The sequence below is a fragment of the Manis javanica genome, chromosome 6 (genome assembly GCF_040802235.1).
Source record: "Manis javanica isolate MJ-LG chromosome 6, MJ_LKY, whole genome shotgun sequence".
Taxonomy (NCBI): Eukaryota; Metazoa; Chordata; class Mammalia; order Pholidota; family Manidae; genus Manis; species Manis javanica.
This window is the reverse complement of record NC_133161.1, coordinates 144044642-144186575: the sequence shown is the minus strand read 5'-3', so window position 1 is coordinate 144186575 and position 141934 is coordinate 144044642. Positions and strand designations below refer to the sequence as shown.

Below are 141934 nucleotides of genomic sequence, written 5' to 3'. Positions count from 1 at the left end.
CTGAGTCCTTTGCTGAAGATCTCACAAAGCTGAAATCTAGGTGTTGGCTGGTCTGTGCTCCTTTCTGGAGCGCAGGGTCCTCTTTCAAGCTCATGTGGTTGTTGGGAGAATTCAGTTCCTTGTGGTTGTAGGATTGAAGTCCCATTTCTTGCTGGCTGTCATCCAAGGGTCTCTCTTGGCTCCTAGAGGCCGCCCAGTTTCTTGATATGTAGCACTGTCACAGGCTTGCTCCCATCAGGGCAGCTTACTTCTTTGAGGTGTCCAGGAGAATGTCTTTCTCCCCAGGAAGGGCCAGTCCCTGTTGTATGGGCTTTCACCTGATTATGTCAGGCCCACCCATTGATCGTCTTCCCATTAACGCAAAATCAACTTGAGAGCTTAGTTAACCCATGATACTCATGAGTGCCACCCACACTTCTGGGGAGAGAATTATACAGGGTGTATATGCAAGGAGGCAAGAATCTTGAGGTCACCTTGGAATTCTGCCTATTACGATGTTTAACTGAGAGAGAGGGAGAGAAGTGTTTGGATGTTTAAAGGTGAGAGGAAGCAGTGAGTGCAGAACAGGAGACTTGTAAAGAGCCCACCTGCAATTCTGCTGTGCTCTGCTCTGCTCTCCCCTTTCTTGCTTATAATGAAAACAGTTGATAATTCAGAATTTTAATTATCAACAGTGGCTGTTGCATGGATAGGAACCAAAAAGAGCATTTGCTGTATGTGCTCATTTCTTACAGGGAATTGGTGGGAACCAGCTCAACCAATGACTATTGCTGTTGGCCATCTGCTGGGATGTGCAAAGAGCGTATAGAATCAGAGAAGCACAGACTGTTGGAGCCAGCCGGGGCTTTGGGGATCTTGTAATCCAAGCTGGTCATTGCACAGATGATGGAACAGAGGCCCAGAGAGGAGATGTGAGTTGTGAGAGGTCACACAGCTAGCTGGTTTGCTGGGAACCAACCAATGCCCACTCATTCAGCAAGCAGGTCCTGTGTGGGGATGGGGAACGGGCAGATGTGTCCTAGGCCATCTCATGCACTTTCCACTACACCAGTTAGCCTCATCACGCAGTCCCTGCCCCCTAATGCGATGGCTTCCTGAAGTTCTAATGTGTAAAACATTAACTGGCAGTTGCCTTCCTTGTGCTGCTTGGCCATGGGGAATAGACAGAGGGGCTGCAGCCGGAGCACAGATGGGGCGGCAGCAGGATGAGGGGGCTCTGCAGCCTGCAGAATGACAATGTTCATGTCTGTGTATCCAACTGAGATTAAACCCTGAAAGCAGGACTCAACTTTGCCTCCCCCTCCCCCTGCGATCACATCCTGCCCGTGACTATGTCACCTCCATCCCTCCAGCAGCCTTTATCACTATCACAGATGCTGAGTCACAAGATGCAGGTTGCCAAGGAAGGTGATGAATGGTGGCAGCTGTGGTCCCTCTTACTCTCCCAGCCTCCCTGACCTTGTTCTTCCCTCTCCTCTTTCCAGTTCCCCCATCTCCACCATTCTCTAAGATAAGGACAAACATTCAGGGCATGAGAGGAGAAGGGAGGGAACCAGGCCCTTCTGGAGTAGCTGCTCTGGGTCAGGCACTGTGCCAGGCTCTTTCATTTGTTCTCATTTAACAATGTACGTAGATGCTGCAGGGTGTCCTGAGATGCAGGGGAGGGTTGTGTTCTTTCTATGTCCCCGTAGAGGGCAGTGCCAGGCTGATTTCCTGTAGACACACTCGCCATCCTTTGGCACATATGTTGCTCATGTTGACTTTGATGCACATGCTGTTAGTCTGCCAGGCTCCAGAGGGCAAGCCCACATGAACCCGGGCCCTTCAGGGTCGAAGCTTTCGGGGACCTTAGCAATCATTCACTTTCCTGGAAGGGTGAGGGGAGGCAAGTGGAAAAAATGACTTGCTCAAGGTAACAGGAAAGCTGGCCTCTCCTGATTCCCATTCTAGAGTTAGTCCTCATATCCAGCTTCTATTTCTCCTGCTGTACTTTTTTACTCTCCTGCGGAAGCAGGGACATGGTCCTGAGAGGTTCAGAACTGCAGGGTAAACAGGGCACAGGTCTTTAGTAAAGGAGCTTTGTGGCATGAAGACAGCCTCTCCCAACACCCACCTCTGAGCATCTTCATCTAGCTCCCTTCTTGATTGACAGGACTTGTTGTCATAGTGACTAGAATGGGTGTCAGCCTACTACCAGGGGCTGGGATGTGACTGAGCCTTTTACCTTGAGCAGCCTCCATACAATGGACTGCATCCTTTGGCCCTTTCACTGTGTCCATGTGTGTGTGTGTATGTGTGTGTGTGTTGGTGAGGTGGGGGCAGTGAGGCAGGGCTGCAGACTGTGTAGGGCTCTCCTTCTACTGTAGTGCTAACGTGCACACAGAGCTCCAAGCCCAGCTTCTGGCTGTGGGGTATGACAACGGGCCTTCACGTCCCCTATGTTTTGAGAGGTCTGGGGAGACGGCTGGGCCCAGCCCCCATCTTCCCATGCTCTGCAGCTTCGTCCTTTGGTGAACTTGGCTGAGAAATTACATAAGAGGAGACAGGACTGGAAACTCAGGTCTGAAGTATCTGAGAATATGAGTAGCAGCCCATGGGCCTGGTTTTCTTGAGGAAATGTTGGGTTGGGTAGTAGAGTCAAGCAGTATTTTGCCCCTTTGGGGAAGCTAGTCTGCTCAGTGAATTCAGCACCTTGGACAGGATTCACGGCCAGGCTTCTGTGGGCAGAAAGGCCTTCCATTCCTGTTGTTCCCTCACCAGGCTGGCTGGTCATGGGTGCGAACACACAAGAGTTCCCAGAAGATCTAGATCTGGGTCCCCAGGCTACTGGGTGGACTAGGTCAGGCTGGGAGGTCTGGGGAGAGGGCTGGGCCCAGCCTCCATCTTCTTATGCTCTGCAGCTTCGTCCTGAACTGGACTTTCAGGACTGGACCCTCGGAAGACTTGACTGCCTAGGACTGGTCAGCAGACATGAAGGAGTCTTGGGGTTGAGCTCTTCTTTGGGCTGGGGCGATCCGTGGACATGCTGCCAGGACTGCAGTTGCTGGAACTGGGCTTGGGGAGGTCTGTGCATAGGCATTGGTAAATTTTTCCTGTTTTCTTTCTCAATGGTCAGTTCCTCGGGGGCAGGAACAGAGCAGATCTTGTTTACTGCTGTGCATCCAACTCCCAAGAGTGCTGGCACATGGGAGGTGCCCTTCAGTGGTTAGTCACTGGCTGGACTTTGAAGAAAGAGGCCCAAGAGTAAAGTCTGGATTGGAAGCTTGACAGGAACAAAGACTTTGGAGGGGCCTCTGTTGGGAGATACCATCCCCCAGCTCCTGATTCAGTTTCTGCTGCTCCCACCAGGAGCCTTCCCAGCCACCCCACCCTTCCCTGAGCCTTCCTTCACACTGCAGTGAGCTCTCTCTCTCCTAAACAAACAGGCCTCTGACTCTGAACCCCTCAGCACTAACAAGGATTTCATATCTTCTGTATGTGTGTCTTAGGTCCATGTTAGGATGCTATATTTTGATAGTTTTAAAAAATCTAATAATATATTTTATGTAACCCAATAGTGTCATTTTAACATGTGTTCATTATTAAAAAATTATTGAGATGTTTTACTCTCATCTTTTCAAAATTCATAGTGTATTTTATACTTTGAGCCTATGTCATTTCACACTAGTCACATTGCCAGTGCTCAGTAGGCCCCAGATCAGGTGGACAATGCATTCAAACAGCTTTTAGAGCAGACCATCTGGATACATATGGCAGAAGGCACCACTCACTCGGGGCCTCTTCCCTGGGTGCCAGCAGGTTGGAGAGCCCCTGGGAACTGGAACCTTGGGTTCCTGCTCCATCTCTCCTGTTCTTCACTCTGCACCTATCAGCTGGGACTGGTTCTCTGTCACCTGCTCCTGTAAAAGGGGGGGGTATCATTTCTGTTTCTTCTCTATAGCACCAGAAGGCTCTAACCTGCTATCTCAGGTTTCCCACAAATAGAAGGTGTTATATTTCCGTTTGCATAAAATATTTCAGCCTATAGGACCCTACATTAAGCCTAGCATCATCTTTCGCTCCTCTCCCCCTGCCCCCCATAAGGTGTCTTAGAATATTGGGGTGCTCTCATCCTCATGAAATTGCCCACCCAATGCTGGAATGAAGGCCCCGACTGGCACTGAGCTCTCTGTTACTGGAGGTGGCTAAGGCCAATGTGCTCTTGCAGCTGGACAGATGCAAAGGGGAACTTCAGCAAGTCACCTCCCACTTTGAGATCCCATCAAATACCTAGAGTGGATGCAGACCACAGGATGGGCTGGAGAAACACAAAACACAATCTCTGGCCTCAGAGAGTGTATACACTTCGGTTGGGGAACCAAAACAGATAGACAGGAACTCTCTGGAAAAATTAGGAGCTGCACAGTGCCCTTTAATATCTGGACAGTGGGAGAGAAAGCACAGAAGCCCTCGAAACAGCTGAGTGGGGTCGCAAGTGAGGAGGATCCACCGTTCCTCGTGTGGAGGTGGATTTTGCCCCCTCAGCATTTCCTGATTCCCCAGGCTGCTGGCGTGGGTCACCCCGCACAGATCCTGCATGTGGCCTGCATGATAGGTGCCTCTGCTGCCCGCATCTCTGGAGTTTTCTCTGTAGGACAAAGCTCCCTGCTTTTTCCAGCCTCTGCACGAGGGGGCAGTGGGGCATGGGGGTTAGGAGCACGGACTCTGGGGCCAGATTTCCTGGCTTTGAGGCTGACTGCACACCTTACCTGATGGGTGACCTTGTGCTTCCGTTTTCTCATCCTTCTAAGTGTTATGAGCATAGCACCTGCTGCCCAGGGTCTTCATGAGGCTATAAGAAGTTAGCAGTCATGCTGGTGACACAGCCTCACGCCAAGTGTTACTAAAATTAAATATGTGACATGGATCCAGCCTGCCAACCTGGCCCCACCCTGACTGTCCCTCTTTGGAGGTACCTTGATTATTAGTGTCCCTTCAGGATGGGAGATCCTGGGCTGAGCAGGTGACTTCAGGAGTCTTAGCTCTTGACCTCCCTCCTGTTGGCTACTGTTCTTTTAGAGTTGCCCAGCCCAAGGGACTTATGTTTAGACATTTCAGTGTCTCATCATGCTGTTATTTCAACTCAAGCTGGTTTCAGCTAAACCCTGCATCTGTTTCCCATGCACTACTGAGAAATGGTTCTACCCCATCCTGTACTTGCACAGCTAAGCTTTGACTCCAAGCACAGACTCATCTCTTTCCCCTCTATCTGCAATGGTTGGGATGCAACCCTAGTGCCCCAGCCTGTCCAGGTCTTCTTGGGGTCCAGGTCCTCCTGTTGGCTATATGGATGGTGCCTTTCTGCTCAGGAGCATCTGATCCCACTGTGCACACTGTGACCTCTGGCAGGGATGGCATGACACTGACCTGGCTCTCACCCCTTCCCTTACCCTTGGTGCTTTGGATCTTTGCTTTGCCTTTGCCGAACGTCTGCTGAGAGGTTGTGAATCACTCATGGATCTTGTCGCCAGGATGGCTGGTCTTAGGAATGTTCTCATGTGCATCCTGGTCCCCTCCAGGTCTTTATGGCAGGTGTCCTTGCCCTGTCTGTCTGCCCTGCCTCTTCCCAACTGCTGGGTCTTGTCTCTGGGCCTGATGCCAGTCTGAGCTTCCTCTTTGCTTTCTGGATGTCTCTTGTCTCCACCATTAAAAAGGGAGCTCCCTGAGGGGAGCAGGCAGGCCCCCTTCTCTCCCACTGTTTCTGCTCAGTGACCAGCTTTATCCTCTCTAGTGAGCTGATTATTAGTGATTAGCCAGTGTTCCAGAACTGCGGGTGTCCCTGTCCTCAAGTGCATGAAGGGTTTCCTGACACAGGACCCTCACTTGGAGTGACACCACCAGAGAGAGGCAGATACAAGCTGGGAGACGCAGGGGAAGACAGAGATGTACAGAGGGGAAGGTGGGTTCTCACAGGCAGACCCTGAACGGTGGTCAACTGGAAGGACGGAGCAAGAGACAGAGAGGTTGGACAGAGGTCGGGGATGGAGTCACCGACTAGGGATTCTGCCTTTCTAGATCCATAGAGTCAGAGCTGGGAGGGGCCTCAGGGGTCTCTGAGTCCGGTTTCCTCTGATAGTAGGTGAGGACACTGAGGCTCAGGGGTGAGGTGACTTCAGTCCACACAACTAGATTTTCTCATTGTGTTGTCCTGAGCAAACAAGATCACATACTGATGGAGCTTGTTTTGGGGACCCTCCTGGAAGTAGCCCAGGATCCTGTCCTGCTGTCTTAGACCTACAGACTTTCCAGATGCCTTCACGCTGGTGGCTAGCAGCCCAGGGGGCTGCCCCCTCTTTGGGGCATTTCACTTCAGAGAAGGGGCAGCAATTCTTAACCCACAGAACCTCATGAGCCCGCCTCCCTCACCGCCTGTGAGCCTGAGCTGTCGGCAGTCACTGGTTAGGGCTCCCGGTGGGAACTCAAGGGCTCTGGGGGATCGAAGCTTTCACATCCAAGTCAGGAATGGGGTTTCCATCCAGGTCTGAATGTAGGCTGTGTGATGGGGGCCAAGTCACTCAACTTCTCTGAGCCTCCGTTTTCCCAGCTATCAAGCAGAGGTACTAATTCTGTTGTCCTGGAGTGGGACACTAATGAGACAAAATGAAAGTGCTCGCGGTGGATATGTTGCTGTAGAAAAGGGGGGGTAGCATTAACCACCCCTACTCCCCACTTTCTCCTTCCCATTCCTTTTTGCGGCTCTGCGTCTCCCGGGCCCCGTCTTTCAGCTCTGACTGCTGTCTCGGCTCCTCCTGCTTCTTGGGAGAAGTCGCTGTCCCCTCGGCTGTTCCTGGAGAGATTGCCCTCTTCTTGCTCCTCTTCTCCACACAGTTTCCTCCTTCCTGCCACCGGCTGAGTCCCAGCCAGCCCCTCTCTCGGTCCCTGGCAGCTTCTAGGGGCCTTGTGCCCTCAGCAGAGAGCCTCCCCAGACTCGGAGAGGGCAGCGGCCCTGCCCCAGCTGAGGGTTTAGAGACAGGCAGGGCCCTCCCCATGCTGCTCGGGGCGGCGGGCACTGCCTGGTCCCCAGGTCTCCAGCTGAGCAGCGACAGCAGCAAGGGAGCTGCCCCCTCCGCCACCAGCCCAGCCATCTGCAGTGCCAGGTGGGCCACTGAGTCTTCAGCAGTCGGTGGCCCGAGGCTGTCAGACGGTAGCCTCCCGTCTTGCCCTCTGAGGTGTTGAGGAAATACGAGATGTACCACCAACCCACACCATGGCGACGTAGGTGGCTCTGCCATATGCCAGCCTTGGGGTACTCTAGTCTGCACCCCCTGGGCATGGGTACCCACTTTCCAGGTGTACATAGATGCCTGCAGGGCAGCCGAAGACAGGCAGGGAGTGTCTCCTCCTGCTACTGGCTCCAGAAGCCTGGGCTTTGGTTGGTCCTGGCTGGGAGGGCAGCAGGGTGCTTCTCATGCCTGGTGAGGGTGCTCCTCCAGCGGCTGCACATCTGCAGGACCGACCAGCTATGCAGCACATTTGTCCAGGGCATGTCGTTAAGTAGACGCTGACTTGGCATGGTTGTGGCCAGGGGGAGTGAGGCCGGGGGATGGAAGGAATGACCTGTCAAGGTGCCTCTTTGCGTGAGGTGCCCAGCTGGTCAGGCCTGATCTGTCCTGCTGAGGTGTGGAGAGTTCTGGGACAGGCAGAGAGGCAGCTTCCTAAGAGCACGTCTTCCAGCTGAACATGTGCTGAGTCAGGTCGACACAGATTTATGCTCCTACATGAAATTCAGTAAACACTACAGCCCCCGCCCTCCTGCATGCAGGCTGGCAGATGGCAGTGAAGTCCCATAGCCTGTCTGTGAGGCTGAGGGCTCTGTTAGGGTGCTTTGGGGTTCTGCAGACCCCAATGGAAGGGGCATTTGGAGGACCCAGGATCTGTGGGAAGGATTAAGAAATCTGCCCTTGCTCCTGCCCTCGGACGTCCACGCACACCTCCAGGCAGGCCCTGGTCTGCTGGGCGGCTGGCACTCGGCCTTTCCACTCGAACTCAGTGTTTGCAAAACGAGGGTACAAGACAGCACGGCCTTTAGAGCCCCTTCTGCTTAGTCAACACTGGTGTTCTGGTTTCCCTACTCATTTCCGTGTCCTCTCCACGGCCCCCAGAGCCCTCTCAGCTCTTGGTTGGGCAGGATAATGACGCCAAGACCATTCCAGGTCAGCCCTGCCTCTGGGCTACTGCTCTGGAAGGGGCATGCGCTGCGGTGTTGAGCACTGCTCCGGCAGGAGTCCTCCGCTCCGGGACAGAGAGGACGGGGCATGGCAGCACCCATTGCTCTGCACCCAGCCTGGGCTGGCCCAGGCAGTCTGAGAAGCCTGTGCTTGGCTCCAGGCTTGTTATTTTTCAGATGAAACCATGGAGTCCAGAGAGGGGAGGTCACTTACTGGAGGCCCCCAGATTGTCACAGAGTGGTAGAAATGGCTCAGAACCCAGGCCTCGGGGCTCTCCGTGTGGTGAGCGTGAACTGTCCCAGGCCACCGACGGCACCTCCCACCCCAGAAAGGACAGGCATGGCAGGGGACTCTCAGTGCAGCTTGGCTTCGTGCCGGAACAGGGAGAGGGGGCAGCAAGGGTGACAGCAGCCGGTTCCCCAGCGTCAGAGGGCAGGAAAGGCCACCTGAGTCTGGCTCTGTTAGCTTCCTCAGTGCTCACCGCCCCCTGGCCCTGGTCCCCCATCCCTCTCCTTTCTCCGGAGACCCCCAGGGCTGCCCCTTACAAAGAGCCCTGCAGGGAAAGGCAGGGCGCGGGTGTTAATGCAAGCTGCTGGCACAGTCAGGAGACGGTGTGGGGGCAGTGCTCTGGGCACGGGCCTGACTCCTGGATGTTTCTGGGGCATCACGGGTATAGGACAGCATGACCTCACACCCCAGCATGCTCTGGGAGGCTGCTCCCCCTGTTCCCCTGCCAGGTTTCCCTCTGCTAGCTTGAGGACCAATAGTTTCAGATGCCACAGCTGCTGCCCTGCCGGGTGCCCCTCGTCCGCCACAACTGATTGCAGTATGTGCCATTCCATTTTTAACAGCCCTGCTTGGCCCAGGCTGCCTGAGCTGATCCAGAGGAGGGCCCTGATGTTGATTGCGGTGCTAAAAATACCAGCGTGGCTTCTGATGAGAGCAGGGGGCTCGGCTCGCCCTTCCCCCAGCACCTTGGCTGTCTGCCGCTTACCTGCAGTGCTCTGGGGGTACCCTGGAGGCTAGGGACTGAGGGGCCCCACTACTCCCATGCCTTTGCAAGCCTCTAGACAAAATCAGAATGTCTTCCCAGGTACTTGGGGGCCTGAGGGCTTCTGGGGGCTTTCTGAATGCTTGGAGTCATAGGTATTTTGTGCTGTGTAGGCACGATCTTATGGTATTTTGGGGTTCTAGGTGTGTGAGTTGCTGGATCTATGCTGGGAAGGAGAGCTGGAACTTTCCTAGGCTTCTGTCCTTTTCCTCCCTTGCCTTTGTTTTCTACTTCCGGTCAGTGGCCTTGTCCTGTGGGCTCCCCCTCTGCCTAATCTCTCCCATCTGCCTACTCTTGTTCTGTTCCGTTCCCACTCTCTCTGCTGATTCAGGCCCCTGCCCAAGTATTCTCCTGGCTGCTAAGAGCCCCCTCTTATCTCCCTACACTGGTCCATGTCACTCACTGCTCAGAATATTTTCCTAAGCTCATTTCCCATCAACTATTCCTCTACTCCAAAACCACCTCCCCGACCTGGCATGTAAGATCTTCTATGATCTGACCTCAAAGGATTGCTCCAGTCTTATTTCCTTCCAAGGCACCCTCAATACAGTCATGCTGGGCTATTCTCTGTTTCAAATCTCAGAGTCATCTTGTCTAAGGTGGTCAGTCTATGAAAGGTTGAAGTCAAACCATTTACGGGAAATTGCAGAACAGCATAATCACAAAGTTGATTGGCCCCTCTGCTGGGAAGTGAGTTTAGGGACAGGACAGAAAAGCCTGCCCTGGGAGCCTGGTCACCAGGTTGGAATGTGTCTGATTGCTTTCAAACCCATGTGAGTGAACTCACTGGGGAAGTTGGAAACAAGGATGTCACTCCCCGAGGGCACCCAGGACCTTCCAAAGTATTTAAGCTCTTGGTCACAGAGCATGCTGTGACTTCTCTCCTGAATCCCTGTGCGAGGGGCTGGTACACAGGATCTACCCCTAGATGGGTTAAGAGCATGTTAAGAGAAAGAGGGATGAGACTGAATCTGACCAGATGGGGCTCCCCTGGCCTAGTCTAAGGGTAGGTGCCCATCTGGCCCAGGCAAGCTGTTTGGGAAACCATTGAATGATATCAAACTGTGGAAAAACTCCTCTCCCAACTTTCCCCTCCCCTCAGCACCTGCCACCATAGCCTCTCGAATGCCAGGGCTATAAGTCAACCTCCCTTGCTGGCAGATGGGAAACTAGGGCCCATAATGGGAAAGGGGGTTTTCTGAGTTAATGACAAAACCAGAACTACAACCCAGGCCGCCTGGATCCTCATCAAGTGTCTTCCCACCACAGCCTGCTGTCTCCTCCATTCCCTCCAAAAGAATGTTCTTGCCTGTGTGAAATCCCGCCCATTCTTCAAGTCGTGACCGGTCCTCCCCAGGAGCCAGGGGAGACCCTTTCCTGTGGGCCAGTTGATGAGCTCTCTGGGTCTCAGCGCTGCTACTGGACTGAGAGCTCCTGGAAGACAGGGATGAGGTTGGTTTCAAGTTTGTACCCAGTTCAGGGCCTGGCATCCAAAAGGGCTCAGTGGATGTTTGTTGAATGAACCGATGAATAATTCGAAAGCCCTTTCTACTGGACTTGCATTTGCAGATGGGTGTGGTTACTGTTGTGGGAATTCGCATCGCTTGAAAGCCGAGTGATGCAATCTCTCAGGGTAAGAGGAGCCCGGGAACGAATCAAGAGGCGTTCTCACACTCCCCACCAGCCCCTAGCCGTCCTACTTGGCCAGCATCACTGGCCTGGCCAAGGCCAAGGCCAGCCTGCATGGGCCCACCCCTTCTGAAAACACGCTGTCTTTCCTGCTCACCTCTGCCCAGAGGGATTCAGTGGGAATCATCTGCCGCGGGGTCACTTATTTCTCATTGCTGCCGGGAATCAGCACAGGGAGTGTCAAGAGCAACAGACCATTTTCTTGGCTTTGCCAGAAGAGAACATCAGTGCCAGAGTTGAGTAAGTGTCTCATTCTGTTTCTTGGATTCCCTGGGCTTAAATTAAAGTGTGTGCATGTGAATGTGACGCTTTATCCCCAAGTCCCTCTTGGCCGTGTTGCAATAAGGCTATGGTCCTCCTCCACCTCCTCTGGTCTTAGGCTAGATTGTCTGTCTGGAGAGAAACCACTCACACTTGCTTCAGAACAGGGGATTTATTGTAAGGATTCAAGAGAGACTCAGGGGACCTATAGCCAGAACCAGAAGAACATTCAGGCCTCGGGAGAACTGAGAGACACTAGGGGACCCAGCCAACTGCCCTTCCTGCCTGTCCTCCCCGGTGCCGCTCGGGGGCTCATCCCTGATGCCCTCTGTGCTCCATCTTCCTGCCTTCCCCTGCAGATGAGCTTTCTTTGCTTGTTCATCAGCACATGGTCCTAAAATAGCTGCCCCAGCTCCCCCAGCCTTCCCTGACTGCCTGACCTCCAGCTCCAGGCCCTGCCCTAGATTGACTCCGGGGGTCTTAGTGCCAAAATCTTGAGAGAGAGTATCTGATCGGCTGTTGGTCGGCCAATACTTGTCTCCTGCTGGGTCAGGTCCAATTGTAAGAGGCCAGGCGGCAGGATCGGTGGTAACAGATGCTGCCTTCTCAGGATTGTGAGTGGCAGGTTTGTTGGAAGGGAAGCTGGCCAAGGCAGTCCTCGCCTGTGCACCTGAGCTTTGCCCCTAGGCCAGCCAGGGTCCAGGGGAAGGCAGTACCCAGGAGCATTGTCAAGGGTATACCCAGATATGGTCCTGTGCAGGGAGGAGATGGCGCCTCCTCCCCCAGAGCTGCAGACAGAGTAGTTCTGGACCAGAGTGTGCGGCATTCCAATCTCTCCTTCCCCTGTGGGCTCGGACTGAGTAAGGGCAGCCTCCCACACACCCTGACAGTTCTCTCCTTCCTCCCTCTCAGCTGCAGCCTTGGGGCATCGGGTCCCCCGGACCCAGGGAAGCCCAAGTTGTTACTGCAGTGAGGGCAGTAGTTCAGGAGCTCTGGCTGGGTGAAGAGGCCTCTGTGGTGCTGATGGGGGTGCCTCGGCGTGCTGGTCCTGACCTGCAGATTATCTCCTGGGTCTGTTCTGAGCACCCTCTGCCTGCCTGAGGGTGTTTAATACTTTGTGGTGGTTTAAAATATGTCCACAAATCTTTAATGCTCCCTTTAAAAGGTGGAGCCTAATTCTCCTCCCTTGAATGACCTAGAGATTCACTCCTAACAAATAGATTAACAGAAATGATGGTGTGTCACTCCTGAGACTGGGTCATAAAAAGTCCTGTGGTTTTCTCCTGGCTCTGGGGAAGCAGCTGCCATGTCAGGGAGACACTCAAGCAGCCCTCCAGGAAGCCATGTGGGGAGAAACCGAGGCCTCCATGCACAGCCATGGGAGAGAGCCGCCTTGCAAGTGGTTCTTCTGGCACCGGTCGAGCCTTCATGCGCCTGTGCCCTAGCCGGCACCTCGACTGGGACCATGCAAGGAAACCTGAGCCCAAACCACCCCACCAAGATTCTCTCAAATTCCTCACCCACGCAAACTGAGAGATAATAAGTGTTTCTTTGTCTCAGCCAGGAAGATTTGGGATTATTTGTTACACAACAATAGAGAACTAATGCTTCCAAATCTGCTTGTCTTCCTCAGATGTTTGACATGTGGAGGGAAGGACTGTAGTTCTCTCTGCAGTTTCTGCCATGGGAAGAACCAGTGCCCGAGGTCACTCCTGGGCCCTCTCATCATTCATCTGTTTTATAAGGACCCTTCCACCCAGGATGCTGTGGGGAGGTTGGTGGGGAGGTTATCCTCCTCCCCTATTCCTGTGCCCCCCCCTCCCAAACTTCTCTGGGGGGAAATTCTTTGCCCCTACTCCAGTGCCAGCTATAGCCACATCCCCATCTGCCAGGCACATGCATTGGCCAAAGAGCCTCAGCTTTGTTCACCCCCAACCCTTTGCTTCAGTTGGAAGAACTGGTCCTCAGCCCTTAAGCCTCCACAAAGCCTTTGAAGTTCCTCAGATGGCTGAGCTGCATGCTGAACCCCCTGGACCCCAGGAGCCAGGGATTTGCTTGGCAAAGTGGGGAGAAAGTTTAGGCTAGGAGTTGGGAGGTTGTATTTTCAGTTTTGCATACTTACAAGATCTTATGGAATTTGCACGATTTCTTTTACCCGTTTGGGCCTCTGTTATTTTTATTTATTATATAAATGGGGCTACTCGTATTTGTCCTGTGTACTGACAAGACTGTTACAAGGCCAATGAGATCATAAACATGAAAGTGTTTCATAAACAATAAAACACTTTACAAATGTGAGAATTAAAAAACTGTGATAGAATTTAAGGTTGATTCATAATATGAGTTGCCATTTTTTTGAATACCTACCTTATTCAATCTTGACAAGGTACTACTGAGACTGGTATTCCTGTCTCCATTTTAGGACCAGAAAACTTAGACTTGAGGTGAAGCAACTCACTGGAAGTCCATGCTTTCCCCAACACATGGCCACCATTCCTAACCAGGGCCCTGACGTGAATGACTGTGCACGGAAGAATCCGGGGACGCGGTGAGCTCTCCAGGCCCCTGGGCCCTCTGCCTGTCTTGTCCATCTGCTCAGCAGCCCCTCAGAGGGTCAGGATCCTGACCACTCCCTTTGGAACGTGACCCAGCCTAGCCTGCTTTACCTCAGGTGTATACCAGGGCACGGCAACAAGGGGTCGTGGTGGCAAACCGACTCAGACCCTCTCAGGAACAATAAGCCGTGCCCCATGTGGGGAAGAAAAGGTTCTAGGACCCCAGTGCGGGAATCTGGCCAGTGAGAAGTTAAAAGCCAGATTTGCTGCAGTAAGCTCTGGGTGATGACCTCAGAGGGAGGCCCACGTCCATTAGCACCTGTGGCCCCGCAAGGCCTTCAGGTTGTTGCCTTGCTAGGCTGACAGCCTGTCCTTCCTCTCCAGTTTCTTTTAGGGAGACGGAGGAATTGCTTCAGTGAGTCAGGCCGCATACAGTTCAGAGCCAAGGCCCGGGTTGCCTCAGTCAGCCCCGTCTAGACACGTCCTGCCCCTACATGGGCCCTCTCCTGTTTACAGGCTGTTCCTGGGTCCACTCTCTCCCTTGTGAGGGCCTGACTTCTACATGCATAAAATGAGTTTCTGAAACGCCCCCCAGGCATTCTTTGCTCAGGTTCAAGGTGCCCCTCCTGAGCCCCATCCTAGTGCTCTGGGCTGCACCCAGCCTCCAGAGTAGGGTGAGGATAGCCACCCTTGGGGACCTTGGGGACAAGGGAGCAGGGGCGGAGGTGGGGGTGGGGAGGGGTGGGCAACATGCCTTCCCCAGCCTGACAACTCTCTCTTGTTGTTGCTCAAGGGCCAAGGCAAATGTCTTCCCCACTCAGGGAGTACCCGATTGCCAGCCCTGCTGCTGGGGCTGGAGCATTTCTCCCCACACAAAGGAAAGGTCAAGAAGCTGCTGAATTGCATTTTCCTCCCGCCTAGCCCTGTGTCTCTGAAGATGAGTCATTCCCTTTCCTCTCCTGCCTTCCCGCCTCCCTCCCTCCCTCGCTCCTCCACCCAGTCATTGGATCTGGGAGGAACTGCTGCCCAGCCTGCTGCCCAGGCCTCTCTGCAAGGGGTGGGCTCCCAGGTCCCTCAGCAGGGCCTGGAGCCCCGGCGGTCAGCCTCCTTCGTTTACTCTCCTGAAGTATCTATCTGGCAGCTCCCATGTCTCAGGGACCGTGCTGGGCGCACAGGGGTGAGGACCACGATTCCTACACTCATAGGCCTGGAGCTGAGTTGAGGAGAGGAGTATTAAACCCCTAATCATATGCAGTTAGCACTGTGATGTGTGTTATACAGAAGAAAGTACAGAGAGCTTTGAGAAGGCGTGAGGAGCTGCACATCTGGATGGAGTGGGGGATGGTTAGGAAGCCCTCCAGGAACTGAGTATTGAAATGAGCCCTAAGGGATAGAGGAGTGGGGAAAGCAGGGAGAGGAACCAGCATGTGCAAAGGTCCTGTTGTCAAAAGAAGCTGGGTACTTTAAAGAAACAGCAAGAAAGGGTGTGGTGGACATGCAGTAAACACGGGGAAAAGGGAAAGAGGATGAGGCTGAAATGAAAGGAGGGGCCAGACCATGTGGGGCCTTGAAGATCACGCTAAAGAACCTCAAAATCGATCCCAAAGGCCATTTGGCCGTTTCTTACAAAGTTAAACCTGTACTTACCGTGTATTCCACTTGCTGTATTTACCCAAAAGAAATAAAACAATATGTGCACAAAAAGACTTGTATACAATTTTCATATCAGCTTTATTCCTAACAGCCCCTAAACTGGAAACAAGCCAAACCTTCATCATCTGGTGGCTGGATAACCACACAGTGGTATGTCTATCGTCTATCCAATGGAATACCCTAGAACAACACACAGGACAAGCCCCTGATGTATGCGTACGTGATCCCCATGTGGCAGGTGCAGCAACGTGGCTAAATTAAAAAATTTTACACTAAGTGAAAGAAGCCAGACACCAAAGAGCACATACTGTGTGATTCCATTTATATGAGCTTCTAGAAAAGGCAACACTAATTTACAGTGATAGAGGTCAGACCAGCGACTGCTCAGGGTGGGAGATGGGGGGTGTGGGATGTTTCCTGGTTAGGGATATGGGGGAACTTTCCATATGATGGAAATAGAATGGGGTGGTGGTTACACAAGTGTATGCATTTGTCAAAATTCATTATCTGTAATACAGTTAAAATGGGTACAGTTTGTTTTATGTAAACTATTTGTCAATCAAGTTGAATTTTGAAAAAAAGCACTTTTTTTGTCCTGAAATAAGTATGATTTCTATTACCCAAATAAAAGGACGCACCATTTGCACAAACAAAACAGGAGTGGGTTGTGATTAGATCTGTGTGCTTTTTAAAGCCCTCTGGCTTCTGTGGAGAGACAGAACTGGAAAGGAGCAGGCACGGAGGTGGGAAATGATTGCACACATTCAGGCCTGTCTGATTGTTGGGGGGACTATGGTGATGGCGGGGACAAGGGTAGCAGGAGATAGGAGGACACTGGGTAAGCCCTGGGCTGGGACATGGCATTTCCTCCCAAGGGCCCGTGGACTGGGCCTGGCCTGCAGCTGGGTATGGCCCCGGGCACATGTGAGCCGACACGCACCATGGCCCCCTGTCCTTGCACATACGTGAGCCAGGCCAACTCACAGCCCTGCCAGCCTCACACGCTCACAGACCTTCGGGTCTCAAGTTCTCTCCTATTTGCCACACTCCTGTGAACTCACATTCAGACTCACCCGCTGACTCCCAGAGCCCCAAGCAGCCTGCAGGCACGTACCACAAAGCCTTTGCAGTCTGGGGACTCGGGTTCGGACCCTGCTCGCCTCACCTGTCAGCAGGACCTCAGCCCACTAGCAGCCCCTGAGCCCCACTTTCCTCCTCTGTAAATTGGCATCTACAACAGCGGCACCTGCCTCCCAGGGGCTGTGAGGACCGGCTGAGGTAAGGGACGGAAGGCATTCTGCACTGTAGCTGTGGGCCCTAAATGCTCGCGTTTCACATTTACTCTCACTTTGATTCACACTCCGAAATTAGCACAAGATGCAGCAGGAAAGGTAATTCATTTCTCTGGGGACCATTCACTCGCTGGTGCACCCCTTTCCTATCCTGCGGTGCCCGCCCCTGCTCAGCCCTGCCTCCCCTTCGGATGGCTCCCTCCTGGCTCTGCCAGGAGCCCCAGCTCGCCTCGCCTGAACGGGCATTGGCCCATCGCCCATCCTGTGCCAGTGCGGGCTGGTGGGCCTGCCGCCTGTGCCCCCCCGCAGGCCTGTCTCCCTCTCTCAGCCTGCCCTGCGGCCTTACACCTGGCCCCCCGGAGCCAGGCCTGCTCCCAGACCTCCTGGGAGGCTGAGGTAATTGGCTCAATTAATCAGCTCAATTAGCACCTTCTGGGTGAGCAGATCAGCTCGAATCCTAGCCAGCCTCTGTCGAGCGGGCCGCAGCCTGTGCCAGGCTGGGCTAGGCATGGTGGCAGAAGGAGAGGGTCTGGCAAGAGGGGCTCCCAGCTCTGGACATGCTGGCCACTGGGCAAGGAAGTTGAGCTGCCAGCAGGAGGGCACCTGGGCCTCGAGGGCACTCCCACCACTGCCTTCTCCGCCTCCACCCTCCTCTGCTGCGCCTCACCCCTCCTTCCTGCTCTGATCCAGGCCCCTCTTCCCAGCAGCCTGCCACGCTGGGTCCCGGGCTCTGCTGGCATCTGGGTCCCTCGCGCTGCGTCCAGAGGCCGCTGGAGTAGGAGAGGTGACACGCTCTCCCCGTGGGTGGTCATCTCCAGATGGATTCACGTCTTTGTCTTCTTTGTGTCCCCAGACAATCCACTGAGGAAAGTTGCTTCTATCTTTGTTTTACAGATAACAAAATTGGGCTCTGGGAGGTGAAGGGACCTATCCAAGGTCACACAAACACTCTAGTCTGGACAGAAGCAGCTGTGGTCTCAGCTCTGTACCCTCAGTCCCTGGGGGTGGGGGTTGTGACCCTCTTCCTTTAGGGAACCGCAATATCTCACTCTTGCCAATGGGTTTCAGCCCTGGGCAAGTTTGCTATGGATTCAGTGTGACCAAAGAAATTGACAGCAGAAGATTCTTGGGGTGAAAGGGTTATGCCCAACTTTATTTCCAGGTGGCAGGTCAGTCACTAAAATCCTGTGCACTCAGAGTGAGTCTGCATGCAGCAAGCCTGTCTCTGCCTCTGGGCCCCTCTGTCCACACAGCCGTCCTCTGGGCCTCTCTGCACAGTCGTCCTGCACAGCCATCCTCTGGGCCTCTGTCCTCGGCGCTGCCACCACTCCAGCCTCTGCTCTGCTCTCCTGCAGCCTTGCAGCCCTGCCACTGTGTTGTGCCCAGAGTACTGGGCAGAGCTCTTTATATAGAGTCAACAGCCATGTATTGCCCACAGGTGTGCAGTGAGCTAGTCAACCAGGGCCAGGTGAGAATCCTGGCCACAGGAGCTCTCATTTTATCCACACTCACACAGATGCCACCAGGGACCCTTTTTCACCCCCAAGGCTGACTCTCTTTGCCCATTGCCTGGAGGCCCACTGGGCGCTGTTGAGTGCCTCCCAGGTCCCCAGCTCCTCTGCCTCTGCCCCTGCTGTTCATACCCACTGTTCCCAGCCTTACTTCTGCCACTGCCATGCGGCCTGCCTGTCCCTGGACAACACTCCCTGCTTCCCAATAGGCAGAGCAATTTTGGGCTCAGAACAAGGAACTCCCTTTGGAGGGTTGTCAGGAGGGGACTCCATCCCAGCGCCATCCCACCAGGAAAGAAAGGCCTGCAGGTCCTGAGACTGTGGCGGGCCAAGTTGGCTCTGCGGGGCGATCTGGGAGCCATGTGGAGAGGGCAGCCACCTCCTATGAGGCCCCAGAAGGGACACGAGCACAGTGGCAGGGGCAGAGGAGACCTGGATGTCTAGGACTTCCCTGGAGAGGCCTTGAGATGGGGAAGTGGGGTAGGAGGGCTGGGAGAGGAAGGAAGGGGGATAACGCTCCAACTTTCGCCTTTGTTTCAAACTCCATTCTTTTGCTAAGGAATAATCTAAGGCTTTTGAATAAGATCAGTATAGTGGGCTTAAATGGGTGGCCCCCCAAAAGATATGTGCATGTCCTGATCACTGGAACCTGTGAATGTGACCTTATTTGTAAAGAAAGTCTTTGCAGATGTGATTAAGTCACAGAATCTCAAAGCAAAGTCATTCTGGTTATCTGGGAGGGTCCTGAATCCAATGACCAGTGTCCTTGTAAGAGACACACCGAGGAAAGGCCAGGAGAGGCCCTGTGCGGACAGAAGTGGAGATGGAGCAATGCTGCCCCAGTCTAGGCCCACTGAGGACCTCAGAGCAGGGGGAGGCTAGAGGCTTCTCTCTGCCAGCCTCGGAGGGGGCGTGGGCCTGCTACCCTTGATTTTGGGTTTCTGGCCAGAAGACCTGGGAGACAATATATTTCTGTTGTTGTAAGCCACCTAGTTTGTGGTAATTTGTTATGGGTAGGAAACTAATAGAACCATCTTTCTTAAAAAAAAGTTGAAAATTCACCTGTTTGGTCCAAACAGACCATATGGGTGACTTGGTCACAGCAGGGAGGCAGTGGCAGAGGTGGGACCGGAGCACCCTCTCACCAAGTTCCCCAAGGGTGCATGGGGGGAGGTCACAGATACACCCATTGCTGACACCCTCAGCCACCTCCTCCCGGCGTGGGCTGGGGTTTTTGTTCATTTCCCTTCAGGAGGGGCCGACTTCTCCATTTCTAAGTGTACCTGGCAGAGGAGGAGGTCAGGAGGCCCTGCTCAGGATCCCAGCTAGACTGGGGCCATAGCTGGGCCCAGGCCTCAGGACACTGGCCGGTTACAAAGGGGGACCCACAAGGCTGACTCAGAGCCCCTCACTGGTGCCCCTTCCTGTCCATGGCAGCTGAAGATGAACCAGTGCTGGGAGAAGTGAAGACCGGCGCCCTGGGGTGGGGGCAGAGGGTGGGGATTTAAAGGTGTGGGGTTGGGGCAGAGGGGGCCTTGGGACTCGGGTATGAGATGTGCCTGGCCTCTGAGTCCCTCCCTGTCTCCGGGTGCCTTCTCAGAGTGCCTGTGTTGGGGGTTGCTTTCTCAGAGTCCCTCATCACCCTCTTGGTGGCCCCCACATGCCCTGGGCATCTGCTATGCCTAGGCACACGGGCCTTCTTTGCTCCTGGCGACAGCGCCCCTGTTGGGCGAGTCAGGAAGCCTGGCTGTGTTTCTGATTTGAGGGTGGTTCAAGGGCTGGAGGAAGGGGGCAGGTACCCACCCCCACTGCGCCTCTTGGGTCGAGACCTCTTGGGTGGTTCATTGTCTTCTCCCAGACGCCTCTCTTGAGAACAGGTGGTCCTCCAGGGGTTTCCAGGGAAGGGGTAGGGAGGGAGTTGTGTGCCCTTGGGTGGGACCAGGGTGGCAGCTAGCTGTGGGTAGTAGACAGGACACTGGGCCAGCAGTCAGGGCCTCTGGTTTTAGCTGTCATGATCCTGGGCAAGACACTGCTCACCTCTGGGCCTCAGCTTCCTCCTCTGTCAGCCAGGGAGCAGGGCATGTGGCTGAGTGGATTCTGATGCCCCTTTCAGTCCTCGTGTTGCATGCTTGGGACCAGGAAAAATGAAAAAGGACTTTTTTGGGGCCAGCCCACTTCTCAGACCTCCCTGTGTCTACAGCACTTGTGGGGGGAGCTTTTCCACCCTTCATGTGAGGCCAAGCTGGAGGAAGTGGGCAGATGCACTAGGCCCCTGACGGGGGTTGCGCGGGCTGGGTGAGGTGTGCGGCCTCTCGGAGGAGTTTTGTCCCTCCATGTTGGTTGCTGGCTGGGAGCACATTTTGCTTTCTGCCCTGGAGAGTCACAACTGTGGTAACAGATCTCCATTCCCAGAGCACCCGGGGCAGTCTTCACACGCACTTCACACGCACTGTCTTGGATTCTTATAAACAATTCAGCAAGGTGACCCTTGCGTCTCCGTTTCATTCACAGTAAGGAAACCGAGGCTCAGGGATGGTTAGGGTCTTTCCAGAGACCACGTAGTGAACACCCCAGAGGCCTTGTTCCTTATGTCCAACTTCTGCTCAACAACATGTACAAGATAGGGTGGGCTGGGGGACTGGGGGGCGCACACGGGGCTGAAATGTCCCCACCCTGTGTTGGGGTGGCCCGGACCTCTGGTCAGCCTTGTGCACTGAGAGCTGCCCACCCTCCCTCTGGCAGGCTGCTTCCTGCATGGGCTGAGGAGGGACACAGAGAAAGGGGCGCCAAGGTCCCCATCTTGTGTAAGGTGGTAGACAGAGGGCACAGAGGGGAGCCAGGAGGCAGAGGCAGCCGCTCTAGGAGGCCCCCACTCTGCAGTCACACCTGATGAGCCCTGACCGGCCACAGGGGCCGCTGCTGGGTGCAACCCCCTGCCCACTCTCAGTGTGGTGCCCCGATGGGACAGCAGCATGTGCTGACTGGGCACCCCCTTCCTGGTTTCTGGTTTCCCGTCCGAGAGGCCCACATGACTGCTTAGCCCCTGGTTCGGTGCCAGGCTTATCACCATGGTGATCAGCTGGGCTGCCCACAGGTGGGGCTTGGTCCCCAGCCCTCCCCACTCCTTGGCCCCATGTTATCCAGAAGAGGGGCCCGAGGCCCTGGACTGGCTGCCTGAGCAGGTGTGGAGTGGGCAGTGCGGGGTCCCGGGAAAAGCACACTGGGAACCAGCTTGGGGGATGAGATGCCAGGGGCCGCGGTGATAAGGTCCCTCGGGCACTGGTCCAGATGTGCCCCTTTTCTCCCAGATGTGTCCTCCACCCTCAAACTGCTGACACTTTCCAAACTACAGAGATCTGCTCAAGCAGCAGGACCTGGAGGCTGACAGGGAGGACTGCTTAGCTTCGTTTTTGCTTTTTCTTTGGGGTGAGCGGTGCTGGCGCTGGTTTGAGTGAGCTGTTTGTCATCTCCTGTGTCCCCAGGGCCCCAGCACCCAGTGCCTGTGGGATATTCCCAGCTCCCTCCGTTCCAAGGGGCCCCGTTGAGCTGGCGGGCACTGGGGAGCAGGGGTGGGAGGGGACCTGCACAAAGACTGTCTCCTGACTGACTGACTGACAGACAGGAGTGATAGCATCTCCCCCAGCCCTTCCCCGGGGAGCCCGCTTGCACAGGAGTTCAGCCCAAGCCATCTCTGCCGTCAGACGCCCCTCTCTGTTCTGTAGAGATAAACTCATCACTCTCAAAGGCAGGCAGGGGGGCCCGGGGGGCTGTGGAGGCGAGCGAGCTCAGGAGGCTCAGCCGCACACGTGTGCGCCCACTTCTCGGCCCCACTCCTGGGGGCTGGCGGCTGGCAGGGTGGAGGTCCTGCCAGGACTGCTTCTTTCTTCTCCTCTGCCCTTCCCAAAGGGCCTGGCAGGATGGCTGGTGAGAGGGCTCCCCACTCCCTGCAGGAGCAGGGTGTGTGTGCAGGAGTGGGGGGACAAGGGTGAGGCTGTCACTCCAGACGGGGAGAGAGAGGTGGGGACCGGCTCACCTCCATGTGGGAGGCAGGGCAGGCCCCTCTGGTCCTGTCTGCACCCCTAGCTGCGGGTCCCGGCGTGTCCCCAGGGGAACTGGTCTGAGAGGCGCTCTTTAGGGGGATCTGCTTTCCTCAGCTGCTAAATGGACCCATGATGCAGAATAGTAATTCTTAGCTTTCCTTTTTGTCATGAATCCTTTGAAAATCCGTTGAAGGCAACAGATTCTCTTCCTCTCTAAAGGCCCACGTGCACACACATATACACTTCTACCTACTATTTGTGGGAATTCACAGACCCCCTGGGAGGCCCACCATGGTCTCCAGATTCAGAAGCCCTTGACTTACAGCTTCTAGTTTAGTTACACACGTATGCACCGCATGCGTGCAGCAAAGCAGACCCGGAGCCCAAGGGGCCTGCCCATCTCGAGTCTCTGGCTGTGCCGGCACCTAAGCCCCACCTCCCAGCCTGCTTTTGCTGAGGGCCTCTGTGTGCCCACAGGCTGGGGTTAGCACAACTCTATGGGGCCCCAGTGTTTGCCCCCAGGGCTGCCTCCTCTTTTTAGCTACACCATCCCTCCAGCCCCTCACGTTCACTCACTGCCTCATTGAATGTTCTACGGGCCACATGGTGTGCATTTGGGGCTTGAGGGGCAGCTGGGGGGGGGGCGGGGGCTGGGGCAGCTGCTTGCATTGTGCTGTGCATGAGGAGGGGCTCTCTGTGGGAGCTAGAGGGAACCGGCGTGGACCATCGCTGTCCTGGGCCTGCCCGGCTTCTCTCCTGTCTTGAGTTTGAGGATGATGCTGCCTGGAGAGATGGGACATTTTGAAAGAGACTCCTGGTTTACCGAGCTGGCATCCGCTATCATCTACATCATCTCCTGAATCCTTTGCAAAGGGACAATAATGAAAATAAGCATTATTGAATGTTTTCTCTGTGCCATGCTTTCATTTAATTCTCACAGCATGCTACAAGGTAGCTCCTAAGAGTGTCCCCCATAGACAGACAAGGAGCCCAAGCACAGAGATGTCAGGACATGCCACAAACTGCACAGCTAGACATTGTTGGGCCATAGAGTCAGACCCAGGTCTGTTTGCTCTACCACCCAAGCCCTTACACGCACTGTCCCAGGAATCTGTGCAGCAACACCAGGGAATGGCTGAGGCCACACTTGGTCACCCTATAAGCCAGAGCCCTCCCACGGATACTGACACGTCAGCAGAATAATGGCATCTGACTGAAGCCAGAGCCCCGGCAGGAGGCAGAGCATTCTTCTTCTGTGTGTTTCTGTGTGTGTGCACGTGCACACAGGCATGTGTTTGTGTCTATGTATGTGCATACTGTGCATGTAAAAATCCACCTGAAGACCAAAGAAAGTGTTCTGATTGGATTCCACATCACGTATGGTGCTGCAGCTCCCTGCAAACTGGGAGAGAGTACTGGACAGGGAATCCAGAGAGGCTTCTGGGAAGAGGTAGCACGTAGGTAGGGCCACCAGGAAGTGTGAAGGATTGCCACATCCGGGGCTGCTGCTGAGTATGGGCAGCACCTCTGTGTGTATTACCCAGAGGCACACCCTGTCCGGCCCTGCTCTGGGCTGTGCTCGATTGCATTCCAGCCTCAGTTCCTTGTTCATCTCCTCCTCCAGAGCCTCCTCTTTCCCGGCGTGTGCGCACTGTGAGAAAGGGCTGGGGTTAGGACAGCCCGTGGAACCTGTGGCTTCTGAGTTTCATGGGGTCTCTCTCCCTTGGGGTGTTCACGGCTCATGTGTGGGGCAGTGGTCGAGGCTCTGCGCCTGGGTCCAGGCCCTCCCAGTCTTCCGACAGCAGGAGCCTGCCTGTGCCCCACTAGGGTGAGATGGGGGCTGCACAGAGCCCCAGGTGTACAGGCTGCTGTCCCCACATCTGCCCCACTCCCACCCCACTCCCCACCTGGGCAGTGACCAGCTTCCTATTCTGGGGAGGTTGATCCTGCTCGGTGTGGGGGCACACAGGAGTAACCAATGAGATCCCCAGGCTCAGCCAGGCCCCGAGAAGGTGGCTCCCACAGCCCTGACCACCAGCAGGATGGCCTTTCCATCAGCCCCCAGTGATAAAAAACCCAGGGGATGTCTCACCGCTGCCCTCTGACTGATGCTCCATAACCTCTCTGGACGTGTGTGCAGCAAAATGGGGGGACAGGGGGCCTCCACGGAGCTGATCTAAATCCCATGTGCCACAGCCTGGTAAGGCCTTTCCCCTCCGGGGCACCAGAACTAGGGGCCAGAGCTGGGGTCTCTTGCCCCCCCAGCCCCCTGGGTCTGTGCTGGAGGCTGGAGCTGGATGGCTTCCCAGCTCAGTGGGTGGCCAGGGGTTACTCATCCTCGTATCTGAGAGCAAACAGCAGCAGCCCAGCGGGGTGGGTAGAGGGGGGCTGTGCTCCCCCCACCCCCCAAGCTTGTGTTACCAAATTTGTTTGTGTGCTTATTTTGGTTCCTCTGCACAAAATGGAAACAAACGTGCTCAGTGCGGCCGCTCTGCCTCTGCTCCTCACAGGGGGGTGTCAAGGGGGCTCAGCCCTGCCCCTTCCTTCATGGAGAAGGTCCCCCTCTCCTATGCCACGCCAAGGAGGGAGAGCTCAGGGGCTGGGGTGCAGGGCTGAGGGGTGCGCAGGGGGAAGGCAGTCATGCCGGTAAGCAGAGAAAGGTGGAGAGTGGCCTGGCACCAGGAGGCAGGGGACCTGGGTTTCCCACTAGCTTGGCTATGATCTTAAATAACAGGGGCTACCATTTAATAAGCACCTACTAAGCACTTTACATTCTTTAACTCAAAGAGACTCACTATCAAAAATATTCCTATAACGTGATAATTATGTAACAAGACAGAAGTGCTGATTATGGCTGCAATGGCAATCATATTACAGCATATAAATGTGTCAAATTAACACACATACTTAAATTTATACAATGTTATGTGTCAATATATTTCAACGAAAAATACCTACTCTCATTCTTGGCACTGGGAGTAGAGCAGTTAACAAAAAAGGAAAAAACCTTGTTTTCACAAAGTATAGCTTCTACTGACGTAGGACATAAAAATTCTCTCCCCATTTTACAGCTAAGGAAACTGAGGCTTAGGAAGGCCAAGTGCTTTGCCTAAGATCACTCACTGTGCTTCGCTTCCTCAATAGGTCCTCAATGCATGTTGCAGCTGCGCTGCATGGCGCTCTCCCTGGAAGACCTTTTAGGTCTGGCTGACCTCTCAATACTGGGATGATTAAAGGGCAGCTGGGCTGGGGGCAGAGGGCCAGAATCAATGACTCCCGGGGTTTCCATCTGTCCCCCAGGCCCCAGGATCTCATCTTTAGATGCTATCGCCTGCCCGTATCAGCAAGGACCAGTGTGGGGCAGGTGGTCCTGCAGTGATGGGTTGCGATGACCCTTCCTGGCCCCCTCCTGTGGAGAGAGCCAAAGGGTGGTGCTAGCTCTGCCTCCCCTGCCCCCTCAGAGCCCACCCTTGTCTCAGCCCCTCCCCTCTCAGCTCTCGCACTGGAAATTCTTCTTCTGGTCTGCACTGGTAGGGAGTCCCCTGGGAATGGCCTGCCCCTCCCCACCGCAGGGACCTCCGGAAATGTGCTGCTCATGGCCCCATGTCAGTAGGCTCGGCATGGCGCGGCCAGGCAGGCTGACAGCGGAAATTGGAAGCTGGCTGCTGTTTGACAGGTATATTATTCCCGCTGCCCTCGATTTATTTACCAAACAGCACGCTGAGCCCCAGAAAGCTCTCCGAAAGAGGGAGGGAGCTGAAACCAGGGGGGTCTGACGGGGTGTGGTGGCCTCTGTGTGCTGACATTGGTGCCATGCAGGGAAGGGATCAGGGACCGAGGCTGGCATGGGGGGCCGGGGCTCGCCCAACTGGCGGCTGTTTGCGGAACCTCCCTTCAAGGCCACGTCAGGAGGACCTTGCCGAGCGTCCTGGGGCCAGGGCCAGCGGTTTGAGGTCATAGTGAAGTGAGGACCTGCGCCTCCCAGGTGGTTTGGGGAAGTAGCCCCCCATGTCTAGGGCACTGGGGGAAGAGAGAGTCATGCTGAGGAGGGGGCCCTGCGGAGGTGGGTGGGCGGAGAGGGGCTGCCGAGCGTGGTTGTCCAGGCGTCCATCAGCACCCAGGGGCCGAGGCATCAGGGTGAGGGAGGTCTGACCTTGAGCCCTTGCTCCGTTGCCAGGTCTGGGACCCTGCCACAGGGCCACGTCTGCCTGGAGGGGGCACCTTTTCCTAGTTTGCACAAAGGTGCTGTGTAGTCCAGTGACAAGCCTATGAAGACCAGCAGAGTATCTGGAGTCAGACAAACCTGGGTCACACCCATCTCGGCTACATACAATCTGTGTGACCCTGAAAAGACCCCCAGCCTCTCTGAGCTTTCATCTCCTCCTATAAATGGTAATAATAATAATGCCACTTCTTGGCACTGTTGTGAGCAATAAATAAGATGATCTACGTGAGTGCTTTGCCAGTAGTGAAACACACATAGTTTTAAAAAAGAGTTTCATTTAGAAAAGGCAGTGAGAGCATTCCCGTGTGTGTCCCACGCTGGGTGGTGTGAGTCACGACTGTGGGCTGTGCAGTGGGAGCGTCTGCTGTGTGTTAGGGGCGGGTGGCTGTTGGAATGTGGGTGTGACTGTGTCCGCTCAGACGTGGATTTGCTCCGAGTGAGATGAGGAAACTCATCAGAAGAGCCCTGGGCTCTGTCGGGAGTCTGGGAGTGTGTGCGTGGTATCTGAGGGTGACCGCATGCTCTGGGCACCTGTGTGCGGCTTGGGGGCGGGGAGTGACTTTGTGGTGGGCTTCTTCAGTGTGTGACTGAGCCCTGCAGGGATGTGTGAAGGATGTGTGCCCAGGGGTGTGTGTGTCCAGGGGTGTGTGCCTGGGAGTGTGAAGGTCCAAGAGTGTTGCACAGGTGGTGTGTGTGTGCATTAAAGTTAAGGGGTTGGGGCCGGTGTGCGCAGGAGCATACTTGGGATAGGCATGTATTAGTGTGTGCAACTTGGTACACACACACACACACACACACACACACACACACACCCTCAGCATAACATGAAAGCAGCCTTTCAGTGTCTGCTGCATGTCTCCTGCCTCTGAACCTGATGTAAAATTCATGGAGCATCGGTTTCTAGAAACGCAGAGATGGAGGGGAGTGGGGATTACATCCCATCCTGAATGGTGAGTCACAGAACAGAGGGGGGCTGATGTCAGCTGCTTCCTCCTTGGCTTAGCTCTGGGGCAGGGGGAAGTGGCCTGCTCATCCATTTCTTCCTGGCTTCTGGTCTGGGGACTTCTTTGGCTTGTAATAACTGTCCCCCACCTCCGCCCCACACCCTAGCATGCTGGCTGTCATCCCAGAGGCAGGGCTGACAGGCTGGCCCAAATGCTGAGGGTGGAGGCAGGAGAGAGGGAAGCACTGGAGGCCCAGTGGGTCCCAGGTCATGTGGGCCTCCTGTGCCTCATCAGCTCGGGCGTCTCTGACCTGATCAGGAATAGTGGATAGCCTGTGATTTGGGACTGCAGGTGAGAGCTGGGAGGCAGCCTTTCTGAGGGGGGCAGTCTCCAGGGACCCCAGACAAAACTCCATGGTGGCCCACCTCCTTCTCCAGAGTCATCGGGCTGGAATTGACACTCTCTGCAGATGGTTCACCTGTAATTTGCCCCTTTCACACCTAGAGGCTGAGGGGCCCCTGGGCTTGGCTGGGCAGTTGCAGTGTCAGGCTCCTTGATCTGGCCATGGGTGAAGGGGGCTTGGAAGGATTGTACAGCACCCCATCTTTGCCCCAAGATGAGTCTGCCATGCTGACCCCTTTGCAAGGCACTGTAGAGACTGGCAGGGACTTGAGCACCTGGGCTGGGCAGGAGACAGGAAGCCCAGAGGGGCAGGGCCCTGTCACGTCCATTCAGGCTCCGTCCGTGTGCTGGAACCTGGCCCTCTGGGACGGAGGAGTAGGGGCTGAGGGGACTCAATGCCAGAGAGGCTGGGGGCATCTGTCTCCCAGTCCAGGCCAAGGCATGCTCGCTGTCCACAGCCCCACGGCCCCGCTGCTCCTGGATCTGCAGACCAGACCATTCCCCGTGCCCCTCCCTCTGGCTGGCCGCCCGCCCCAGGCGCCATCCCCAAGCTCTGTGAGGAGCCCGCAGCCTCTGGCCACCTGGGGCTCCTGCTTTGGACCAACCAGGGCAGCACATCGGCATCTCTGAAGTCTCTTGTCTTCCTCCTCTTTCTCGCCCTGCCTCTCTCTGCTTCCTGCTGCCTCGCAAGCACACGCACTGCTCCACGCTTTTCCCTCCCTGTCCTCTTTCCTCTCTCCCCCCTTTTCTAATCTTTGCTCTGTCTGAGCCTGATGTACCTTTGCATTGAATCCCATTCCCCATCCTCTGTCTGGGTCACCCGGGCCTCAGAAGGCTGGTAAATAAAGAGGGGGGCTGGGCTGGGGGAGAGGCCAGGGAACTGGGCCTCAAATGCCCCCTCTCTGGCTGCCCCCAGATGGGTGTCCCCACCCAGAGAGGCGGGGTCTCCTCTGCCCCACTCTGCTGTCACACTATGCTGGTGCACGTGTGTGCCTACATTCATGCACACACACGGCTTGCACACAGCTCCACGCCTCCAGGAGGAGGGAGGAGACCTGTTAAGTGGGAAAGAAAGGAAGTCAGAATGACACTGGTGCTTCACATGCGTCAGGGCAAAGGCTCTAAAAGGGGGTGAGCAGGTGAGGGGAAGTAGGGGGAGACTACCTGGTGCTCCTGGTCCTGAGGACTTCTCCCAGTCCCTCCTCCCTCCAAGGTCCAGGTGAGGACGCTTCCCCAAATCCCTACCCTCCTGCCGCACTCTGTCAAAACTCTCCTCTCCCTTCTGCTTCCCTCTGCGTGGTGCTTGCCCCTCTGTCTGCTGGGTGTTGGTGCCTGCTGGTAGCTGCCTCATCCGCCCTGGGGCACAGGGTCCTTGAATTGTTCCACCTGTCTCTCCAATGCCCACCACCCCTGCCGCCAGTCTCTCAGCCCCTGCCCGGGACCTGGTGCATGGCAGGTGCTCAATGGCTGCTGGTTGAATTCAGTGATGGAGCCTGGAGTGGCTCCTTGGGACAAGACCCCAGGAGCCTCTGTGCCAGCCTCTGTCTGGAATGCCCTTCCCTCCGGCAGGTGCTTAAAGAATCCCTTCTCATCTTTCAAGACTCAAGCTAGAGTGTTACCTCCTCCGAGGTGTCTTCCTTTACCCAAGGGACCAGCTCCCAGGACGCCTCAAATGTCCCTCAGCCGCTCTTACCTGGCTCTCTCTGCATGGCCAGGAGTCCTCAGAGTGGGCCTGACCCTGATCAGCGCTTACCCCCCACTCTGCGGCCAAGCACCATGTCCAGCACATGCTGGGTGCTCAATAGGTGGCCACAGAGGGGACAGCTGTGGCTGTTTCTTTTACTTGAAAAATATCCCCTCTTTGGGGTTTGTGTCAGCCTCCACTGCATACAGTGCAGGGGTTGCCCCTGACTGAATGCTGGGGCCATGGGCAGGTCGTCTGTAGGATCAGGTTGCCTGCCAGGGCAGGCAGTATTTTCCCTAAAAGTGGGAGGACATGGCTGTTGTGAGTGACTGAAAGAAGAGCCAGGGCATCTGGGAAACGTTCTGGGACAGCAGGGGCAGAAGGCAGCACCCACCTTGCAGAGAGCAGTACAAGCCATCAAAGTCAAGCATGTGCCATGTGCTCAGGACTGCGCTCGGGCCTTAGCTCTCACGGCACCAGCACCGTTAGGAGGAGGTATTTGTATTCTCCTCATTCAGGTGAGAAACTGAGCTTTAGAGAGGCCAGGGGGCTTTCTGAGCTCATGCATTTAGGAAAAACCAGGCTTCTGACTCCAACCAAGTTCTAAAGCTTGTGATTGCAGCCGAAGGGGAGGCAGAGAGGACCAGAGGGAGGGACCCCATGGGGGCCCCCACTTTGACAATGAGCTACTTTGCCTTGTAAATTTGACTGCCTGGCTACCTGTGATGCCATGGAAGAATTTTCTTGGGCACTCACCTCCACACCGCTGCGTCATTGAGCTGTAGGGACCTAAAGGGGGAGTCATCTGGCTGGAGTATGGGTCAGCCAGAGACCCCACGGGGAAGGTGAAACTTGGGCCCAGAGCCAGGGTCTCTGCTTCCCCCAGTGGCAGCCTGGCATGGTGTTAGCCATGTGGCCCCCTTTCCCTCCACTGATTTTCCAGCACTTGGCATGGCACTGGAACCCAGAACACATGGGCTCAGTGTAGAGCTGGCAGGACCTGATTCTACATGTTCTAACCGCAGAGCTGTACCTTGGATAAGCCTCCAAAGAGGCACCCCGGCTAGGTCTCCCTTACCGGAGCCTTGAGCGCCACCACCCCTCCTGGCCCCCTGCACTGGAAGCTCTGGAGAAATGCAACCACACGCCCACAAGCCAGCAGACTGAAGGTGAGTTTTCTCTCCTTTGCTCCAAGATGTATGTCAAGCTACAGAATTATAAACTAGATGGAAATACATTTCTAAGCTGCCTGCTGTTTTAGGCCTCTGTTCCATGTTGAGCTGCAAGCTAGCTCTGGGCCAGAAGCAGAGGCTGGGACTGAGCCCGGGCTCCCACCCATTCTCCCTAGGACCCTGCAAAGAAGGAGCTCCGTTTCTTCCTCTCTCCCTCCCTCTCTCCCTCGTGGGTAGCCCAAGGGAGAGGCTCTGGATCCGGGTGGATAATACAGTATCGACGGCTTGCTTTCTCTCTTCTGGGTAACCAGCTGGGTGCACAACAGATCAATTTGCAATCATAACGCCATCGTCAATGCTAACTCCAGGGCTGGCGTTGGGATGGCCGCCGCCTGGTTCCCTGCCCGCCTTGCATGACAACCAGGGCTGATGGTGGGAGGAGGTGGAGTTGGGAACTTCTGGGATGCCTGGGACTCTGCGGCCAAATATCCTGCTGGGCCACAGCCTGCCTGCAGGGCCCTCTCCTGGGGGTAGGGAGTGGTCCCGGGCTGAAGGCAGCCTTGGCTCTGCCTTAGAGGGGCACAAGGGTTGGGGATGTCAGGAAACAGACAAAAGGCTCCTAAGAGGAGTGGCTGAAAGCAACGGTTGGGTCCCAGGGTCTTTATGTGGCAGTGTGCGTAAAACTGCAATATTTCCAGAATCTCTTGCCTGGCCTTCATGTATCTCCATATCAATAGGTGTTTCCAAGGGGTGGAGAGAGGCAGTCTATCTCCATATCAGTAGGTAATTACAAGGGGGAGGGGGCGTATCTGGACAGGAGAGGTTGGGTGGGGTCCCTTTTTGCAGCTGGGTCACGAGAGACAGGGGTGAGCAGAAGTGGATGGCTGCCTGTGAGCACTAAATGGGTTTCTCCCACTTTATTTCTTCCTTTGACTGATTTCGGTTTCCCTAACTTTCGGTTTCAGAGGTAATTTGTCCTGGGCTGGGAACAGATTTTCTCGCTGGAGTTACAGGCAGGGACCTCAGAGGCCACCAGCTTGGAGGTTCTCGCGCACTGCAAGACCCTGAAGACGAGGACGGCACCATTCTGCTCCTCCCACCCCCAGCTCCCTCCACATCCCAGTCCTTCTCACCAACCCCAGAAAGCACACTGTACACTAAGAGGGAGTGACCCTCCCTCTTGGGTACAGAGAGCTTCGGCCCCCTCTCCAGTCACCCAGGGTGCAGGGGACCTGGGGTTTGAACACAGCCAGTCTGGCTCCAGGGTCCAGACTTCCAATAACAGACGTTCAATAAATATTTGTTGAATGAAAACCTGTGTGCTTTAAAAAATGCAGGTGCCTGGGCTCCTCCCCAGATCTACTGACTCAGAACCTCAGGTGTGGGGCCCTGGCATTTGAGTAGTTTACAGAGCTTCTGGGTGGTTGTAATGAGGTGTACAGGAAACCGAGAGCAGAAGCCACTTGCCAAGGCCTCTGAGCTGAGAGGTAAGATGGGGCCTCGGCCTCCTGCAGCCGAGCAGCAGGTGATTGTGGGAATGGTGGGTGGTGGGGGTCGGCAGGCTTGGGCTTCCTGGAGGAAGTGTGCCTGAGCAGGGATTGCAGGCAGGGAAGGAGAAGGGCTGGTGAAGGGAAGGAGCCAGGGGCGTCCTGGGTAGGGGAAAGGCGCCTGAGGGAAGCCTCAAAGTGGAACTAAGCACATGTCATTCTTTCCTGGAGAGGAAACCTAGTATCACCCTTAATCTGTGCTCTAGCAAGGAGCAGAGAGGCCAGAGAGGCTGCCACCCTAAGGCAATTTCCAGAAGGCTCCCTGGAAGAGAAGGAAGGTGGATTTCTGGGCAGAGGTGAGGTGGCAGTTCAGCCCACGGAGAAGCCATGTGGGGGGTAGATTTGGCATCAGAGCGTCAGGTCCCAGCCTCCAGTCCCTGTTCTGCCATCCCTGACCACTTACCCACACCATGCCTTGGAATCCCCCTTTAAAAAATGGGGACAATAACTCCAATTTTCTTGTAGTGTGAGTGTAAAGAGAAAAATGAGACAGTGTTGGTGAAAGTACTTTTAGTCTGGGAATTGTTGTACACACCTAAGGAGCTCAGCCTTGGAGTTTCACACATAAGGTTCGAATCCGGTTCTGCCACTTCCCAGCTATACAACCTGGAGACAAGTTGCTCAGGTGTCGTCATCTCTAAAATGAGGATAATAAACCTCTACATCACAAGATGAATGCGACCTGTCAGTGGGAGAATGTCTCTGGCCCAGAGCGGCGCAATTAACATCACTTCTTCTTTGGGAGGGGAGCTGTGTGGCCTGGTGGAAAAGTGACATTCAGATCTGGCCTCTCCTGGGCTCAGCAAGCCTTACCTAACCTCTCCGAGCGAGCCTCAGTTTCTGCATAAGGGAAGGCGGAATGCTAAGAGGAGCCTCACTGGGTTGCCGCACAAATCAAGCGCTCCTGGCAGAGGACTAGCATTCGGTGGGTGTTCAGTAAATGGCATGCACGGCCATCTGCCAGAACGACCAGTAAAGGCAGCTGCGCAGCAATGGGCCACAGAGCACGGAGGGGAGCGCTCTGCGGAGCGGGAGAAGCAGGGTACTCAGGATTAGAAGGAACAGCCTCCCAGCCCCGCCTGGCACTCGGAGTACACCTCTAGGCACCAGAGCCTGCCCCTGCCCTGCGCCTCCTCCACCCTGGAGAGCAGCTCTGGGCACACTCTGGTCCTGACCCCGGGGCCCACGCCACCTGCCCCACCTGGCACTGATGGATGCTCAGCCTGCCACCACAAGGCCGCAGCCAGGATCAATACTCTAATCAACACCACACGAAGCCCGCCAGCGTCTTTCGCCCCACCCCAAACTTGGCGGGGAGGGCTTGGGAGTTGCCAAGAGGGGAAGGAGTTTAACTCCAACGCTGAGAACTGCACTCGATGAATAATTGAATCAGTGGGAGAGGAGGAGACATGGCCTGGGGTGAGGGGGGTAGATGACAGAGCTGGGGCTGCGGAGAGTCCTCCAGCCACAGGGCGGGGGCTGGAGGAGCCTCCTGGGCTGCCCTGGCCAGGGAAGGGATTTGGGGTCAGGGTGTGGGCTCAGATGGGGGGGACATGGTCAGCTCCCGCTTTGCCGTCCTTCTGCCAGCACGGGAACCCTGCCGCACACCTCACCCCTTTGATGCGACAGCTCCCTGGCCTCGCCCACCCCTTTCCCTTCCAGACCTTGCATATTTCCGCAGACTCCAGCACCATCCTTCCTTCCACAGGGCCCTGGAATGTGAGTATAGGTGCTCAAGGCCCAGGCTCCGGCCAGGGGGCTGCTGTGCGAGTTCCCTTCTGTGGGGGACCCCAGCTCCTCCTCCGAGGCAGGAAGAAACAGCAGAAACACCCCTTGTCTGGGAGCTCCATGCTCTGCTCCTGGCCTCACCCCAGGCGAGGTGTCTAGTCCTGCTCTTGTCTACCTGCTGGCGGGCTTACTAGGCGCTGGGCTCTGATCTCCTGAGTGGCCTGTGCAGTGATGAGTGCCCTGGGATAAGTTGAGACCTTTGCTGTCCCCCCAAGACCTGGTACCCCGCCCCACTGCCGCTTTGGAGGCAGTCTGTGCAACCTAGGGCTGGATACCCCACTGTACTGCAGAAAGGAGGTCTGGGCGTCTAACCTGCCCCCGGTGCTGAGAGCCTCCCTTGTAGGCCCAGCCTCTGAGCACCACAGGAGTGACACCAGGTAAAAGACCTGGTCCTAGTGGCTCTGCCGGGGTTTAGCTGTGTGACCTTGGGTGAGTCACTGTATCCCATTGAGCCCCATTTTTCTCAGCCACATAAGGAGGATGGTCACCTCTTCCCTCTTATCCCCCGAGGTTCTGAGGGAAGGGAAGACAATAAAGCTCCCTAATGGCCAGGGGACTGCCCAGGCCTCTGACCCCAGACCTCATGATGTCACTTCCCTAACCCCGCGGCTGCTCAGTACAGGAACGAAAAGGGCACAATGCCGAGGGGAGACTTTGCAAGGAGTTGGGGGGTCTGGAACTGGACCCCACGCCTCCCCTTTGGTTCTTGCACACCATCCCAGGTGTCCACAGAGATCTACACTTGTGCTCTGGGTCTGTGGAAAAGGAAGTGCGGCCACAAAGCCTTGCCGGACAGGGTGTGTCTGTGGGCCTCCCTGGCCATGTGACTTCAGCCTGGTGCCTCACTCAGCAGTAAAGACTGTCCCTGACCAGCATCCTTTGTTCCTGTCCCCAAACCACCTAGAATGTCATAGCTAGGAGATACGTTAGAGACTTCACAGGTCAGATCACCTCATGTGACTTCAGGCTGCTGCTCTTTACTTCAAGATCAGTGATTGGCAAATGGGAGTCCCAAGGCCGGCAGAGATGCCCTGGCGGTGCGGTGACGGGTGGGGTAACAGGGTGAGAGATTAGGGCTGTGTCCCCTCTCCCAGCTCCATTTTAGGTAAAGCTGCCCCCTCCTCTTTGGTCTGGAAATTTCATTTCCGAGGAAAATGTTTGAAAAATGGGCTGCTGCTGCACAAGAACTGTGAGATCCGCTGCGCCCCCCCATCTGCCACCCCACACCTGTCTCCTGAGCCTTGACCTGCCCCACTCAGACCCTCTGTGTGGACTGTCCTCATTTGTCCCTGGATGGTTCTGAGCTCTTCCAGGCCACAGTCCTTTCTCCACCTCCGCACGCCTCTCTCAGAAATCAGTCAACCCTCTAACTAACCAACCCTAGTGACTAATCTCTGCTAAGGAGATAATGGGAGAGCTTTCCCGAGAATCCATATGTATTTCAACAGGTACCACTGGAGATGGTGCCTTAATTTGCTTTTAGAATCTCCGGGGATGCCAGCTGGGGAGACGCTTCTGGATAAGGAGGCCTTTTGGGACTTTTATCCCACACTGTGAACCCCAATGTTGGCCCTGCTGGTTGAGCAGCTGGCATGCTGCACCCTCCCCTTGCCATGGAGTCTTGGTGCTTTGAGGAGGGACAGCAAGAGGGAGGGGCAGGGTCAGTGGGTGGGGTGGGAGAGGAGCACACGCTCTGGAACCTTCTAAGCCTGGCTCTGCCCTGACCTTGGGCATGTGCTGTGCCTCAATTCTCTGCTCTGAAATGGGGCTGATGATCAGAGAACCACCTCCTGGGATGGGCATGAGGATGCCATGGGATAATTCATGAGAAGCCCTAGCATAGTGCCCAGTACAGAGCACGTACTCAGCCCGTGTTTGCTGTTATGGGGAGGGTGGGAACAGAGGCAGATATAACTACCCTGCAGGTGATTCACACCTCCGAGGTCCCACACCCCACACCCCAGCTCACCTCACCTCCACAGTCATTCCATGAGGTATCCACTATCGGCATCTCCATTTTACAGATGGTGACATGAGGCTTACAGCAGGTCTGAAAACCTTCCCCAGGGCCGCACATTGTTGAGGAGTGGGCTGTCAATCCCACCCACCTCCCTGAGTCTCACCCAAGCTGCTGTGGGGCTGCCGGAGCCTGCATCTTGGGCCACAGTGAGTACCTGCTGCCTCCCCCGAGGCTGTCTTTCCTGCCCTCGCTGTCTCCGCTCCGCCTCTCCGTTCTGTCCTCTGCTTCCAGGACTTGGTCTGCGGAGCCACCGTGTCCCTCCATCTGTTCTGCCCATTCTCACTTTGGCTGGAGGGCCTGACCTAGTTTAGAGGTGGCTGGTTAGGGAAGGCTGTGTGTGTGTGTATGTGTGTGCACATGTGTGCATTTCTGGGAGGGTGTGAAACAGGGAACGTGTAGTGGGGTGTAAGGAGTACCAGACCAGGGGACTGAGTGGGGGATCTTTGGCTGGGATCTGCAGATTACTGGCTGTGGGATCTCAAAAGCATAGTATCTGACAGGGAATGGGTTCTCAATGAACACCCACTGAAAAGATGTGGTGTCCCCAGTGCAGACTCCGGAAGGCAGTGTCCTAGGCAGGCTGGGATGAGGCTTCTCTCTCTCCCAGGGCACAGTGTCCTTGTTGGCCCAGCCGTGTGGCAGGGGCTGTGGACTGCATGCATGGGGAGGGGCCCTACCCAATGATCCCCTGGCCAAGGTCCAGTGTGTAGATCCCCCAACTCAGACATCGAAGCCCTGTCCCCTGCTGTGGAGCCATAGTAGAAGCAGCTTGGGCCTTAGGCTCGTATGGGCCTAGGGACCAGTCTTGCACTGACCTGCACTTGTTAGTGCTGGGAAACCTTAGGTAAGTTACCAAACCTCTCTGAGCCTCACCTCCCTCTTCAGCCAAAGGAGACTCATCCTCTCAGCCATGACAGTCCCCCAGGGTTAAGAGGATGCAATGAGATGGTAAGGGATTTTGCACGTGGGGATTGTTATCTCCTCTGTAAAATAGGATTATTTGCCTCTATGTCACAGGGCTGATCTGCAGACTCTTAAGAGATGGCTCATGTCAAGCCCCTTGTGTAGTGCATGGCACACAGTAGCTCAGCCAAATAGATACTTCTAGTAATTAAATGGGCAGCTCTCCTCCCAGGTGGGCCAAACAGTTGCTGTGCCACTTAGCCTGTTAGCTCAGCCCGGGGGCTCTCGGGTTCTCTCTCCTTCCAGGGTCCTTTTGTCTCAGGCCAATCAGCCACTGATGAATTTCCCCCCAGAGCAATGTCAGTCTGTCTCCAGGATAAAAATGGCCCCCAGCACTGTCTGGGGGTCCTAGTGGGGCTGTGTGCCTGGGCTGGGAGAGGGGTTATTTGACATTTGGCTCCAGGGATTTAAAGTCAGCCCCTGGTCTCCCCCTGCTCTCCAGTGTGAGGATGAGGACACAGGGTTCTGGGGCCCGGAGGCCTTGTGGGAAGCACAAGCCCCAGTTGCTGGTCTGGAAGGGCAAGGGAGCCCAAAGCGTGGTGGTTTGGCCTGAGAAAGTCCCACTTCCCCTCGCCCTGGAGCTGTGGACTGGAGCTCAGGGGGCCTGTCAGAGGAACGGCTCTTCATCCCTGAGCTCAGCGGTGCCCACAGGCAGGGCAGGAGGTCAGTGTGGGCAGGGTTTCCCAGCAGGAGGGCTGATGGCCTCCAGCACCCTCCCGGGTCCCTGAAGGGCTGCAAGGACATGGGAGACAGGAGACCCCCTCCAGATCGCAGGTGGGGCCTCCCCCAGCCTCTGCGTGGGCTTCCAGCTTCTTGCTCTGACTCTCTCCCTCCTTCATCCTCCCCTGCTGCCAAGAGGAAAGATGCGCTGAGACCCTCCCAGCGCTTGGGTGGCCTGGCACCTGCCTCAGTGGAGAGCACATTCATGCTCCATTAGGCTGGCCTGTGAAATGTGTGGAATGGGAGCAGAAGGGCACCATGTAAAACATGCAGAAAATCAAGCACTGCTTCCTCCTCCACCTGGTCCTGGCTGCCCGACATCACCAGCCCTCAGGGGCTGAAGAGGAGCAAGATCTGGCTGCCATCACTGCCCTGGAGAAACCACCCTGCTTGTGGCAAATAAAATTGGGGAAGTTGAAATACAGTTGCAGTTTAGTTCCAGTTGGATATTAACAGCTTCAGGGACAAGCTCAGAAAGTGAGAGAGGAGGGGAAGGAGGGGGAAAGGGAACTGTGAACACCATTAACATCCAATTTCCTCAGAGAATCCGAAATGTTTGAGGCTCTGGTCTTGGGAGCTGCAGAGGGAGGGCGGGAAATGAGGTGCTATTGTCGGAAGGCTGCTGCTGCAATTTCTAGAAGCTGCACCTACTAGAGGGGTGAGTGGGGCTGAGGACAGGGCCCAGACACTGGCTGGGTGCTGGCCGGTGGGGAGGCCCGTGGGGGTACCCAACTTTTGTGTCTCCAGCTCAGCCTGCTCCTTCTCCATGCACTGTGCACGTTCCTTTCTGGGCAGCCCATAGGTACTCGTGTCTACGGGTCAGATCTCTTGCAGGAGCAGGGATCATGGTCATGACTGTGCAAATGCCACGGTGACTTGCTCATCTCCAGCTGCATGGGTGTGGGCTGCTGACGGGTCACAGCTGCCCCTTCTGAAGAGAACTGCCCTCTGCCTACCCCAGGCATTACCTCCAGCCCCTCTTGACGGCAGCCACCAGCCAACCAATGACAGGCTGACACGAGGTTCCAAACGGCTGAGCCCCTTACCACGAGCGAGGGTAACTTTCTGGGACGATTTATGCTCCAGAGTGACCCATGCATCAGGCCACGGGCTAACCTGCCCCAACACCCCATCCTTCCTCATACCCTTCCCTCTGCTGCTTCCCTCAATAGTTTATGGGTTTTGCCTGAAGAATGCTCCCTCAAGAAGTCATGAGACCGGAATCCCTGCCTCAGGCTCTGCTTCTAAAGAACCTAAACCTAAGCCTGACTGGGTGGCCTGGGGCAAGTCACACAACTCTCTGAGCCTCTGTGCCCTCATCCAGGACATGGGGGTCAGCGCATGCTCCCGGGATTGCTGACACAACCAGAGGAGGTGTTGTAGGTGCGCTCCTTGCCATCTGTTAGGTACTTGGATTAGTGTCCTCTTGCCACTGTCACCAGCTGTCACAAATTTAATGACTTAAAACAGTGCATATTTATTATCTTTTAGTTCCTGAGGTCAGAAGTCCAGCATGGGTCTCCCTGGGCTAAGATCAAGGTGTGGGCTGGACTGTCTTTCTTCCTGGGGGCTCCAAAAGAGAATCTATTTCCTCGCTCATGGAACCAGCTCATGGAACCAGCTGTGTTCCTTGGCTCCGTTGCCCTTTCTCCCCATCCTCAAAGCCAGCCACGGCCAGTGGGGTCTCTCTCCTGTTCATTACTCTCACTCTGACTCCCCCGCCTCCCTCTTTCACTTAGGAGGACCCCTGTGATCGCACTGGGTCCACCCGGCTGATCCAGGGTGATCTCCTCATCTCAAGATCCTTAACTTAATCACATCTGCAACCCTTTTGTCATGTAAGGAATGTAATTCATGGGTTCTGGGGATTAGGATCTGAACACCTGGGGGGCATCAATCTGTCTACTGCAGTCCCCAGTGGACCAAGCTCAATATATATTTATTTCCCCTCCTTAAAGACCATTCCTACTGCTTTAATTTAAAGATTATTGTGGAGATTAAAGGGTATCATGAGTGTGAAGGGGATTTGCAAATGGGACATATCGAAGGAGAGGCTGGTCTTGCAGGCTCCTAATTTCCCCGCATGGCATCCCCTCCAGATTCTGTACCCTGCCGTGCTCCCCTCTCTTTTGAAGCCCCTCTCCCTGCCCTCCTGTGGTCACAGTTTCTGGAAAGTCCCTCTGTAGGAGAAGAACCTCGACCTGTTCTTGGGAATGGAATAAAGAGGTCAGGGCTTCTGAGCCTGCTGTTGAGTGGGGTGAGCTCGGACGCTAAGCTCATTTCTTACCCACTGTTTGCCTAGGGTGGGTCCGCCTGGTGTGCATTTGGGAAAAGGGACAGACACCCAGATGGAGAGGGGGAAATGGCGTGGATGAGCTGGGCTCTGCAGGACAAGGAGACCCTTGGGATTGAGTTGCTGGCCAGGGCACGGTCAGAAATTTGGCCTGTGGCAGCCAGACTTCTGTTATTTTTTTTGTTTGTTTATTCTTTTCAACTTCCAGCAAAGCTCCTCGTGAAAAGGCAGCATGTGTCAGTTGTGCTGAGAAGAAGAAAAGAAAGGGATTTGGGTGTGAGGAATGCTTGGGTCATGGAGAAGGGTGGAAAGGGCAGGGGCGAGGGGAGGTGGGCTGCCGAAGTGGGAGAGGGGGCCTCCAAGGGGAGGCAGGGCCGAGCAGGCATGTCACCTCCTCCAGGAAGTCTTTGCAGTCTGGGGCGAGCACATCTCCCCGCTGCTTGTCCTGTAACTCCATTACAGGGATATGGTCGGGGGTCCACTCCACTGGACAGAGCGCTCCTTGAGGACAGGAGTGCCGTCCTGCTTCTCCTGCCCCTCAGTGTCCAGCAGGAGCCTGGGGTACTGGTACTCAGTCACTGTCGCTGGGGAAAAGCACTGGCAGGGGTGTGAGTGACTCCCCACAGCCTCACAGAGTAAAGCACGGGGGTTAGCTTCTTGACAATGGCCTTGGCAATGATTTTATTTTGGATGACATCAACAACAAAAGCAAAAATCAACAAGTGGAACTACATCAGACTAAAAAGTTTCTATACAGCAAAGGACACCATCAACAAAATGAAAGGGCCACTTACAGAATGGCAGAAATAATTGCAAATCATTTATCTGATATGGGGCTATTATCCAAAATACATAAAGAACTCACTAATAGTAGGAAAGCAATCTGATGAAAGAATGGGCAGAACATTTGAATAGGTATTTTTTCCAAAGAAGATGTATAGATGGCCAACATGTACATGAAAAGATGCTCAATATCCCTAATCATCGGGGAAATGCAAATCAAAACCACAATGAGACATGACCTCATACCAGTCACAATGGCCACTATTCAAAAGACAAAAAATAACAAGTGTTGATGAGGATGTGGAGAAAATGCACTGTCGATAGGAATGTGAACTGGTGTAACCACTGTAGGAAATAGTATGGGAATTCCTCAAAAAAAAAAAAAAAACAGAACTACCATATGATCCAGCAATCCCACTCCCAAATATTTATCTGAAGAAAACAAAAACACTAATTCAAAAAGATACATGCACCCCCATGTTCATTGCACCACTTATTTATGATAGTCAAGATATGGAAGCAACCTAGGTATCCATCAATGGACGAATGGTAGAGAAACTGTGGTATGTATATATAGTGGAATACTATTCAGCCATAAAAAAGAACGAAATCTTGCCATTTGCAACAACATACATGGACCTCAAGGGCATTATGCTAAGTGAAATAAGTCAGACAGAGAAAGACAGATATTGTATGATCTCTCTTATATGTGGAATTTAAAGTAACAGACACACAGACAGACACACTCATAGATACAGAGAACAGAGTGGTAGCTGCAAGAGGTGGAGGTGGAGGCCAGGGGAAGAAATGGGTGAATTGTTGTTTTAGTTTAAATAAATTGAATAAAAATTTAAAAATTCACCTCCCACTCACCTCATCCCTGAGCAGTTGACTTGGAATTTTAAAGGGGCCATGACTGATTCTAGGATCTAAACTTAGCAAGTGTCTAGATACCCCTTTTTATGTAAACTTTAAATTGAAGAATGCATACATACACATGTAAATTCGTAAGTGTGCAAGTTGATGAATTCTCACAAGGCGAACACACCAGGTCTAGAAACACATCACTAGACCCTAGAAGTGCCCTTTGTCCTCTTCCAGCCTCCCCCCTCCATCCATGAAGGGTGACCACCAATCTGGCTTCTAATCCCATAAATTCATTTTGCCCTTATTTTATAAACTTTTTATAAACTAAGTCATACATACGTCCTCATTGTGTCTAGCAAAATTTCTTCAGCAGTAGGGTAGAAGCTTTCTTCCCTCAGCACTATGTTAGAGGTTTATTTCTATTGCATATGGCTATAGTTTATTCATTTGTATTGAGGTACAGTATTCTTTTGTCTGATTATACACAATTTTTTTTTATCCATGCTTCTGTTGATGGGTATTTGGATTGTTACCATTTGTGCTATTATGAATAGTGCTGCTGTGAACATTCTGGTACAAGATTGGACATACTTTGCATGCATTTCTGTTGGAGTGAAATTGCTGGGTTGGAATATATGCTTGTGTCCAGCTTTAGGACGCACTCCCTGTGGCAGCAGCCTCCAAGGTGGCCCCAGTGATCCCTGCTCCTTTGTGTTCACACTTGCTTTGGACTGAGTATTTGTGTCCTGCCAAGACACATATGTTGAAGTCCTGACTCCCAACGTAGCTATATTGGGAGATGGGGCCTCTATTGAAGTAATGAAGGTTAAATGAGGTCATAAGAGTGGGGCCCTGATTCTATAGGATTAGTGTCCCTATAAGAAGAGACATAAGAGAGTTAGCTGTCTCTCTCTCCCTCTCTCTTTCTCTTTCCCTCCTCCCCTACCATGCATATACAGAGGAGAAGTCATGTGAGCGTACAGCAAGAAAGCAGCCATATGTAACCCAAATGGACAGCTCTCACTAGACACCATCCCCGTTGGCAGCCTTGTCTTGGATTTCCAGTTCCCAGAACAGTGAGAAAATAAATGTCTGCTGTTTAAGCCACCCAGTCTATGGTATTTTGTTATGGCAGCCTGATCAGACTAATTCAACACTCTTGTATAATCCTCTCCCTTTGAGGCAGGGCTGGACTTACTACCTTACCCCTAACAACAGAATATGGCAGCAATAATGGGATGTCATTCTGAGATTAGGTTATAAAGACTGTGGCTTCTGTCTTGTGTGCTCTCTCTCGCTCTCTTACTCACTCACTCTGAAGAAAGCCAGTTGCCATGTTGTGAGCTACCACATGAAGAGGAACCGAGTGGGGCCACCCACCCTGTCAGAAGCCTGAAAGGACCCTAATCCTGCCAACAGCCATGTGAGCGAACTTAGAAGCAGACCCTTTCCTGGTCAAGCTTTCAGATTAGACCACAGTCCTGGCAACCTCATGAGAAACCTGAAGTCAGAGGTACCTAATCTCCCAAGCTCTAGACTTGATCCACAGAAACTGTGGGATAACAAATGTTTGCTGGCCTGAGTCAGTAAGTTTTGAATGAATTTGTTACACAGCAATAGATACCTAATACACTGTGAGGTTGTACCAGTTCATTTTCCCACCAGCAATGACAAAGGTTCTGGCTGCTCTACATACTTGACAACACTTGGTTTTGTCTTTCTCTTCTCTTTTGGCCTTCTGGTGGGTGTGCGGCAATATGGGCACACCTCAGAGATACTGCTGGTTCAGTTCTAGACCACTACAATAAAGCAAATACCATAAAAAATTGTGTTTGCTTCCTAATGAATTTTCTGGTTCCCTGTGCATGTAAAAGTTATATTTACACTATACGATGATCTATCAAGTGTGCAATAGCATTATGTTTTAAAAACAATGTACATACCTTAATTAAAAAATACCTTATAGATTAAAAAAATGCTAACCATCATTGATTACTTTCATTGAGATGGTATTTGTACTAAGCTGCCCACTGTTGGTTATTTACAGTAAAAACCAGCTCTCAGTGAATCACAATCCCTGATCAAAGGTCACATAACAAATATAATAATAATGAAAACCTTGACATAATGTGAAATTACCAGTATGTGACACAGAGACAGATGGATGAGCAGATACTGTTGGAAAAATGGTGTTGATAGACTAGCTCAATGCAGGGGTGCCACAAACCTTCAATTTGTAAAAAACACAGTATCTGCAAAGCACAGAGAAGTGAAGTGCAATAGCACAAGGCATGCCTACACTGCATTATGACTTTAATTTGCATTTGTCCGGTGACTAATAAAGCGAGCACCTTATGTTGATTGGCCATTTGAATGTCTTCTTCTGTGAAGTGCTTGTTCAAGTAATTTGCCCGTTTTTTTCCAGTGGATAGCTTAGTTTTCCTTATTGGTTTATAGGATTCTTTTATATTCTGATTAAGAGTTCTTTCTTGGACATATGTATTGCAAGCATCTTCTTTCATTTTATGGTTTGCTGGTTCACTCTCTATTTTTAAAGTTTAAAGAAAATACTTTCAAATTTACAGAAAAGTTACAAGAATAAAATTAGCACAAAGAGTTATATCAGCCCTTACTCAGATTCACCATTGGGTAGCATTTTACCTCATTTCCTTTATCATTTACACTCTCTTCTCACATTCCTCTTTCTCTGGGCACACACATGCATGCATGCACACACGTACACACACCCTGCTTTTCTGAATCATATGAGAGTAAGTTGAATACCTGATGACCCTTCACTCCCAAATAAATAGTTCAGTATGTAAGTGTATATTTCTTAGGAATATTCCTTATATGACCACACTACAGTCACGAACATCAGTCATTTTAACATTATAAAATACTTTCATCTACTCTCCTATCTGTATTCCAATGTTTTCAGTTGATCTAATAATGCCCTTTCTAGCATTTTCCCCTCTTGCAAGACAGAATCCTGTGGGGGAGCAGGTATGTTCTTACTTGTTACATCTCTTAGTCTCCTTTGATCAGGCACATTTCCATAGCCTTTGTCTTTTATGACACTGACATTTTGAAGAACAGTGTCCCTCCCCCTCTTCCCTTTTAAGTAGAATGTTTCTCATTCTGTTTGTCTGATATTTTCTTATGATCAGAGGAAATATTGCATCACCGCCTAGGATGGTATATGAATGGCGCTGGGTCCTTCTAGGGTCTCACATCTGGAGCTCTGGCATTTCCCTCTGCCCCTCATTAGTGGTGTTGATTTTATTTTGATCACCTGCTCAAGGTGGTGTTTGGTTTCCCCACTGTATAGTTATGATATTTTTCTTTGAAACTAAAGAACAACCTGTGGGGATATGCTTTAAGACCACATGAATATTCTGCTTCTCATCAAAATTTCCCCTAGATTTAGCATCCACTGATGATTCTTGTTTGGACCAATCTTTACTATAATGGTCACAAAAGTACAGTTTCCACCTCCAACTCTCTCCCTTGCCCAGTCAGCCATTGGCATTATACTGTGAGCAGCAACCCTCCCTTTGAAGGTATCTTTATTTACTGTAGTCTAACTTATTGGCTTTTTCCTCTGTAGTGAATGCCTTTTGTGTCCAGGTGAAAAAAAGTTTCTTTTTTTTTTTTGCCTGTCTCAACCTCTTGAAGATACTTTCCTATGTTTTCCTCTAAAGGCATTATTATTATCAGCTTTTGACACTTAGGCCTGTGATCCATTTGGGATTGATTTTTTGTATCTGATGTGAGCTAGGGGTCAAGATGAACTTTTTCCTTATGGAAATCCAATTCACCCAGTTGTTTTTATGAATGATTTTTATTTACACAAGAAGTGTATGAAATACTTCCATCTCTTAACAAACTCCAAGATATCACAGATAATGGCAATCCTCTTTGACCCTCCCTGCCCACCTTTACCATTTTTCCCTCCCTAGAGCAGGGCTCCTGGAAGTACACATGGTTATTGGTTTATTACATCCTTCCGGAAACTCTCGCTTAGCAGCTGAGCATCTACATATGTGCATGTACTATTTCCTGTTTACTACTTTCCTCCTGTAGTGTCACTGTGTGTGAATCATTCTGCAACTTGCCTTTTTTGACTCAGGAACATACCTTGGATGTCTTTTTTCTGTTGGTACATTAGGTCTCCACGATTCTTTTGAGCTGTTGCACTGGATTACATGTTATATATGTCCTATGTCATAAACCGTCAAAGAGCAGCTGAGTCATTCATGGATGTTTAAGTTGGTTCTAAGTCTTTGTTGTGCTACATACTGATTTTTCTGCACACCATATGAGTTCCTTGCTGGGTAGCACTGCTATATAAATCGAGGCATCCAAAATGGGAGCTGCTGTCCAGAACCCCTGAGAAGTAGATGAGGATGAAGCCTGGCGTCTGGAAGCTCTGGGCTCTTCCTGGATTCAGGACCTGCCAAAGAGTCTGGGTGACCAGCGCAGCCGGTGGTGAGGCCCATGCCTTGGGCTGCCAAGCCCCGAACACAGGAGCCCTTCCAGGCTGCCCAGGCTCCTGAGGCCGCCCTGTCCCCTTCCTTGCTTCCTCCCTCCAGAGCTGGTCTCCCACGTGGGCTACTGTGAGATCTCACTGAGATTCTGCTCACTGACTCCTCCCTTCCTGCCAGGGAGCTGGCACCTACCCCCGGCCCCTCCGCCCTGCGGTCCCCCCCCCCCTCCCACGGGAACTGGGTGGACACCTCCTGCCTCCTCTCAACATCCATTTGTTTAAAACTCCTCCGTCTTCCAAGATCCCTTTCAGGACAGGCAAGAACAAATTTTGAATTGAGAGAAGCTACAGCCCTTAAATCACATGTTGGCCAAAATAATCAAAGAATCTTCCCCAAATTTGTCAATGGTGGCGCTGGGCCTACTGCTCAGTAATGACTCGCACTTGATGACAGATCTCGAGAAAATGCGTTTTGGAAGCAATCAGTATATGCTGAATAGAATCCTATTTTACAAGCATTTTATCTACTCTTAAGGACATGGGAGATGAGGAAAACAGATAAGCCTCTCTATTAATATTGATTAGACCATTATATATCTGAAAAAGAGGTTTTAGTCAGAGATGATTGCACCTCTCCGGTGCAGCCTTCTGTCTTGAATTGAATCGTTTAATCTGTGGCTCAGTGCAGGGGGTGTGGGGAGGGAGGTGCCTGCAGGCCTTGCTCCTGCACACTGGGCAGAGGACGCAGGAGAGGGACGAGGGTGAGAGGTCTAGGAGGGCCCTTACATGCTCGCTTGCCAATCCCCCAGGGGCCCCGTAAAGGGAAGATGAAACAAAGTAAGCAGCAGAAAAGATGGCGGTCAGACTGCAGGAACAATGGCTTACTTCTAGAAGAGTTCAGAAGCTGAGGCCAGAACAAACCCCTTCTTTTCTGGAATAGCTTTAAGAATGAAGGAAGTAATCAAAAGTTATAAACAGGCCTTTTTAATTTTGATTACAAAAGAAGACTGCTAAATATGAAAAAATGTTCAATCCCCCTAGAATCAAATTTATACAGTGAAATATTTTTAGTATCAGATCAGCAAAGTTTTTTTTTTTAAAAAGCATAATACCCAGTGCTGGTGAGGATGTGGTAAAATTGCATTTTCATGCTTTACTGGTGAAAGCATGTCATCTTTTCAGAAGACAACTTGAGGATATTTAGAGAGGACTTATTTTCTGCTAAGCACCAGGTTAGGATCTAGGTGAATAGTACTGAGTGAAATCAAATCCTTGTCCTGACAGAGCATATCATTTACTGGGGGAAATGGAAGATTAACAAGTGAAAATTTAATTTAACATTTACAAAATGTGAAATGTCTTAAAGGAAACCAAAAGGGAGCTGGAGAGGGGGCAAGGGAAATCACTGGAGGCTTTTCCAAGTAGGTGGCTTTGAGCTGAGTCATGGATGAGAAGGAGCAAGGGTGAGGGAGAGGGGAAAATGGTCCTGGTAGAGGGACCAGCATGTGCAAAGGTCTGGTGGTGGGAGATACTTTTGATGAGCTGAGAAGAGGCCAGCATAGACACAGTGGGCGAGGGGAACATGGCAAAAAGTACACCTGGAGATGTGCCCCATGCAAGGCGAGCCCTGCTGGGTTTTCAGCACGGGTGGAACAATCTGCTATTACTGCTTTATGAAGAGGCTCTGGCCACTGGCTGGGGTGGAAGCGGTGCCGGTGGTAGATGACGCTGCTTGGAGAAGGGCCTTGGCAGGGAGATGGCGTAGGAAAACCTCACACAGTTTAAGCCCTTTGGACCAGTAACGCCATCAGAGGAAATTATCCTGAGATAATCAGATGCACATGGAGATTTACATACAAATACACTCATTATGATTTTAGTTACAGAGACAAAAACTGGAAACAACATAAATGCTCGTTATGAGAGGCCCAGTTAAATGATGGTACATCTAGACAAGGGCTGCCATAGTTTTGAAAATTATTGTTTTAGAAGAATATTTAACAACTGGGGGAAAATGCTTACATTGTATCTTAAGTGAAAGGAATCGGGATCGAAAACTGAGTGTACATTAAGATGCTGGCTTAAAAAAGATTAGCATATTAAAAAAAAAGTAGTATCTATCTTCCTATTGAAAATAAACACCAAAATGTTAACTCTGAGTTACTTTTTTCCCTACATTTTGAAGATTCCTAGATGTCTTACCATAAGCGTATTTTTTTATTTAAAAAATTAAAAAAGTTATTTAGACATAAAAGGTAAATCTTGCTAAAAGCGGCAAGGGGCAGGAGCAAGAGTGATAAAGGGAGGGGTGGGGGTGGGGAGCTGTCGAGTGGGGCCTTCAGTGCAAGTGGGTGTGAACCCCCTTTCCACGGCAGACAGAGCTCAGCTGCTCCCCGTCGTAGCTGAGACCCTCCCGCCCTCGAAGATGCTTCCTGGAACCTGCTCAGCTCTTTCTCCTCCTGTCCTCCCCTCTTCGTAGCTTTTCTCCAAGGCCTCCGTGGAACAGACATGATGCACAGCCTGCCTGCGGCCAGGTCCCCTGGGCGCTGAATGCCGCAGCTGCCTGGGCTCCAGCCCTGCCCCTTCCGGTCCCCCAATTCTCCCACTCTGGCCCCCAGTTTTCTCTATTTCCCTAAATGGCCCAACCTTCCCCGGTGGGGGCAGTGAGCGTGGCTCTTAGGAGTGTGCGCTCGGGAGCCAGACGGCCTGGGTGGGAACCCCGGCTCTAGCATTCTCTGCTTGGTCTCACTGTCTGCCCTGTAAATGGGATGATAATAGTGCCTATTACACAGAGCTGAGGAGACTGAATGAGTGAAAGCATGCCTGACATTCAGAACAGTGCGCATCACACAGTGAGCTCTACATATGTGGTGGCTGTTGTCACCCATCCAGTCACTCAGGCCAGCACCCAAGAGCCTTCCTGGATCCCTCCTTCCTCTCAGGAGCATTGGCCATCAGCAGAGGTGGATTCTGTCTGCTCCTCACCCCAACCTGCCGTGTGTCACGTCCTACTGGGACGGCTGCAGTAGCCTCTGTGTGCCCTCCTGCCTCCAGTTCAGCATCCTCACCCAGTCAGAGGGACTTCTCCAGATGAAGGTCTGATTATATGACCCCTCTCCTGGAGCTCAGGGTAAAATCCAAACTCTTTACAGCTCCTAAGGCCTTACAGAGCCCTCCAAGAGAAAAGAGATGGAAATTTGAATGACAAAACATTGTTTTGCCATTGGATTAGCAGAGATTTAAAAAACAAGAACAATACCCAGTGTGAGTGAGTATGGAGAGAAGTTGCTCTCTTAACCTGAGACCCTCCTGCTGTTTCAGGATTTTGAGGTCAAGGGGAGAAGTCAACAGGGGAACTAGGGAGTCCTGGGAGAGGAGAGGACAAGGTCAGGGTGGGCTAGAGAAGGCTGTTTCCAGAAGGAAGGTGGTCTCTCAGGTCTAAGTGTCCTGGTGTATCAAAGAGGATGACAGACAGGTGATCATGGCTTTGGCCAGACCGGTTCCAGGGGAGGAGAGCTGAGAGAAGAGAGAACCGCATGAATGGGATGGCTGTGTGTGTGTGTGTGTGTGTGTGTGTGTGTGTGTGTGTGTGTGTGTGTGTGTGTGTGTGTGTGTGTGTGTTAGGACTGCGAGGAGAGCCCAGCGTTCCTGAGAGCCCAGCAGAGGAGCCAGTGGGCAGCAGGAAGGGGAGAGAAGCAGCTTCAGGAAGTTGTGATATTTGCTGCATGTCCCAAGGGGGATGGGGCCCAGTTTAAAACTCATTAGAAAAAAAGAAAGGAAAACTGCTGGATTTGATGAGTTGGTTCTAGATGGCAGTTTGAGTTGGAGCCTTCTAGTAATTTCCTTGGTAAGTCAGATCACTTTGATCGCTGCCTTAGAGGAAATGTAACTCTGATAAGGGGTGTCTGATTATGTATCTGTTTGGGGAGTCTCCAGAAATACACGCATGAGTGTGTGTAAGCGTGTGTGTGTGTTGTGTGCACATGTGGGCACGTGTGTGCATGTGCGGGCATGTGCTTTTCCAGTTCCAGACAGGAGGGCAGCAAGGAGAGCCTAGGCCCTTGTTCTGAGCCTATTTGTTGGATAGGTCACAGGGTGAGGATAGGGCTGGCACTGTGGTTTGGGGCTCAAAGACAGTAGAAAGCCCTTTTTTCTGCCAAGCCGTGTTTCACTTTTCCTTCCAAACCCTCCCTAGAGCCCACCTCCCCCAGGAAGCTTTCCTTCCCACTCCCACCCTTGGCATAAGCAGTGCCCTCTTTGAGCCACAAGGGTGGTGTTCACACTCCAGCACCTGGAGGAACCTCACCTTTCTGGGCCTCGGTTTCATCACCGACTCATCAGAGAGGATGAAGGCAAGTCTGGCTCCCAGAGTCTCTGGTCCTAGGTGTCCACAGGGAGCCTGGGAGTGGGCAGACAGAGTAGGCAGGCACCCCCCGCCCTGGGTACATCTGTTATCGGCGGGACATTATAATAGGCCCTTCTCATGCTTTACCTCATTTGATTCTCCAACAATCCTGTGAGTCAGGAACATTACCTTCCCTATTTTACAGATGAGGGAATGGAGGCTTCGGGATGTTAAAGGAGTTGCCTAAGTTTGGTCTGGTAGGCAAAGGTCCTGCTGTTTTTCACATCGCCTGGCCAGGAACCTGGGGAAGGGCCAGGATTGGCTGTGCCGATCCTCCCAAGTCAGCAGAGGCTCTGTGAGGACCCCCCTCGCCTCACCCCTTCTTTTGTTCTGTGGCTTCCCAGTTCTCTGCATCTTAGAAAATCCCCAGGTTCAGAATTACACACTGTCTTTTCTTTAGGTCAAGGACTGAAAAATTAAATTCCTAAGGGCCAGGCAGTAATTAAGTGAAATGGGCCGTGGCCAGCATAAGTGTGTCTGTCGTGGTCTGAGCAGTGGTACCTGCAGCTCCCAGAGTGCTTGCTCTTAAGGGGCTGTTGCTCCTTGGCTTTGACTGATTACTAACCCCCGGCACTGGGACACAGTATTTTCAGAACCTCTGATCCTTCAAGAGAAGCCAAAATCTCTTCAGTTTTAAATGTTGGTCTCAATCTGAGCTGTTTTTCTTAAAAAACAGTTAGTAAACAGAATGCCTATGCAGACCGAATGTAGCTCTATCAGGTGGCAGATTTGTCCCCTCTGAAATCTGATCCCATCCTGACTTGCTCCAGGCATTCTCAGTTCAAAGCTCCTGCTTCTCCAGGTGCTCAGGAGATGGTGCTTACACCCCTGCGTGGGATCCTGGTTTGGTGAGTCGTGATGGGGTGGGACAGAAGTCTCTCAGGAAAGCCTCCTCCCTTGTAATTCCCTTCTCCTCCACCCCAACCCACATCAGCACATTCCAAGAAAGGGACAGATATTGACAGGAATGGGTCTCAGTTTCAGACCACTTATAGCAATTTTCTAACTGAACTTTGAACAACGTGAGACGGCACTGTGTTGGGAACAGCAGCCTCTTGAATTAATGTCCTTCATCCTCAAATTTCTCTAAGAAGGTTTGAGATAGAGTAGCTGGGGCAAGGCAAATGTCCAACACACATTCAGAGATAATCAGCACACAAGGGAGTAAGATACCATGAGCAAGAACCAATGGAAGCAATAGGGAACAGAAACAGAGCCACACAGACTCCAGATATTGGAATGATTAGATATAGACCTACAATAACTATACTACTATATTCAAAGAAATAAAAACGAAATAAAAATTTCAGCAGAGAACTGGAAACTATAAAACATAACATTTTTAAAAAATACTAAAAATGCAATAGCTGTCATTAAGAACGTGATGGATGGGTTTCATAACATTTAGATATAGCTAAAGAGAAAATTACTGAATTGGAATTCGAGTCAGAAGAAACTATTTAGAGGATAGCACTTGGAAAGAGAAAGGTAGAAATACAGAAAGGGGGATAAAAGAAAAGGAGGTAAAAATGAGGAGGTCTAATACATGTTTCTCTGGAGTCTAGGAAGGAAAGAAGGAAGAGGAGAGAGAGAACAGCACAGAAGAAAATGCTTGAATTTTCCATCACTGAGGACTGACATCAGCATATAATTTAAGAAGTCTCCAGAGACAGGTTGATCTGCATAGACACAGGAGGGCTCAGTCATTCACTGGCTCAGAGGGGTCAGAAACCAGTACTTTGCAAATCCCTAGGCCTAAATGGGAATGGAACCAGAGGTCCCTGGCCTAGGAGTCGGGGTTGGGGGAAGTAAAATTTTCATTAATTTATTTCATAAACTCATTCATTCATTTCTTTCATTTACTTATTCTTCAATTCAACACGATTTGTTGAGCACCTCTTTGGCTTGAGTCACTATAATGGGCACTTGGTCAGAAAAGTGGGAAAGTCTTAGTTTTAAAAGAGAGGTTTGCTCTTGAATGAAGCAAGATATTTAGGGAATTTAGTGTCTGGGTGCCCAGAAGCAAGATGGAACCTGTAGGTCTATGAAGATGGGGTTTAGAGGCTCGTTTTAGAAGAGAGGCAGTTTGATGGGAAAGAGACTTTTTTTTAAATGGGAAACCTAAACTAGTGCCTATGAAGTTTTCGGCTCATCTGTGAAGACAGCGATGACTTGAGGAAGAGATTATTTGGGCTCCAAATAAGCTCTTTGGGATGCTAAGTGAAATTTGTAGGTTTTTTGAGAACCTGACCAATTTCACATTATTTGTATTTCATTCATTTTCCTTCATTTGTCAGTAAAACTTACTGTAATAGAAGGAACCTGCCTAACCTCTGCTAAAAGGAAGAAACAGTGGTTCGTGTGCTGGTATGGGCTACAGAGAAACAAGGCACAACAGGCTGGTGAAGGCTGGACATGAGGGTGACAGTGGGCATTAGATAGGGCATGCCAAGGTACCCTTCGGGGGGCAAAGCCAGGACTCTTTGATCAGTTAGCTTTCCCACCTGGAGGTCTGGGAAGGCTGAGAATTCCTGGGTCACATGCACACTGGGCTTTGGTTCTTTCTGTGGCTCTCGACTATTTTGGGGTCACAGCCCACTTTGAGAATATGATGAAGCTGGGTTCCAAATAAGTGCATGTATGAACAACATTCCCTGTGCAAATTCAGGGGATTCATGGATCCTAGATAAGTGCACATATGAACAACATTCCCTGTGCAAATTCAGGGGATTCATGGATCCTAGATAAGTGCACATATGAACAATATTCCCTGTGCAAATTCAGGGGTTTATGGATCCTAGTATAAAATCCTTTGATCTAGCCTCTCCTTCGTTGTAGGCTGGGGGAACTGAGATCTGCACTGGGGAGCGGTTGTCCACGCTCATGGAGATTGAGCCAGGTCTCTATCCCGAGTGTCCTCACCTTTGGCCTGGTGCCTGTCCTCCCTCTCTCTGGCTCCCTCAGTGGTGTGGGGAGGAGGGGGACTGGGTGGGTGTCGGGGTGGCTCTGTGCCTGGGCATTGGGCGGGGAAAGGTGAGCTGGTCTGGTTGCATGGGGTGCAGTCAGGTTCATGAGATGTGTTTGGGGGACCATCAGTGGGTGGAGGGCCCAGAGTGGAACCCCTTGGAGGAAGGCAGCCTTCTCCCGAGGGGTCCAGGAGGTCAGCGCCAGCTGCCTTTGGCCCCAGAAGGCACTAGGAGTAGAGGACCTCCTGAATAGAATAATGTGGGGATGGAAGTGTCATCAGGGAAGCTGATCCTGCGGTACTGCTGTCTCCTCTCCCATCAAACCCTCCAGAGCGACCCAGGGTGTGGGAGACGGCTCCCAAATCCCTGTGGGGCCTTAGCTGAGGCTCCTCCTTCCAGGAATCTGCCAGAGCAAATCCTTGCACCTGACCCCAGCATCATGAGGCTAATTTCCCTCTGGTTTTTCTGTCCTCTCTATTTTTCTGTGCTTCTTTCCCTCTTGCCTTCTCCCCCTTCTGCTGCAGGAACAAAGAGGAGGGAGGGTACAAGCGCCACACACCAAACTCTCATTTTCTTTCAAGAAAAAATTATGATTATTAAAGATTTAATCTTTGAGTCTAAAAATACCACAGTGTAAATGCCTCCATTCCCCAAATCCTCTCCCTTCTCCTCCCATCCTCCCTCCCTTTCTTAATCAGCACCACTGAGAATTGCACTGGGGGCAGGTGTGGAAACGTCTGGTGACTTCAACAGCTGAGAGGAGAAGTCCGGGCATGGAGGGGTGGGGGGTGCAGCTGCAGGAGAGGGGTGCCGGGGTACGTGGCCACATGCTGTGGCTGGGGCTGGGGACTAGCGTCAGCCTCTTGCTTCTGAATGGTGACCAGTTTCCGAGCACGCTTAGCTGAAGTCAGACTTCTTCCTCTTTCAGACGAATGTTTGATTTGGAGTTTATTGATTCCATTTGCCAGAGTATTTTCCTTAAATATTTTTTGAGACGAATGCACACTGTACCCACGCCTTTAATGGCTCTAGCTGGTCTTGTTTTTCAGCAGAACCAGTAAAGCAATTTGGATGAGGTGAAATGGAACTCGGAGGCATCGGGAGAGCGTGGCTGGAGATGTGGGCGGGGAGGGAGGAACGGCTTTGAGACAGAAGAGCCAGGTGGGGGCGGGAGTCAGGACTGAGGGTTCCTCAGGATGCAGAGAGGTGGAAGGGAATGGAGAAGAGGAAGGAAAGTAGACAAGGGAGAGCGCGAGGAATCTGGAAAGGTAAGGGAGAGAAGAAGAAAAAGGCAAGAAAGGTGAATGAATATATTACGGCCAGCCTGCAATTTTGTGTGACCTTGGGGATAAGTCTACGGACGACTCTCAAATTACTTTGGAGGTCGTAATTCTAATCTCTCCTTGCTCTCACTCACCATTTCATGCAACAAGCAAAACAGACATTTGTTGGACAGCGCTGTCTGCTCTCCCAGTGTCCGATCACCCCCTCTTACTGTGTAAAGCCTATTATCCGAGTAGGACTGAATTCCTGGGGTGGCCCCTGACTGGCCTATGCCAATCACAGTATTCCTGGGCCCCTGGACCCAGTGATTGGCTGAAGAACAGATGCAATCCAGCACCAAGCCCGTCAATGCGTAGCATTCTCCTGGCCCCGGGGATCGATTGCCTTAGTGGGTACTTTGTAATCACAGTTGGTCCAGTCAGGGAGAAAGTTAGGATTTTTGTTAAAAGGTGGCTTTTGTCTCCTCCTGATTATGAAAAAGGAGGCATAGGGCCCCAGAGTCACTGGTGAGTCAGTCTGGGAGTGAAGCTGCTATATTAGGAGGGAGGAGTGGAAAGAATCACAGAGAAATGGAATTGTGTCCTACAGAATATCACAAACCTCTGGATCAAACTCATCCTGAAGCCAACATTTCCTCCCAGCATCCCGATTATACCAGCCTGTAGATTCCTTATTGCTCAGGTGATTTTGAGTTGAATTGTTTGTTACCTATAGTAGAAAATTTACTGATTAATACAATATCTTTGAATTTGATCCCCTCTGCTCTTATAACTACAGGCCTCTGAAAGCTCTGGCAGAGGGTACCCACAGGTCACTCTGGGCTGGGGAGGGTTTCAGGGGAGGACAGTGCTCCAGTCAGACTCCCCTCCCAGGAGCTTAGCTCAGTCCTCAGGGGCAGGAATGTGGCTGGCAGAGGGAGGGAAAAAGGGAGGAGCAAAAAGTCAGAGAGCCCGCCTCCTGGGTGGTCAGGCACTTCCTCCTCCGCTGGGTAAACACACGCTCTCCCCTGACCCGCTGCAAGCCAGCCTTCAGAGCAGCTTTCAGCCCCAAGTACAAATTCTGCAGCCTGGCATCCCAGGCCCATCGCCCACTGCTTGCCTCTGCGTCCTCACTGCCAGCCAGACTGGGCCCCTCCCCATTCTCTGAGCAAGCCCACACCTCTCCTTGCTTGGACACCTGCTTTAGGGGTTCCCTTTGCTTAGGACACTCACACTCTCTCTTGCTTTCATCTGTTTGGATCTCACCCATCTTTCAAGCCCTGTCTCAGTGCCACCCATAAAGCCTCCCCTGACTTTCATAAACCACTGAACACCTTCCTTTCCCTGCTGGGGCTTCGTCAGAATCTGCGTGAAGGAGGGGTGGGGGAGGGGCCAGGGATAATGCGTCGTTTGAGAAATCACCCTCAACATGTTTATTGTTTTTGTAAATAAAACTGCTGTGAGTGAAGTTAACTTACAGTTCTTGACCAGTAGAATTATATAGTAGGTAGCAAGAGAAAGCATTATTGGGTCGTGTGTTAAAAAAAAGTCGAGAACACTCTAATTGATAAGTCCTCTTCCTTGGTGACCTTCTAAGGGCCCTTGCACCTTGCCTGGGGCATTTTCTGGGTCCTGTCTCAGGACACGGTTATTTGTATGTTGACCTTGTTCTCTTGGTGAGTCACAGAACCATTGACTACCAGAGCAGAGAGGACCCCAGGAGATCATGGGCTGCGGAGATCGCCACCTGTTCTCCATCAAGACGCATGCAAGCGATGGTGTTCACCTTTGTAGCATGCTCCTAAGGTCATAAAACAAATTTGGGTTTGCGAGCTGTCACCCTCCCCCCTTCCTTTTATTTTCTAAGAAATTAGAAGTTAGAAAGTGATGTGGATCAAGAGGTCATCACTTGGCTTTTTTAAGACCTGAGTGAAACTGTGGTTTTGACAGCCACATTTGTAGAGATAAAATGCTTTTCTACATTTGCAAAGCAATTCTTTACATTGTAAGAGCAAAGCTTGGAGGTCTGAGTGACACAGAGGTGAACACAGGGTGTGGCAAAGAGACGCTGGGAGGGCCTGCCTGCCATTGGCGGGGAAGGCTCTGTGGTCTCTGGAGTGGGGAGGAGGCTGTGGGCATCCTCACTTCTCCATGTCACCCTCCCTGGGGTCAAATTCAGAGCAGGGTGAGTGAGAGAGAGATGGTCCCAGGCCCACCTGAGAATACTGGAGCTCAGGCCCTGCTTTCCAAGTGTAGCCTGAGGGGAGGAGGAGCTTCCTAGAGGCCAGGCTTTGGTGTGCGGTTCGGTGAAACTACACTTCAGCGGGGGGCAGTGTCCAGGGTGGGTGTGAGCCAGTGTTCCTGGTTGCCAGGGCCCTGTATGCACACAGAGAGGGACAGGATATTCCTGCGTGTCTCAGGGTGTGGCTTGTAGAAGTGCTGAAAGAAGTGGTGGGCAGAAAAGGACTGAGGTCAGGACAAAGCGGCCTTGTGACTAGGGGGAGTGGCAGTGGTCCAGGCCTTCATCTGAGTGCAGTTGGGATGCCAGCAAAGGTCGGGTGGGGCCAGAGAACCCCTGGTGGGAACCAGGGACAGGTGGCCTAGGGGCATCAGCCTGACAATAAGCCAGAGGGTGATACTGGGTGCTGGAGGCCCCTCCCCAGGGCCAGCCAAGCAGGGATGGGGCGGGGAGGCTCCTCAAGGCAAAAGAAATGCCACTAAAAGGGACTTTAGTTCTTGGTTGACCCTCTAAAAGAGAATGTTTTAAACTGAGTTACTATTACTGGCCAGTTGGTCTCTGCTACCACTACCAACACCCCCACACCCCAACTACCAGCAAAAAACAGAGAACCTAGATAAAGAAGCAGCCAGTTGTGGAAAATAAAGTTACTTTGTCTTACCCAAAGCATTATTTTGTATAAATTCCACCCCTTACTGAAATAATGATCATTTTGATGAATGATAGGCAAGTCAATGTACTAAGGGAATGCGTTTAGGGAGAGCTGATCTAGTTTGGGACATCAGGGAGGGCTGCCTGGCAGAGGTAATATTTAAGTGGCATTCTTGAAGATGTGTAGGAGTTAGTGGGGGGTAAAGGGAGGTCAATGTTCCAGGGAGTGGGTGACCCTTCCTTCTTCACCCTATGTGAGGACTCCTCCAGAGACCCCTGGGGTGGGCTACCCTAGTCAATTTGCACCATTGCCTGGCCATGGCCAAGAGCAATGGGGTGTTCCCCAGAGGCCCTGGAGCCCTGCTCTGTATGCCTTTTGCTAGAAAGGGGTTGGGGTGGAGAGACCAGGTCTGAGCCTCTGGCCAGGCAGCCGACAGCTTGTTCCCCTGGGGAATTTGCTCCTTGGCTCTCAGCCAGCCCCAGCCCCCAGCCCCTTGGGAAGGCTAGCCGGTACCTTTGCTCTCTGAGCAGGGTTGGGGCAGGGGGATGCATAGCCCCCCGGGTCTCCTGCCAGTCCATACACTGTGGTGTTTGGCGAGGAGCCGGTGTACAGTGCTGGCTGCCCCACTTACTGGTCGGGAAAGGAGGCGATAGTGTTCCTCCAGCTTCCAGCTCAGAAGCCCATTAGTGGCCACTACCCATGTGCCAGCCTCAATTAGCCTGAGCCAGGAGCAAAGGGCAGTGGGTAATAAAATCTGCAGCCAGGAGAATGGAGCTAAGGCTTCCTTCCAGTGCCGGGGGGCCCCTCCTGTGGCGGGATAGATAGCAATCTGGGGACGCTGTGAGGCGAGACAGAGAAAAAGACAGGTATTCAGCTTTCTTCTTGCTCTTGGTTTGAAGGGAAATGTTCTAGATTGGAATCCAAACCATAGGGCCGGAAGTTCTTTCTCCTTGAAAGCGCCGAGACAGTTAAAGAGGGCAGAGGGAAGCTCCCCAGATGGCCGATCCTCAGAGGGCAGGGCCGGGTGGTGGTGGGGGGGATGCTTCAGCCCTGCCGGTGGGTTTGGTGGAGAGAGTGGACAAGAGGGGGCCCTGGAGGCAGCTGCCACGCTGATGCTTTGTGCAGAGTGCGTGGGGGAAGGAGGCTGTAGTGTCCTGACTCCTAGCTCTCCGCAAGGGTCCCATCCTGGGGTGGGTGGACCGCTGTGGGAAGTCACCTGGCACTCCAGCTGTGGTCGATGTGGGGAAATGGCTCCATCGGCTGCCTGTTCTAAGCTCAGATTGGCAAAAGAGGTTTGGGAAGAGAGATGCTCTGGGCAGAGATGCCTGGGCCCTTTCCCAGCTCGGCAGAAGGGGGAGCGGCCCGTCTTTGGGATTTCTGCAGTCCTCGTGTGGGGATGCTGCGCCCCCCCCTAGCTGGTGTGGCCTCCCTCTGCCGGGCGATGGCAGGTGTTGTTCCCCATCAGATGCTTTTACTCTGATGAGAGGGACACTTAGCGTCTATCACGGACTCTTCTCAGCTCTGCGTTTGGCTTCCCGGCACAGGGACTGCCGCTTCCCAGCCTCTGAATCTTACTTCCCAGAGGCCTGGAGGCCGTGTGGAGTGGGAGTGAGGCAGGATAAGAGGAAACATCCACAAGCCAGCGCTCAGCCCCGGGCATTTACAGCAGGGACCCCAAGGCTCTGAGGGCCCTGGCCAGGGGCGCCCTGTTTCTCTACACTTTTTCATTGGAAGCATTGAGCTCTCCTCTGCCTCCCACCTCCCTGGAGCCCAAGGTGAGTCCAGCAAGGGGTGAAATCCATGGAAATAGCCCGACGAGGTGAGAGACAGGGTGTGAGTGGGGGCAGATCCCCCCTCGGCCTGGAGGAGGCCCTCACGAGAGCGCCTGTGGTGCTGGCAAGGGGCAAAGCTGCCAGAGTTCATTACACGTCCTGCTGGGGGCCGGGCTGGACGCCTGCAAACGCATTTCTCTCTCTGGCGCCCCCTGCAGATCAGGCTCAGGGCTGTGGCCCATCTGCTTTCAAATGAACAAAGACAGGACTGTAGCGTCTTCCCTGAGAGAAGGTTCCGGAGGACAGGTCTCCTCCCGACACCAGCATCCGCTCTTGGTGATTTTTTTTTGTGTGGCTATTCTATATCCTCTCCTGCCCCACTGTGGATAAGTCTCTGTTGCCTCCGGGCCGATTCATAATCCTCAATATCCTCAAAACTGCTAAAAATGGCTGCTTGTTGGAATTGTTTGGGATTAGCTGTGCTTGGCTCCGAGGCCGCCTGCACCTTCCACACCATCTCAGCCCTTTAACCCTGGTCGTGGTAAGTTCCCTTGCGTAGGATGTGTGTCTCTTGGGTGTGTGTGTCTCTTTCCTTGGTCTGCAAACTCTCTCCAGGACAGACTAGCTGTTATTCTTCCTTTGTATTCAAAACACAGTTCCTTTCTCAAAGGCCATTTGATGTTTCTACATAACTTCTTATTGTCTTTTTGATTTGAGAACCTTTCATGAGTGGATGCTGTCATGAACCCCTCTTTCAGTCCATTTCCACCTCCTAACTCAAATGCCCAAGTTGTCCCAGGCATCCTGAGGGGGCGTCATTCACGCATCCCCTGGCCACACGTTCTCTGAGAGTTGACTGTTGAACTTAAGGGCTACAAAGATTATCAGAGATTCAGGGAAACAGACAAATATTCTGAGAAAGCTGGACCCGGAGGGAACTAAGAAGTCAAATCTGAGCTGCCCAAACCCGACCCATGTATCATTGATCCTGGGGTGTCAGTCTAAGTTGGGTGCTGAAATATCACCAGAAATTCAATGAGCTCTAGAGAGCATGCTGACCTGTCCTCTTCTGAGGGAGCAGAAGTTCATGGCTGGGAGGAATACACTGACGATCTGCTTGGATCTAGGGTGAAACCTCCAGGCACATGCGTGTTCAAGTAGCAATAGCTGATCAATCGCTCAGTCACCTTTTGGGTGGATGTCCAATTAGCTGCTGGCCTCCGGCTGTGCTACGTGGGTATGGAGTGCATGTTTAGGGCCAAAGCTAAACTGCTTAGGACCAACAGGAGAGGCCAGGCCAGGCCACATGAGGCATCCTCCTTAGCTCTTCTCCCACAGGGCCCTTGACCTCACCTTTAAGCACGTGTGGAAGACATGTTAGTTTGAATGAGGGACCAGCGACAACCCTGTGGGGGGGGCACCTGTATACTTCTGCAAATCTCTGAGGATTCCACTTCCAGATCCTTGTGCATGATCTCAGGGGCTCCCCGCCCCACTCCTGTGTTCTCTCTGCAAGTCCTCCAGGAGCCGGGCTTCAAGAGCACCCTGCCTGCCCACTTTGCCTGGCTGCCCTCTATTCCCTGCTCTATCCAGACATGCTCCCACCCACCCTCCGTCCCAGCCCACCACATCAGCCCCCAGCAGCCACCAGCCACCCCTCCATGCTCCCCCCAGGCCCTGGGAACCCTTTCTTGGAAAAGCCAGTAGGGGCCGGGCCCTGACAAGGTCTCTCTGGCAGCATGCGATGCTGTGACCAGTCCCTCCATTTAAAGCCTCTCTTTTTCCTTGACTTGCTCAGGAAAGGGGTTTCTTGGTTCTCTTCCTTCTTCTGCGGCTGGCCTCTCCCTTCTTAACTGTGTTGTGTCCCTCTCTCGGGAGTTAGCCCCTCCTAGGTGACACGCTGCTTTATGTCAGTTTACTCATTCATTTATTCTCAGATATTTGTGGGGCACCGACTATGAGTAGGACATTGTCTAGGCCCCGTGGTGTAATGGTCAGCCAACCCCAGCTCTCACAGAGCTCACCTCTAGAGTGTGTGTATGTGAGAGGGGTACCGGAGGGGCGCAGTAAGCAAATCGATAAATGAGAAGAACACTGAACGCCGACAGCTTCAAACTGCTGCAGTGGGACAGACACAGGGCTCCGTGGCTGCCCTCGAAGCGCTCAGGGAGGCCGCGCCACCAAGAGGCACTTTCGCAGAGGCCCATGTGACAAGAGGGGTACGCCGTGGGCGGTCAGGAGGCAGTAGCTGACCCCAAGGCTCTAAGCAGGGGGCCAGGGAGGTGCCATGGAGCTGAGCCGCCTGAGAGAGGCAGAGCCTGGGAGGCAGGCGGGAGGTGGGCGGAGGAGGGCCCCGCGCATCATGCAGACTTGGAGTGAGGAGTGGGCATTTGATTCTGAAGGTGAGGAGGGGCCCCTGAGGGCCGATGCTCAGTGGAGACATGATCTGGTCACTGCTGGGAGGGAGGTGGGTGTGTGAGCAGGGAGCTGGCGGGAGTGGGAAGGGGGCAGGTGGGGGGTCTTGCTTTGCTCCAGAAGGTTGAAGGGCTCTGAGCAGGTCGGAGGGTGGAGGTGGACCCCTGGGCCTGTCTGCCGTGGGGAGAGGGTCCACGGGTTGGACTGATGATGGCTTGGATGTGCAGGAGGTGGTGAAGAAGGCAGATTTGAGAATGCCTCTGGGGCTTGCCCTAAGCAACAGGACCAATGGCCAGGGCACACACAGAGCCCCACAGGCAGAGGGGAGCAGGCTGTCCCTGGGGGAAGGGCACGGGGACGCTCTGTCTCCATCTTCACCCTGCAAGAACGCACCTCCAGCCACATCTTCATCCTCGCAGTGCTCCTGACCGCCAGGTTCATTCATCCAACCCCCTCTGGACATCTTGAAGGTGTATTTTTCGTGAGATCTTCAAGTTCAGTGTCCTGTTGGCTGGGCAGAAAATCAATTTGGGACTCACCTTCTCTTCCTCCCTCCCTGGATCACCCTTCCACACTCACAGAGACCCCCTTCCCATCATCTTGAGCTCCTAAAATCTCCCGGGCTTTTAGAGGTGCTCACCACTCACTCTCACCAGTCCACCTTCCACTCTGCAGACTAAGCGGTTTACTTTTTTCAGAGCATGTATCTGACCATGTGGTTTTCTCTCTCAGAGCTCCTCAGGGGCTCCCCTTTACCTTAGGGCAGCCCCAGACTTCGCAGCTTTCCCACCTCTTGCCTGCCTAGTTCTCCATCTTTATCTCCCATCACCCTCCCAGCACAGCTCCCTGTAGCCCCTAAAGAGCCTCCAGACCTTTGCGGACCAGGCCCTTGCCTGGAATTCTCTCCTCTCTGCCTCCCTCACCTCCCCATTTGTCTTTCAGAAAGAGCTGAATTAGCACCTCTTCTTAGAAGTCTTCCCATACTCCTCTCCCCCTGTCCTAGGGAGAACCCAGGCCTAGGATCAGCGGACATGCTCTGAGCGCTCTGGCTTCCACGTCCCCCATCTCAGTTACTGGTATAGACAGAAACCCCTTATTTCTCTTGCAGCCTCACTGGTCTCCCCACCATTCAGGCAGCCACCTAGTCTGGTTAATTCTGATTCCTAAATATGTCCCAGGCAGGCCTTACTCTATTTTGCAGGTGAGGAATCTTGCCCCGTGCAATGAAATTTTCCTTGGGAGCATTTTCCCCACTGTCTTTAAGTAATTATTCATGCAGTTTAAAGGAATCTGCCTCCCTCTCTAGACTAAAGGGTGGAGAGTGCAGGGCTGTGTCTGCCTCGGAGGCTCCCAAGCCGGCACTGATGCATGTTACGTTCCATGTTCCCAGGGGCACACACAGGCCCTTCCAGGGTTGTGTCTTTCAGTCCTCCAAAGCTCCAGGCTCCTTCTTCTCCTCCTGATGCCCACCCCTCACCTGGTCAACTGTCCCTCATCTTTCAGCTCTCAGCCAAATGTCCTCTCCTCCAGGCAGTCCTCCTTGAATTCCACATGAGGTCAGCTCTGGGTTATGTGCTCCACAGCACTTACATAATTTTCTGGTCTTATACTTCCCAGTGTGCGAGTACACACTTTTCTGATTGTTCACTAACATCGGCCTTCACTAGGCTGAGCTCCACCAAGTTCCGGTGCTGCGCTGGTTTTTGGTCACTCCTGTACTCCGGTGTCTGGCATGGTACCTGGGGCATGGGAGGGGCGGGGCAAATATTTGGTGAGTCAATGGGCAATCAAGAATAATGGATGAGGAAGGGATATGCAAACTGTAATGCCCCGCCAGTGGTTCCCAGCCTTACTCAGGCCCCTCTCCTCTGTGATGCTGGCCTTTCGCTGGAGCGGATTCTTCCTTGTCGTAGGGGGTGGTGGGGACACTGCAGGCTCTTGGTTGGCAGAGAAAGGACATGTGATTTTTAGAGATGATCCAAAGTAAACCTGACAACTTTCCCTCCCCTACACACACACACACACACACACACACACACACACACACACACACACACACACGAACACACATGCTCTGTTATGCCTGGGCACTGAGTTGCTCCAGATCTGTGTTACTATCACATGGTACAGTGTTCTACACATATGTGTTAGTTTCAGCAGGTCTATCTTAGACAGTAAACACCAGAGAAAAGGAACTGGTCCTATAAGAGTCCCTAGAAAGGGCCCGACTACTTATAAGAGGCAGAAAAGGACTCTATGACTTGCTAGTAAGTTGCATCACAGCCCTTTCCATGTGGAAGGCCAGGGGCGTCTGCATGTTACCTAGGACTCGGGCCAGTGTTTAGGGGCTTCCCTTTCCGGAAGTATCACTCTAGGAAGTCCGAATGGAGGAGGTGGCCCCCAGCCCTCCTGACATTGTCTGCGTGGGGGACAAGCACAGAAGTGTTTGCAGGTGATTTATCCTTCCTGGAATCCTTGTGTTAGCTGAACCTTCCAACACTGGGGCCTGGGCTGCCCTTCAGAGCTGGGATTCGTCCAGCAGACTCCCTGGCAGATTTCACAGAGCCAGCCTCAGAAGGGGTCTTGAACACGGAGGCTGTTATCCAGTTCAGTTTGAACACTTCCAAAGACGGGGAGCTCAGTCCTTCGCTGAGTTCTCTCCCGCTATTGACAGCTCATGGTCATTTCTTTCTTTTCTGGAGCCACCTGGCTCCTTGCCATCAGCTCTGTCTCTCTGAGAACCTGCACCCTCGCCCTCTTGGAGGAAGGAGTGGGGTTGATCAGCAGGCTGGCCAGGGGCTGGTCGTCACTGTCACGGCTCCCCACCCCCATAGCAGAGGCCTTCCTCCTGCGTGCTCGCCCAGGCCCCCTCATCTGTCACCCAGCTACGACTTACCTAAATGCGTGTCACCCAGAGGATGGGTACATCTGATGGCTGGGGATAATGACTTTTTTCTTATGCCTTTCAAAAAGTGAGTCATGATGGGTCTAAAAATAGCCTGTGGAAATCAGAAGAAACAAACACACACAAAAAATGATACTAAAAATCCAGAGTACCTAATTATAGGAGAAAGGAAATGGTTTGGCAGTGATGTTTTTATATTTCTTTTGAATCAAACTTTGTGCAGGGAGAGTGAAATACTTTAGGCATTGTTAATAAATTTTCTTACCCAGAGACTCGAAATGCCTCTGTCAAGCTATTTACAACCTCCACGGGCACTCCTGAGTTTGTGGTTTCTAGATTTGCTGTCCTCTCTGCTTTCCCCTCAGCAGCCCCTGCTCACCACCATAAACCTCACAGTAGGCACAATCAATCAGGCAGCCTGTCGCAGTTGCTCAGTCCAGACACTGAGCAAACACGTTGGGTGAAGAAAGCTCTGTAGACAGATTATAGAGCAGATGGTTCACGGACCCATAGGGAAAAAAAAGGAAAGAGCGCTAGGAATCATCCCGGGTTCACCAAGCACAAGTCCACTCAAAGCAACCTCTTTTCTCTGGCTGGTATGTTTTCCAGACTGGTAGCAAATGCTATGGACATCACATAACTGGATTTCAGCAAGGCATTTTGTAAAGACTTTGATGGAATCCTCGGAGACAATATGGAGAATTGTGGATTCGACAGCAATAGAGTTAGATGGATTAGCAGAGAAAGTGCAGTGTGAGCCAATAGCGAGGTGAGGCTGCCAGGAGAGCTAATGCAGCCTTGGACTATATTAATCGAAGCACAGAGCCCAGAAAAGGGAGATAATGGCGTGTCCCTCTGTGCTTGGCAGTGGCCAAACCACATCTGGAGCATTGCATTTCGTTCTCGGAGCCACAGTGGAGCAAGGACGTTGACAAATGGGATGGCATTTGGAGGAGGGGGAATGGGATGCTGTGGGGTCTGCATACGCAGCCCTGTGAGCAGTGGTTGAGGGAGCTGGGGACCTTAAACCCAGAAGAGAGAATGTCTAAGTGGATCTGGACAGCTGTTTTCAAATATATGTAAAGATCTGCTGTGGAAGGCAGAGTAGTGATATTGGACGCAGTGTCAGAAACTCAGCACTTGACAGTGAGGCGGATTTGGGTTCATCTGGGTTCATCACACAGCAGCAAGAAGGGCCGAGCTCTGAGCCCTGCAAGGTGGCTTTCTGCCCTCGGCCACCTGCATGGGTTTCCTTCCCTGGAACACGACCTGAATGTGGGGCTTGGCCTGTTGTATATGCTCTTCACTTTTCTGGCTTGCCAAAAATCCATCAAGATTTGCAACAAGCCTGGTGGAGGCTGAAGGGGCACAGAGGAGTGTAGGACATTGTCCTTGCCCTCAAAGAGCTTGTGTTCCAGTCGGAGAGATGGACACACAGCAGCTCCTGTTCAGATGAGGATTTCCCTGGAGCATAGCATGAAGAGCATTGGGTTCCTGCTTCTTGCTCAGCTGCTAACTAGCTGTGTGACCTGGGGCTAATTATCGCATCTCTCCGTCTCAGGTGTCTAGTGGAATGTCTAGGGCCCTGGTCCTCGACCTTTGTGCTGCACATTAACCAGCTAGGAAACTCATTTAAAACACAGCCTTCCACACACCCCACTGCATCAGTAGTCCCGGGGCAGGGTGACCAAGGGATTCTAATGCAGGGGGCACACAGTTCACTGAAAAGTACTGAGTTCAGACATAACACGGCCTCTAAAAGAAGTTTCAGTTTTCTGTTGAGAGTACAGATGATGGGCTGGAGGGGGGCTGGTCAGTTAGGAGGCTGTCTGAGCTGGGAAGAAGAAATGCCAGCCAGACCAGTGGGAGCCGAAACACAGGGGCAGGTCTCAGTGGAGGAACAGAGGTGGTAAGTCTTGACATGTGGGATGAGGATGGAGAAACGCGGAAGTGACTTCCCATGACGACGTTTTACAATTGCATTGGCAGATGGACTTTCCTTGAGATTGGTGATGATGAGTGGCCACAGTCTGTGACCTGGAATTGTAAATTCTGACCGTCCATCTGGCAACATGAGTGTGAACTGGGCTACCTCCCTGGAAAGCCAGTCCCTGCTCTCAAACTCCCTGGAAGAGGGCAGGTTCTTCTCCCACCAGGAGCTCAGGAGGTACCAACCTTTGGGGGAGAGGATCCTGGCTAACTCCTCCCTCCTCCTCCAGGTAGCAGCATCAGGGAAATCATGAGGTTGCCCAACTAGCGGTGCATGTGCCATCAGGATGTAGAATTAAGATGGATGACTGTAGCTAAGAGACAATTTGAAAAGGAATAAATACAGGCAACAAGTTATTCACCACAGCAATTTGTAAAGAGCGTTAAGAACCTGCAGATGGGTTGTTTCACATCATCTCCTTTTCCATTTGCAGGGTGACAAGCCAGTGTAAATGACAGTGATGGATGGCTTCAGGCCGGGCCCCTTAATCTACTGCTCTGCCATTGATTAGTTTGGCTCGCTCCACACCCCGGGGTGGTGGACGTGACCTGTCTCCTAGAATGGAGAGTCTGAGCTGGGTGTTGTGCTTGGAGGGGACTCAGTGGGAAGAAGGGAGCAGGGCAGGCAAGAGGAATGGGGCGGGGTGGGAAGTGGACAGGTGGCTGAGACTTGGCCCTGAGACCGGAGGGCTGGCACGGAGCACAGGAGCTGTCTGCCACAGACACCTGACGGGGCTGGGCAGAGATACTGGGGCAGAGGAGCAAGCAGAGGTCAGGAACCTGGAGTCCAGCCCTCCAGCCCCGCCTCCTCGAGAGGCTGTACCCTTCCATCGTGGTTGCATCATGCTGCCAGGCAATGACCAGGGATGGGCCCCCATGGGCTCTCTTAGAGATCGCCTTTGGACTCTGTGTCCCAAGTGCCTAATTAACTGCCCTGCTGTGAATGAATCAGCAGGAGACACTCCACCAGTGTTATAAATGGGAGGATGGAGAACCCACGGATGAGGGGTTTCTGAACACCTGGGGCGGGGGTTTGCTGATCTCAGGCTGAGTTAAGGATGTCCAAAGTAGAGAGACCATAGACCCGAGATGATACAGAGGCAGGAAGGGCACAGGCTGGCAGGCTGCTGCAGAGGTGATCAAATGCTTATGAGGCATCAAAGACTCCAAATTTAAGGCAAGGCGAGAATGCACAGTTCCCTGCAGTGCCTAAGAAATTAGAGACAGGAGACAGATTTGAACTAGAGATATGCTGCTGTATTGGAACAAGCATTAGGGTCAGATCTGGGGAACTGCGGTCTTGCCTCTACTCCCCATATGGCTCACTGTGGGGTGCCGGGCAACAGCAGGAACCGCCCTGGGCTTCTGCATCCTGATTTTAAAAAGAGAGATGTGGAAAAGAGGGGCAGCTTACGTTTGTAGTGTGCTTTGCTGTGTATAGAATTGTTGTTGAATCATGACCGCATTTGATGCTCTTGATAACTGAGAGAGCAGAAAGCATATTGTCCCCATTTTAAGGTTCAACAAATAGGGACTCAGAAAGGTTAAGTAACTTGGCCAAAGTCACACAGCTTGTAAGTGTGAACTCAGGCTCAAGTCTCTGCTTCTGCTATACCACCCAGCTCCATGGCTTGGGGGACTTGAGCACTTAGACAGAAGTGGGGCTACTTAAGTGCGATCAGCCCCACTTTAAACAAACTTTCATCTCAGTTTTAATCTTTAGAACAAAATATGTTTTTTCCCCTAAAAACTGGGCAATGGTTGCCTGCTGTTCCATGAATCTGAGTGCCCCTGAGAACCCTCAGATTTGCCAGAAAGAATGATGAGAATACAGACCAGGACTGGTTTCCTTAGAAACTGACCCCAGGATGAGATGAACAGTTCTGGGGGCTGGCATCCTTCCTGCCTGCTTCCTGCCCAAAGCCTCACCATTCTTTAAAGTCTGGTTCAGGGCCCACCTCCTCCTTGAAGACCTCCCTGATAACCACACCACAATGAGGACTCCCTCCTCCGGGAGCTCAGGGTGTTTGAACATATGCTGCTTTTGCATCGTCAGCCACATCAGATGTTCTGGGATCTGCTTAATAAATGTGATTACCGTGTGATTCTGTTGGACAGAACTCGAAGCAAGGACCTCTTATAGCCCCTGGCTCCCCAGGCAGTGACCCTGAGTGGGTCAGGATTAATGAGTTGAGCCCTATCTGGGCAGCTAAGAACCTCTCCGCCCTTGGCAGATAACTGCCCTTCATGGGTCTGTGGTTCTTGCCTGTAAATTAAAGAGGTGGTGGTGGTAGAGAAAGATGACCCAGGTCGGTGCTTCTCAGCCATGGCTGTCCATCAGAAACACTTGTAGAATGTCTAAAATTACAGAAATTGGGGTCTTGTTTCAGCCCTACTGAACCAAAATCTCCGGGGAAGTGGTCGAGGCATCTGGAACCTTTTTTTAAGCTTTCAAGCCAGTTTTGATATCCAGCCAGGACTGGGAAACAATGACCTCCATGGAGAGTCACAACAGCTGTCAGTAGCAGAGCGCTCGCTGTGGCAGGCACCGTGCTAAGCCCGTGTGCTTGCCTTATCATGCTTAACTGGCAACAGCTTGGCTACTCTCCTGGGTCGGGTTCCTGGGAAACAGTCGAGGCAGGGATTTGCGCTCAGGAGGCTTTCTGGGGAACACTCAGAGAACCACACCTGTGTGGGAGTGAGGGAAGCCGGGTCAGGCAGAGGGAGAAAGTAGGTGTGATGCAGTTACAACAGGACCTCAGCCAAGCCCAGTGCCGAGGCTGGGGTGTCCTTTAACGTTATTACAGTTACTGCAGGTCTCTGCACCCCATATGGACCAGTTTTTGGTTGCAGGCCGCCTCTGCAGAAGGTAACTTGGTGTTTCTGCACACTTCTGCCCAAGGCATTCTTGGGGAGGGACTCGGTGGGGAGCCGTCAGCAGGCAGTGCCCGTCAGCAGGCAGTGCCCGGCCGCTGGAGGGCTGAAGGTGTGGTTCCTGAAGTCGGTGACTGGTGGCCCACCAGGGCATCCACTCTACTATAAACAGAGCCTCAGAGATAGACTTTTGAAGGCCACAGTCTCAGTATCAGGTCCCAGGTGGACCCCAAACCATATATCCTTTCCACATGACTCAAAGCCACACAGTTATATTTGAAACGTTTTCATAAAATTCAGAACTCTATCGCTATACTGCCTATCCCCCACCCCCACACGCACATGGATACACACACATGCACACACACCTCCACACACTACATTACAGGGGAGGGAGGAGCCCCACGCCAGAAAGTCCCAGGAATAATAGTCTGGAGAGATTAAACGTGGTGAGGGCAGCGATATTAAGACAAGCCTACGTCTGTGAAACTCTTAAGATTGCTTCCAGTATGAAATGTATCTTAATAAAGAGTATTTACCATTTTGGCCTTAATTAATACACTGAAAGTATTATTTATTTTTATCCTTCAGAACAGCATGCTTCACTGGTGTGTGGCTGTTAGGCTGTCTCCAGGGGTCTTCTAAGGCCCCTGCTGGAGGCTGGTGGTTCGTTCCTTTGTCCCCTCTGGACTTCGTCCCCTCTGGACCTGCTGCTTTCTGTTTCAGGGACCCCTCGCCGTGCCTGGCATGAGGGGCAGCTACACCAGGCTGGCAGGGTTGGCAACTAACCTTATTTGGCCATTGATGGGGACTCCTTGGCACCCCATTTCTTCCCTGTGAGCAGGCCTGAGCTGGCTGGGTCTCAGCCCAGGATGGGGCTGATGGGGAAGCACTGTGCAGTTCCGTTTGGTTTCCGGCCTCTGAAGGCAGAACAGGCAAGGCAGCAGCTGTGCGCAGAGGGGGGCATCAGCCCAGGTGGTGCAGGAACACCAAGATAGTCCTGGTGATGGAGGAAAGGTGGAGCAGGGGCCTGAAAACTCACCTTGAGGAGAGCCACCCCCGAGGGAGCCAGGCGAGGAAGCACGGGGCTGGGGAGGGCACAGAAAGGTGAGGACACCCCTGTCCGCAGGAACATTGTGGGGGTCCCCAAGAGCCTGTGAATGTGTGTGCTGTCTGGCACCTGCTCACTCACCTGCTCACCTCTGTCTTCATTTGCTCACTTACCCCTGCATTTACTCACTCACTCGTTTCTCCAGACTGAATGCATGAGGGTGAGGTGAAGCCTGCTTTAATGGCCGAGGTCTCCTCGTCTCCCAGCACAGAGCCTGGGAAACAGCACAGAATACATGTTTATTGAATGAGTGAATTTCCTCGTTTATTCATTCACTTTCACTCATTTAACCACATATTCAGTCTCTCTCCATGAACCATTCAAGTCTTCTAAGGACATGCAGAGAGCTTCCAAAGGCATTTAGAGCATGAATATTGGCTTCTTGAAGGTCAAAATCTAGTTGGGGAATTAAGAATCGCACCCCTATGGGCTCCAGGCTCAGAGGTTGAATGAGTGGACAGGGCAGGGGAGACACCTCTGCAATAGGGAGGGTTGGGCAGGGTGAGGGAGTGGAGCACCCCAGGCTGGAGAGGGGGGTCAGGAATGAGGGGAGAGATGAGGCATAGGTGGCCGAGAGGAGCAGTTGGGGTCTGATGGGGAGGCAGCCACACCTCCTCTGGTCCTCTGCAGTGGAGGGCAGGGCTTGACCTCCACAGACCTCCTGGAAGCTCAGTTTTTTAGACTACTCCACTTGGGCATGGCCTAAAACTGAGCATGGTCACCCCCGATTGGTGAGCAGGTGTACTCCAAGCAGGGCCTATTTTGATAGCCACAAAATAACCCAGAAACTGACTTTTCAGAATATGTATCCCAGGAACGAATGGCAGCGTGAAGCAGGGTGTCACCCAAGCTCGCCAGCTGCCTGTCACCACTATGGGTTGTCACACTGTGTGCGAATGAGTTCCTGGCAACCCCTAAGAAGGTAACTTTGGGCCAGATAAAAATGATCTTGTCCCAAAGTGGGAGCGGAAGCAGCTAGTCCCTCAGACTCCACCCCACCCTGGCGTCTCAGGAGAGCAGGACCTTTCACGTTCTCTCAGCGTGAGAGAGCTGGCCCTGAGGCCCGTATGCTGTGTAGATCTAGACGTCCAGGTCTCCAGTTTTCTGCCTGAAAGATTGTAGCCAGCCCTTTACTTGTGCAGGAAGGTCCTACTGAAACTCGCCTGTGTCTAAGCCTTCTCTAGGGTGAGCCCTGACACTGTGTGGGTGAGGAGCTCAGGGGTTCCTGTCCTCTTCCTCTCCTGCTTACATCTCCTCCTCCTTGTCGGGAGAGTCCCTTCTCAGGTCACAAGGAGGAGTTCGGGGGATTCAGAACCCTTTGCCCCCTCTCTTCACAGGCTCTCCAAAAGGGCAGCTGCCTCCATTGGCCTCTGGGGAAGTGGCTGCCTGTCCCTGGTGCACAGGAGAAGCAGCAGGGACATGAGCTCCAATCCCAAGCTCCCGGGTACCAGTTTGCAAAGGGCTGGCCTCTGCCCCTGGGCGATGAGGACGCATGGACCAAGGGGTCCAGGGGAACAGGGAGTGCCAGTCCAGGGGGGAGGGGCCCTGTCCCTCGCTCTCCACCAGAGCCAAGCCCTCCCCACTGCCTTTTCTCCTCCCTCAGCTCCATCCACTGGCTGAGACTGCAGTTCCCAGCAAGGCTCGAGGTCGTCTGGCCACCAGTGGAGCCGGCATCATGGCCTGCCTGTGTTCCTTCGACAGCAGCAGTCTTGCCGCTTGGACACCTACTCCCGGAGCATCCCTGGACCCTTGCCTGAGGGGGCAGCAGAGAACTTCAGCACCAGAGGAAAGGCCACCTGCTGTGGGAGGGGAGAGAAGGGGAAAGGTTTCTGGGACACGCCACTCTGAATGGCTTTGGCAGTTTTGAAGGTCACTTTTCTCCCCTTCCACCAAAGAATTTAATTAGGCTTCCATAAAACAGTTAGATTTAGGAGTGGAACATTTTTAGCTCCCCTGCTAGGAGTGCTCATGAATATTAAAGACTGGAAAAGGTGGCACGAGGCAGGAGCCGGGCTGCACACACCTCTACCTTGACTCCCTGGGGGCTGCAGCATGGGGGTGTAGGAAGAAGGCCAGCTGTGTTCCTTTGGGGCTGGGATGGTCCTGCACAGCCTCCAGCAGCCCCAGGTCACTAAGAGTTGAAGTCGTCACTTCTTCTACTCAGCCAGGACCCAGGGCAGAGTGAATGCAGGTGGGCAGGTGAAGGGAGGTAGTGCTATTCTGAGGGACAGGTGGCAGCAGAGGGTGACAAGCCTGGATGGATAGACTGAAGACCCACTCTAGGCCACCCTCTATGGCTCTTATTCCTCCTGGGAGGAGTGCCAATTGCCAGTGGCGGGCCTCAGGGGGCTCCTGCCGCAAAGGACAGTCCGTGTCCAAATGGGGCATGGCTGGGTCATTTCAGAGAGCAAGGAGTTAATTGAGTCCTTATGTGCTCAGCCCTGGGGCCGACTCCAGAGGAGACACAAAGACACCCAAAGTTGCCCTGCAGAGGTTCCCAGCAGAGCTAGGAAACAACCTCTTCTCCCCAGAGCTGTCCAAGAAAGCAAAATGTTGGATGGGCCCAAACATGCTGTGGACAATGGGTGGATTCTGAGTCCCACAGAACGTGGGTGGGTAGGAATGGCAGCCAGAAAACTGCTCTGTGCATGTAGCTGGGCACTGCCAGGGTGGCTCTTCCATCCCTAATGAGTGCCCTCCACCAGCCCTCTGCTGATACCACCCAGAGCTCACATCCTCACATGTTCCGACTGTGTGCTATGCTTTCCAGGCACCTTCATTCCCATGGCCCTGCAGGACCCACTCAAGGACCCCTGAGAAAGAGACAGAGCAGGGGCACCCCTCTCCCTCCGCTCCACAGATGGGGAAACTGAGGTCCTGTGGCTGCCATCCCTGGTGTACTCTGATTCCATCCCTTGCTTCAGGTCACATAGCTGATCAACAGCAGGACTGGGTCTAGAACCCGGATTCTGGGCACCCAGCCCAGGGCATTTGTACCTCAACAGCCAAGTTAGGGCCTTGCTGATATGACTCTGGGGTGCGTCAGAAGGAATTTGGGAGGCTCCTGCTTCCCCTATTCCTGCTGCTAATACGAAGTACTATAGATGGTGTGGTGCAATCAAGATTTTCATTTCTAATGGTTCTGGAGGCTGGAAGACCTAAATCGAGGTGCTAGCTGACTTGATTCCTGGTGAGAACCCTCTCCCTGGTTTACTGACTGAGGCCTTCTTGTTGTGTGTCCTCATGTGGTAGAGGGAGTGGTCAGAGAGCTGGGGGTGGGGGAGAGGTGGGGGCTCTGATCTCTCCTATAAGGCTGCTAACCCACCCTCATGACCTCATCTAAGCCTAATCGCATCCCAAAGGCCCCACCTCTTAATGCTATCACATTGGGGGTTAGGCCTTCCACATGCGGCTTTTGTGGGGGACACAATTCAGTCCATGGGACCCTACTAGGTCACGTATGTATCAAACGTCATTGCTCAGCCAACCCTGAACACCCACGAAGGGTCAGGCACTGTTAGATCGCAGAAGGACCAGTAAGCACAAACGGTGGAACGAGAGCGCGGAGCACCTGTGAGCCTGGAAACGGGGAAAGCTTCCCAAAGGGCTGGTTTTGGTTCCCGGAGCCCAGGGCTCAGGCAAGTAGGGCAGTGGGAAGGGAGGCAGCTCATTTCTGGGCTCAGAGTTGTGGAGATGTCCCCCAGACAGCTGCCTTCCCATGCTGGCCTTGTTCTCTGCCCACAGATACCCTCCTGGCCCCTAACCCCACACAGCACGGGAGCCCAGGATCCCAGAGAGCTGTGAAGGAAGTTGTGAGTTTGCAGGGGAGCCATTTGCAGTTTCAGCTCTCTGAAGCCTCAGTCAGGAAGTGATCTGTCTGCCAAGGCATGGATTTGACCCACCGGGCACTGACCTGGCCAAGGCTTTGCTGCCTGCCTGGCTGCTGCAACTCAGTGTGCAGCTGGCATTTTCCAGTGAGTTCTATGGGTTTGGTTTTTTGGGAAACTGAGCCTCACCAAGGAGTCAGGATGTGTTACTCGTGAATGCCAGAGTCGACTATATTGTACTCTTCGTCTCATTGCTGACTTACTTTGTGACCTTGTGCAGGACTCCTAACCTCTCTGAGCATGTTTTCTTTTGATGACAGGATGATGACAAGAGCCCCAGGGACTCCTGCTTCTAAGCACATAAAAGTGTGATGCAGAGGGTCACTTCCTTGACGTCTTGTTCCCAGAGCAGCTCTGCCATTTGTCTTCAGGAGCCTGGGGGGCATCGGAACTCCACCCAGGTCTGAATTTAGGGCCCAGTCTCTGCCCTCGGAGTGCTTGGTGACCCTGGGCAGGAGGCTTGTCCTTCAGGGTTTCTCCCACTCCCCTGTGGGGCAGGGGGGTGGGCAGAGGCTGCCTCTGCGCCTGCAGACGTCCCTGTGCGGGCTGGGGTGCAAATGGCCCTCCAGAGCACAGAGAGCCTGCTTTGCCCCCACTTCATACCCTGCTGTCCTCCACCTGCTCCTGCTCACCAGCCAGACTCCCTGGCCATCCATCCATCCTGCCTACTGGAGGGCCCACGGCGCAGCTCCCAACTTTGTCAGCTTGAAATTAAAGACGTGCTCCGTGGAACAGGGTCCTCTCCAGAGATGCTGCGCTTTGATTATCCCCCCGGAAGGAGCAGCTGATTTGGTTTCTGCTGTGGCGCTCTGGCGGCAGGCAGGGGAGAGCCAGGGGAGGGCGAGAAGGGTGGAGAAGCTGCTGGCCCTGTGGAGCAGAGCGCCTTGCCGAGCCGAGGGATCCAAACAGCGGGCAGGGAGCAGAATGACCTTGTGTTTCCATGGCCACTGTGCCAGCTCAGAGGAGATCCTGTCAGAGAGCATGAGACTGCTTAAGATGGACCCACTGGAGGGTCCCAAGGACAGAACAGGAGGGCGCTTGGTGCACGTGCATTTGCTGAGGGGCCAAGCTCTCTTCTTTGACCTGATCCTTCCCATGCCTGATAAGTTTCTTCAAAGAGAAAATGCAATTCTGGCAGGCAAATGCAATTCTGTCTCCTCTCCCCAGCTTGCTGCTCATAATCCCACAGGGAAGGACCTTGCTCTGCAAAGCAATGCAAAGAAGTATGGATGGAGGGGGGCAGGAGTGGGGTCCCTGTGTGTGCACTGTCTGCCTAAGGGACACAGTGTCCCCTGGGATCTCTCTGTGCCTTGAGATCCATGACACTGGCCTGAACCTGTTACACACCCTATGGAAGTTCAGAGGTCTCTCCCAAGACCTCTCAGAATTTCCAGAGGAGTGAGTTTAAGTTTCCGTGAGCCCCTCAGCTGAGCTCACACTTCTGCTGGGCTTTCTCCGTGTATGGACGTGTGCCCTGCCCCACACGCTGCCCCTAGTCCTGCAGTTTCTACTTAGATGTGGGATTCAATTTCCTCCTTCATTTTATACCCAAAGTCCTCACACCTGGCATCCACACCTGTGTCAGCCTTGACTTAGGTGTGGGGAGACAAAATCACATTTTGGGGGGTCAGTACCTGTTGAAAGTGGGGAAAAGCTAGCACTTAAAGCATGAGAGACCAAAAAGGTCTGGATCAAATTGATATAAATGACTTTTTAAAATAAGTTAACAGATTATTGAGGTATAATTAACACACAATAAACCATCCATATTTAAAGTGCTTGATTGGATACGTTTTGAACCATCAGCACCATGAAGATGGCAGACAAATCTGCCCCCCCCTGTCGCCCTGTCCCCACACCCCAGGCAACCACCTGCCTGCCTTCTTCCTGCCTCTGAGGACGGGTTTGCGTTTCTTAGAGTTTTATATAAATGGGATCACGTAGTAGGCACTCTTCTTGAGATGAGAGGTTTTATATCCCAGAAATGCAAACAGCTTCATGTGGAATATTTGACATACTTATTCTTAAAATGCTTTGCCCACTCCCCCGCGATGCCCTGCAGCCCCCACACCGCCAGGCTGTTCTACGTCCTGCTGCTCCTGAATTTCATCTCAATTTTAATGCAGAGCCATTCAGCTATCTTTTTGTTTCCTTGACTTCTGTTAATCCATATCCTTAGAGACTTATCAAGGTAATTTCCTGAACAAAAGAGAGTTCCCCCCCTAAGATCAATTCCAGTGCCAGCCGTTAGGATAAATTTTATCCTCTTATGCCTAGTGAGTGTGTGGATGTGCACTGTTTGAGAGAGTGTAGGAGTGAGTGTAGTGTGTGTGTGTGTGTGTGTGTGTGTGTGTGTGTGTGTGTGTGTGTGTGTGTGTGTGCAAGCACATTTGGGAGTAGAAGCATGGATGAGGCAAAAGGAGCTATTTTTTTCAGAAACATTTACTGATGCCTACCTGTATCGCTGCCTACCTGTATCGCTGCCTACCTGTATCGCTGCCTACCTGTATCGCTGCCTACCTGTATCGCTGCCTACCTGTATCGCTGCCTACCTGGCTAAGTGCTTTCATACATGATTGCATTTAGTTTTCAGCAGATATGTGACCCAGGAATAAGAATTCACTTTAACAGATGGGAGAGTGAGATTCAAAGAGGCCAAATAAATTGTTCACCACAAAAGCAAAACTAAGGCCTGTGTCTCTTGTACTCCAAATTGGGTGCTCATTTCTGTGCGCTGGGAATGATGAGGAGGCTGACTCTGTGCCATCAGTTGACTGAGGGTAGCTGCTTGGAGGGCCATATTGAGCAAGATAATGAAACCAAGTCTGGGCTCAGCAGGAGGGCTGGCCCAGTGGATTAGGGATGCCTGTCATGGGTGTGGCAGTGGAGGTGATGTCTACATGTCGGCCTTGCTTTATCCCATGTTCCACGTAAATGCTACTCCTTAGAACAGGTACCCTAAGCACCCTATCTAAGTGGACAGACCCTGGGCTGGATCACTTATCTTCATTTCTTTCAGAGCATCTATCACAAGATTATAATGTGCCAGATCATAAGCTCCATGGAGCAGAGTCTATCTTTCTTTGTTCCCCTTTCCATCTAGAACAATGCCAGGCACCTAGAGAGCCCCAAGCATCTGTGGAAGGAAGAGACTCAAAGCCCCTTAGCGCAAGCATACATTTTATTGCAAGTCTCCTCAGATTGTTTATGAAATCGGAGGGGAATAGTACTAATAAACAGAAAAGGCATGAATATCCCAGTGACCTTGGGCAAGCCATTTGGCCAGCTGGGACTTTAGTATTCTCATTTGCAAATAGGGCATGCAGCTCATCCTGCACACCCCACAGGGCCAAGGGGCCGTGACAGGGCATGGGAAGCTGTCCCAGGGGCCGGATCACCATGAGGCTTCTCTGGAATTTGCCTGGGTAGGGGACAGGTGGTGGCCACACTCTGTGCTTGGTCCTGACTGCTGCTGCTTTGGGCCTCTGAGGCGCCTCCGTCTTTTCCTGCCCCCGACCAGAACGGGAGTCTGGCAGGGCCCCTCCCCAGCCCGGCTTCTGTCTCCCTTCCTCCCTGTCCAGCTCCCAGCTCCAGCCAAGAGCTGCTTCCCATCTCCTTCCTGTGCAAGAGCCCCTCCCTGGGAGCGTCAGAGCCCTCCAACGCTGGCACACAGAGCAAGTCGGGGTGGGGGGGCAGGAGGGGCTGGGGGCTAGGGGAGGTGTCGCCCCCTCCTGTGACACAGGGAGCAGCATTCCAGACCCTTTGGGTTCTGCCACCCAGAGCATTTTGCTGGAGGCACACACTCCTCCTGCACCCCGCCACACCTATCACCCCTCTCCTCCATGCACAGGAAGAGATGGACTTCACATCACAGGACAGGCTCCCGGGGAAGCTGCAGACAGTGCTGCCTGGCGCAGGAGGAAGGCCAAAGGGCTGGCAATGGCTTTCATCCTGGGGCATTCCCAGACACTATGGGCTTCTACTTAAGTGGCCCCATCTTTGAACAACGGCCTGTGGACCTGGGAGGGGCCTCCAGAATGTGGTCTGGGGGGCAGGCTGGCTCAGGGAGCAGAGCCGGCATTGCATTCTTGCTGACAGAGTCTCTGATGAGTGTCCGTGCCTCCACTGGCCACGGTTCGCCTGCCTGTGAATGGGGCTGATGCAACCTAAGCCTAAGGGGCAGTTGTTGTCAGGGACGCATGTTCCCCTGGCGGACAGGGTAACCTCAGGCATGTCGCTGCCCTCTGTGTGTCTCTGCTGGTAATGAGGGATGGGAACTAGAGGTCTTGGGATGGTATTTGCCCTGAGAGACTCAAACCCCTCTCAGGGATAAGGTGCTATCATCCCTCATCTCATTTGGGTGAGCGACTCTGTGGAGTGTACCCGGCTTCTCAGATCCCCTGGTTCTCTGTGCAGGTAGGGCCACTCTGCTCAGCAGCAACCTCATCGTCACTGTCCCCACTGCTACCCTTTGTCACAAAACCACTGTGAGCCAGCCTTTTCCATGCCTTGCCTCTCTCCTCTGTGCAGTAGATAAAACTTGCCTTTCAGAGGATTGAGTTACTGGGACTGAATGGATGGAAGTGACCAAGCCAGGGTTGCTCCGCTGCCAGGGCCCTGCTGCACCCACAGTGCCAGGCTGCACGCTTGGCCCCTCGGGTCCTGCTGGCAGAAAGGACTGGATAAATGACCCTCAGGAACAACAGAACACTGAGGGGTTGCCCTGTCCCAGACCCTGGGCTACCAGGCAGGCATCTCCCTTTGCTTGCCCAGGACAGTTGGCTGAGGACCCCTGTGTTTGAAGAAAGTCTGGTGTTGTGGTGGGAAATGTTATCAAGGACTGAACCTCTTTCCAGCCATGCAGCACTCCTTGGAAGCGCAAAGGGCTAGTGAGGAAGCTCCATCCAGAGCCAGCCGCAGGGACAGGCCTGAGCAGAAATAAACAGCATGTTGGTTGGTGTAAAGGGGAAGGAAACCAAGATGGGTAAATAAGGAGACAGATGCTGAGCACAGTGCCATGGGGATGAGCACGCAGGAGGGCGCTGGGCATGGAAGCCCACCTGTGCACAGGCGAGGGCAGGTATAAAGGGTGGGGCACAAGCTTTCTAATGCTTTCCCTCTGCTTTGGGACAAAGGTGGGTGGAGTCTCTGAGGCTGGTTGGTTCCATTTTTTTCCTGGAACTTCCAGATCCTTGCTCTGAAAAGCAGAAATAGCCAGTGCTCCCCTGGCATGCCGAAGGAGGATCTGCAGGCATCCGCATGTCCCCAACCCTCCCAGGAGGGCCATGACATGATGGACGCATGCTGTCAAAACCTAAAGGGAGGGGGATAAAGAAGGTAATCTGCCAATCAGAATAACCAATAACTGGTAATAAACCAGTCAGATGGTTTCTTTTCTAAGGCAGCCTTGCAAACAAGAATGCGACATAGGAGCCTAAAAATAAGTCATCTTCATCTGCCCTCCGCTGGGGAGGAAGAAGGATCGAGGCAGCCACGTGGGCCTTGCCTGCTTGGTGGAGTCTTCTGAAACCTAACAGCATGCCAGGGGTGGGCCCAGGTGGCTGCCCGCGCTGCAGCCTTCCAGTCGGTCACACTGGCGACAGAATGCCCCAAGACTCCCCCTAGGGCTCCAGCTAGAAACAGGAGAAGCCACGGAGGAGAGGACATACTGTCTTTTAATGGCCCCAGAGTTTTAATGGCCCGTGAGAGGGAGGGGCCGCTCCAGGCTGTCTGGGACCCCTCCAGGGACAGCAGGCTGGATATCAGCAGGGACAGGGGCCCTTGTGCCATCAGCTGTAGATCTTGAGAAGACACATCCATCTGAGAGCACCTCTGGTTCATCTGTATCCATTTGGTGTCCTCAGATACTGGGATTTATCTTCATTAGGGAGGGAAAGAGACATTTTCTGATGAGGTCTGAGAGATGGCTTTACCTTGATCCTGTCTCACGCCCAGGCTGGATCAGTGGGTGGGCTGATTTTCGGAGATGTCAGGGGGAGATGGGTTCTTGTCCCTTTCTAAGAGGAGGAAAGAGTCTGTGGACAAAGGGATTCCTGGGAAGACAGCCTCTGGCTTGGTGCCCACCCAGAGCTTCTCCTATATTCAGGGAAGAAGCTCTGTAAGAAAATAGAGACTCTCCAGCCCTCACATGGGGGCTTTGAGTAGGAGGCTCTGAAAACATTATCTATTTCTGTGGAACAAATCACTGCAAAACAGCGACTTCAAACCCGAATCATGTATTACCTCTCAAGTGTCTGGTGCTCACGGGCAGCTTGGCTGGGTGGCCCTGGCCCAGGGTATCCCCCTGAGGCTGCAGTCAGGGTGTCTCTGGGCTGCAGTCATCCAAAGACTGGCCTGGGGCTGGGGGCGCACCTCTAAGGCAGCCAGGCTCCGGTCCATGGCTGGGGAGCTGGCTCCTCTCGGGTGGACTCTTCGGGGCTGCTGGAGGGTCTCAAAACGTGGCAGCCCAGCGTGAACACCCAAGAGACCAAGGCAGGAGTTGGGGTGCCTCTGCGGCCTGGCCGTGGAGGTCACATGCCATCGCTCCTCCTGCATTCTACTGGACACATTGCCCAGCCCCGGTTCAGCGTGGGAGGGGACTGTATGAGCGCCTACTTCCAAGCGGGTCCGCGGGGGCTGTCCTAGAATCTGGGCGTTACGGCAGGGATGAGAAAATGCATGGGGTGGGGATGCATCAGGATTAAGGCTTCCCAAAGGCCTGGGGTCCCTAGGGAGTGGAGGTGGCGGGAAGAGCACCCACCTGGGAGTCAGGAAGATCCAGGATTGAGTCCCAGCCGAGTCACCTGCTCGCTCTGTGACTTTGGGTAAATAACCTGCCCTTAGCCTCAGTTTCCTTGTCTGCTGAAAGGCCTGAGTGTCCCAGATTCCACTCTGCCCCAGGCTTGGTGAGGGTGTGTGACCACAGTCAGGCTCAGAAAAGGACCATTCCCATTCTTGCAGGGTCCTGTTCCCTCAATGCCCTGGTGAACTCCACAAACTTTCTGGGCACTTTCATTACCTTCTGGGGCCACCGACCAGGACAAGACCCTGGAGCTCCACCCGTAGGGGTCCCAGGGTTGGGGCAGACATTACGGCAGAGGAGATGTGTCTTCTCTCTCCTGGATTAGTGGAAATGCTCTGAGATGGCTCATGGACCATCCCCTTTGCCTGGCAGATGAGCCCCCGCCCCAGGTGATCGCTGTCCATAGTGCTGCACCTGTTAATGCTGGAAAGCTAATGGCTGCCAGGAACAGCTGCTTAAATAGCCCCCGGATGAAGCTGCTGAACAGCGAGCCCCAGGTGAGGTCAGGCGGGCTGCTGGGGTGGCGGGGTTGTGGGGGTGCAATGGGAGGAGGTGGGCTGACTGTATGCCCCAGGGTCCAAGCTTGAGCCAAGGCAGCAGGCACGGAGGAAGTCATGGCGTTGATGCCAAGCCTGTGGTCTGAGTCCTTTCTCATTCCTTCCCTTTAGCTCATCACTCAGAACTCCATGTTCTAGGCCCCATGGAGGTTGCAAAGGGCTTAGCCCTGACCATTCGATGCCTCTGGCTCCAGGCCAGCCAGAGATGGCACCCAACTGTGAAGAGAGATGTTTGGTTCCTGGGGCACTTTGCATCAGGGTGTCCTGGTGTGATCTAGACCTTGGCTCCAGATTCAGCCAAGTCCCCGTGGTCCACAGCTACGCCTCCAAACTTCATGCCTGCAGGAATCTCTGCACCTTCTGGACCCACCTCCCTGGGAAGGTATTCACAGTGACCCGGAAGACGCCATTCAGTTCTACTCAACACACTTTTCCTGGGTACCTGCTAGAGGTTTCTGTGAGTCAGGTAAGCCAAGAACTATCATTTTGAAATAAAGAGTTGTAGAAGCCCAGTGGAGAGAAGATTTAAGTCTGTTTTAAGTTGGCTCAGGTAGGGAGATGCCAGGAATGGCTTCTGGGAAGTGGTAGTATTTGAGTCGGGCCTTGAAAGATGAATTGGAGTTTTCCATGTGGAAAATAGATGGTGGGGAAGGGCACACAGACAGGGGAACGGCATGAACAAAGGCTCAGGGGCACAGAAAGGAATAATAAGTAGGCAGTCCGAGGTGGCTGGAGTGTAAAGTTTCTCGTTCTGAGAGATGAGGCTGGGGGCACAGGCTGGAATAAGGTGGTGAAGGACCGAACCTCGGGCCCTTTGTCTGTGAGTCCAGAGGAACCACAGGGAATTTCCATGCAGGGGAGGGCCATGTGGACCAAGCTCTGCTTTAGAACAACCAGTGCGAGGAGGGCCTGGCTCCAGTTTTCTTCTCCCTACACTCCTGTCATTATTTCCCTGCTTACAGCCACCACCCAAACCCACCGCATCAGAGAAGGGCTGACGGGGCTGCACTACAGAGTTAATACAAAACCCCAGCCTCGGTGCGTGCTGGGCCAGGAGGGAGGCAGCCGTAACAAGAGAGGAAATTACAGATAAGAGAGGAGAAATGGCCACAGCAAGATGAAGGGAAGGCAGGAGCTGGCAGAAAACAAACCATGGTGTCAAGACAGAATCAATAACCATCACCGGGAAGAGAAGAAGATGGGATTCATTACAGAGAGGGTAAAACAGACATTACGCAGCCTGCCCACGCGGCTCGCTGCGCAAGTGGGAGAACTTTCAACTCAGCAAGTGCTGACAGTGGAAATACTTGACAACAGCAACTAGGAGAGGGAGAAGGGGAAGGTGGGGATGAGGAGGGAGGGAGAAAGAGACAGTGGGACACGCAGAGACCGAGGGGCGGAGTTAGGTGGACATACGGAGTGGCCGATGAACAAGGGTGGAGTTGGGTCGGTTCTGCATCCAGGTGCTTGCTCCAGGGGTGTAGAGGGGTAGGGACCTCTTATTCTACAGGGAGCTGGACGGCCTAAAACTATCAAAGTGCAGGTGAAGGAGGAGGATAAAAGCCCAGAGAACAGCACAGACCTGTCTGTGGAGAAACCCATCGGCAGGGAGCCCAGGTCTTCTTGGCCAAGGAACTGAGAGCTGGGCATGGTCATCCAGCCACCTTCCTTTGTGCAAGGAGACTAGGAATCTGACTCCCAGGGTGGGACTCATGGAAACGTGTGCAAAGGAGAGAGTCTCCGTGTCCCAGGCCAGGTCCTCCTCCTGTATCAACCCTGTAGGCAGGCAGGGCTGGGAAACCAATGCTTATGTCAACAGTCACCTGGACTATGAAGGCCAGAGATGCTCCCAGGTCCCACAGGGGCTGGATCCTCGGTGGCTGGACCAGGCAGTGGGGCAGGATTAAGGTCAGGTGTAAGGCCACTCCTGGGGTGGGTGAGGGAAAGAGGCTGAGGGCTGGAGCCAGCTCAGGAGCTCAGAAAAGATGAGCTGACAGGCAGAGATGCAATCTTGAGGCCCAGGTGGTCACAGTCATGCTACTGTTGACATAGCATCTGAAATGGAGTACCTGGTGCCCTGCCAGGTGGGCAGGATGATGGAGGAGACAGCAGGCAGCCCTGGGTGGTCTGGCCCTTGGCAGCAGGATCCCAGCCCTAGGGGGCAAGACTGAGATGAGCAGGATAGAGACCCAGGCCTGGAGAGACCAGAATATCAGGAGAGCTAACAAGATGGGACTTGAACACCAGGAGCAAAACAGACCCTATGTTATCAGTCCCAGGCCCATGCAGATGGGCACCAGGGACCATGGTGGTGTAGCCCAGAGCATCGGGCCAGATCTTCTAAGGCCTGCCAGCCCTAAGGCCAGGCCTGAAACTGGGCAGAGCCTTCAGGTGGGAGGAAGGGAAGGAAGAGACAATGAGAAACCCCAGCTTTGGGGAGAGGAGGGCTGTGGAGCCAGGACCCCTGCAGGTCCAGGGAGCCAGGGCCTTGTCCTCAGGTCTGTCTAGATCTTCTCCACCCCAGGGTGCGAAGGCTGGCTGGTTGAGTGCTTACAGAACTATGAGCAGAGCACCTGTGGGCAGGGGTGTGGGCATGCTGGAGGCCAAGGGACTCAGAAGGAAACTCTGCCTGGGACCCTGTGCTCCGTAGGCATCCTGCACCCAGGAGGCGGGCACCTGACGTGGCCTGCCTGGAGGTGCAGGAAGCTGCACTTGGTGCTGGTGTTTGAAGCATGTACCTGTCAAGGCCAGTCTGGAGTGTGGGCGAGCTGGGAGCTGGGAGAGCGTCCACGTCCCAGTGCACTCGCAAGGTCATCAGCCACAGGTTATCTGTTTAGCCACCACTGTCCCGGGTGGAGGCCGGTAAGTGACAGACAGATACTAAGGTACATGGTGGGCTGGTCTCTGTGCTCAATGCATATGTACTTTATCTCATTTGAACAGCACATCTAATAGGTCTGTTTTAAAGAGGAGGAAACAAGTTCAGAAAAGTGATGAAATTGACCTGAGGTCACACAGCCTTGAAGGCATTTGACTCCAGAGCTCAAACTCTCACTGAGTTGTCTTTGTCTAAGGCCAATACCTAAACTCTTTAGATTTCTCATTCGCAAAGACATCTGCGGGAGACCCTGGGAGCCGGCCTGAGTCCTGCTGATACTTCACAATGCGGAGTCTTCAGGCCTCCGGGTGCAGGCTGCAGGTGGTGGGCCAGCTCCCCGCCCTGCTTTGGGTCTCTGCACTGCTGGTGGCTCCCATTCCCTGGAAGGCTTCTGTCCTCCCTGTGCCAGAGGGGGTGAGGACCGGTGAGTCCCCGTCTGCCTCTGCACCTGCATTCCACCTCTGTGTCTCCCCTGTGGCCGGGCCACGGGGCCCATTCATCCATCCTTGTCTTCTTCCCCCTCCCTGCATCCTGGTCTCTCTTTCCTGCCGGTCAGTCACCCTATTTGTTTCCATCTATGCCTCCCTTTATGTCGTCATCTGTATGTCTGTCCCCCGTGTCCCACCTCTACCATCCCATAGTCTTTCGGTGGTGTCTCCATGTCTGGATGCACCTGCCTCTTCCCATCTGTCACTCACGCACACCTCTTCAGGGGTGATTTGCTGGGCAGATCTCCTTACACCCAGGTATCCTGTAGGCTCTCCTTTGACCAACCCCCTTTCCTCTTCCCTGACCCCAGCTCTGAGCTGGCATGATGGGCAGGAACAGCCCCGCAGGCAGAGGTGGCCACCATGCTGAGCTCGCCAGAGGAGCTGTTGAGGGAGTGAGACACTTTGCATGTTGTCAGCGTGGAGATAAGAGTCCTTGGCCTTCAGTGGGGAGAGGTGGTGGGCTGGGGAGGAACAGGGGATAGTTTAGTTAGAACAGTGTTAATACCAAAACAATCTGATTGAAACAATGGACTCGTCAGATTTCTTGAAAGTTTGGGGTGCTAGGGATGTGCCCTGTTCTGGCCCCACAGTATAGGATGTTCAAGCCCAGCTCCCACCCTGAGGTGACCATGGCAGTAGTAAATGCAGACAAGCCCCCCAAGTCATGGGTCCCAGGGACCCCGGGCCTGGTGAGTGTTTGGAGGGGTACGACTGGACGTGCTGGCCCCTTGGGGCCTCTGCTCTGGCTCTTCACCGGCTAGGACCTCTCCTTCCCTAGATGTCTGCTTGGCCTGCTCCCTCCTGTCTCTGAGGTATCTGCCCCCCTGACGCAGCCAGGCCTTCTCTTAAAACTCCATTTAAAGTTGCCCCCGCCAGCCATCCCTCTCCGCTCCCCTCTGCCATGCCCTTCTCTGCTTCCCATGGTTAACCACTTATTCTGTTTGCCTCCACTTGCATGTTATTCCCACCAGGATGGCACCTGGCATCTGCCCGCCTGACTATATTCCCCAGAGCCTCCAGTAGAGCCTGGGACAGAGCAGCACTCAATGATCATTTGTTAAACAAATGGGTCCTCTTCCGTACCTGGACTGGAACTTGCACTGTAGTGTGGGGATAGTTTGACAATCTTGATGTGTTTTTAAACATTTTTATCTATTTTTTAGAATTTGAGTTACTTCCTTTTGTTTTTATTTCTAATCACATTCAGCCTATTTTTCCTACTCTAGACTGTTTAGATAATATAAGTGGTAGTAAAAAGGTTAGAAATAACCTAACTATCCAATAACAGAGATTAGCTGGAAACTTAGCTAGTATGACAAAACAGAATATATGATAAGATTCTATTTTTGTAAACAAATCTGTAGATATACAGATATTTATCTCTTAGTATTTGGCAAACAGTTTTCTCAGAATTGGCAGTATGGGTATTAATAGTTGTCAGATGAAAAAGAACAACAAAGTTAAACAGGTTTCTTAACTGTGGGTCTCTCCAGAGCTTTAAATTCATTTATGATGAATACTTACAATGAATATTCATTATAATGAATACAAAGTTCCAAGAAGAAAATAGAATATGTAATACTTTTCAAACTTTGACCAGGTTTAATGTTCTTGTTTTATAGCACAAAGGACTGAAGTTCTGGAACTTTCTTTGGGAATTAGTTAAATGCCACCCCTCCCCCCACCACACACATAGAGAAAGGAATCCAAAAGTTTATACACAAAGACACACTCAGTGATTGTATCTGATGGGTGGGCTTATACTTGTTCTTTATGTTCTTTCTGCTTGTCTGTATTTTTCCATAATGTGCATTTTTTAATCATACAAAAAGCAAAACTATAAAAGAAACTATTAAGGAAAAAGATCTGGAATTTTTCAATTTGGTGTCCCCTCCCTCTTTTTAAGCATTTCTAATTTGCTTTCAAGCTGCTCTGCATTTTTTTTTTTTTGGCAATGTTTTTATAAGTTTTACTTTGAAAATCAGTTGAAAACAAATGTTTCCAATCAAAAGCTCATGTTTTTTTCTGACCCCCTTCATTATCTGGACCAAATAGTCATCTCTGGACCAAATCAGACAGGGAGATAGGAGGAGGGGCTTGGAGCGGGCGGTAAACGGAAGACCAGGAATAGACAGGTAGAAAAGGGAGCAAAGCAGGGACAGGCAGAAGCTAGAGCCAGGAAGGAGTGGGAGAGAAGGCGGAGTGCTGCAGGCAGAGAAAGGGACTCGGAGGAACGGTGGAATGAATGGGAAGAGAGATGGAGGGATACACTGCCATCAAACGCTCCTTGGACCACTGTCCCCTGCGGAGCATGGTAGGGCGGGGTAACCGTGCCCAGGACACTTGCCTAACAGACGCTCTAGATCATGGCATGACGGGGAGGTGGGTAATGAATGACTCCCAGAGTGGGCTTTGGGTCATGATGCAGGCAGCCTGGGGTGCCCTGGGCCCCAGACACCCAGAGAGGCAGCTCCCAGCACAGGCAAGCGAGAGAGAGCCCTGCTGCCCACCTGAGCTGCCCTTTCCCCTCGAGGACAGGGGGGGTCCCTGAGCTCCTGGCCAGGGTCTCTATGGGAGGGGCTTTGCGGGCAAGGCCACCTCGTTCAGCTGCGTGGGGATGGGGAGGGCTGGACCACTTGTCTCAGAGCTGCACATGCATCACGGGCAGCGTGCACTGTTTTTACAGAGATTGTTTGTTATAAATCGACAAAAATAGATTTTTTTTTTTTAGAAACGCTCTTATTCACATGCTTTACATAAGATTGAGAAATGTCAATTGCCCTCACCAGAGAATGTGTATTATTACTGCAATTTGGGGAGTGGTAGAGACTGTGCAAAGGTTAGAGCTGCCCGCATCCCCACCCCAGGGCACAGCCTATGTTAGGAACTTGTGTGGCTTGTCCTGCTCCAAGCCAGGAACAGGGGCAAAAATGCCTCTGGGGGCCCCTTCCAGCCTGTCGGTTCCTTGATCTGCACAACTTGGTGATGGCCAAGCCTGAGCCACAACCCCCCGCCCCCAGCCCCAGCCTTCCCAGGCCCACGTCACAGTCACTCCTGGTGACAGGGCCAGCAGCCAGTGGCTGCTCCCCGATTCAGGTTTCCTGCCTCTAATGGAGGGCTCCCGTGGGTGGGAGGGCAGAGGAAGGCGGAGAGGCCAGCCAGCTCTAGGCGCCCGGGCTTAGTGTCTGAGGAGGATGCAGACCACCCCGGGCCCAGGGCCTCCTCAGAGCCCATGGGCCACTAGCTGCTCCGGATGCCCCACTATCCACCTCACTTGTGGCTGAGGCAGCAGAGGCTGGGCAAGGGAGCAGGACTCGGCAGCTGAGCTGCCCCAGTGCCACCCATGTCACTCCAGGAGCCAGTTGGCCGACTCTCCTTGACCCCTTGGAGTTGACAGCCCAGCAGGAAAGGGAACCATTAAATAAATGCAAACGTGACAGAGTCTGTTCCAGGAAGGGAAGCGCAATGGAGGGAGCCAGGTGAGAGGGGGCAGGGCAGTGAGTCCTGAGGGCAGGAATGGAGCCTGGGCACGGGTGGGGGGAGGCTCAGAGGGCCCTCGATGTGGCTGGAAGGAGAGAGGAGCATGTATGTGCATGTATGCACCTGTGAGTGCACGTGTGCACACCCATGTGTGTCCTCCAGGGCCCCCCACCTGCGGTAGTCAGTACAGTGTCTAAGGCTCCAGGCTCCAGAGCCAATCTCCTGACTCTGGCTGAATCTTCCCAGTTGTGACCTTGGCCATGTAAGGACACACACCAGGTTCTCAGCAAAAGCTAGTTAGCAGCACTATTACTGGTGCTGTTTTGTCAGGAGGGAAACTTCTGTGACGCTATGATGAGGACTTGCCCTGTGAGGACCGGGCTTGAGGACGCACCTCCCCCACCAAAGCCCCACCCTTACCTGCTTTGGGCAGTTTATGAGCTGACGTGTCTGGGAGCGTCCGGGAGGGCAGCAGGAGCATGCCTGAAGTTTCCGTGAATAGCATGGACTGGAGGGGATCAGGGCGCGATACCCACCTTCCTGTGCCCCTGGAGAAGCCCCCGCAGGCAGGCGGGGACAGATGGCAGCACTTTGAGTGACTACTTCAATTTTAACTCTTTTTGATAATCCAGCCCCAGAAAGCTACATACTTTAAAACTGTTCCTGGATCATAGATCAGCCCAAAGAGACCAAGTTCGCCGTAGTTAATACCCTCTGGAAGTGCCATCAATTACGGGGGGCAGCCCCTCCTTAGTGCTGCCACACTGACTCCTGGCAGAGATGGATGGACCCCTACTCGTGGCAGCGCCTCTGGGGCTGTTTACATCTTGACCTCCCATGACTGGAACTTGGACTTCGCTGAGCTGAGCCGGGGGGGATAGGAGTCTGGTGGGGAGCCAGGAGCAACTGGGTGACTGTTCCTTAAAGAGAGAGGTTGGCATGTCTCCCTGCCCCCCTCAGGAGCTCCCCTCCTTCCTGACCTCTCGTGCCTAGGCCTGTGAGGTCTGCTGGGCCCCCTCGTGATGGAGTGGAAGCCCAGGTGGCCTCAGCCTCTCCTGCAGGAGCCCCTGGGTGTCTGCTCGCTGAGGAATGATGTCCCAGAGGAGAGCTGGGGTCACCACTGGGTGGGAGCTGCCATCTGCCAGGCTTAGGGCTGCTCTCCCCTGCAAAGGCTGGGTCTTCTCCGGAAGCCACCTGGCCAGGGATGGCATCCTTTCATAGAGACACCCCAAGCCCTATGGGCTCCTCCTTCCTGCCCTCTTTCACACCCAGCCCTGCTGCCACATGAGAACCTGTCCACATACCCACCATCCTAGACTGTCACCTCACTATCCCCTTGTCAGTCAGCTCCACTCCCTGCCTGGGGCCTCTGATCACGTCCCCGATCATGTCCCTCCTGTGCCCTGTGCACAAAGCCCATTTCCAATGGCTCCCCACAACCTAGGAAGTCAGGTCGAAGCTCCTTAGCCTGGTGTTCAAGCCCAAAGTGATACTGCCAGTTGCCCCCAATACTAACTCCTTAGCCTGAACCCTTGGCTCAGGCCAAATGAACCATTCACCCCTTGCCCACCACCATCCCATACATTTCGGCCCTTACTCCTAACAGTGCTCAGTCCTCTTCTCTGCCTTCTCTGCCTATCCAAATCCTACTCATTCTGTAAGTCCCAGTTCAAGTCTCACCTCCTCCATGAAGCCCTCCTTGACCACTGAAGCCCCCACTTCTGGCACCCTGAGGGAATGCACCATCTCTGACACAAAATGCAATGTCCCTGGGCATTTGGCATGGGCCACCTTGTGTTTTGGGGCTTGTGCTTTACTTGGTAGCTTGTCTTATACTCCTTTGAATCCTGCCCAGGCCTTGCCTTTCCATCTCTTACATCTATTACCCTGGACCTGTCTCCACATGCCCACATAACGCCTGGCTTCAGAGTTGCCTGGGAGTCAGCCCACTGGCTCTTTGGAGGGAGGCAGGAACTCTGATATCCTTTCACCTCCATGTTCTTAGTGCCTGGCACAGAGCCTACCTAGCACATAGTGGACAAAAAACACTGGCTCGGTTAGATTGCTTTAAACTTCATCTTGACCTCTTCAATGGCACATGTGGCTTTCTGCTTTTCATTGCAAATGGTAGACTCACTCTCATTCCATAACCTACTCACCAGGTGGGTTCCCCAGCAATATCCAGGTAGGAGCCTTACTGTAAATGCCAAACATCTGGACAAACCTCTGGATGGCATCTCCTCCAGGAATCCTTGGAAGTTCTCTCTTGCCTGTGAGGGAGGTGCCCTGTTCAGGGGTCTCGTGTGCCACCCGGGCTTGGTTAAACAGCTCCCCATTGTACATAGACACCACATTTTCTTTATCCATTCATCTGTCGATGGACATTAGGTTGCTTCCACATCTTGGCTCTTGTGAATAGTCAAGTCAAGCTATTGCTACAGGGAATATTACTCAGCCTTAAAAAAGAAGAAAAGCTCATCATAGATGACAGCAGAGATGAAATTTTGGGGACGGTGGACATTATGCTAAGTGAAATAAACCAGTTGCAGAAGGACAAATACTGTGTGATTTCATATATAGGATGTATTTCATATCTAAAGTAGTCAAAACTCATAGAAGCAGAAAGTAGAATGGTAGTTTAATAAAAGAAAAGGAAAATCTTAGAATGTTGGTTGCTAGGGGCTGGGGAAAGGTGGAAGTGGGGAATTGCTGCCCAGTGGGGATAGAGTTTCAGTTTTACAAGTTGAAAAGGTTCTAGAGCTTGCTGTACACATGGTGCTCACAGTTAATGATGTGCTATACACTTAAAAATTTGTCAAGAGGGTAGATTTCATGTTACGTGGGTTTGTTTCTACAACAAAAGAAGGAAAAAAATTGTTTAGAGGAAGTAAAATAGTAAATCTATTAAAAACAAAACAGAACAGCAGCAGCCTCTCAACCCCACCCACCCTGTGCCCTGGGCCAGCCTCAGACTGGCCCCTCTGTGTTCTGAAAAGGGCTCTGAGTGTAGGGTGTAGATGAGGGTTTCTTGACTCTGCCCCTTATTAACTGTGCAATGTGTGCAAAACATTTAAACTCCTTCTCTTGAGTTTCCTTATCTTTGAAAATGGAGTGCATAGAAATGTCCATCATGGCTGCCCTGTCGTGCTTCTGTGAGATGGAATGAGCTCATGTTTGACAATGCACGTGGTAAGTAACACAGCACCATACAGGCTGCTGTTGTTATTCCAGCGACGTTTCTGGCCAGATGAAGACTGGGGGTCAGAAGCTGTAGTTCCTCTTTCTGACTCACTCATTTGATTTAGGAACAGTCAAGAATGCTAAGCGGAGACCCTGCAGCCCCAGCACCTAAGGGCTGTGCTTCAGTTGGGACTGGATTCAGCCGCAAGTAAGCAAAATCACAGCGGCTTATATAACATAGGAGTTTGTTTTTCTCTTACATGAAAATCAGGGAGGGTTAGGGTTGGAAACTCCTCTGTGACACTCCTCAGGACCCCGTGATCCTTCCAACTTGCTCTTCTGCCACCCCTTCTGCCCTTGTCTTCACTGTTCAGATGGCCACCCACATAGCCGTGTCCAGGTGGCTTCATGGAGAAACGGGCAGATGAGAAAAGGGTCAAGGACATGCAAGCCAGCTGTGTTCTAAAGGAAATTCTTGGAGGCTACCAGACAACACTCCTGCCACTGTGCAGAACTTAGACACACAGCCACAGTTTGCTGCAAGGGAGGCTGGTTTATGAAGGCTTTACTCTGGGTGGCTGTGAGCCCAGGAAAATTCTACTGCTTTGGAAGAAGAGGAAAATGCATATTGGAAAGAATGCTAGCATCTCTGCCACCGGGCAGAGGGGAGGTGGGAAGGAAGACAGGCGGGTCAGAATCCCTGTGTTTCCTGTAGGGACCCGAAGCCCTTTATTACTGTGCCTCTTTGAACCAAAGGCCCGAAGAGAAGGTAACAGTTTGGCATTTACAACTTCCTGCCATCATCTTCATTCCCACAGGCCAGCAGCCACCTGGCTGTCCCAAATTTCAGGCCTGAGAGTTTAGCAAGCAATTTCACTGCTTTCCTGCTTCAGAGGCAAAGGTGGCTAATGTACGTTTTCTGATAAAATAGGGGACAGGCTAGATGATACATGTTGCCCAGGGTGCCTGCCTCCAGCTGTCTGTCTGTCTATACAGCATGACATACAGACTGTGGGCATGTGAATCTATCTGAGCACTACACGCTGAGCAACTGCCTGAAAAACAGCGCCAAGAACTTCACACGACTCATCATTTCCATTTTATAGAAGAGGAAAACGGAGGCACTGAAAAATTAAACAAGGTACCCGAAGTCACAAAGTGAGTAAGGTGAGCCAGGTGTGAACTCAGTGTCTCGCCTTATAGCTCATGCTCTTCCCACTCTGAGACGCCCCCTCCATTTGTTCGTCTGTGTGTCTGTCTCTTCAAGACAGGTATGGCTCCCTGTACCTTCCCTACATCCCAGAGGCTCCAAACCAGCCTTTTTCCTGGACCAGGAGGTCCTTAGCCAAGCCTTGAATTCTTCAACATCCTTTTTAAATTTCACTTCCTCCAGAAAGCCTCCCTTCATCTGCCCACCTGGTGTGGCCGTGGCAATCCCTCCTTGCGGCCTCTAACACTGACCTATCGCTCCACCCCGCACTGGCTGGTGGGGCCTGGTCCACGTGTTTCTGTTGTAGTGGCCTGTGCCCTGTCACTTTCATGCATCTTGTCATCCAACCTTGATGGGAGTCATTGGCCTGTAGTCACGGTGTGGGCTCTGGACGGCCTATTATCTGCTCTGTGCGTGTCCCTACTCTTCCCTCCTCCCTCAGGATGCAGGACTGCATTCCTCCAACCATCCCCTCTCCACAGAGAGCCCGCCGCAGCCTCCCGGCTGGCTCCTACCCTGAGCAGGATTCTCCAGTCACCCGTGGGGTAAACAGAGCCCTGGACCGGCAGGGTTCCTTTGCATCGCTGCCGCTTCTCCTCTTTCTCAGCCAACTTTCTGGAAGCATAGTTTTACATGCTGCATCTTTTTGCTTATCTCCTCAGCAACTGTACCCTGCCTTCTGCCCTTGTGTGCCCTTGACCTTGTCTGGCCAATGCCACACATGATCTCCCTATTGCACATCAGTGGCCCCTTCTCAGCCCTTATCTTTCTGTCACTCTCCTGGCATTTGCCACTGTTAACTGCCCCCTCCCTCTGAGAACGCCACCCTCTCTTTGTTACCAAGACGCCCTTGCCTCCTGGTTCTCTTTAAACTTCTCCCACCAATTTTTCTGTCTTTACGTCTTTTTCTCTTTCTGCCCTTCCATGTTTGTGCTCCCTGGGCCTCTGACCTTGATGCTTTCCTCTTCTCCCTGTCTACTCTTTCTAGGGGATTTAATATGCACCCATCATTTTAAAGGCCATCAGTGTGCTGCTGACCTGTAGTTATCTACATTTTGTACACAGATCACATTGCTGAGAACTAGATCTGTATATCCAGCTGCTATTGGTCACCTCCTCCTGGATGTCCACTGTCATCTCAACCTCAACATTTCTTAAACCAGCTCCTCATCTTCCCTCTAAACCCCTTGACCCACTGCATCCCTTTCCTGGCCATGTGAGCCATCCTGGATCCATGAGCTTCCCTTTCCCACATCCGCCAGCCCCGAACTCTGCACCTGAATTTTCTTCCTGAAGGCATCCTGTCTTCTCCCACACCTTCACCTTTGCCTTCCTGGGTGATGGCACAAAACTCCCAGATCACTCACTGTCAAGGCTGATTCTGCGGATCTGGACAGGGCAACCGGAGGGATGCAGTTGCCACTTCCTCATATGGAGAAGACAGCAGGAGGTTTGGCCGGTGGGCAGGGAGGCCCATGAGGAGTGTGATGTGGAGGGGTTAGGTTTGGGAGGTCTTGACCCAAACCAGGATGTGAAACAGGTCCTTGGATTTGCAAGTGCGGAGCTCAGGGAGGAATTGGGGCTGAAAGGCCTGCCGGGCTGCCCTTTACCTGAAGGCCAGCATCTATCCTGCGAGGGGCAGGAAAAGCACCTTCTCAGCCCAGGTGGGAAGTTGGAAAAGTCAGCGGATCAGTCTAAGCCTGGGGCCAAGCAGGAAGTGGGGTCCAAAATCTAAGGTGGGAATTCAAGTAGGTTGTCAACATCCAAAGGGCCAAAGCAAAGCGAGACACGAATCCCTGGGTGCCCAGTGGTTCTTGGCTCCATTCTTATTACTTCTGGAAAACCTTTCCCGCTCTCTGAGTAGATTTGTCTTTCTGTCACAACACTTTACAGCACCAGGTATACAGCTCCCCTTCACAGCAATTATCCTAATTAACACTTGATGTTTGTAATTTTAAAAAACCACATCAACGTTACATTTGAGATTTGTGACTTACATTTATGCACTTGGTTATTGGATTAATATTTGCTTCTATTAGACTTAAAAGTGGCAAGAGGACAGGACTGATTTCTGTCGTGTTCCTCTGTGATGAGAGCATGAAGGGATACATGCGAGTTTGAGGAATCCCAGGGGCAGGGGGAGAAGAGCACAGAGTGGCTGCTAGCACACAGCCAGCACACAGCAGGTGCTTAATGAATGAGGGAATGGCTGAGTGAATGAATGGCCATCTATCTCAGAATTTTTTGAAACAGTACTGAGTTCAAACAGCCTAACCCATGAGCCCCTACATGGACTCACAGTTGTCACACCACAGGCCCTGATTTTTCTCCTGGAAGTTGTGGTCACCGTAGAAATTGTGCAGTCGTTCCCAACCTAAGGTCTTTGGACCCCCAGGGAAAGTCATAATAAGGATCTGCGAGCTTCTGTCAATGTCTCAAATAGCCCAACAGAAGTCCTACTGCTCCCTGCCCTCGTTCTGTGCAGTTTACCTAAAATATCGGGTTTCTCTGCTTTTAGCTGGGATTGTGTCATCTCAGCGTGCTAACAGTGCTTACCTCCTGGTAACACAGGAGCTAGGATTGGCTGGGCATGACATCATAGGAGTCCCTGGGGTCTGTGGAAGGAAGGACAATAAAAGACGTCCTGGGAAGTTAAAAGGTTGGAACCACTGTGGTGGAGGCTGTGGTGCTCAGAATTAGGAGACAGGAGAGCTCTCCCCAGCGCTGGCTGAACCAGCCACCCAGCTTCTCTGGGCCCCCATCTCTCCATCTGGAAAATGGGAGCAATCCTACCTACCGGAGGGTCAAATAAGGGGAAAGTGTCTCCCAAAGGGCAAAGTGCTATATGAGAGTGGGATTATGGGGGCCTGGGAGGTCTCCAGGAGAGACAGCGAGAGGGGGATGCAGAAGCTGCTCCCCGAGGTTGGAGCATGGGGTACAGAGGGGTGGGCCGCGTGTGGGAGAGTGAGGCAGGCACCAGACCGGGAAGGGCTGGAAGGCTTACCAGGGGGTGTGAACTACACGGCCCTTAAGGGGGAAGTCCGAGACTGCTGCTGGCCCTCAAGTACAGCACATGATGTGGAGCCCCGGGCTCCCCTCAAAGCTTCTCAGGGAATTTTTGAACTCAGAATCCACCCCCAAATGACCTCTTCCGGTGTTGACTTCAGCCTGTGGCTCTGAAGGTTTCAACCCCGCTCTAGCTCCCAACAGTGCAGCTCCCCGAGTCCTGGGTGCTGGACATGCAAGCGTTTGCTGCAGAGATGCTCTTGGCAAGTGGCCAGTCACTGGGACTGGACACTGGCACCGTGGCAACGAGGACCGGAGCGAACGGAAGCCCCAGGGCATGATGGAGCCCTTGATGGCAGGGGCCGTGTGCCCTGGCTGAGCCTTCTGTCCAGAGCTGCGCAGAGGGAATACAAAGCGTTGCCTCCTCCAGCCTCCTCCCCGCTCCCCCTCCAGGCTTCTTCTGAAAACCCTTCATTCCTCCAGACCAGTGAGAGGCTGCCTTCCGGGGAAGCTCTGCCTTCCCTGAGTCCTAACTCAGAATTGATCAGTTCTCGCTCTGGGTTCCTGTAACGGTGCGGACACCTCTCCTTACTGCTTATTTGGCTCCGCCTCATGTGAGGACGCTTCCTTCCTTTCCTGGCGCCACCATCAGACTGTGAGCAGCGTCGTATCTCACCTACAGGGGCAGCTCCAGCCCTGAGCACCGAGCTTGACTACTATCAGGGGCTCAAGAAATGTTGTTGACTGTGGGAGAAAATGTCTTTAATGGCCACATCTGACGCCCGATTTGATCTTGGCTTGGTATCACCATGGTGCACACAGGGCTGTCACCCACATCCTGGGCCCATTTGCCCTGTGTGTCCTCTTGGCATCAACAGTAAGGAAGGTTGAAACAGTGCCCGCAGGGCTCCTTGGAGAGGTGTTCATGAAGGTGTCGAAAGACATCTCCAGTGAAGGCAACAGAGGGGCCACCCCAGAGAAATGAATGCTCTACCACTGAAGTTTCCAGAAAAGGTCATGATGTCAGAGGCCCCCTTAGGCCCTGTTTTACACCTGGAGGACTCTTGGAAACAGAAAGTCCCACTGGATGTCTCCCCTCCTGCTTGCTCAGCACATTTCCTAATAAAAGTCCCCAAATTGCTCTCCCCTTTCTATCTGGAGTTGGAGAGAAGCCAGCACATAGCTGGCTGGCTCCTTTTGGGGGTAGACCCCCGCTGAAGGAGGGTGTCTGCTGGTGACCTCAGCAGGCTGGAACCTGCTTCAGGACTGTGTGATGGTAGCAGTACCACACTCTGACTTAGGGACAAGAGAACATCTGATCACTGCTTTGTCTCCTCCCGCCCCTCCAAGTCACTGCCTGGGAAAAATACCTGCCTCCGTCACCAGGCTGCACCTGTAAATAAATCGGAAGATGAAAGAAGCCTTTCTGCTTTTCAACCGGTGACAGGCGCATCCTGGTAAATTGCCTTCGTGCTTTTTTAATAGAAATAAAAAGGTTTGGGTAGATTGTGTTGCCTGATGCAGAAGCACTTTTCTCTCATTTGAGTGGCCCCAGATGGAATAATGAATGCATTTTTATCTCCGTATCTAAACAAAATTCAAAGAACCTGGGGTTAGACAAACTTTCCTTTATGCCATTTCGAGGAAAAAGCTGGGAGTGGGTGGAAAACCTCTTGGTGACAAACCCCACAGGCTCTGGGAGCTGAAGGTTGGCCCCAGATAGCATGCAGCCTTCTCTTGGTCTGCACGTGTGCTGCTCCTGGATTCAGAGACACACTTCTAAGTTTCTACCTCAGTTTATTCATCTGCAAGATAGAGGTAGGGTTCTGTATATCCAGGCTTGCTGGGAAGGCATGGGAAAACCACTGGCATAGCCCAACCTTGGGGCAGATGTTCAATCAGCACGCGTTAAAGCCCATTCTGGTTGTGCATCGGGATGTCCACCCGATGTCCACACGTTCCCACAGAGAAGCTGCCATTCAAGGCTACTCTTCCCCGACGAGGATGGGTGAATGGTCTCCACAGGCCTGCTGGACACCCTCCCATGCTGTCCTGCCCCCGGGGTCCCCGCACAGCCCTGCAGCTCTTCCGAGGGATGTGAGCTTTTGGAAGCAACCCCATCAGTCTCTCCTCTGTGCTGTCCCTTTGCATCTCCCAAACTGTCATGTGACTGTTTGTCTATACATTGGTCTTTCTTCCAAAAGCTGGAGAAAGCAGGCAGGCCTCATGCCCTGTGGGTGCATTTGCCCTGTGGGCTTGCCATGCAACAGGTGCTCGTTCTGGACGGGGTGTTTGTGTCCTCCAGAATCTATATGAAGAAGCTCTACTCTCCAGTGCAATAGTATTTGGAGATGAGGTCTTTGGGGGATGATTAAGATAATGAGGTAATGAGGGTGGGACCCTCATGTTGGGAGTACCCACCCCCTGCCCTGTCGCCTGTCCTGGGAGCGCACCACAGCCACGGCAAGTCAAGGGAGGGGACCTCAGAATGAAACCCACCTGCCAGCACTGTGCTCTTGGACTTCCAGCCTCCAGACCTACAAGAGATAAACTTCTACTCTTGAGGCCACCCCACCTCATCCATAGGGCTTTGTTACAGTGGCCCAAGCTAAGTGCTCAGAGAATGTCTCTGGGCGAGTGAATGCATGGCCCAGAGGACTCTGGCCCTTGCACACGGGGAGTGGGGAGCGCAGTGCAGTCTGGTAAGGACCGCTGTGTGTGGCCCTGCGAAGCTGAGGCTCCAAAGCCCAAAGCCGTACCTACCCTCCACCTGGGGAGAGGGTTGTGAGCCTGCGTATGTGAGCTTTAGCTTCCCATCCACCTCAAGGGATAAAACTAGGATGCAAAGAGGTTGGCGAACCGCTGGGAGACTTTCTCTGGAGTGAGCTGACGATGGGCTGCGTCCCATCTCTTCCCTCCCACCTGAACAATGCAGGGACTAGAAGAGACCCGCCAAGATCTTGGCTGAAAGCCAGAGGAAGGTCTAAAGGTGAGGGGCTGGGGCCTGCCTGTCATGAGGAGGCTGAGCAAGGAGAGACACGGTCCCTTCCTACAGTTGGGCAGGGCGCAGAGGGAGCCTACTTCCTGCGGGCTGGTGGGGCTCTTGCAGAGGCATGCCAGGAGCTCTGAAGGTTTCACACCTGGGCCAGAGGCTGAGGTGTGCTCCCCAGCTTCAGGACTGGAGGAGGCGGGGCTATAAGCACCCATAGAGGAGGTGTTACCCACATCAGGGGAATTATAGGTGAGAGAACCCGTATAAACCCCTGACAAGAGAAAGACTTGGCATTTGTAATCTGCCATACTCACAGGGCATGGATGCCATATTACCATCTTGAAAGTTAGGTAAGAGCTTCTCTGGCCTTCTTTCTGCCCCCTACCTGATCTTGGGGGATTCAAATAGCAGTGACCGAGTGACGGAGAGGCAGGCTGCGAGATCACATAGTGACAGAGCTGACTGTCGGTGCTCCCTGCTCGGCAGGTTTCCGTCCTGAGCAGGTCTAAACTGGGGGGTGGGAGCTTTAACTAGATTAAGAGTTGGAGGCTCTGGTCTAACACTCATCTGGCCTTTTGAAAAAATAATCTGAGATTCATCGCAAAAGCTGTGAGGTTTTTCTAAGAGGTCCTTCAATGGTAAGGAGAGAATGTGCTTGAAGGGGCTGTGGCCAAATAACAGATGCGTGTGGCCAGCAAGTCCAGCTCCAACAATGGACAGACCCTGTTGACTTGTGCCCGTGCGCCCTGGGGAAGCCCAGAAACACACCATTCTGAGGAGGCGGAAGTCAGGGAGGGTTTGCGGGCACTTCCGAAGGCTCCGGGCCTTCAAGCACCCAGCTGTCTGCCGGATCTGGCCTAACTCAGAGTTCAGCAACAGGGGGAAGGGAGCCTTCAAATTTCTTCCTAATCGGGACACAGCATATTAACCTCATTAGGAGATAAGTCGGACCCCAAGAGAGTTTAGAGGGAGAGGGGGCACATCCATTTAGGCTGTTTCTTTTCATGGTTCTTTGCCTGGGGTCCTCTCCCAGCATGAAGTGGGTTCAAATAACGTGAAGAAAGGACTGTTGGAGGATTAGCCTTTGGGTTGTGACTTTATACTTCATTTTATTTTCAATGTTCGTTTTTAATTTTATTTTCAGTCTTCATAATTCCTGGACAATCTAGACACATGACTGTCTCCCATTTGCATATGCAAAGACCCCCAACTCAGTAAAAAACTAAAATAAATTATCTTTGAATTACCCACAGTTTCAGGTTATATGTGCAACTCACTAGTTGAATTTGTTCCAGAAGTTGAGAACTTGCAGTATTTATTTACTGGGTTAGTTTAACCCCTTCCAGGCCACCTTTTCCTCTAATTCTATTCCATGATGAGGACACTCTTGGATAAGGGAGAAAAATAAACAGAGAGAGCCCTGGCGGCAGGCTGGCTGTGTGCTGAGATGGAAATGTGTTTACTGTGTGAGAAAAAAACGATTTGGGGCAGTCAAGTTGGCCAAAAGAGATAAAGGGGATTTGGTTAGGAGCGAGAGTTAAACGATAGTAAAGGTCCAGAGAAGCCGTGATCAATAACTATAAAGTTCAACCTTGTTGCTTTGCTGCTGCTGAGGGGGGCTGAGCCCCCCCGCCTCCCCCACCAGGCCCCAGGCTGCAGACTCCAAACATGAGATTCGCTAAGTCCGACAAAGCTCTCGCTGAGGCAAAGAAGGGCAGACACTGCATTCCTGCCATTTTTGCCTGGGATGAATACAACATAGGCTCCTCCTTCACACTCTGGGCTTCCCTGACCAGCCCGGGGCTTCCTGCAGGGACACTGTCCGAAGAATCCTGAGTTCCACCGGACACATTGTTTTCAAGACAGAATAGTTTAGCCCAGAGTGAAGACCTATTTATTATCAATATAAAATTCGAGGCCTCTATCCACTTGCTTTGTGAGCAATGAGCATGTGCTTTGGAGAAAAACCAAGTGAGAAGCCCTCAGGATTTATCTTCAGCCCATGAGAGCCAGCCGAGGGCAGAGGCCCACCCGTCTCCTGCCATCTTAATGGACCCGGGATCACCAAGTGCAGGAGCGAACTGCTGTCTCTGTCTGCACCACCCAGACAGGATTCTGAGCCTGGGGACGTGGATGCCAGGCGACTCCACAAGGGGCTCTTCAGGAGTGTCCGCAAGCCACCTACTGAGAAAATTGTGCATTTGTACATTTTTTGAAGTTCCCACTTTTCTTCCTACTCGAAGAAGCATGGACTCCCCCCAGAAGAGACAAACACTGTCTTATCAAGTACCGGAATGTCTGTGAAGATCCCCCATCACCTGTAACTCTGTAGCCCAACAGAGTTATGAGTGTTGAGTGTGTGGGAAGCGGGAGGCGTTTTCGTCATATTACTTCATAGAGGCTGGGGAGGCCTTCCTTCCATCCATCCCCCATCAGTGGGTGTCTAATAGTGCCAACACCATGTTAAGTGTGGTTTTTTTTTTAAAGATACAAATGGCACAACGCGGTGGGGAGAGAGTCATGTGACATAAAACAAAGTACCATGAAGTAAGTTCTAGAATGGGTGCATCTCGTCGGTGCATCTCGTGGTGTAAGTGGAGGCACAAGGGAAGAAGCTGTGGGGAGGGAGTGAGGGGCTCCAGTGGGCTTTGCAGCGGCCGTGGTGCTTGAGCCAGGCTGAGAGGGTAGCTGAAGGCAGTAGAGTCTTTTTTTCTTGGCCATCTTTAGGATAAAGGGAGGGATTTGGGTGCACTCCTGGCCAAAGGCAGGGGTCAGAGAGCAGGGCTGCAGGGCCTTTTCTCCATAGGTGAGTCCCCGGGATGAGTACAGGTTCGTTGGTGTGCCCTGCTGGCTGTGTGTTTTGTGTGCCTCTTGGGGAGCAGGCAGGGGAGGGGTGGGGAGAGGGAAGGGGCGTGTGATTGTTCTCTCTGGCCTCCCGTTCCCTTGGTCCCAGGCAGAGACAGAGAAGAGCATGGGGCTCACTGGTGATTGGTGTGCTATTTGGAAGAGAGAGACAGGCTAGGGAATGCAGTGGACAGCAGCAGGAGGCTGTTTGGGCGGGATATTGCCCCCCATCTCGGTCCCCAGCAGCAGGGGACAGAGACCTGGCCGGCCTGGAGGTTGGGAGCGGCCACGAGTGATTTTCCTTTCCTCCTCTCTGGCTTCCCCTCGAGAAGCAGGGCCTGGGAGTGACCTGGGAGTGGAGGAGGGGCCTCTGGGTAGCTTGCCCCTCCCCTTGGAGCAGGTGTGAATGAAGGCCTGGGCCCACGGAGCAGTGGGACAAAGCGTTGCTAAACATCTGCTCTTTTGGTTTGGTTCAGAAGCCATTTCACAGCTGGCTTCTAGGAAGCTGGTCCCATGCTAACAAAAGAAGAGAGGGGAAGCCCTAGCTCAGCCCAGAACAGGCTTGGGGCCCCAGGGGAAATGCTGACTGCCTGCGAGGCAGGGGTGGCCTTTGCTATTTGCTCCCAGGGGTGTGGATGCTGACTTGGAGAGACACACGCTTGCTCAAGGAGATGAACTCCGGGTCAGTACGCAGCTCTAGCGAACACAGTGGAGGGTGGGGAGGCAAAGAAGAGAGGTGGTGGGGGGTAGTGAACTAAGTTCCAGCTTTGTTCTCCTGCTGACGGAGGGGAGCAGCCCCACAGGGGTTTGGAAAGGACAGACGACCCATAAACCTGGGGTTAGAGTAGTATTTGCACGCGTGTAAAATATTTTTAATGCCCAGTAGCTTTCATGTCTACTTGATCCTGCTAGGAACCTGGGGGGCAGGAGTTCATATAAGCCAGCACTCTGTCCAGACAGAGACACTGAAACACAGGGTTGCTTGACCTCACCTGCACAGCCAGCAGGAAGTACAGGCACAAGTCAGACTTCTCATCCTCTGGCTCCAAAATCCACGTGCTTTGCAACCAAGCCATGCCTGACCCTTAGGGTCCTCTGGGAACTCATTGCTCCCCAAGAAGCACCAGTGGAAAAGACTGGAAATCTGTCCTTCCATCATCTAAGAGGGAGAATGGCAGTGGGTGAGCCAGGGTGTGCCCATAGCATGTCTCAGAAAATGCACATGGGGAAAAATGCAATGTTTACATTTATTTTAATTATACAGGTGGTACATTTTACAAGGTACATTTTAAAATCTATGCAGTCCAGATAAAGTCTGTGTCCCCTTCTCTGCACCCTGACTCCCAGGCCTTCCCTAGTGGTAACTAGGGGATTGGTGTGCAAACTTACAGCCAGCCTCCTGTGCATTTTACATATACACACCAATAGAAAAATGCTGGATCTTTGGTTTTTCACAAAAACAGTGCAACGTGGAATCATGACTTGCAATTTGCTGTTTTTATTTTTTCAGTTTTTTGCCAAGTGATATGACTTGGGGAGGTTTCAATTTCACTACCTGTAGAACTACCTGAATAATATCATGTTATCTGTGTATATATGTATACATTATATATAGTGTATACATGGATATATGTTTAACTGTTTTCTTCTCTTAGACATTTGGGTCACTTATGTGTTTTCACTGTTAGAAACAATATATATAGCAAAGGGCATGTTTGTCCATACTTTTCCATAAATATAAATGAGAATTCTCTAGAAGAGATATGTAGATGTGGAAAGTAAGTGCATATTCAATGTGAATAAATACTCTCTGCCAATTTACACTTTCAGCAGCAGCGAGTGTGTCAGACTTCCCGTTTCCCTACACCACCTTAAATCCTACATATTATCGAAATTACACTTTTTGCCAAAATAAGATACTTGATTTGATTTTAATGTCCCTGATTTCTAATACACATTTTATATATTCCCTGCTTATTTACCTTTCCTTTTCTATGAATTACTTGTTCCTATTTTCTGCTGCTTCTTATAGTTTTTGCAGAAGCTTTTTATATGTCCTGGATATTAATCCATATTACTTATGAATGTTTCATAGTTCTCCCCATTTGTCAATTAACATTTAACTTTGTTCATGGGGTTTTTTTTGTCAGGCAGAAACAATTAGTTTTGACATCGTCCATTTATATATATATATATTTTCTTTTCTGGTTTTAGTTTTCCTGGGACTTCCCTAAGAAGGTCTTCCCTACCCCAAGGTTAGAAGTATATTTTCTTCCAATATTTTTATAGTGCTCTGCTTGCTTGCTTATGGAGCTCTTTAGTCAACTTGAATTTTATTTGTTATAAGTAGGCTCTAACTCTATTTTCTTCAGATGGATATTTTCAGCGGCCATTTTTGGTGGCCCACCTAGTGTTTATTTCCACTTTCCCTAGACTTCCACTGAGGCATTCACCCCGTCTGCATCCTGGGCCTCGGGGCTGGGCCTCTTTGGCTTGAGGGTGCTCCCACACACCTTGCCTAAACATTGCAGCGTGGCCCGGTGGGAGTCACGGTGATTAGCTCTGGATCTGCGTGTGACCCACTTTAGGTGAGGGGCAGTTTACTGAGTGCATTTGGGGGAAACACTGCTCACTTTTGAAAGACCTGCACTGGAAGGGAAAAAAAGCATTTCTTCCTTTGCACATCATGGTTTGTAGATTGGACCCAGAAGCTGCTATGGGTCTTGCCACCATGAGCAAGGCCAGCCTGGCAGGAAGACCAACAGGCAGGCAGTGCCGCTGCTGGGAAGGAAGCCTGGGGAGTGGAGTCAGGCCAACCCGAAGGCGTTGCTACCATCCTAGTTAGCTACCTCTGGACTTCCTTACACAAGCAATGCATTTTCTTATTATTGAAGCCTGGTTGAGTCAAAGTCTCTGCTGTGGGTAGCAGGCAGGAGCTCAGGCCAGTGCTGTGTCTGCATGATCAGTCCGTCCTCTGATTATTAATGAGAAATGCTATTATCTGCACATATAAGATCTATTTATTATCTGTTTGTGTATTCTTAGGCTAACACTTTCTTTCAGTGGTTATGGCTTATGTAATTATATTTTATGCTGGCAGGGGAAATCCCTCTTCATAATACTTCTTTTTCAACAATTGCCTGCATATTCTTGCTCTCTTTCTCTTCCAGATGAATCTAAATTAAGTTGATCAAGTTCTATAAAATTCTGTTGGGATTTTGAGAGAGATTGCTTTGAATCTGGGAGAACTAATATCTTTTACAATGTGGGACTTCCCATCCAGGAACATGAGAGGTGTCTCCATTTATTCAGATCCTCTCCTGTGATACCCAGGAGAGTTTTATAGTTTTCCATAAAGGTCTTGTTCGTATTTCACTGGCTTCATTCCTTGGAACCTTAGAAGCCTATCTGTTTCTGTTTATTTGTTTTGGTTTTCTATTTTGAATATATATAAATAATATATATTTAAATATTCAATAAACATATGTTTAAATTAGTGGCATGAGGGAAGATTTTATTTCTTCATTGTTGTTAATGATATTCCACGGTTGGGCCAGAATCTTACTAACAGTATGACACGTCATTGTTTTAGATTTCATAGATGGATGATCATATCATCTGAAAATAGTACTTTCCTCTTTTGTCTTTCTTCCGTTTATCCCTCATCTTCCCTTTTCTTCCCTAGATGCGGCAGCCATCACCTCCTGAATCATGCTGAAAAGGGTGGGCATCTGTATATGGTTTCCAGGCAGAATGGAGCTGTTTCTAATGTTTTCCAGAAGTTATGAGATTAAGGAAGCTTGATTTTCTTCCTGTTTTGTTGACACTTTTTTTAAGTGAGGAAAATATATAGAATTTTATCAAATGCTTTGTTGGTGTGTAGAGAGAGAATGATACGGAATTTTCCTTCATTAGGCAGTGAACTGTGTGAACGCATTTAAAATGTTGAATCAGCCTGTATCACCAGGATAAACCCAGAGTGGTTATGAGGTGCCCTTCTTTCCATCATTGCTCAGCTGGACGTACTGATATTTTATTTCGGATCTGGGCAGCAATACTCAAAAGGAGATGAGCCCTTAGTATCTCTGCTCTCTTTGGCGCCCTCCTTATCTGGTTCTTCCACCTCACCGGCCGCTGCCTCTCACCCTCTTCTGCTGGCCCTAAGCTGGCTCACCCTAGGGCTCAGGCCTCAGCCCACCCCTCTTCTTTCTCTGCACCTACTCCTCGGTGACCTCCCCCAGACCAGACCTGTGGCTTTAATACCTCCTACACGCTGACAGCTCCAAATGAAGAACTGCTGCCCAGTCTCGCCCCTCATTCCAGACCCATACAAGCAATATTCCTATCTCCTCAGCATGTCCAGAGCAGATTCCTAACCGCCCCTCTCAAGCTGCTCCACCCACAGTGTTTCCCAACTCTGCTAATCCAGCACCATCCCAGGCCACACACTCTGGAGTCAATCTTAATTCCTCTTTGCTTTGTCTTTCACAGCTCACCTCTGATCCATCAATGAGCCCTGTGGTTTTACCAGCATCTCCTCCTTTCCTCTGGCTAGTCTGAGCTATCACCTGCCATCTAGGTTATGGCAACAGCCTCTACATGTCTCCCTGCTTCCACCCTTGGTCGCCCCCAGCTTAGCACGGCACAGCGGTCCCTCACCCCTCCGTCCTGACCACGTTTTTCCGTCCCTCTGGCCTCCATGCTTTCTCTCCAACATGCTCCGTGTTCTTCAGCCTCAGGGCTTTTGCACCTGCTGTTCTCTCTGCCTAGATCCCCATATGTCTTCCTTACTCCCCATGCCTTGTTCTGCTTCTTTTTTCCCCAAAGCACTTACCTCCATGTGACACACCGTGTACTAATTTGTTTGTGCGCGGCCTGTCCCCCCAGCTAGAAGGCAGTCTCCATGAAGGTAGACACCTGCCTGTTTTGTTTGCTGTTGTGTCCCCAGCACCAGGAATAATACCTGAACATAACAGGTTGTCTTGTAAACATTTATTGAATTAAAGAATTATTCTTTTTTTGCATTTGTTGGTTCACTTTAATACCAAAGAATTTTACGGGTACATCTTACTTTTATTGCTGAAAATATTTGTAATAGAAACAGGGAGAGAATCAGGCTTTTTCTTCCCTCATGGATGGAAGAACTGAAGCCCAGAGAGCCTCAGTGGTTTCTCAAGGTCAGGAGCCAACTGATGGCCGAGCCGGGTTAGAATCTGCACCTCATGTATAGCTGAGGGACTGCTAGAGGCCGGGGAGCTGTCAGCAACTGGAAGCTCAGAGCAGGTGAGACGACACCACTCTGCCACCCGTCCTCCCTTACCTCCTGTCCTACTTTCTTGAAGCTAAAGACAGGAGGCAGAAGACATTAGAGAGAACATGGTATGGACATAGGCTCCGGCTTTGCAATCAGTTGTTGACTCGGGGCAGCTGCAAATGGGGATCATTCCTGTCCCATGTGTGCTGACCACGTGCTGTGTGCCTCTTCAGTCCATTCTCCACCCTTCCACACCCCGCCCTGCCCCTCCCCTGTAAGCTTCCCCCTCACTTAGCACCAGCCAGCATCCTTGCTCCCTGGCCTCTGATTGAGTCAGGCCAGTGCGTGGTGCCCGCAGAACACAGCAGGACAGGAGAGCAGTTGCGCTGGGGATTTATTCCCAGCGCCTTCCCTGCAGGATCCCCACAGGTGGCTGTGTCCCTCGATCAAGGGCTGCTGCTGCTGTCAGGCAGCCCCCTACCCATGGCCTGGAAGGTTACTCTCTCCCAGTGCGAGGACTGCTCCCGCTCTTGTCCCTTCTGGCCCAGAGGAGGTCACTGCACCGTCCTTGGTCAATTTCTTTAAACCCTGCCCTCCCCTTTGTGAGCTGTTCTAAACTCTTCATAGTTTGGAGTTTGAGAGTGTCATTGTCCCCCTGGGGTCACTGATGACATGGCTCTAAGGATTCAGTGAGATAACATAAGTGCCGGACACAGCCCTTGGCACAAAGTAGGAGCTCTCCACACATTCGTATACAATGTGGGAGACGAAGCCGCAGCAGGGAGGCGCCGGGCTCTGCCGCAGAGAGATGACCACTGTTCAGGGCCCTTGCTCTCCCCCACCTGTTCTGCAATCACGCAACCCAGGGGTGGGGACACCCTGCAGCCTGGTGGTGGGGACACCCAGGCTCTGTGCTCTCAGAGCTGGAGGTGTGTGGGGCAGGTGAAGGTGGCAGGTGGGGCTGGGAGACGTGGACTTCTCACAGAGCTGCCCTGAGCTTCTCTGTCTTACAGCACCTCACAGCAGCTCAGTCTCCCCAGCCTCCCCTAGGCCACGACCAGGTGAGAGGCAGCTGCCCGTCCCACCCCAGCAGCAGCCTGGCCGCGTCTGTCCCTGCCCTGGCCTGGCAGCAGGAGATGGGGCTGTCAGATCGCATCACATCAGTGCTTGAGCTGGAACTCCAGCTGGACCAAGTGACCTTGTAGGTTTTGAGGAGCATGGGTGGGAGGGAAGGAGATAAACAGCCTGGCTGGATTCATACCATCCTCCCAGCTGGGGGGAGGTGGGGGCTGGGCTTCCCCGAACACCAGCCCCTCCATCTCACAGACACTCTTGCAGCAGGCAGGGGTGAGGCCGGACTGGTCCTTTTGCGGGAAGCTCGCAGGGGCTCTGCAGCAGGCGGGCATCAGGCAAGACTTTGGGGTGACCCTTCTGATTCTAGAGGCTATGAAGGATTCATTATCCCGGAAAGCAGAGATTTCTTCTTCAGGGTGAAGAACGCTCTAAGTCCTCCTGCAGCCCGTGTGCTCTGATGAGCGGCGGGCCGACCACCGTCACTTCTGCCAAGCATCCTGGTGTTTTAGATGCAGTATCTCTCTTGCGCTTCACGACACCCCTGCAAGGCAGGAGGACTCAGCGCTATTTACGACAGTGGCAGAAGCAGAAGCCCAGGGAAGATTAAATGAACTATCCGAGAGTCAGGGGACTCAACCCCAGCTTGGCTGACTTCGTACCGGATGAAGACATTCCCTGCAGGTTATTTTAAATGATGACATCATTCACTTGTCTTTCTCTTCCTCCCTCCAGCTCATTGATTACAGGTAGCATGGAAATCAAAGTCAAGACGTTTTTAATTTCATCTGGGCCACCTTCCTGGAAGAGGCGGAAGGATGGAGCTGCAGTGAAGAGTAACCCTCTGTTGGCTAGGAGCTCGAAGAGGAGCGTCCAGTCTGAAGGTGGAAGGCCTTTGACCGTCCTGAAGGAGCTCCTCCCCAGCTCGCTGCCTCTGTCCCTCCGCACAGTGCTTCCTGTTCCCCCATCCCTTTGGTGTCTTGGCAGCAGAAGGGATATCAGTTAGACTTGGGGAAGGACTTCCCTGTTCTTCCATTGAGAAGCATCTTGGACAGGTTTCTGGGTCAGGTTACCATCTCTTGCCATCGTATTCAGATGCAGCTATTGCACTCCTTCTGTCTATTGTTTTTTCTTTTTTTTTCCCCAGTTGACTATAGATGTAGAGTAACTACCCCATGGAGTTTGCCCTCGAAGCTGAGGGGCGGAGTGGAAGCCATGTCCGGGGGCAACGGTGACATCATCTTGAAGAAGCTCCATCTGTCATCTCTGGCCTTTTGCTGTTGTAACAGCACTTACGGTCCTAGCTGACTGCTGAGGAATCTGTCTGTGGTTTAATTAGCCTATAACTCCAGCCTCTGTAACCATGCAAGAAAGCAATAAACAGCCTCCATCTCTTAGCAGGGCTGGGCAGCCACAGCAGGGGCAGCCACATGAGGCTCTGGGCCAGTGAGGGCTTTGAGGACAAATGAAGGACTAGGGGACCTGCAGGGAAGGACTTTCACCTCGTGCCTCCCCTCCCTGCTTGGGTCATGGAAGATCTATGGTGCTGCTCAAAGGAAAAACAACAACAGTAATCTAACCATCCCTTGTATCTACAGTTTGCCATTTACCAAGAGCTTGCTCAGACACTCTCATTAAATACCACTCTGACGTCAGTTTCTTCTTCTATGAAATGAGGGCGTTGGACTCAATGATTCCTGATGTCCTGTCTATCCAGACCTTCTGTGGGTTCCATGATCCCAACAACATCCCAATGATGTGACTGGAACTGGTCTCATTAGCCTCATTGGACAGCTGAGAATACAGAGGAAGAGTGACGGGAAGGGACTTGCCCGCGATCATTACGAGGAGCCTGCCAGAGCCGGGAACCAGGTGAGATGGGAAGAGGGAGCAGACAGATCTTGCCCTCTGCCTGGTGAGCCCAAGGAGCTGGAGGCAGAAGGGTGGGACCCGAGACACGTGCAGCTGTTTGCCGGGGACTGTCTGGAGGAAGATCTGCCCTATCGCCCTCCAGGCTGGCTGGGGACTTGCCTGGGGTGGTGCAGTAAGCCAGGAATATGTACCTGAGAGCCTCTGTTAGAATGTCTCTTCCACCGGGGGCTCTGTTCTGTTCCCTGCCACATCCCCACAGCCTAGAACAGTGCCTGGTATGTAGGAGATGCTCCAAAAATGCTTGTCGGTGAGTGAATGAGCCTGGGCGCTGGGGTCCCAGGGCCCCGCCCTCGGTGCCCTGTTCTCCCTCTGCAGGGCTGGGACACAGGAGCTGGGGGAGCACCGGCACAGAAGACACAGGGCCAGGAAGGATTCGGAAATCAGGAGAAAACTCCTCTGTGTGGCTCCCCACTTTCTTCTGGTTGCATCTGTGCACCCCCTGGCTTCCCACCCTCCCCTCCCAGTCCCCTCCGAGCATGTGATGGATGTCCTGACTGGGAGGGCAGGTTCGATGCAGATTTCCAATCTCCTCTGGATGCGCCACTGCCAAAATACAATACACAATTACAGGGACACGATACATCAGCGATCACGGAAGGAAAGAAGCCCCATTTGGACAGTAAAGCCAGTGGCTGGTACCTAAACTTATGACTCTGGTCAGCTCAGAACACCTCCAGTTCTCTTACAGGAAGCCAGCAGTCGCCCAAGGGCGACGATCCAGCACTTCTTCTCAAGCCCCAGCCTCGCCCTGGGCCCACCGTCCTGGCCCCAGAGCCTCAGCATCTTCCCTTCCTCTCTGGGGCAACAACCACCCCTCTGCCCCTTGGGTTCTCTCCCCACTGGGCTGGCTATGGCAGGGCACTCAGTCTCCCAGCACCCCTCTTTGCTACCTTCCAAAGTGAGCACAAAAGCCTCTTTCTTTTCAAGAGATCACCTGCTGGGCCTTTGGGGAACAGACAGGGGTTGACAAACATCCCACAGGACCAGCGGCCATGGTGCTGGCCCCCACTTGGCCCTGAGGCCACAGTTCCTGGCCTCTGCACCTGCCTCACCTTCATCAGACACCGAGGCTTCCCTGCTGCCCCCTGGCTTCTCCCACCCAGAGTCCCAGCAGCCTGTCAGCACAACCAGGGGGAACAGAAAATAAGAAGTAGAGCCCATCCAGGGCCCACCTGCCTCAAGGGACCGATCAGCTTCTGGATGGCCTCCTGCCTTGGCAACATCCATCTCAGTGGGGACCCCCAGGAGCAGACTAGTGGTCTAGCCAAGCAGGTCACCCCTTTAACATTCCCTCCATTTGAAACCTGGGGTTCATGGTCAAAATCTGTGAACCCTTGAAATAGCATAACTTGTGTGTGTGTGTCCTTTTTCTGGAAAGATTTTTTGTGGACTTTATCCGTTTCCCAAAGTCCTTTAAAACAATAAGTTGCCTCTCCCTGTGAGGGTGGGTGTGAGGGCAGAGTGGACATAGGGCTGAGCTGGCTTAAATAGCAAATAGGAGTTTTGAAGCTTATTTTACTGCCTTAAGCCTCGAATCACATTTTCTTTGCATGTGGGCTGGTCCCCTCTTCTAGTTTGACAAATAAGTTCATCATTTGAACCCAGACAGGATTCTCATACAGGTGCACACACAGAATTGGCCCACCCCAGATCCTAGGCTGAAATAAACACAGGTCATAATTCAGCCTTGAGACAATCACTATAGAGGCCAAGCAGCACACAGCTGATAACCAGGCTGGGCATCCGGCCCCCAGACTGGGTACCCGCTGGAGCAATCTCTGTCCTAGACTAAGGGTTCCTTTGAACACAGCCCGGTCCCCCATGACCTGTGGACTTGGAGGATACCCAGCTGGTGCCAGCTGCTAACCAGCCAGTGAGGACCCCAGGCCTACCTGCTTGTTTGCTTCCAAGGCCCTCGGTCTCTGGATAGTCCAGGAAGACAACTCTGAGCTCACTTGTCTCACTGAGAGAACAGGCCTGGGGCCCAAGCATCCAGGAGGTACTTTGATAAATATCACAGCCAGTCAACCTGCTGAGACTGTATGATCTTTGTTGAATCACCTAATCTGCTTGGCTAATTATGCCCATTTTCCCTTCTCTCTTTCCCTCTTACTCTCCCTTCCTCATGACAATGTGGCACTTTAGAAACTCTCTCGGAGGAATTCCAAGGAGCTGGCTGGGTCTCTGTAGAGTACAGCACGTTATCTCATTACGCTCCCGCCTGGCGATCGGATTCCTTTAGCTGACTCTTTATTAGCAGGCAAAACCAACTTATGAAATACCTTTAAACCTGGATTTCCTTAACAATATATCACGGGGGAACTGACAGCTCTCACTTGCTTCCCTGTGCCAGGAAGAATTAAGGTTGTTCCTAATTTAATCTCTCTTCCGCATCGGAGGCGGATATTTGTGTTTCAGCTGCAAATGTGTGTTAAAGGCTCTGGGGGAGGAGGCTTTGGGCTGTCAGAGAAGAGCTCTGAGAGGTGTCCCACGTGCCTGTGTGCAGACGGGCCTCAGGGAGCCTGGGCAGAAGCCCCCCGGTGCTGCCCGCGGTGGAACCTGCATTCCTGCTGGGAGGAGAGTAGGGCGCCCATCCATGAATCACCGTCTTCGTCTTCGTGGCTCCAGAGCACAGGTGTTCGGGGTGATGGCTGGGCTGTCACAGACACTGCTCACTCTACAGCTGTCTGGCTCCTTGGCCTTCTGGCTTCCTAGAAGTCAGAGTCACCAGGCTGGTTCTTGATGTGGCATCCGCTGAATCGCCCCTTGGCTCTGTACCCATGGGCATGGTACAGTGATGCTGTTGGTGTCCTGCTCAGATTCCCATTGCTGGACTGGTGCGCCTATCTGCCAGCTGCCAGGGGTCATAGCTCTCCCCCTTCTCTAGAAAATCCACCTCAGCTGAATAGGAGCCACCTGACCTGGAAGTATAGGGCACCCTGCCCTAGTCCCCTTGCCTGAAGCCAAGAGGCAATGACTGAATGACAGGTTCCCAAAGGACCAGAGCCCCCTCCTCAAGGTGAATCCAACTGTAGTGTAACCCATGCTCTGGGCTGCCAGTGGGTCGAGGCTGAAGCTAATCCTGGCCCAGACCACATCCTTGCTTAGCTCCCTCATCCCCTCTGTCCTGAGAGGCTCCACCAGTAACTCGCTTTCTCTAGGTTCTGCCTCTTGGGAATGGCTGTATTGGGGCTGCTCTGTTTCTGGGCTCTGATAGGCTCCCCTGGGATCAGACTGTGCATGGCAGGAACTTGCTGTGGACAGTGAGGCTGGGGGACCAGGCAGTCAAACCTTCAACAGTCCCAACAGCTCCGTGGACACCTCCTGAGGGTCCCCTCGTGGTGGACAAGCGTGGCTGAGAATGCTTCAGCCTTCAGCTTGTCTGGCAGGAAGTGCCTGGGAGGCTCTCTCCCCACCTGCTAGTGGAGCATATAAGCCTCTCTTCGAGGCTTCTCTGAACCATGGCCCTGCCAGCGCTGAGCAGCCTGACTGGGGTGCACCCTGCCAAGCGCATCACATCCCCTCCAGGCGCTCTGCCCCAAGATCTGGATGGCAGCAGAGGAGCTGCAGGGAAGAACTGTGTTGGAAAATCCTATTATCCAGCCAGGCCCCCATTGACAGCCCATGCATGAAACCAATTTACCAAGTGTGAGTCAAAGCCGCGTGGACCGCTTGTTCTCCCAGGAGCTCAGCAATCACCCTGCCCACGGCCTCCGCACACAGAATGCCATTCCGCCCTCCATCCGGGATGGCTCCGCTCTAGCGCTGTCAGTCAGTGCCCTGGGCTGATCGGCCCCTGGCTTCTGTTAATGTTGGGAGAATTTATTACTGTAAGAGAAGAGAAACACTGTGAGCCGAGCACGATGCTTTTCCGATCTCCATTTGGCTGATGGCTCGAGCAAGCCCACATGAGGCTCTTTGAGCTGCAAGGGTTTTCTGAAGGTCATGCCATCTGTCCATCTTCTCTGCCGGGTGCAGGCCATGGCAGGGAGGTTTGGATGGCGCTTGTCATCAGGGGCAAGGCAGTTAACCTCTCTGAGCTTTGGCTTCTTCTCCAGAAAAGGAAAGACCCTTCAGAGCTGGTGCAGGGACCAAATGAGACACCGCACACAGAGGCGTCCAGTGCACAGTAGGTGCTCAAATAAATGCTCATTTAGTATGTTTCACCCCAGATGAAACAGTCCTTACAATGGGCCAGGGAAAGAGATGTGACTGCTTTTCTTTGTAAAATATTCTGAGTCTCAAGTAACAGTGAAGAAGCTCTTTTATCCAACCACAGTGTCTCCTGCTGAAGAAGAACTTAATAATTATTCTGGTCTCAAAAGAGCCTCCACTAGCTCACACGGCTATAGTACTGACTATGTGTCAGGCACTGTCCCAAGGATTTGCACTCCAAAACTACTAAGCCTCGCCATGACCATGTGTGCTAGAGATCGTTCTCATCCCCGTGGTACAGATGAAGAAAGTGAGGAGCAGCAATTTCCCAAAGGCACATAGCTAGGAAGTGGAAATGGGATAAGAAGATGCAAAAAAAATAATAGCACAGAGACACCAAGATGCTTATCCTAAATTCAGCGTACTAACTCATGAGCTTACCCCATTTCTGGGAATCGGGGTCGGGGAGTCTCTGCCCAGTTCACCTTGGGAAGCTTCACCTGGTGGTCTTCTCAGTTGCTACTCTCCTTCCAACCCATGTCAGGTTTGGAGAGAAACTGAGCTCCCCCATCTTTGACATTAGCCCCTTCCTTGGCTATCCTTGTGGAGTCTGGAAGGCCTCCGAGATGGGGCCAGGCTGCAGGCCTGGCAGGTACAAACCTCACCTATGTGCTCCAAACCGGTGGGCTCTGTCCACTAGGCCGTTTCCATCCAACAGGTCAAGAAGACCCTCACCAAGGCTCCTCTTCCCAGTCTCCCGATCTAGGGTTTCTGCTTCTTAGAGTGTCCATCCCCCAGGGAGAGGGCCTCTCGTGTCTTCCCCGGGCAATGAAGGCATGCCTCTGGTCTTAGGGCAGAGGATTCTGGAAGTGACATAGGAGAACCCAGCGCTGAAATGTACAGACTCCTGATTCAAGTCAACGTAAACGTTCATGGTGCGAAGACCTCAAATTCTTCATCTATAAAATGTGCATGAGAAAGTATTAGTGCCTATTAGGAGATAAGGGGGATTTGATGTGTAGAATGCAGTATCTGGCACATAGGCTAAATAAACTTTGGCTCTTACAATGCCGGACTCAAAAACTGCCTTTGCTTGGCTGTTTGTATCACGCAACTCATCCATTGGAAAAATCACTTTTCTGTTCAAAACAGTCATAAAGTTCACTGCATCGAAAGCAATGTGAGACTGTTATCTTCCAGTCTGGCCTACAATTCTAGGCCAAGCAAGAGGACAGAGGAAGGGAGGAGGGATCTGGAGTGAGTGGGCAGGCCTGGGTACAGGCAGGAAAGATGTCCTTGGAGCTAGGATGTTCAGCCGTCTCCAGGTGAGTCCGCGGGGACCAGAGCTTGTTAGAAGCCTTTGCTCGGCTGGCAACGTGCCAGGCCCCATTAGATAACTAGGCCATCTCTGATGGGGCTTCCAGAGGGGCTCACTGCCCAGTCAGGGTAAATGGCCTTCTCTGGACACAAATCTATTGCACCAGCCTGGGGGGCAGTTTGCAGTCTGTGAGCGCTGGCCTCCTCTCGGCCTCCACCCTCCCTCCACTGCCTGGGGCACAGCAGGAGCGGGGAGCGCACAGGGACTGCAGAAAGAGTGCGGGGCTGTTTGCAGGCTCCCAGGCCCCTTGACCCTGCTCCCCTGAACCAGCACCTGACCTGGGAAAACTGCCCCATTGAAGGAACACGGAAGACTACTTCATCAGTGCATAACATCCCCACAAAGGGGTCCTGCATCCTTCTGTGACTATCAGCCCCTCAGCACAGTGCTCCGCACCCCCACCTTTTCTTTCTATCACCAGGGGCCTCAAAGTGGACCCCTCACCCAGTCAGGGCAGCACAGAGCTGACAGATGCCCCTCATGCAAGCATGCTGACGGCGGAAACCGTGGGCTCCTCTTGTAAATGAGCAAGTCAGCCCTGGTGAGCTTCCAGGGAAAGCTGAGCATCCCCCAGACCATGCACAATGTTGATCCACTTTGAAAAGAACCTTTCAGCCTCATGGGCAAGAAGGTGCCTGCCCCTGTGGGGAGCAGGTGGACGGAATAAAGTCCCCATGGAAGGCTGCGTGAGTCCTGCCTGCCTGGGCACTGAGAAGTGAGGAAAGGCAGAGAGGGGCCTGCAGAGCACATCCTCGCTTGGATAGGCGGTGCACCTCACTGGGGATTTAGAGCCAGCAGTTGAGGAAGAGCCTTAGAGTTCTCTCTGCCCAAGCAGGGCTCGTAGATGCACCCATGCTCTCCTGGGCCGCCCCACCTGTGGCCTGTGCCATGGCTCAGAATCACTGGAGGGCTTTCCACTGCTGCCCGGGTTCCACCCCAGAAATTCTTTCTAATGGCAACGGGGTGTGGCCTGGGCACTGAGATTTTTAAAAGCTTTCTGGGCAACACTGACCATACAGCCAAGTTTGAGACCCATCAGGGGTCACACCCATGAAGACAGAGAGGGTTCCGGGTTCCAGCTTCATAGCAGAGCATCTCTATGTAGTTTTGACATACCCTCCTGAAAAAGGAAATATTTTTCATAAGATTATTTTGGAGGCTATTGAGAATTAAGGCATTAATCATTAAGACTGAAATGCTTTCACAAGAAAATTGATTGTATAATAGTTAAGTATATAATTGCTTGTACTGAGCAGACAACATCTGTAGATTGTCGATGTCAGTAAAGGGTCACAGGTCAGGAGCTAAGTGGCCTGAAGCAAATTACAAATGGACATCTCTGAGGCCTTGGGAAACAGGGAGACTTTCAAATAATTTTTTATTTGAAATGGTTAGGGATTTGCAGGACATCACAAAAACAGTACAGGGGGGTCTTGCATACCTTTCATCCGATTTCCCTCAATGTTAACATCTTACAGAACTATACAATATCAAAAACAGGGAAGTCACATTGTCAAAATCCATACACCTTATTAAAATCACAGACTTGGTGTTCACCTTTCATTCTTTGGTTTCCATTCATTTGTTCAGAAGACCTGAGGCACCGGTACAGCTTTAGCAAACTGGTCTGTAGAGCCTCTGCATCAGGAATCACCTGAAAAACTCATTAGAAATACAAATTCCTGAACCCCAATTTCATACCCACTGGATCAGATTGCATGGGGGCAGAGCTAGGGAGTCACTTATTTTTAACAAGTTTCCCAGGTGGTTCGTAGGTTCACAAAAGTTGGAAAACTACTGACCTGCTTTACAGCAAGCAGACGCTGGTCTCAGCATAGGAAACACACTCAGGAAAGACTAGATCCTATGCTTGCAGGGTAGAGAAGACAGATACTAACAGCAATGACAGGGGCTGAGATAGAGCCAGCAAGTACAGCCATGTGCTGCAAGAGCCCAGGGGAAACATCTAGTCTCTGAGGGGGAGGGGAGGGAAGGGCAGGAGTTGTGTAAGTTGAGCATATTTAATTGGGTTTTGGCTGATGAGTAGGAGATTGCTGGTTGGACAAGAGAGTAAAATCTCAAACGCAGCTTTGCATATTGTCTCCCTCTCCCTCTGAAGCAGATTTCCTGAAATGAGCTCCTTAATGGCAAGGGGGTAGGTCATTTCATCCATGTATCCCAATGCCTGATTCACTGGAGATGCCCAACACGTACATGACAAAGGGAAGCATGAAACGATGGTTGCCTGGGCTAATGAGGAGTGCCAGGATGGTGGGCATATGAGTGGCGGTGGATGCCCGGTGGGCGAGTGCTTGTGCAGAATGCAAGCAGGGAAAACACAGCTGGAAGAAGCTGGATTCCTGGCCAGAAAATGGACTCAGGCTTCTCTTCCCTGTGCCCCTCGGGGGAGGAGCCAAGATCCATGGTGAGAAACTGCAGCAAGGCTGTGTGTGTAACATGCTCATCCTGTCCAGCTAAGCCCTGAATGCCCCAAGAATGCATGGAGCCAGCTGACTTGAGTTTGAGCTAAGTGACCCCCACCTTGGGGAAAAAAGTAAAAAGACGTTTACCCTGAAAGCATTCTCCTGCTCTCTTAATAAGCGTATTAATTTTAAATGCCAGAGACAGACTCGTCAACTCTGTCTTTGAGGGTTATGGCCACAGCCTGGGCTGCTGCAGAGAGCTGAGCCCCGCAGCTCCCACTCCCACCAGCCGGCAGGCTGGGCTTGCAAAGGTCACTCCTGCCACTTTTTGCTCCTAATGTTCTTTCTCTCTCTCGCTGGGCCTGGGAAGTTGTGAGGACTGCCTCGGGACTCCAGCCCTGCAGCAGAAGATCCTGGGAGAAGCAGCCGAACCAGGCTGTGGGGGAGAGGGGGCATGGCTGCCCAGAGGCGCAAGAACGGCAGGAGGAGAGCTCCAGCCCGAGACCCAAGTGTGGTCCTGAGCCACCTGCAGCTTAGCCACGAGGACCCTTCTGAGAGATGCAGACGCCCAGCCCTTGTCAGCTGCCCTGCTGGATCCGGGTCCTGCAGCGTGGGACCCAAACCTCATTCTTGGGGCCACTGGAGTCTGAGAACTAGGCTACCAGGAAACTTTCTTACCAAGCCTGCATCTCAGCCGTCCCGGCTGGTGGTTGTAGGAGGCAGCTGAGGTTTAAAGGGTGTAGGTATTGAGGCCAGAACCCCCAACCTTTCTGAGAGTCTGTTTAGTCATCAATAAAGTGGGTGTGACAATCCCTACCTTGGAGAATTGTGTGCAGATTGAAGGGGAATTCTAATCAGAGGCCCTGAATGTTAGCTGGGACAGGACCAGGCATCAGAAATGTTGGGCCCTGTGCCTGTCACTTGGGCCTGGAAGACATAGAATGAGCTCGAAGGAATTTCTGTGCTGGTCCCTGAAATGTAACCTGCATTACATATGTTTTCAGTTTCCCAGTGGGGTTCTTCCTGTTGGTGTCCACAACCACTCAGAGCCATCAGGCCAGCTATGTCCCACCGGACCCTAAGCTGCCACTTGACATTCATAATCGAACATGTTGTTTTACTTACTGATCTCCTGTGCTTAGTTTTAGGGCCTTGTCCCTACCAGTATGAGCGTGACAAGCTTTGTTGAGACGTGAAAAGCTGAGGTCTTTGTACCTTCAGGGAAAGAGGTGGAAAGGAGGGGTCGACAGTTGTTCAAGTCAAAAGAGCACATGAACCATCGTTAGAGTCCGTATTTCTGACTCTGGGAGGCAGGTTTATGCACAACATATTGGGGGTTGTCATCGAGATGGTTTACTGACTTCAGTCTCGTGCCTACCCTGTTGCTGGATGGAGGACACTTGACGAAATGACTCTCTGAAATGCTTTCTCAGCACAGAGAGGCCCATGAGATCGGATGCCCTGTGATTCTCCATTTTTTTTTTCCTGAAGAAATATAAACACAGAGACTGTGAAGCTGCACGGGGAGGGTGGTGGTGGGCGGCATTCCGATTTATTCTACGACATAGATATTCAGACTCAGTCGGGCCATGAAGATGGAGTGATGACACCTGGACACTGGCAGCATCCCCCATACCAGGAGATGCCCCAGCTCAGTAGACTCTCCACTTGTAGAGATTTATGGAGCTATTTGGTAGAAATAAAGTCACAGCTTCAGAAGTGACTCAGACATCCAGATGAAATGAAGTGCACTTTTAGGCTCTGGGGTCATCGTTTGGGATCCGATGGCAGGGACCTTCTGAAATGCCAAAGCTTATCACGTCAGCTCCTCCAGATTTTTGAACCCTAATGTGTAGCCCTGAGGCCCGTCTTTGGTCAATGGCAAGTTCTAGGAAAGCATCTTGAACCTAGAGGCAGAAGTGAACACATTCCACTATTCTTTAAAGATTTCCAGATTTAAAAACAATATTCTCAGCCACTAGATCAAAACCCATGGATGTCAAGCCCAGGCCTATAACTGTGCACTTCAGTAGGAAAAAATTAAATGGGGTGTGGAATTTTTTCCCCCTTCAACCTTTGGATTGCTGCTAAAAATCTATACTTTTCAATGTACATCACCATTGTTACTCATTAAAACTGCATGCACTCTCTACTTATCAAGCTTCATCACAGAGGCCGCCACTGAAAAAACGGGGCATCTCTGAGCTAATGTGCTTCTAGCAAACACATTGCTGTATTCGCTCAACAAGCAGTATTAAGCTTGAGGTGGGGGAACAGTCATAAGCTAGGCTGAGGTGGCTCTTCCATAAACCTGGCAGAAAATGATCTGTTAAATTAGGTCTATAATACAGTGGTGGGCATAAATCAGTGACAGCGAATTAGAGAGGTCGCTCCCGTGTCTATAAGGGGCCATTATTTCCCCCCTTGCAGCTCTTGCTGGCCCACTGCCCGCGGCTGCTCCGATATCTGGAGCCTTCCCTGTGGAGTCCTCGATATGTGGTTGTCCCTTGGCCCTTGCTTTCGGGCCCTCCGATTCCACACGTTCCGTCCCCAGGTCTGTCCCCCATATAACCTGGTACAGGCCCTTGCCCATCTTCAGCCCGTGTTGGCTCCTCCAGTTCTCCCCTAGGACTTACTTCCAGGAATTTCACTGTATGGGGGAAAGTGTCCTTTGATGCCCATGGTTTTGCTATGATTCTATCAAAGATAGATGGACCACATGGGTGTGATTATAACCAGAAGTTAAGTTCTTGGGCCCCCCAGAAGCAAAGTCTAGGATGATGCACTTCAGTTGATCGGTTAATAGGCATTCCTGCTCTGTGCCTCATGTCATGGAGAGAGAGCATCGCCCGCACTATGCTCCTGGGTGGTTCAGCTGATGTACTCTGGGGGGGGAGGAAGGCAGGAAGCAGGACCAGAGGTCTGGGGCTATAGCCAAAGAGTTTATAGCATCTCAAAGAATTGCTTTGATGTTTTCTACTTTGCCTTTATAATTAATTAAAGTGGCATATGCTTCTCCAGAATATATCTTTATCTGTTTAATATAATCCTTTACTCTAAAATCTTTGGGTGAAATTTATGCTTTAGGAAAATGTGTACCTTCTACTGTGTCACCCATAGGCCCGGGGTCAGAGTTCCCTGATGGAGAAAAATAAACATTCATCATCACAGTGAATTTTCACCAGCATTGTGGTCATGCCCACAGGGAAGGTGAGGAAACTGAGGCTCATGGGGTTAAATGACTTTTTTGGGGTTCATCCAGGGTTTGGATTAAAAATTTAGTCCCGCATCCCTATGCCTCTCCCCTCCCAGTCAACTGAAGTACTTTGCTTTCCTGTCTGGCAGGCAGCCCTTGGAAACACACAGAAGCTTCTAAGCTGCTCAGGACATCTAGTTTTCAGAGAACGTGGAGGGTGAACCCTCGCCCCACTTCTATTCCCCGTGTCCCTGCAGGAGCAGTGACAGCACACAGCTGACCTGTCACTGAAGAGCAGCGGCTGGAAGTTCAGAGGATGTGGGGCCTCGGCGCCTCCCTGTATGCATAACTGGATTGCGGACTCAGCTGTCGCCTCCAGGAATGACAATTGTCAGAATCCTAGGGGGCTGGGCAAGGTGGGTGCCTGTAGCAGAGAGGAGCTGGCAGGAAGCCCTGGGGACTTGCCTATGGGGGCCCACCAGACCCTGGCACCTGGACCAAAGCATGGGCCCTGCTTGCCCACCTGGTCCTGCAAAGGCTGGAAGGAAGGCGGGCCTGGTGCACTCGCCCCGCTGCACTAGGCATTCGCTTGGATGGGGCAGGTCATGGTGGTGGCCTGGGGCCCTAGGGCTGACACCTAGGTCCCAGCCTGACGTCAAGGAGGGCAGAAGGGCCAGCTTGGGGGTTCTGCCTGCCCAGCCTCAGTGGCTGAGATCACAGCGTTGATGAGGTTCAGAAGGACTATTTGATGATAAACTCCCAGCCATCCATTCATCCTTGCACCGCAGGATGCAGTCCAGATGTCTCCAACCAGTATACTGACCTCCTCTCTGGTTCATTGCCCTCCTCCCGTCACTGACCATTAGCCACCCCAAAGCTGCCACCTCTCTTGTCCCCCCATCAGTGCTGGCTATTGCTTCTGCCTAGTACTGTGACCACACTGTGATTGCCTGATTAAGCCCCACCTGTCTGGCAAGATTCATCTCAAGTGCTGCCTCCTCTAGGAAGGCCTCCCTGATCATCTCAGCTGGGATGGGGCAGTTAGACTCTGTGCGCCCATAGCCTTCACCCCGTATCCCAGCTGTCAGCTCCACTCCTGTCTCTAGCACTGGATTTGGAGGCCTCTTCTGCAGTGCCATATGCACGGAGCTGAGTAAACAGTTTTTGCATAAATAAATGACCACGTCTTGCTACCGCATGGGATTTGGCCCAAACAAGAATAAGGAGAGTGAGCCAACACTAACAGCTGCCATTTACTGGTTACAAACCATGCGCCAGGCACTGCAATAGCCAGTTGACATATATTAGCTAATTTCCTCAGCACAGCGCCGTGAGATTTGTCATTCCCATTTTACAGATCAGAAAACCAAACACCGGTTTGCTCAAGGTCACAAGGAAAGGGGGCAGCAGAGCCAAGATCTGAATGAAGGTCTGTCTGGTGGAAAAGTCTGTGCTCTTAACCAGCATCAGTGTGGGTAGGTGCCCAGTGGCCCTGGATATCCCACATCACAGCCTGCAGTGTGGGCTGGACCTGCACAGCTATTTCCAGCTGTCCTGGGCAAGGCTGGGGAGGCCGGCAGGCCCTGAGCCTCTTCCCTGGGGAGCAGCTACTCTGTGACTGAGTTTCCCAGTCCCTGCTCCTCCCTCTTGTATCTTACGTCCCCACAAGCCCCCAGTCATCCCACCGTATTGTGAGGAAGGATAAAATGAACATTGATACTGTATAATCCACAACTGTTGGTGTGACGAGGCGTTGACGCGTCTGTGAATATACTTCTCCCGGCCCGAGCGGCGCTGGGCCTTGTCCTGTCTGCAGGAGCTCTGACTTTGATGAATGAGCTGCTTTCGGAAGCCAGCTCCCCTGAGGAGTCCGGTTGCCGGCGCGGATCCTCAGGCCTGCCTGCGAGGCTGTGCCCCCTGGTCTGGACACAGCCTGAAGCAGTCCTCGGAGAAGCAGATGACGAGGAGGACACCACGGCCTCACTCCTGTGCCCCTGTCTCCGCCTGGGGCATCGCTGGCCTGATTGCTTCCTTCCTATTCCCAACTACAGCCTCTTAGGGGGCTCCTCATCCAGCAGTCCCGAGCCAGCCCTCAAGTCTGTGCACTAATAGTGGGGTGTTGTGGCCTAGAGACTTTAAAATGGCAGATCATTGACATGCAAGTCCTGATGGCCAAGCCTTCTTTGCACTGCGGTTATGCGGTTTTCACCTACGTCTGGACGTGGGCCACCTCGGTGTTGACACACCTTGGGAGGAAGCCACTCTTTGCAGAGGAGGCGAGGCTGCATCTCTGCTCCCAGGCCTCCCGCTTCTGCTTTGCAGTCTATACCAGGGTGTGCAGATGCCTCTATGGGCAGCAGAGAGGAGCCCAGAGAGAGACACGTGCGATGGCTTGTTAGCTGAAAATGGACTCGCACTATGGTTTCACTGAGACTCCAAGCTGGGGACAACGGGTGACATGTTCCTGCACATTGCAAGGAAATGGACGTGTACTGGATACTCCCAGTACATCCCTCTAGCACCATTCCTCCCCACCTGGTCCTGCCAGGCTGACCTCTACAGGCGCTATTAACTGGGCTCGCTTACCCTTGGGCTTTGGGCTGAGTCCAGCCAATGGGAGGCCCCTGCAGGAGATCTGGAGGCAGAAGAAGAGGGCCTGGGGTATTTATTCCCCTGGTTCCTTCTCTGCTTAGTCGTGGTTTGAGAGTGGCAGAATGCTACTAAAGGCTGTAGCACCTAACAGCCCTTGATCCCCTAAGGTTCCAGAAACATCTGCCTGCCTTTGCTCTGTAGACTCACGATGTTTCTACCCCTCATGGCCTCCTTTATAAATAGTCTCTCAACTCCCTTCCTTACCCCCTGGAGTGTGCCTTCTGCATAGAACATCTGCCAGCACCTTATGCAATGGACATATTGCCAGGCTTACCAAGATAAGGAAACTGGTCCTGCAGCCCTCATCCATCAGCCACCCCCACACAGAAAGAAGGCCTGGCACTGAGACCCTTTGGGGGGAAGTACTATGAGTTCCCCTTCCTCTGTCTACCCCAAGTCAGGTGAAAGAAACTTCAAGAAAATCACGTGTTGAAAGAGGATGTCTGCCAGGGAGCAGACTGACACCGCCCTTGCTGGATGCTTAACTGTAGAAACTCAGAGAGCTGTCTCTCCTACTGGAGTGGAGTTTAGAAAAGCTCTTGGAAGCTGCCTGCATGCACGAGTTTGGAGATGCAACATTGTCTCCCCAAAGCCTCGTGGATCCTTAGAGGCTGGCCTGGCTTGAGCTGCCTTGAAAGCTGCTGCAATGAGAACCGGCTGGAAAGGGAGACCCAGGAGCCCGTGTGGGTGCATCTATGAGTTGGAGATGTAGGGGAGTCATAAGAAATCAGTGGAGGAGCCCGCTGATGCTGTCAGGGAACTGTCTGGTGCTGGTTCCTCAGAGGATGTCTCAAAGAACCCACAAAATCCCCCTCCCCACCCCGAGAGAGAAGGCTTGCATTTGGACATCCACCAGGTCATTCAGTAGCCAGAGAGCCAATGCCAGCTTAAACCAAGTGAAAGGTCATCTTCCTGCCCCTGATCTTGGGAGAGGCAGAGGCAGCACAGAGGGGGCGGGAAGGGGGAGGGGGTGGGGGGAGGGGGGAGGGGGAGGGGGCCGGGAGGGAGAACAAACAGCAAATGCTTGCCTTCCCCGCTGCAGGGCCGCAAGCCTGGGCTGGGCTGGGGCAGGGGAAACTGGAAGGAGCTTTCAACTGGATGAGAGAAGTTTTAATTTAGGTTGAAATGGAGTTTTTCATAAGTGAAATAAATGCTGTTAATATTGAAAGTGACTGAGAAGTCATAAGATCATATGGTAGTTCACGATTTCATTTTTTGAAGAACCACCATACTGCTTTCCCTAATGACTGTATCAGTTTCCACTCCCACCAACAGTGCATGAGGCTCCCCTTTTCTCCACATCCTCACGGACATTTGTTACCTCCTGTCTTTTTGACACTAGGCATCCTAACAGGGTGAGGTGATGTCTCATTGTGACTTAGATTTATCTTCCCCTGATGAGTAGTGACATTCAGCAACTTATCATGTACCTATTGGCCATCTGTATGTCTTTTTTGGAAAAACATCTATTCAGATACTTTGCCCATTTTTCAATTGAGGTATTTACTCTTTTGCTACTGAATGGGTTCTTTATAGATTTTGGATCTTAACCCCTTATCACATATATGGTTTGTGAATATTTTCTCCAATGCCGTAGGTTGCTTTTTTCAATTTATTGTTTCCTTTGCTGGGCAAAAGCACTTCAGTTTAATGGCTATATATCTGAAGGAATTGAAATCAGGATCTTGAAGAGATTATCTGCACACCCATGTTCATTAATAGCACCATTCACAACAGCCAAGGTATGGAAATAACCTAAATATCCTTCAGCAGATGAATGGATAGAGAAAATGTGATACATATATATATATATAAATAAAATGGAATATTATTCAACTACCAGACAGAAGGAAATCCTGTCATTTGCCAACGACATGGATAAATCTGGAGGGCATTATGCTAAGTGAAATAAACCAGACTGAAAAAGACAAAAACTGTATGGTATCATTTATATATGGAATTAAAAATAAAAAAGCTAATTTCTTAGAAATACAAAATAGAATGATGGTTGCTAGGGGCTAGGGGAGGGGGAAATTGGGTGATACAGGTTAAAGGGTACAAATTTTTAGTTCAAGAAAGAGTAAGTTTTTAGGACCTAATGTCTGTTTAGTGACTATAGTTAATAATATGGTATTGTATACTTGGAAGTTGCTGGGAGTTGATCTTAAGCATTCTTAGCTATGCACATACACACCCACCCACACACAGAGTTAACTAGTTAACTATGTGAGGTGGTGGATGTGTTAATTATCTTGATCTTGGCAACCATTTTACTAAGTACACGTATATCAAATTATCACATTATATACTTTAAATACATACAATTGTATTTGCCCAAAAAGGAAGAAAATGTATAGGTTCTGCCTCCGGCGGGGTGGGGTGGGTTGGGGGTAGAAAGGGTATCTGAGAGAGCTTGTTTGAATGGCAGTAGTGAAGGGGAAAGAGGCTATTTCCTGATTTCACTCCCACTAAGCCAGTCATTTTATAAATAGGCTTGAAAGCCATTTAAGTCTTTGGGATTCTTCAGGACTACAGACTAAATAAAAATTAAAAAGGAAGGTAGTTTTTCAGCTCAGTATTGAAACAAATAGAGCAGGTGATGTGAATAAAAAAGTGAAGGCAGAGTGGTAGGTCACTGTGTGAGGTCAAGTGTGAGGTCACTGTGTGAGGTCACCTGTGAGGTCACGTGTGAGGAAAAACTGTGGATGAAGCCCACATTCGTTCCCATAGCTCTTACAACTTGTCCTGAGCAGGGGCTACACTAGGCACTGCTGGGAAAGGGTGTGCGTTGGACCGAGGTGTGTAAATGAATACACAACTTGCGTCTAGAAGCTCGAGGTCCAGTGAGATAGTAGATTATATCTGGTCCTTTATGGTTCTTTAACTGTTTCCTTCATGGACCCCCCTTAAAGAAGTCAATTCCTGAGAACAGACTCCACGGCAGATAATCGCTTACACATTTACTGGACATCTACCACAGGCCAGGCTTTATGCTGGCCACCACGGGACCCAAAATGTCCTGTCACATGGCTCTTAGCCCATACTGGGCTCACGGCAGACATGCAATTAGAACTTGCGTTTAACTGCAGAGACATGAAGAACAGCAAGCAAGCCCCTCTCTGCCCCGGGGGTGTGGGGTCCGTGTGAATCCTTGGTTTGCTCTGCGCTGGCTTTATGCCCCTTCCTAGATGTTTATTTTCCAAACATCTCTCAATTCCTCCTCTATACTAGGCATAGGGGAACGAAGCAATGAAAGAGACCCAATGCATGCCTTCTGAGAACTTGATATCTAGCAAGACAGATGGATAATAAGCCGTGAAGAACAACAACACATTTTGAGGGCCATGTTAGAGGAAAGACAGGTGAGACCAATGATGGATTTGAGCAGGTCGAGGGAGACCAGGGAAGACAAGGCTTAAGTTGAAAGCTTAGGGGGAGACAGGCATTCCAGGCTGAAGGAGCAATCAAGGAAAATCCTAGAACTTGCCTGGGAAATGGTGGGTGTGAGGGGCTAAGCCAAGGGATATGCCTGGAAGAGTAGGTGGTAACCAGATCATGCTCGTCTTACAGGCCATGCTAAGGGGTTTGGGCATTACTCTTCAGGGAGCTACCTAAAAGTTTTAATTTAGGGAAGCATTGACATCAAACCTGCATTTTGGAAAGATACTCTATGGCTGAATGGAGCATGGGGTGTCAAGCAGGACTGGAAGTGGGAAGACCAGGTAGGAGGCTGGGGTAATAATCCCATCAAGACCTGGAATGCAGGTGAGACCAAAGGCCAGAGCTTTCAGGAGAAAGAACTGACCAGAACTTACAGATGGGCTGGAAGGAATGGAATGGAGGGGAAGGATTGCCCCAGGGCTCTGGCCTGGGCCAAGCCGCTGGCGGACAGGCTGGGAAGTCTCATTCCAGCTGGCTCTGATCTGGACACACTCCTGGCCAGTAATCGATCCCCGGCCTAGATGGGGAAGGCTGTGAATGCTGCCTCTCTGCTCAGAACCAGCCAGGCTAAGCCCCCTGGGCCCAAGATGGGCATCTGTGCCCCAAATCAGGCATCATGTAGCTGCTTTGCCCAGCTTACCTCTGTCTGCAGGCCTGGAGGCTGCAGCAGTCTTCCACAAAATTACATTTTCCTCTTTGAAAGCAGCCTTTGCAAACAGAGCATTACTTAATCGGGAAGATGCTTGGATCTGTGTATCTCTTGTAAGGTACACGGCTCCCCATGGTGACATCTTAATGGCCAGGGGCATGGGGAGGAAGGTAAATAATCTTTCCCTGGGAAATCTCATTTGTCAGCCGTGATCAGCTGTTACCCTTCCGGTTTCCCATTGTTATCCAGGTCCCTGCTTGTCACAGCCACACCCCTTCGGAGGTTCACGCCTTGCTTTCTCTCCAGCTCTCTCTCCCTCTGGTGGCACCCTGACTGGCTAGTAATTTATGTATGACAATATGAGACTAATTCGGTTATTATGTCAAAGGGAAATTGAATCTAGGGTTTTAGTGCCGCATCTGGGAGAAATCTTCAAATGAATCTGGAGTGGAGAAAAAAGCCTCGGAGTTCGATTCATCCGCCTGTCACCCTGTCGGCAAGATTAAGTCATTATAGAGGGCTAAACCAGGTCCAGAGATTCGAGAGGACAGGAAGGAGATAAAGGGAATGAGAAAAGGGCTGGGTGGGGGGTGGGGGCAGGAGCGTCGGGGGAGGCGGAGGCGAGGTTGGCTGCGGGTGCAGGAGCTGGAGGCAGAGGCCTGGGCAGAGAAGGGCTTCCTGCCTCTCCAGGGCCCCCTTATTTGCCCACAAAGGCGGTCCTGGCTGAGCCAGAGCCAGGAGACAGATGGACAGGGAGGAGGTTTAGTGGGAGGGCATTTATGCAAACATTAGCTTGTCTCTGCTCCGGGGTGTCTTAAACATCGTCTGAGTTAAAATCTGCCTTCCCTGCCTTGCCTGGGCTTAGCGTGCTTTGCTCAGAGCCAAGTGAGATGGTATTTCCTCCGGACTCCCGGCTCGGGGGGCGGGGGGGCTCCCCAGGCTCGGCACCATGGCTGGGCCCAGGCCGCCAAGGACCCGGTGTACCGCACAGACCCGCACATCTAGGGCACTGTGTGCGTGTTTACCCCCAGTAGGCGGGAGAGAGAGGCAGGTGGACGGGGTGAGCCTGAGAGCCCGGGCTGGAAGAGCAGAAGTGAGGACCAGCCAGTGCGTGTGCGCCCTGAATTTGAAGCCATGCATTCCTTAGGAATTCTGAGACAAGTTTGTAAGGTTGCTCTGCCGTCCGAGACACTCAGACTCACTGCTAATTAGATTTATTTTCTCTGCCTCCTTGGTATTCCCCACTCTTGGCCTCTGTGGAAGTGCTCACTCATTAGGTCCACTGACCTGGGGCATTTCCCTTCCCCCCTCCGCCCTCATGGGTCACTCGGCACTCACGGGTCTCTGAGTAGAGGGTCCCTCCTTCTCCGAAGGAGGGTCACGGAGGACTTGGCGAAGGGAGCCACCCTCGCAGCACGAACGTGAGTCACCATGTCAGTTTCTTATGGACATTTCGATGCACAGATTTGAGTCTCTCCCTAAACCTCAGGGTTCAAATCCCGTAAACCGGGACCATCTACTCACCTGGGGAAACAGAATCGCGTGGTTACCATGACTGCAGATCTCCCCTCAAGCCTCCCGGGCATCATTCTTGCCTCTTGGAATCCTCCAGCCCCGGGAGGGGAGGCCGGAGGCTCATCCTGACCATGCCCCCACCTCCAGGCAGGATGGAAGGGAAATGCCCAGGCCGGTGATGAACGGAGGCTCGGTGCCATTGGTGCTCCTCCGCCAGGCCTGCTCTTGGCTTTCTGGCCGACCCAGTTGTGGAAAAACACCTTCTCTTTTTCTCAGAAAGAGGAGGAAGCTCAATTTTAAAAAGAAAGAAAGAATTCAAAACAACCCTCAGTTTTTAACTCATGTCAGTTTGACTGTTTCTTCTACCACCCACACATCGGCTTTGACCACACACCCACCTAACAGTACTTGGCCGAAGATGTTGGCAGCTGCTACTAACCCAGGAAATGCCTTGGCTCTCAGAGCGGCTTTGCCATCATCCTTCTCTCTGGCCTGTGTGCGCCAGGGCTTTTTCCTTGTCGATCGAGAGTCCTGGTCCCCTCAGAAGGGCCCTGGGCTGCCTCAGTCCTGCACCCTCGCCCGCTGAGCAAGGTGATGTAGAGTCTGTCCTGCCTCCAACACCCACCGCCATGCTGTTCAATACCGTGCTTCTATTAATTGGGCTGTGTGATCTCAGGGATGGTTATTTATTTCGTAGATTATTCAGAGTCCTGGACGAGCTCATCATTATAACCAGAGGACCCAAGAGAGACCGGGCAATGGATGGGCATTGCCAAGTGTCAGAGAAGGTGTCTGTTTGAATTCCAGGCACACCCTACCTTGCTAATGCTGGAGAAGAAAACCCACCACAATTCTTGGAGGGAGGCCACCTCCATCGATGTTAAAGCAAAGTAACAGCGTGGTAGGCCTGCCCTACCCAGGGAGGAGCAGGTTCCTGACGTCACAGGACCCCTGAGAGGTGTGGCATGGCTGCCTCAGGTCCACAGTCCTGATAAGCTGGGGGTTCCTGGCTAGGTAAGGAGAGGAGTGTTCTAGAACAGCTGGCTTGTTAAAATCACACTTTGTTCCCAGTATCTGACTGGGTCTGGGCATGGGGTCATCATCAGGGGTCATCTGGTCCATTCCCCTACCTCTAGGCCAACTGCAGATAAAAGAGTCTGAAAATCTAGGTTGGGAGGAAGGAGCTCTCTTCTCTCTAGAGTTTTCTGGGGAAGGAGATGACATAGCTCCCTGGTCACGCACAACAATGCTGGCAACCCCACTCCTGAAATCCTCCCCTGAAGTGTCTCATGCTGCAGATTTTCCGGAAGAACCAGATGGTCAGAGTGGTCTGAGCAGATAGCTGTGGGTATGGAGATGCCCAGCGAGGGGCCTCATGCTGACTCCCCCCTTACTCCCCAGGGCTGCTCTCTAGTTCTGCCCCCCAGGAATCCCCCACAGGAGGCTGAAACCAACACCAAGGTCACTGTCAGTTTAGGGCCCCCCAAGCCCAGGCAGGTCCTGGAAGATTTCATTCAGGCTGTGCATCCCAGGGTGAGGGGCCTAGCATGGTGAGTCTGCAGACCCAGCCCAGGCCTGCTGCACAGCAGAAAGCCCATCCCGTCCCACCACTGCTGGGAGAGGGTCGCCAGTCGGGGCTGCCAGTCGGGGCTGTGTATCAGTGGGGCCAGTGGGCTATACAGCTCCAGAATCAGGGCAGCAAAAGCAAAGGGGGACATCAGAAGAGGCACTTGGAGATCTGGGTGCCTGCCCAGGGCTGAGACTCAGGGTCTACAATAGGGAGTGGACTGGCTGTGGGACTGGGGTTCCAGGACAGAACTTGGGGAGCAGAGGTGCCTGCACTCTCTCTGCTGGCCTTCAGAGCCTGGCACCAGGCCAGTGGGGTGAGGCTGGCCTGCCGGTGAGACTGAGCTTCAGCTGGGGAGGGAGGGGCAAGGAGCCGCAAGGCCATTTCAGAGCAGGGCTAATGGCCAGGCAGGGGAGAGACCCGGATGAACCAAGAGTGGAGGGAGGGATGAACTGGACTTTGTCAGCCAGTCATTCTCTCTAGTTTTGCTTTGTGCAGGAATGTATTTAATTTTTAATTTTGTAAGTAATACGTGAATACATTCCTGTATAAATTCAAAGAATATAAGTGAAGCAAAAGTCTTCATTATCTACCTTCATCCCTCCCTCTCCCCAGTCCCACTTCCCTTCTTGAAGGAAATCACTGTTTTCATTTTAGTGTTTATATAGATGGATAGATAGGTAGATGATAGCTAGCTAGCTAGCTAGCTAGCTAGCTAGCTAGATAGATAGATAGATAGATAGATAGATAGATAGATAGATAAATAGATGGGTGAATAGACAGATGGATAGATGGATGCATATTTGTGTGGCTTGCCTCTGTCCCTTGACAATATTCTTGGTATGAGTTCCATGCCAGGGTGGAGAGAGCCACTTCATTCATTTGATTACTGCACAGTGCTCCATCAGTAAGTGGCACCATAGTTGAACTGTAATCCTATTGATGGATATTCATTTTGTTCTTGTTTTCCGATTATTTACAATAAGATTTGGCAGATTTTAAAATGGATTTAGGAGTGGTGGAGATAGGAGTCCCTTCGGATCCTTGGGGGCCTGGGATGGGGGAAACCGGGCTGGAGACTGAACAGTCTCCAAATGACTCCTGACTTCTCAGAGCAGCTGTTTGCAGAGGGTGCTTCCCCACTCTGGAGCCACTGAGGCCCTACGTCCTATGTCTCATGGGGCTGGGTCCCTTGCTGTCCCATGAGCCCAGACTGTAACTGGTAGAAGAGGCCACGTTCCACCACAAGTATCTTACAGGAAACGTGCAAACTCCGTACCCCCGCCTGTCCCAGGCAGGTCAGCATCAGAGGCCTGGGCTGGAGTGAGAGCCCTTCTCTCATGGCGCCGATTTCCAACAGACTCACTCTTGAAAAGGATCACACACCATATTCCTTCAGCTGTCCCCGCTGAACGACAGGTGCTATTTTGAGCTATTTTCAGTAATTGGTTAATGCAGGGATGAGTGGGAGGAAGGCACAAGGGCTGACGTCATGGGAGGGTTTGCAGAGACGTGGTTTCCTGTGTGGCTTTGGGAACTGTGTCTCCCCATGATCACGTGTCTCTGGGACAGTCGGGGAGGAGGTGACTGCTTTTATCTCAAAGCTTTCCTGCGGCCCCGGCCCCCTTGGGCTTCGGTGTTGCTGCACTTTCCCAGTAGAGCCAGGTAAGGGACACGGCTGCCTGCCCAGGGCTGAGACGGGTAGAGAAGCGCAGGGGGTCTTCTCGTGTGTGTGCTGTGAAAAGAAATCTGCTGAGGTTCCATGTCTTTCTCCTGCTCCCCCATCTGCTTGCTGGCTGATGGAGCGCCCTCCATGGCTAAGGCCTCAAGCAAGATGCTGCCATGCTGATGGCTGACCATAGGGGGGAGTCCAGCACCTGTGAAGAGCAAGGGCTCTAGAGCTGGGCATCAACTGAGTTCATATCCTAACCTCTCTGTGCCTTGATTTTCACATCCAAAAAATAGGCATAATTATTAACATACTTTCCCCCAGACAGTTACAGTCCAGGCTCTGTCAAGACAAATCGAATACCACGCCAAGTCCAGTGCCTGGCGTATGGCGAATGCACAAGAGCTGGCAACCATTATTACTACCTGTTTGTCACACAGCGCTGAATGCTCTTTAGCTTTCTGTTTCTTCCGACAGATTGTCAGTCTTTTCCGGAGGTCAGAACCATCTTCTTCCTTGTCTCTTCCCTGCAGATCCTCAAAACTGCTTTAATGAAAGAAGTGTAGTTGGTGAAAAATAGCCACACTTTTTTGCCCTTCCTCCCAGGGGTGGTGGAGTCTATTTCCCCTCCCTGATCTGGGCCGGCCATAGGACTTGCTTTGACCAGGAGGCTGAGGCAGAAGTGATGCCACCTCACCTCCAAGCCCAGGCCTTAAGGGCCCTCACAGCTTCCATTGTTTGGTCCTTGCCGCCCTGTGGCCACCATATAAGGAACCTCAGGCCAGCCTCCATGAGGGGGAGAGACGCGTGGAGACAGAGGCCAGGCCATCCCAACCATCCCAGCTGCCCTACTACGTCCGCCTCCCAGCATATGAGTGAGGCGCCTGCAGGACACTAGGCCCCCAGTCAAGCCCCCAGTAGCAGCTGCAAAGGTGGGCTGGCTGAGACCAGCAGAAGCCTTGCCCACATTGCAGAACTGTGAGCAAATGGATGGTTGCTATTTTCAGCCTCCAAGTTTTGGGATGGGTTTTTTTACGCAGCAATGGATAGATGATTTGGGAAGCTTGGGGCAAAGTCTTCTTGGAGTTCATAAGAAACAGGAGGGAAAGCAGGACCTAGTCAGAGTGGACCATAGCATTTCAGAGGGTAGGATTGCTCAGGCTCAGAGAAACACTTCAGATCCCGGGGGCAGAGGCTCTGAAAGGGAAGATGTCTCAGGAGGACTGAGAGGCCTTTCAACACTAAGTTCAGGCCCAGGAATCACAAATGTATTTGGTCTGAAGCTGACCAGGAAAGTGAAGGCAGTGTCACGCACAAGACTGTAATGCAGGAGGGGCCCCATGGTGAGCTCAGATGGTAAAGAGCACAGTCTGAAACTGGGGGTGAGAGGGGAGGGTCCACATCCCATGCCAACATGAGCATGGCACAGGTGGTGTAAGGGTACCAGTGACACCACGGTCCATGCTGTGCTGGGAACAGCAGTCAAGGGGTACACAAAGGCTTTTGGTGCAGAAACAAGCAGGTGAGCCCCATTCTTTAGGAAGGATTCTATGATGTTGGGAGAGGCCCCAGTGAAGCAACATTCCTAGTTTGCTCGCTTCCAAGGTAGACATTCAGTGCTTGTGTTCCAGCCAGCTAAGCTATTACAGAGGCCATGTGCACCCCAAGTGCCCGAGAGGGGTGCCACCAAGTTCCTTCCCCGGGAAATACACTCAGCGTAGCAGTATTAAATCGCCAGAGCTTTGAAACTGTCTGTGCCCATCTGTGTGTGGTCTTGACTTCTTTTAGCAATGAGTGTCACAAAAGCCTAGGAGAGGTGATTTTGTGCATCTGGGAATGCTCAAAAAATTTTCCTAAGTAACTTAATGGGAATTGCTTCTTTGGTTTAGACCATTTTGGTTTATAACAGGTTTCATAGGAACACTCTACTTTCTGATAGTGGGGAAACCTGTATTTATTTGGAATTTTTATTCCTGCGCCAAAGTGCAATTCATCCCAATCCTGGGGAAGAGCTTCCTGCAGAATGACGGGCACACGTCATCCGTCATCTCATGGGTGGTCGGTCCACTGGCACCAGGCTCCACCTGCACATACTTGCCAAGAGCAGATTCCTGCCCACAGCCCCTGCTCATCCAGGGTGAATCGTCAGCGTGGGGACTGAGAACACAGATTTACTCAGCCACGCACTGGCACTGTTCTAAACAATTCACACACATCTCTCCTCTGATCTTCATAAGAATTTCATGTGGGAGATCCTAGTGTTACCTCTAGTTTAGAGATAAGAAAACTGGGGCCCAGCAGGGTTGAGTGAGTCAGGGTACATGGCAGGTGGCAGAGCCCAGATTTGAACATGGGCAGTCTGGCTTCTGAGTCCATGTTCTCAACCATTAGGCCATGCAGCCACCTGAAAGTTTTAAAAGCCCCATAGGTGTCCTCCTGCACTCTTACATTCGCAAAACACCGCTCTAAGGAGACCTGGGGAATGGAAGAGATAAATGGTGTCTCCAGTTTCAAAAAGGGTTGGGGGTGTAATATTCTAGAGATGTTGTCCTTGGTAAAGTTCTAGCATTGGTTATGGAACAGATGGTTTGTGGACACTGAGGGAAATGGTGAGCACCAGGAACCAATACGGGTTCACCAAGCATGAGCCAAGCAGGAATGACCTCATCTATCTATGAAGAGCGTGGCTGGACTAGGGGGTCAGAGAAGTAGTGAAACTTCCCACAGTCCAGGCCACCCCAGGTTGACTGACTCGGTTTGAGGCAGGTGTGATAGAAATGAGCCAATGAGACGTGAAGACAGACTTGCTGGGAGTTTTGGAGAAAAAGAATCCAGTCTCTCTCTCCCTGGGTGGAAACAAACAAGTATGTTAACCCAGTTGCTCTGGTGGCCACCTTTTGAGCATGAGGGGGACCAGACGTGAGAAGCTAATGCTGTGAATGGTAGACAAGATGGATAGAATCTGAGCCTCTGAGGACATCGTTGAGCTACTGAATCAACCACCTCTGAAGGTGAATCTATTCCTGGGCCTCTTATTATGTGAGGCCATCAGTTTCCTTATTGTTTAACCCAGTTTGATTTAGGGTTTCTCTAACCTATAGGGAAAAAATATCCTAACTGATATAAAAGGACTGTCTTACATCTAATGTCTTTCAATTTCAGAAAGTTATTGACCACAGTTCTCAGCCTTATGGGCAAAATGGAGAAACAAGCACTAAATAATATCATCTAAAAGATTCACAGCCAGAAGATCTAAGTTCACCAGAGGCCGGGTGGTACTTTTAAGACAGCCAGGTGCACACTTAGAAAGGTTAGATATGCGTTCCTTTAAAGAGAGCCCTATGCCAGCAAGACTCAAGTCTTCTGGAATTCATTTGGACATTGCCTGAAACACCTCATTTGTGTCTGCATATTTCTAAGCTTGGTGCATGTCTCAAACTCCCACTCTGATACATACTCCCCTACGCTACTGCTGTTTCCAGACCTGATGCTACGGCCTGGCGCCCTGCCTTCTGGGCAGGTATGATGTTTACCAACTTTGGCACTTTCTCCCTTGACCTTACCTTTTTCTCCTGGATTGGAATTGATCTTTGCCCTTTACTTCTTCCCAAGTTACCCCTGGCATATCTCTAATTTCAGTCCAGATATGCACCTGTTGCTGGCAAACATTTCACATTGGAAACAGAGCAGTGCTTCACAGATCAGTGTCACCTGATAAGCGGTCTCTAGTAGATGGCACAAGATTCAGCCCTTGAATCCTGGCCTGGCTTTGATCACCTACTCAGCATAAGAAGTCAGTCAGCTCACCCAACCTGAAGACACCGAAAAACTGTGAGGATAGCTGAAGTACTGGCTGACAAACTATGCTTCAAAACGATCTTAAAAGTAGCTGGAATAGTAAACTGCAAACACATTTTTAAATCTCAACTAGAGAAATAGCTTACAGTAGTTTACATTTTTTAAAAAATCTAAATAACTAAAATCAAATAAAAACCTGCCAATTCCTATAAGACAGTCCATGAATCAATATTGCTGCCTGAAAGGCCAGTAGCATCTTAGGGATGCACGCTCTAAGTATAGTGTCCACACAGTGGAGGTGACATCCCACTGCAAATGGAATTCTCTGGGTGGCCTATATTTGGAAAAGGGCACCCAGAGAACATTAAGGGAGAACAAGCATGGGACAAAGGAGGGCCCAGGGGACAGGAGGAAGCTTCTGGAAAACTCCAGAGCTTGGATCTAGGATCAGTCAATGAAAGTTACAAGGAAGCAGAGTCTGGTTCCTTCTGAGGAACAATTTCCCATGCAATAAATCTTAAGACAAGTTAACATGACTTAACAGTGCAAGGACTGTGGGGTCAGTCAGTCCCAGGTTCAAATCCCAGCTGTGCCACCTGCTAGATGCATCACTGGGGACAAGCCAGTTTTTCTGAGACTCAGTTTAAGTTTCCATTAAGTGGAGAGAAGTATGCCTACTGCACTGGGTCATCTGAGATAGTCTACCTAAGGTACTTATTACTAATAACAGCAATCAGGTGGGGTTCCAAGCAGGGTGATGGGTTCCCCACTGTTGCAGTGTTAAGCAGAGGTTATGTGTCAGCGTGTCAGGGATGTTAGAAAATTTTTATGCTCTGGGTTGGAGGTTGAAATAGCTGATTTCTAAGGCCCCTTCGAACCATAATTCTCTGATCTTACGTCATTATAAAAGCCCACATTTCTGGTCAGGTCAGGGATAGTAATCTACTACTGGAATTGAAATTTCCTGCTGGCCCAAGGGCCTAGATGTTTCATCGTGTGAATTACTGTTCAAGCATGCCATGTGTGTGCCTATGCATGTCTGTGTGTGGGTATCTATGCCTATCTGTGTATTTGTACACATGGGAGTGTGTGGGGGTGTGTGCACATGTTTGCATAGAGCCATGCCGCACTCCAGAAGACACCCAATTATCCTGTGTGAAAACACTCCGTTTGATGGCATAATAAAGGATACATTCTGCCATGACCCAGGTCCATGTTCAGCTCAGCTCCTTTGCCAAATCTGCTCACAGAGACGTTGCTCTGCTGATTTCTGGGATGTTTGTACTTGGAGGGGGCTGTTATCAGTAAGGCCTTAGTGCTGTTGACTCTTTCCAGCTCTGCCCAGGGTCAGGCCTGTGGCTCAGGATTTGATCACTTGTTGTTAGGACTCTGCCCTGGAATGGCCCTTCCAAAAGCATTCTTCAAGCCCCTGGAATTTAGCTTCAACCCCATTGGATTGATTTCCTTTCTAGACTTGCCTCTTTGAAGAAGTTTTTCTGATCCCACTCTGGGCCAGTCTGTTTCAGGAGCTCCCACATTCTGGAGGTAAAGCGTCTGCCAGACAAATCAGTACTGGGCCATGAGTACCTAAAAGAGGCACAGCTTTACCCACAGGGCAAACCTGCTCACTGGGCACTTGTGTGTGCCAGGACCATGCCCTCCACCAGGAGCACGGGGCTTACAACTCTGCAGGAAAATTAAAGGCAAACAACCCAAGGAGTACAAAAAGTGTCATCGTCACCGCAGAGGTCGGGGTGGGGAGGGGGAAGGGCGTGAGCAATCCCGTCTCTCCTAGGACCAGCCTCTAGACCCATTTCTGCCCCAGGACGGAGGACTGTAGGAACGCTGGTCCCATGGTAATGAAGGTATGGCCTCACCCTGGTGCTTGCAAGGAGTCAACAGCACTAAGGCCTTATTGACAAGCATCCCCTCCCAGTACAAACATCCCAGAATCTCGGGAAAGGAGGCATTCCTGGGATGCTGGCCATCATCCCCCACTGGTAGCTGTCTAATAAAAGCTCAGAAGATTTTGCAGAAAGCCTCCCCAGTGTTCTCTCACACAGTGTCTTGTACAAGTTACACAGCCGGCACTCTCTCCATTTTGCAGATGTGAAGCCCAGGGCTTGGGGAGGTTGTATGACTAATCCACCACCAGGTGGGATGTTCCACAGCCAGGACTTCAGACCAGGTCCTTGAATTCCACATCCCACACCCTCTCCAGCCCATCTGCTTTCTCCAGGGAGTCTGGAAATGGGCCTTGCCCATGGCTGGTTTCTCCGCCACCCCTCCTGGGCTCTCACGTATGGTGGGATGAATGGCTTGAGGTCTGGCTCATGGATGGTTATTCATCTGGCCACATCCCATGCTCCTTGGTACCCTGCACTATCTCCGGGGACTCCTTTAGCTTCCCTTGCTTGCTCATTTCCTGGCTTGCTCCTAGCGTAGCCAGGTTTCCTTTGGAGTGCCACCAGAAGCAGCAATGGCGTCTGAACAGGCTGGCCAAGCAGCAGGACAGCCACTCCCCAGAGCAAGCCTCACGGCTGAGCCCAGTGGGGCAGCCCAGGGGTCTCTCCAGCTCCTGCATTGTCTGGCCCTGCTGCCATAGCATCCTTTATAGACCTTCCCTCGAGCTCTTCTCCACCTATTGTTGCTATTACTATGATCCATCCTCTAAACAGCAGAGACCCCCAAGGCTCAATTGAAGGCATTGGTCACATGGATACTACTTTATTTGTAATATTGTCACTTCTGACACCCTTTGGATGCCTCCCAACACCCTGGAGACATGGAAGAACTGGGAAAGATGATTTCTTCGAGGGAAACTGAGGCACAGAGAGAATTAGAGCTTGGCCGACACCACAGAGGAGAATAGGCTGCAGGCTCCTGACCCTCTGCTGCCTTGCTTAGCTCCTTAGTTCCGCCTCCCTTCCTGCTGTGGGATGGGCTGAGTTTGGCTGAGATTCTCCGTTCAGCTGAGAATTCCCCAGGGCCTCACGAAGGCAGGCTGCCCTTAACAACAGAGTGTGGGCCTTCTGTGCCTGCCTGATTCCCCAGGGCCCTGGCAGCCCTCACCCGTGCCTCCCCAACTTTTTGCTCTGGCCCCAAGGGGAGACAGTGAAGAGCTCTTCTATTTTCTTCCATCCCACCCACCCAGGTGTTGAGCTCAGCGCTGTGAAAGCGGAAAGATTCTTTTTTGTAAATGGAGTGGTGGGGCTTGGGGGTGGATATCACATCACAGATGCTTGTCTTTTCCATTCTGAGAATGTTGGCAGGAGAAGAACTAAGGTGGTACGTGGGTACCCGAGTTTCCTGATATGCACAGAACAATGTGTCTTCCGGCGGGGGCACAATAACCTCTTTCGGCAGTCCATGGGGAACGGCTCTATTTTCCTGGGATCCACAGGCTGGCAGCCGTCATACCACCCGCACCCTTCTGTTGCGGGGTAGGAGCTCATGGTGAACGTGGGCAGGATTCGTGCTGGTTATTCAGCTCCAAGTGTTCATAGTAGCAGCACCCAGGACAGCCTCCACGGGGGACGGCAACCACCAAGTCCATGCCTCTTCCCTCTCAATACTACCTCGCTCTTCCTCAGCCCTGTTGGTTTGGGCTTTAGGGCTTCTTGTACCCCCTTCCAGCAGCCACGCTCTCCCCTGTGCCCCACTGTCAACTTCATGGAGAGGCGACCTCACCTGTTGGCAGAGGCCAGCATGAATCAAGCTCCTGTTTCCAATCTTCCAAGCTCATAAAACCTGCCACTCTTTGCAAGGTAGGGTGGTTTGTCCCCTATTTCATCTCTGGGGCAGGGCAGGCACAGATGCTGCTGATTGATGGGAAGTTTAGAAAACGAAGTCTTGGAAATCGATAGAAGAATATACAAGCTATGTATCATGTGAACGCCTCTTGTCTGCTCTGCAGTAAATCAAAAGTAATGAATGGCAGGCTTCTGCCGCCCGGGACCCCTGCCTTTCCCTGAGGGTGGAGCTGGCTTCTTGGTTGAGTTTTCATAGTCTGAGCACACAGTTTGCACTTCAGTAGGCCTAAAAATAAGGTCTGATACTGATTTTTTTTTTCTTTAAATAACTCTGCCCCCACCTCAACCCTTTTCCTCTAATTTCCATTGTGTGGGCCCTTGGCATCCCTTGTAGAGGCTCGATGAGCTGCAAGATAAGAGGCCTTGGTGGTTTTGCAAATGGATAGCTGGTCCCCTGGGCTGTATTACTGCGAGATTAGCAAACTCTGATCTTGCTGCAGTTTGAACACCTCAGCGCCTCCAAGATGATTATCTCTGAGGTTCCTCAAACACAGGGCTGTGGGCAGCACCTGGCTAAGGACGTGCTTCGAGGAGATTTGCACAGGGAGAGGAGAAAAAGGGGCAGCCAGAGGGCCCAGCCGCGCCTTCCCTGGGATGCCTGCCCACCAGGTAGGGACAGGCCTCTGCGCGGCTGTTGGCAGGCTCTCCCTCCACTCAGGGGCCTCCTTCTGAGTGTCTCCCTCCCGCTTACTCTAATTGAACGGGCCGCCCTTGGACCCCACAGCCTCACATGTAGGCGACTGTTTTCCTCCCTGAAGGCAGAGGAGGGTCCTCCTGGCCCCTCACTGCCAGGCTTCCAGCCCACACCCATTCCTCCTCCTGGTAAACAAGCCCCCCCACCACTACCTTGCGCAGCCACCTGCTCACAGCCGGGTCCTCTCCTCCTTTCTGGAACGGTTTCGCTCCTCGATCTCGGTGATTCTCTCCGATCCACCCCAGCATCATTAGTGGGGACTCTGCCAACAGCCTGGCCCCCCGCATTTTGATCTCCTCTCCTCAATCAGCTGGGCCTCAGCTCACCCCGACTGCCTCCCTGTGGTCTGCACCTGGACTCTGCTGATCAGTGAGTCGCTCTCAATAGTCTGCACTCCAGGCCCACACCATCTCTTCAGTTCTCTCAGGCTTCATCTTCCCGTCCCCCCAGGACCTATCAGATCTCCCTCCACTCACGAGGAAACCCATCCTAAGTTGGAAATATCTTAAGTCGAAAATGCATTTAATACACCTACCCCACTGCCCACCGTATCTTAGCCAGCCCACCTTAAATGTGCTTAAATGTAAATGTAAAAAGAACACACATTAGCCTACACAGCTGGGCAAAATCATCTAACACAAAGCCTATTTTACCA

The 141934-nt window shown here is 52.2% G+C and overlaps 3 long non-coding RNA genes across 4 annotated transcripts; all 3 read left to right on the top strand.

Annotated features, from left to right (window-relative positions):
• Positions 1-10077: 10077 nt before the first annotated feature.
• LOC108396066 (uncharacterized) lies at positions 10078-16061 on the top strand. 2 transcript variants are annotated; one of them, XR_012132675.1, is made up of 3 exons: positions 10078-11187; positions 13631-13756; positions 15508-16061. It is a non-coding gene; the product is annotated as an uncharacterized lncRNA (long non-coding RNA). The 2 variants fall into 2 exon arrangements; XR_005054324.2 differs by lacking the exon at positions 15508-16061 and adding an exon at positions 14557-15495 and having other exon boundaries at positions 10081-11187.
• A 12784-nt stretch (positions 16062-28845) lies between these two features.
• LOC118967354 (uncharacterized) lies at positions 28846-31994 on the top strand. Its single transcript, XR_012132926.1, has 3 exons — positions 28846-29049; positions 30540-30683; positions 31652-31994. It is a non-coding gene; the product is annotated as an uncharacterized lncRNA (long non-coding RNA).
• A 97-nt stretch (positions 31995-32091) lies between these two features.
• On the top strand, positions 32092-77299 carry LOC140850026 (uncharacterized). The gene is made up of 6 exons (XR_012132674.1): positions 32092-32173; positions 36046-36187; positions 72350-73936; positions 74491-74720; positions 74894-75034; positions 75269-77299. It is a non-coding gene; the product is annotated as an uncharacterized lncRNA (long non-coding RNA).
• Positions 77300-141934: the final 64635 nt, after the last annotated feature.